The sequence below is a fragment of the Battus philenor genome, unplaced genomic scaffold (assembly GCF_028537555.1).
Source record: "Battus philenor isolate CCGP_79_NKW_IND1 unplaced genomic scaffold, ilBatPhil1.0.hap1 SCAF_1, whole genome shotgun sequence".
NCBI lineage: Eukaryota > Metazoa > Arthropoda > Insecta > Lepidoptera > Papilionidae > Battus > Battus philenor.
The window spans coordinates 10,247,301-10,391,479 of NW_027181661.1; the positions used below are offsets into that span (position 1 = coordinate 10,247,301).

Below are 144,179 nucleotides of genomic sequence, written 5' to 3' on the forward strand. Positions count from 1 at the left end.
AATCACAATATCATCATCACTATCAGTTTTAGTTTTTTTCAGTTTTATTTTTATTTGCACCATCTTGAATAAAGATAATAATATATAGGTCAAATAATTACTTTTTTGAACATGTGAAGATTTCAAAGAAATTAAATTTAAATCTTAATAAAATTATTATATTCAGAGTTAAGTCTATAGCAGAGAATACTATACCGATTTAGTTATTTGTAAACTAGTGTCATATTCCTTTATTTTCAAACTGTTAGTTTATTAACTTTATGGATTATTTAGAAATGTACAGAGTGTAAAAAGGAATATAGATTCAGTGCTAATTTTGACCATAGATTAACGTGTCAATTAATTTAGTAATTTTGTGCAGCCAACAGTCTACAGAAGTTCTTTTGTTTGATAATATTTTATGCGTATCAATAAAAATCGACATACAAGTATTAAAGACGATCTAAATTAGAGCCTCCGAAACTAGTGTACAAAATTATACGTTTTTCTTATTTTTTGAACGCATAAACTGAATAAAAAACTGTTTTGATTCAGTACTCTGAGAGTAGAAATGTAAATTTTCTGCAGTTTCGTTAAAGCAATTTATTTTACAATTTTTAAACACATTTGATAGCGTTTGACTGCCAATAAGATATTTTTTGCATTGCATGCTATCCACTAATGATATATGTTTTAAAAAATTGCATATAAAAAAACTAAGTATGTTATACTATTTTTCCAAAGAAGTTTTTCTATTAAATTCCTAAATAAAACTTCGTTGATTTTAAGTGGAATTGATTGTCTGACAATTTAAAAATAAATGATTAAACACCTTACTCTCTTAAGTTCTGACAGATATCCAAGAATACTAAAAGTAAGAAAAAAAGAGAAAGCTATACGTATTGTCTCTGTTTGTTACTAGTCTACGCGCGAGGATACTCGCGGGGTAGTAAGGGGGGTGGGGGGATCGCACGAGACGCGGGCAAACCAGTCGTGCGCGTTCTGTCACGAAAGGTTTACGTGTGTTGTGCTAAAAAATTCGATCGGCGTCACATGTAAGCACGATGGATGTTCTTCCGAGCGGTAACCTATTCCGCGAGTTGCAAGACGTGACAGACACGGGGTATTTTGAATGGAAGCTGTCCTTGGAAGATTACTGGCAACAGGTAAGTTATGCTGCGCGATGACTTTACCACTATGGCATGCAGTGCAAGCGAACAAGCTAGCGCATTATTGTTTAACAATTTCGAGACTTCAATGTAGGGTGGCGTCGCGCTTGCGTGAACCTTCGCGGTCGATTTTCAACGAATCTTCAACCTAAACCGACGATGTTCTTAACCTCTGTAGAAACTCGACAATTGCTAAGAAGTTTTCACAAATTTCAAGTACGAAAAGGCAAGGTTTTGCCGCTGTGCGCTCGACACCATCGCGCGTTCCAAAACTACGTGCTTACGCCAGAACTAAAAATATCGTAGCAATGTTTTAAGAGGTTCGGGTTTATGGGTAATCGCATTAACCGAATTTACACAGAGAAATATTTAATTTTTCTCATTCGTTGATGATACTTAATATCATTAGCTATTATTTTAAAACTGTGACCGTACATATCTCCATGAAACTGTAATTGAAAACAAACTTTATTTTCCAAACTTTGTGGAACGACTTTTAAAAACTTCGGGTGTAACGGACCTTTGTTTAATTGGTGTACAGAGTAATGAAGTACGAAAAATAATTGAAATTTTGTACATGAACTATGTTAAATAAAGAATTTATAAAAAAATAAGCTGTAAAAATAAAAAAAAAATATGACATAAGTCGATTGACGAGATTTTTACGGCTATCAAATCGTTAATCTTTATATAAGTTAAAATAATGGCCATTTATAAATTAAACGGACTTGGCGGACATCTTGAAAATAAAGATAGGTCATATTTTAAATAATAATCGTGGATAATGTCTGTTACCGATGAAGATATCATAGTTTAATACTTAAGTGCTAAAATTTTAGAGCAAATTTAAATAATTTTGTAAAAATCATTATTAAAACATTATAATAATTGTTTTTAGGTTTAATGAGAGGTACCGCTATTTAAAAAAATTCGGATGTTAAAGAATATAAACTCTCTAATAATGTTCAATATGTTATTAACTTAAATGGAAATCGAAAATCTTCAATTCTCCTAATGTAAATCTTTTTTATACGTATTGACTCCAAATTAAAAAAAAAAAACGTTAAAACGATAGTTAAATTCTCCATGATTCACAATTCACTGATACATCTGTATGATGAAGCAATATTGTTTAGACCTCTTTAAACACTATCATAAATTTTCATCAGTAGATTATGTGAAATAATCTTGGAATAGGGAATAATAAATAACATATAACATATTATAACCTTTTATTGAAATATCAAGGAAGGAAGAGAACTATCAAAAGTTTCACATTCCCTATTTTAAAGGTTTCTATGATGATGACAGTATATCTATTATATTATATTAGATATTACATTTGCTTGAGAACAAGATCGCTGAATATTATTATCAACAAAAGGATTTTATGATAACTCTGAACGTTGACGTTTGTATTTAGTAACACAGTAGGTGTTGGTTCGAATTTCAATTTAGGCAAAACTGAAAGTGTTTGTCTGAAACATTTGATTGAAAAAGATCATTTTTGACACGCGTAAAGGAAAGGCTTTTGTAAATAATTGTCAATACTTAAGAAATTATATATTCTTTGAATTAAATGGCGCTTTTCCGGTATGTCATAGAAGTGAGACTGAGTAATGAAATCTCAGTGACGTGCGTAGCACGAGATCGATGCACATGCGTAAAGAGGACAGGTATCACTTAACATGCTTTTCATCTATTACGATATTGTAGTGTTTATTTGCGTTGTGATAGCTTAGTAGATAGAAAATAATTAGCATTAAAGGATAGAAATTCATTTCTTTAACCTTAATTTAATGCGGATTTATTCGTGATTAGAACATGAGTAACAATCGTGTAACGCACTTTGCGATCTCTCTCGACCTTATAATTTCAGCCGCAGAACGTTCGCTGCAGGACATTTTCCTCCTTCATAGGTCTGTTATAAGACTGGTTGAATGCGTCCAGCGTCTCCCAACCACCTTAACCTCTCATACTCAGCTTTTAACAATTATGGGCTAGTAATAATTTTTTTTAAATAGTGATCAATCCATGACACCGTGTACCAAGCATTTCTACAAGATAAACAGTGCTCGGGTCAACAATTACAGTTAATTTGTGACAATTAGGCGTACCGTGTCTGTCACTCGCCCAGAGGTCGTCGCTTTTGGGTGACTTATTCACTCACGCGTATCTTAACGATGTACTTAGTGCCTCCTTATGGGTAACGTATCAAGTTATCTCTCGAAGACCTGATGATAAATACAGAGAATGAAACCAACTCTTTACCTGGATTGTTTAAATTTTTTTGTTGTGTCTTAAAATACATTACCGTTTAGTGGACATGGACCTAACATTATATCTAGCATGCTAAACATAATGCATTTAGATATAACATTAAAATTTCTTTTGGTTTACTTGAAGTACTTATCGTTTTCTTAAATATTTAAGGCTATATGGAAAAGATTACAAAGTAGCTGTCATGAGCTTGATTTAAATTATGAAGTGGCTTTGGGTGGACGGATTCTTTTTAGACCTCGTTGTTTTGATATTTGAAAATGATTTGAGTAAGGATTTGGTGTAAAAGTACATGACTCTCATCAAATATAAGATATTTTAAAACTAAAAGACGATGCTCAAAGTTAATAAAACCTAAAAATCATTGACGTTATTGACACAACAACAACACGTTATAGTGTGTACTTTGATAAATGTTACTTCAGTTTACATGTACATAAATAAATAATAAATAACATGTACACGAACACAGGGTAAACTGAACAAAATATTATTGACCAGAGATTGACAATTAAAACGTCAAATGAAATCTTCAACGTTGGCTCTATAAGGATAACGATGGTATAATAATACTTATGTTTCCCTCATAGACATGAGGACTTCAAATGAAACGTGGTAATAACAGAATTTGAGTCTTAATTATAGAATAACGTGATCGACGCTGTTTCGTGTGCAGTGCCGGCTTAAATATTCAACAGGTGTCTTTCTTTTTGTATGATTTTATTAATTTGTAATAAATTCATCTTTAATAAAGCAATTATTATGAAGGAGGAGGAAAAATAAAATATACAAATTCTCTGTTGATTTCTATAATACAATAATACCTGATTGCTAATAATTTGATTCAAATTGCCGAAAGCTTCAATTTTCGAATAAAAGTAGATACCTTTCCTCCACGGTAATTTAGTTTCAGTTAATTTAAAGATTATTATAAGAGAAATTAAGCCTCTATAAGGGTGGTTAGAACAGAAACTTAGCATTGTAGTTGCGGTTTAATATTCAGACAGTCTGAATGTGTATTATGATACGTCAGAAATAACGGAGATAAATCTTGTGAGGAATTTGATACATCAAGTTCTTTTACAATTAAAATAGTATTTATTGTGAAATCTACTAATATATTCCAGATCGCACGGAAAGGAGGCATGAATTGCTCCAAACCCTGTAAATAGTACATTGAAACAATACTCAAAAGTGAGTTTGTTTCAATGTTGTTTGCATTTATTTTCCAAATGATTGTGCAATTGGCTATCTTTTAATGATTAATTCAAAAGATATGGAACATAATTACATAACAAAAATTGTGTTTAGCGAATTTGTACAGGAACTATATTAATAAAGATTGTACAGTTTGTTATTTCTTTACAATAAAAATAATAGAACCTCAGTAATAGTATTAGCTACGGTCCTTTGTTGAACTCTAAAAACCCTGGTCGAAACAGTCAACAGTTAGTAATGCATACCTTCGAATCGTTTTTGTATATGATGTTATAAGGGTATTAAATTAAAGAATCGCTATTCTAAAAGATACGAGATAATTTTTTATTCGAACTTCAATGGTATAATTCCGATCACGTGTCAGATTGAAGACGTCAATAACTTTACAAAGAAATTTACTATATGACATTATAGCAATATAGCGCGGACTAAAATTGTAAACGGCAGGTGTTTTTTACTAGGAACATAGTGTTATGAAGTACGAATTTGGAATAGTTGTTCGAAAATTTTTAGTCTTATCGTTAACAGGTAGTTCTTATGTGACTGCAGTTTTTCACAGATTTAATTACATATGACTGCTGTTGACATTTGTAAATAAAAAAAAAACTAATTATAGCTTTTTATTAAAAAAATTATACAATTATTTATATAAAAAACCGTCGCTATGTTAGGTAAATGTTGTAACATTTTATTTTCTATCAGCTGATTGTAACAAATTCATCTTTACGACGCTTCGATCGTTATCTCAAACTCATTATGATAACTATAAACTTATTCATTGTTTTCGGGGTATCGCCGTTCTGATAAACGTATTTACTTAGAAAATGCAATGCGCAGATAATATATCAGTTAAGAATGACTTCATGTTTTATGAGCATATCAATGTATAGACTTGGAAACAAGTGCTTTGTTTTGTAAGTCAAAACAATTTATACTTTACGGAAGGGAATTGTAATTAAACCTCCATTTTTTAATCGTTATATTATTTATCTATTCATTCGTACTAGTAGATATTCATACAAGTATGGATTATAACATATTACATATATTATGTGATTATTATGTCATATATATTACTTATTGCTTTTTTAATGACGCAAACTTGTGTGGAAACCGATTAGTATATTGCTGTGATTTGAGTACTACTATCTTTTTGTTGATAATTTTGTTTGATATCCAGTGAACCAAAAAATTAACAAAAAAAACTATTCATGTAACTTCTCGGCTAAAGTATTAAATTATGTGACCTGGATTTGTATGCAGCCGCCCTCAATAGTACGAATGTAGATAAATATTTATTATAAGTTTTCATTGTATGTATTGTATTCTTGACAATGCTACCCGAACTTCCATCTTATCTTATTGTATGAACGTTGCGTTGAATGAAGGAATTGAGAATCTTGTCAGAGGATCTTAGTGTTTGCAACAATGTTCATAAATGATAATATTCATTTTTACTACGAAAAAGATAAAAAATACAAAAATAGCTGATAAATTAACAAAATCGTCAACGTAACAAGAATGTTTTATATTTAATGTATTAATGGTGGAAAGGCAAGTGGTATATGGTCATGTCGTATCCTGTTGTTAAAAGTTAACGAGTCGCTATATAAATAATAAAATCAAATGTATTTATAAAACAAGAGATTTTGTTTGATATTGTTTAGAACTTTTGTTATTTCTGTAACATTCCGAGTATATATTCACGTAACAAACCATGACGAGAACGTGAGAGTCAAATAAACAATTCAACGTACACTGATTGAATTGCTTTTCTATGTATTCAAGGTTTATTATTTTCAAAGAAATTTTGTCGCTAAATGTAGCAAAAATCTTTTCATGTAGTTCTGACTCAGACGTCGATGAATAATGACTTAAAACAAGTCATGTTTACAATTCGCAAATTCAATTAAAAACATTTTCATATGTGTTTATATAGAAATACCTTTTAATTCATATCATTAATAGAAATACCTCTTATAGTTTTAACAATATTGTAACTTGTTGATCAAGAAAGTTATAAAATTCAGCTATACGAGGAACGTGCGTACATAAGCTACATAGATATTAAAATCGTTCATTCTTTTTTTAATAGACCTCTATTAATTTCGGTATAATTGTGGTTCACCGACAGATCATGCGCAATATATCTGGTTCCTTAGCAAGAAGTTACTCAGCCTCTCTCTACTAAGTCTACTCCCAGCCTACTCCCGGTTAACCATATTACGTTGATTAATCTTTTATCGGGATTGTTATAACCAACCTTATTCTGTATACACATATGTCTATTCGGAAAAAATGAAAGGTGAGGATCTGAAACGAGTGGATTAGGACGATGATTACCACGTTCGATATGCTATTGTTTATAGCGCTTGGTATCTTTGGCCACTTTATATTTAGTTACCCGGGTATATCGGTTTTTTTCTCAAATTTGGATACCAAGACTGTTTTATGTGTTTTAGGAGCTAGGGAGTTAGAGAAAGTGATAAATTTCTACCGATCAGATGATCGAATAAATATTAGATAGTAGAGACTTCAAAATGTCTGATTCATTTGATCTGTTTTTGCTTTTATTTAATTTTGTCTTGTTATATTATCAAAGTGAAAAGTGAGGTACTACGACATTATCTGAAAGAATTTAATACATGATGTACCTATTCGATTATGGAAGGACTGCACTGACGGAAGCAGAATTGCTGTTTGGTGACCACGCTACGTTTAAGCAAGTCTTTTTAGAAAAATCTTTTCCCACGAGTTAGATAGAACAGGAGTTTAGCTTATAGATTCGAATGAAAAACACTCATGAGGCGGTTTACCGTCTTTGTGGATAATGACGGTCTGCGAGACCTACATCAAAGGAAACTGCGAGAATTTAAAAACGGCGTTGAATAACGATGCCAGAAATATACATGTTTTAGGAAGCACTTCAAGGATTCGATTCGTATGGTATTCAAGTTAAAACTAGAAGCCTTCTTTAGGTTCAGTTACTTAATTTATCAACAATTTCTATGTTGCCTTCGCAAGTAAGCACGATTGAATATCTTGGTTTAGTGCAGCTTCCCAGGTCGGTCTCTTCTTCGACGTCTCTTCTTCGTTTATTTTGAACACCTAAGCCTTTGATTTTTCTTGGTTGGTTCGTGTTTAAGTTGAATGGCGGCTTATGCGAGGAAATTATTGTTAGGCTTAATTTAAGTGTTTGGCAGTTCGTCACAGAGTGTTTCTCAGATGCAATGGCTATGAATCCGTCGCTTTCAAAACATCATCATCAGCATTAAATCCACAGGACGTCCTCTGCTTTTCCAATAGACCTACAATAGCATCAGGCCCTTTTAAACGATGATCTTAAATTCTTAATAGCTTTGTTTAGCTGACGATATCCATCATTTTCATTTTGGGAAAAAGAAATCCGTCATCGTGCGTCAATAATTTTTACTATTGACATTCGTCGTCCTTTCTTTAGAAATTTTTAACAGTTTTCATTGTTCATTCTTGGAAATGACGCAACATGCAGTTTCCCTACGAATATGCAATAGTTCTGATGTTTCGGACGAGAGTTGCGGATTCTTGGATTAGTAACGGCAGTTTTGCCGGTCGACGTGGTTGTTTAAGTGAAAATGAGCCTCGCCGCTCCACAAGATAATTTACAATGCGAAAATGCGTTTCAATATGTTATAGATTCGTAAGTTCTCCCGTTTTACGTCATTTTGTTTCAGTTTTTGAAGGCTTTGATTTTTCTGGTATGATTACTCTTGGAAGTCCCGGTGTGGCTGCTCTTTTCCGAATTAAAAGATGTGGATTTCCACGTAAACTGCTTTCAACCAGTTCAATGTTTTCGGGAGTACGAACGAATCAAATTTACACTTGGTTCATCACTTATCCGTCGAATACCGAAGTGCGGACAAAATTTTTGAAGAGCAGTTATGTAAGAATCATCACTCTTAAAAACGCCTCGACGGCGAATGCGCGATTACTCACTCGACCAATCAAACATTGTGACGTATAACGTGATCCGCGCGGTTAGTGATTCCAACGGCACCCCTCCCGCGCCGCGTATACTACTTTTAAAATAATCGTATTGAAATATAAAAATCTGCCACCAGATACCACCGTGTATTAGGGATGACTCATTAATTTTGCAGGTCGTGTTCTAAATATATTTTTTTATCTCGCCATAATAACTATTAGATCTAAATAAAAAATAATGGTAATTTTTAAGATATAGATACATCAAAATATCAATAATTTTACTTGTGCTATAATTCTCATACTAGAGGCCATGATTTTGCTAAATGAAAATCCTAAAGTATTTACTAGCATAATACACACATTTCATGTAAACGTCCTCCTGTATGATAAATGTGTAGACAGGCATCTACTCTTCATTTTGTAGCATAATAGAAAACTTTTTAATTGATCTGTAAACAATAAAGTTTTAAAATCCCTGTCCCTATTTACTTATAACATCGTTTCAATACTCATCACATATCCGCGTTAGTAAATGTTGTCGTGAGGTGTATGTCATTGTCGGATCTTTATACTTCACATTTGCGAGGCAGGCATCTTTATAATGCTTCCGGAGAAATTTTTTACTCACAGATTCCTGATCCCTGCTCTGATTTCATAAAGTAACTGTAAAAGACGTAAAAACAACACCGAATATGAAATGAAATGTATAAAATATTAAATGTAAACCTTTAGTTTTATTACCTTTATTTTAATTCCATTTACTAATTATTTATTAAATTCAACCTCGACTACACGAAGTGTTTCTTGTGAAGAGTTAGACGTTTCTAATATTAGAATTTAAAGTGTATACTCTAGTTTTAATTTATAAACTATAAATAACCTCTGGAAAAAACAATAACATCGAGTCATTTTTGGTTACGACTGTGTGCTGTCGAACAATTTTGCTATCGACTTTAGCTTTCATTCACTTCTTGACATAGAAATCGCCTAAAAACGCCTAATTAGTATCTATAGTATAACGTTGAATCTAACCTATGGTTAGTTTCTAATATTCACGTATTAGACGTTGTTGATTGAGCATAATGTTTTTCAGAGCAGCCTAAATATTTTATAGTATCACTTTGCCGTCCGCACGTTTCGTAAAAAATTATTTTCTTGGCGCCGGCAGCGCTAATTCGGATTACTTGGCTTGTCGCCGGCTGTTTCTGACATTATCGGGAAATTATAAATTGTAAAGTTTTATTCAATTCATCGCTCTCAACCCTGTTCCCTTACCTTCATGAAATTTTCAAGATGTACATACGTAAATAAATACAAAATTTATTTGCTTTATATATTTGTTTATTTCCATTCTCTTTGGTATGCAGTATTTTTCTTTCGTATGGTATGAAGCAAAACAGTCTCCAAGATGCAACGACGAATTCGCCTTTTAATTATTTCACTATCTTATGACGATTCTGCTCTACTTTCACTTTTTTCATCTCCAATGTATTCTTTCGAATCGGCCAAATCGTCCGGAACGTCAGACAAGACGTCTGCGCATTCATCATAAATAATCGTGTCGTCTATTTCGTCTGCCATGATGAAAGGGCACAAGCACTTATAAAACAAAAAACTTTTTGATGTGTGTAACTTATTGTTACCTAAACAAAACACCAATAGAACTCAGCGATACTATTTATACTATTTTGCGCGCGACACTACTGTGGTGTCGCCGGCTGTTGGCAGCTCATTTGCGCAGGGCACTACCACGGCGTCGCCGGCCATTGGCCATTCTATTGCGCACGACACCACTGTGGTGTCTTCGGACGGCAAAGTGGTGTTATCTATTTGACAAACATTAAGTGGTGAGTTCACTGAGACTAAATACCTTATAACCAATCACCCTGTACGTTTTCGGAAGTGGATTGGACACTAAACGAATCTTCGGTGCTTAAAACAACAAATTATCTGGCGTTGATTTGCTCCTACGACGCGCCGCTCTCGGTGCTGTAGTGTCCTGTTTCAAACAGTTGTGAATGTTAATAAAAGTATAGCTATGGATTTACTAAGACTACACATGACTTGCACACTTGCAAATGAGCAAAACTTATAATGATTAAAACATGCAAATTTTTGTCTGACCTGAATTTATGCATTTGTTCTAAATTAAGTTGTCATAACCGATCTACTCCTTCTTATGTGTTATCGACATATGTCGCGATGACAATTTTAACGCATAAGTGGTCTAATGTTTACTCAGTGCTTAGTTTGCTGATAGTATGAATCATCGCTCGTAACATTCTATTAATACGGCGCTGAATCATTATGAAATAAGTTATAAGTAATACTAAGTTAAATAATGCATTATTATTATTAACTTGCTCGTAAAACACAAATCAGAGAACCATTCCCCAAGATTTGGTATTAAACAAGCGATATCTAATAATTGTATCCATAAGAGAATAACAAGCCTACAAAAAAAATTCAGTTAGTTTTGAAGCAAACTTTTTAAAAATAATGGTAATATAAAGAGATATAAAACATGAAAAGCGTATCAAGCTAAGATAAATAATGAATGTTAAACAAATACGTTGAAGGGTTTCATGTGTATTCTGTTGGAATATCTCAAACAACAAAACATAATAATGTAAAATAAATCCGTTACCACGTCTAATAGTTATTAATAACTACGATTTGTTTTAATCAATAGCATAATGCTGTAAGTAGTTTCACTTAAAATTATGAAAACTCGTTCTCTTTCAAAGACAAACCCTTATATTTTTCTATTATCTAATTAATCTGAAAGTGGACAGTGGAATGGAAACAACAAAAGAAAAAATAATTAAATTCATGACATTATTTATAATACTATCTTAACATTTATTCTGTGTTAAGTATATAATAAGGCAGAAATTTCAATAACGTAAATCAATGTATATATCGAGAGCCGTTATTTTATTTTACTTACCTCAAAATTATTTATAACCAATTAATAAAGTTATTATTGTTCATTTTGTTGCAATCGTCTCACTAATTGAGCGAGAAAATAAAATATACGTGGAACTTTCAATGTATTCTCCGTATATGTCTGAAAAATCAGCAGAAAAATATGAATAAAATTTTTATTTCATTGTAGTCTCCCATTCTCTCGATACTCTTAAAATTATTTACGCGAGAAAGTAACTTTTTAATATTCTCTAAGAGAGATTTATCTTTCTTGTCTTAAAAATATACACCGTTTGCGCCCTTAACTCTTCATCGTTGGAATTTGCTCACTACGAAGATTTTTCTCAAGTTTGGGGCAAAGAAAGTGATCACTAGAGGCCGTACATACACAGCTATGGCAACGCGTTCATTGTTTACGGGCTCACTGTCGTGAAAAACAAGTCGGTCAATTTTACACATATTTTTTTATTGCGTCCTTTAAATACCTAGACGTTTGCGTAAGTTGCGTCAGTAATAAATTGAACTTTTGTGGGCGGGGGCACACGATCGGTGTTTTTTCCAGCGTATGGGGTGACTTTATACCACTGTATGGATTTTTGCTTGCTTTAGCAAGACCATATCCAGGTATTCCCATTTATAACCGATAGCGATCTGGATGAAATAACTTGTTACTGAAACACCGTGAGCATTCGCGGTAACCATTTTGCCTTCGACAGATTCAGATGATCATGAACGATAGTAAAAACCAAAGAACAGCTTGAGTCTACTAATGTTCTCACTGTTTTTTTTGGTTGCGAAATGAATCGGTTACGTAAAAAAAAACGATAATCTGTATAATGAAAAAGTAAAGTTACATTAAGGGATTATAAAAACTTCTTCAGACAACATTACAGTTACGCTGGTGCATGGGAAAATCTTTTGAAAATATTTAAAAATATCATTATGAGTATGTAATAAAATGCTTCCCTTTTTGAATCTACAAGGTTTTGGATTACAGCACCCGATTCGTATCCACAATCATTTAGATTTACCTTAGTCGTGGAGTTATAAAAAAAGTTAAATCCTTTGAAATAGTTTTCTAATTAAATGTTTGCCGTTGTAACTTCGTAACGGTTTCAGATTTTGTTTAAGCTGTAAAAACGAGTCGGATTATTTATGAGTTTTTCCTGTCTGTCTTGTTAAACTGGTTTCAGAGAAAAATTAAAAGCATAATAATTTCATGAAAATATTCACATTATTGTTCACCAGGTTATATAAAATAGTGCTTCATGTTAACATAATTTTTTTTTGTATGAAAATATTTATTAAGTGATTTTTTAAATCTATTTTTAATAGAACTCTGAATAATTATACTAAATGTCTGTAATACACAAATATTTGTAAGTGAGGTGATGAGGTTTTGTTGGGATTGATATTTATGTACTTGTTGCCAGTAAAGTGAGCAGAGGTCTGAAATTGAAATATTAAATATTTATAATATTAATTATAAAACAATCACAACGCTTAAAGAATGATTCGCATTCCCTTTATTGACACAGTGATGCTAAACATTCAAAAATACAAATTCGTTACAACTCCTGTAAGAGAAATACGCCGCGGAATGACGTAGAATGAGCGCCAAGGTACCCACATAAAACTGAAACTGCAGCGTTTGATATTCCGGGGTAAGATTTTAGATTTTTTTGTGAATTAATTCGGTAATCATTGATATTCTATCACGCTGTAATGCCCTGCGTCTAAACATCCAGAAAATAAAAGATGTTTTATCGATCTTCCCCTTCCGTAGTCTATTGTTCGATTGCTCATATTAATATGTACCCTAAAGGTGTAGTCTTTATATAATTCGCTTGCGCAATGTAGTTCTGCATGTCCGGCATATTCGCCATCTCGTGACATTAAATTTTGATAATCCGTTGATTTTTTGATGTTTGCTCTGTACGATCTGTCACCAATTATGAAGTCTTTATATCTATTCCATTCATAAACGATCCGATTGACAACATTTAATCGTATTTCCCTGTGCCTTTCTTGAGTACTATACAAACAATAAGATATCGATCGAAACAGACAATTACCGTCACCATATATCGATACTAGTCGGGATGACATCTTACTTCACGTGGACAACACTTTAGAACGTCACAAATGTCACTTGATTTTTAGCATCGCTTGTTTATAAAGTAAATGGGACTACCGTCGAACTAAATGATTCGTTAAATATGTTCGTTATATTTACTCTTTCCTTTTAGAATAAAGTTTAAAAAAAATATTGTTTTCTAAGGAACATTAGCAAATATAAAAATATTTCAAACGTTTTCTCTAATATATAAAGTTTGGTAAGATCACTTTGAAATTTTGCTTTGAGAACTGCCAAAACTTATTTTTTTTTATTGAAATAAAACTTTTTGGTTTAAGTTTATATTTGTTTAAAATAATAATTTCAAGATTTGCAAACTCCAAGCAATGTACACTGCATAAAGAACAAGAAAATTAAACGATCGATGAAATGATTACATTCAATTAATGAGTCTCGTTCACTTCATTACCGGAAGAAGCTATTACAAAAAAATAACCATAAAATTTGCATAATTGATTAGGAGAGAGTGGAGACTATTTGTTTCGTTTGAATGTATTTGTATCGAAATAGACTACGCTTTCAGAACTAGTATAATTTGACGCTTATAGCCAACAAAAAAAATATGTTAAGAATAATTTAAATCGCAATGTAGTGTCTAAAAATATAACAAAAAGTATAATAAAACTGATTAGGATTTTTAGTTCCATGAAAAAGTTTTATAACCTTAAAGTCCTCTGACAGATTCATAGTAAATAATTTGTTTCTGATCAATTGAATATTCACATCATAATTTTAAATAATAACAGTCGTAATAAATATTTAGACGTGCCAAAATTGATAATACAATCGTGAGTTAACGAACTAGTCAACTTGATAACGGGGGAGGCGATGTCGTAAAGAATTAGCGCCACGTTGATAGCAGAGAGGTTGGATGTACTCGGCCAATGTTATAAACTGTCAACATTACGATACAGTTGAATAATAATGATATTAAAATTTCTCTGGTCGTTAAACCAAATGCTATATAAAGTTAATCCAGTCACCTGTAAATCATTGATTGAAAACTAATACAATAGGCCAAATCAGCTTTTTATATTATTTAATTACCGTGAAATTTTCAGTCTCTTCGTCTCTAAAACAATAATAAATTATTTTAGCATTACTTTTTTAACTTAATAATAAACGTTATAAATCTATAACAGAATTATGGAAACTTATTTTTAAATTATTATTTTTGGTTTTGTTGGCTACCTAATTATAATTACTATAAATATAAATGTGTATACTGCCACTAGTTTATTTTATTAATTAAGTTCTATTTATATAAGTGACCAAATATAAGCTAATAGAAATAACAAGTTCTGATTTTGTTCAGGCTAGATAAAAATAATTTATTCAGACCTCTGTTAAAAGTTTGTTTGTGGTTTGCAGTTAGTAAAATTTTGTTACGAGTAATATTTTATTAGTTTTTCTATCAAAATAGTCAAACAAATGAAGAAACTCTGTATATTGTAAATTTCAAAAGACCAGTTACAGATAAAATGGACGCCATTTTTGAAGAATTGCAGCATATAGAACAAGATCGTCTTATCAGTTCTAATAGAGTAGCAGAAAAAATTACTATAAAATAATTTTGACCTATTTGAAAAATGCTGGACATACAAAAAAGATCGATATTCAGGTACCACATGAGTTCACTCATGAACCCAACGGACCGTGTGCTCATATGCGATTCTTCATTGAGACGTAATAAAATTGAACAGTTTTTGAAGAGATTGATAACAAGCAAGCGATTGATGAGTTTATAGCAAGAAATTAGGAAGAAATGGTCACGATTAAATAATAGGAGCGTAGTTATTCATTATGATAACGCTTAATCACTCTTATCTTTAGCCTCTCCGCAAAAAGTAGAGATATTGGCTGGGAGGTGATAATGCATCCTCCATATATCCTTGACTTTGCACGCTTCCAGATTTCTTCCAGTTTTAGTATCATCGGAATTCTTCACGCTGTGTCAGTGTTTTTTTTTTAAATCAGATATCTTAAACTTTTACAGCAACTGCATGATGTCACTACTCACAAGATGGCAAAAAGGCATTGAATAAAATGACACCTATATATTACAGTTATTATATAAATAAACTTTTAAAAATATGTAATTTTCATATAAACTTTTACCCAAAGATTCGGAAAATTGAAAATTTTACTCATAATTACACATTTATGCCCAAGTTGTAGAATTAAATTTATATTATAGGTTTTTCTTTTGAGCGATTTTTGAATATAGCTTAAAGTTTTTTGCGATATGTTATTGTACTGTAATTAATAATGAGTTGAAATAATTTCCTACCAATATGTACGCCGTTATCAAAAAAATTATGGTGCAAACGCATATTATTTTTAAAATTGAACAATCACCGTTATTAAATTTAATAAAAAAATATTTTTACCATGATATGATTATTCAAGCACCTTTTTGTTTTTTATAACAAAAACTAGCAAATATTCAAATAAGTCTTATTTGAAAAGTCGCCCACTTCAAATTGTTTTGTCTCTCCGTTTCTATTAATAGATCTTAAGTGAATAAAAGTTTGTTCAAAGTAGAGATTTTCCGAAACAGTGTTTAATCTTCTAAACAGTTTACTTTTATAATAACCGTGACAAACTATTGATTCTTATTTAAAATAATGTAATGAACGTGTTTCCAAAGCTTTGAACTTATATTATTCAAACATTTCAAGCTTTAGATCCTTAAATGTCCTTCTGTTCATATGGTAAGCTAAAAAAATAACCTTTTCATAGACAACCGGACTATGTCAAAATTACGTCACAAAGCATTATTTTGATAAAGTATTGGAAAATAGTTTACGGTCATATTAAGTTTAATTAAACCAACAGTTTATTTTTTATGGAGAGGTGATCAATATAAAATAGTTATTTATAAAACATTTGACAAAATTGGCACATGTTTTTAAATGGAAATAACTTAAAATTATGTTGAAGCGCATAGCGCACAGATTAGATGGCTGCTGGGGCCTTCAGGTTCTGGAGTCGTTAACCACGGATCCACAAACGCAACGCATACACCATCAATGTGGACAGTCAACCGTGTTATGGTCTTTGGAATATATGGGCGCAGGTCGCTTCCAATTGGTTCTATAGGAAAACTTTGGGGGAGGCCTGTGTCTAGCAGTGGATGATGATGATGCACGTAATTTCACAGAAAATCACATAAAATAACCCGTTATTGTAGACCAGTGTTTGTGAAAACACTTATCTTATGCGTCCCAAGCTTCTACAAAATTTTTAGCAACCTAAACATACACCCATGATACTGACTGATGTTGACAGTATACTTTCAAAAGAACAACAAGTTGTTGGCAGAAATCAATTTTTAGTTCCTGAAATAATGTATGAATTCGAGGTATTTCAGATATTGAGTATGGCAGAATTATTCAATTGAAAGATATAATCATTTATTTAAAAAACGTGATTTTAAAATTCAGTTATAAGCTATATTTAAAAATTGTGAAGGATAATATATAATTCCAAGATTTATATTTATCGTTTATCGTTTAATGCTTTTATTGCTTTTCATAGTTTGCTTAAAGCCTTATTAATACCTTCATAGCGGTAAATTTAATATAGTTAATAAACTGGCAGTTAAAATGGGATTTCAAAACCAAAAAAATCTGTGTGCTTTAAACATGTTTGCGTCACAAGATAGTAACTGCCCAGGGAACAATGCGTTAAGTATTCGTGAGACTCATACAATGAACGTATCTAACTTTGATAATTAAAGAGAAAAAGGTTCCTTGTTCGATAATAAAGACGTGTTATAACCACTCTATCCACCATAATGTATGCGTGTGCTTTGTTTAGGGGTTGTCCAAAACTGAGCACTTATGTACATTATAACACAGAAAACAACTTACCAGAGGAAATGTAAGATATCACAAATATAATTCAGGTTATCCGCGTAAATATATTTGATGTATTGTACAATATGTTATTAATTAAAAAATAACACTCAAAAAAAGTTAATATTGATTATGTCAGGTAAAACGAACAGTCAAATTACAAAAATTTGTTAAACTTAACGTATTACTTACACAAAATGTTAAATAAAGTAAATTTATTACTTTCGCCCAAAATTTTGAAATCTGCAAAAAACAATCAATATAGGACGGCCTTTGGGTACAGAGTTTGCCATTTTAGAAATGTCGTTGGAACAATTGGTTTTGTCATACAGATCAAATTCACACATACACATATTATAGAAGTAAGACTTCACAAAAACGTTTAATATCACTAGATTGTCCAGAGCGCGGTTGTTAGAAGTTTAAATTGCAATTTTAATTAAATACTTCAATTCCTGGACGGTATTTCGGGAGGCCTCATATAAAACGAACTAAAACTCAGATTGCTGTCATTAGCGTTACAGTTACCGCTATTGAAGCACACCCGTGGAATGACATCATTGTTCTTGTTTAGCGGCCAACATTTTGGTAAATCAATAAAGTTCAAATTTCGCCAATCGCAATTAGTTTGGTTCTAAAGCCTTTAGAAATAAACGAAAAGCTTTGTGAGTGCAAACTACTATTAAAAGGCTTTGGAGTTGAGTTTGCGCTGGTATCCTAAAGAAGTGCGTGTAAATGAAGCAGTGTATTTTTAAAATTAAATCAAGAAATCCATCTGGGACTCGAAGCGCTCGCGAATGGAGTATCTCACAAAAGCGTTGCATCTTAAGGAAGTGTTGCTCATGCATGAGCAAAATCTTTCTGGAATATTTTTGTAAAGCTATCTATATGCATACAATGAGATCGTGTCTTCAAATATTACAGGTAAACTGTATATAAAGTCCACCTGTTTTCATACATTCAAAATTTATCATTGGTAAATATACCCCCTGCGGCTGATGTGTTTAATATGTTTTCATACATTTCGTTGAGACTATAGCTCGTTATTGCTTAAATTTAAAAAATACATAATATAATAATGTTATTAATATAGTGTAATATATAGTAATGTTATTAGTATATATATATATATATATATATATATATATATATATATATATATATATATATATATATATATATAATATGTATATGTATAATAATAATGTTATATAAATAAGCAATAACGATCTATAGCCTGAACGAAATGAATAAACACATTTAAGTTATGAGTTATCGAATAAATTAAAAAGGCGTCGGATAAAATAAGTGTCGGAAAATATTGTTTAGTCACTCTTTCAAAAGGCAAAGTTTAAGTTGGTATTAAGATAATTTAAATATGTTAAAATTGATTTTCGGCGAAATTTCTGTTTAACGTTATTTTTTTTTGCAAAATTAGAACAAATATATGTTTGCCAACACCAACTAGCGGTAACATTTATTATGCGACGAATGTTAGTGGCGTTTTTGAAAGGTTTTTGAAAAAATTGTCAATGTTTGATTTAGTAAAACGTAACGGTAGTGTCCGACTATACTGATGTCTATTCATTCGTCCTGCGTGTACCCTGAAAATCGATCCTTGACCCCTTTCCTGACACGGCACCCACGCCCAACTGACGGGGGAGAGTTTATTTTCGCTGTGGTGCGAATTGCGAGCGTGCGCGAAATCTAAAGAACATAAAGTACGATTCACAAATGAAGGACGAACGTTACGACCACCTGAGCTTCACATCAACTTTTAAAAAATAATTTTATCAGTAATATAATATAATTGCAGTAGTAAAGTCGTGTTCTGTAAATCAGGACTCAGGAGGATGATCCAACAATTCCAAACTTGCTAAAGAAATTGACGGTAATTTATTTAGTCGTCTGCACTCACGCCTTTTCCTGATAAAGGAGGACTCAGCTGCGCGGACGTAGTTCTAGACTTTTTTTTAAATAGCAAAACTAGTGACAGTGTGCTACTCTGATGTTATTGTTTTGTTATTGAATAATAGTCTGTCCGGATAAAGTTTGATAAAGTATGCGATTATTATTTTCTTTGCCTGTCTTATTATCCTAATTTTTGTAGACTATTCTTCTGGAGAAAATATCCGCTGTGAAAATTGTCTCTTCTTTTCAATATCGTAATCTATCCAAGTTTCATCACCCGTCACCATCGTCTAATTTTAATATCGTTCCGCGACACTAATCTATGCAACGGCATTTTTGAGCTTAAGTCAAAATAAGAGACAAAAGATAAAATGAGCATAGCCTTCGCGCTTCCTAAATGATCGAATAAAGGTTTTGTAATTTCACCCGAATGTCTAAGCTAGCTCGAATTTGCGTGTAAGCAAATCTCCTTTTATTTGGCCCTAACTATTGGGGGCCTCTCATACTTCCTCAGTCCTAGCTACCTGTAATAATTTATTCACTAAATTTTATTATCTGCATACACTTTTTTCTTCCATTTTAATGTTATCCATTCATTCCTCTTTTGTCCGTCACAGATTATTGCATTTTATTTTATTCTTTGTATCCCTTTCATTTCCCGCCTGACTTAAAAAACTCTAGTCAAACTCTATCATGTGTAAATTTCAGTTTTCGTCGTATGATGACTCTCTCGCGAGTCGTCACTGAGATTACTCAAACGAGTACGTTTGAACTCGTTAAACCAGTTTTGAAAGGCTTCAGCACCAAAACGGAGACGAAGTTTAACGTGACTTTGTTACTGACTGAGACCGAATGAAGAACAACGAAAACTTTCACGTCTTAAATCCATATTGTAACTGAAATTTAATTTTAAACTTACCATCAACTTTTGACAATTAATGACAATGATGTTACTTACGTACGAAAAGTTTCATAACAACAAGTTCTATTTCAAAATTTTAAATTATTCTGAAACTAGCCAGTAATAAAAACTTTCACTGTCGCCAAAATAGAATTTGTCTTTGCTATAATAGTAAGCACTACACAGCGATAAAAATATTGAAAGCCCTGGAAAAAACGTTTCTTGGTCTATTTATTGTTGAAAAGGCAACAATTATTTATCTCTTCAATTTCGTAACATTAGTAGGGATTTTTTGTAATTTACCTAAATTTAACGAAAATTAGGCACAAGAGCATCATTTTTGCCTTTGTTCTTGGTAAAAAATTCTCCATGTCAACTAGTAGAAAAATAAAATAAAATAACACGATTGTTGTCGGTTTTTTATTCTAATATTTTAAAGTTAATTAAGAGACTGGGAAAAACCGGACTAACAATACGTGTCCCTTTCACAGAAAACCGTACGGGAGGTTCAGTAAACACCTTTTTATAAGTAAATAATAAGCAACTATCCGCCGACTTTAATTAAAAATGTAAAAATTGACTAGATACGCAAATAGTATGTGTAAACTGCTAGTAAAATCTTTTCGACTGTATTATTTGTTTACTGGCTGGTTTTGATAATAACAAAAAGGGTACATTTTAGAAAAAGGGACAAAACGCTATTTTTGAAGAAGTGGATCAAGAACGGCGTCTTCCTGGTTATAACGTAGTCGTCGTGGTTATAAAAATTGACATTAAAAAAGGATGGTTATCCAAAACGGCTCGATTTTTGCATAAAATACGAGCTCATTGTAAGAAACACAATGACCGAGTGCTCATTTATGATTATGTATTGAGACGTAATAAAAACAAACCGTTTCGAAGAGATTGATGACTGGTGATCAAAAGTGGATCATGTATGCTCATCATAACCTGCAAACAGGTAATGGTCGAAGATCGGACAAGCTCCACAGACTGCGGGGAAACCTAGTTTAACTCGCAATAAAGTGATGCTTGTTGAACTGATGAGACTAAAGCAATAAGTTGAGATATAACGGCCGTAGTGAATCAGTAGACGTTGTGTGTTCTTGAATACCGGTAATGCTCGATCACGACATAGCCAATCAGCATAAAATAAAAGTTTGGGTGAGACTTTGCACCTTTAGATGCCCACATGTTCCTGCCTCTTCAGAATTCTTTAGGCAGTGTCAGGGTAACATTAACAGAGGACTGTTAAAAGTACTTGTAGCATTTTTTAAATAGAAGTCCAGGAGTTTCTGCAGTAACAGCATCATGTTACTACCTTCATGATTGAAAAAAGTCATCGAACAAAATTATTCCTATATACTGCAGATAAATTTAAATAACCTTTTAAAAGTAAGTCTCGAATTTTCGTATAAAATGCGGCAGAACTTATTCCCTAACCAAACGTATTATATAAAATATAACAAGACTTTTCACTCGAACTTGTCTAAGAAGGAAAGGAAACGTGTGTTTTTTGGTACTATTAAATCCCTGTGTTTTATATATAAACAATTTATAATAGTATTTAACATTCAACTCTGCATATATATGAACGTTGGCAAAATATTGCTTATATATTGTATATGTTACAAAAAATTGTTAACAATATTATAAAATATGAGTGTATTCCAGCATATGTGGTTTGGTTTGAACTGTGGTTTATTTTCATCATTAAATACATCAGAAAATTAATTTTCAACAAACAAACTTTATTTGCTTTCAATTTGATCGCAATATTAACTTTAAATCAATTATTACTATGCATATATAGCAAAAACATCCATAGAAGGCTTAGTGGATTGTTACAACTATTTCTATACAAATAATATTTATGAAGGGCTATTAAACTTTATTCATAATAATTACTAATTTCAAATTTCCTAAAACATAATCCCAACGTATCAAAGAGTTTTGATACGTTGGGATTATGTTTTGATTACATTATGACACATACAGGATGATTACTTATAGGAGCAACAAACTTTTAAGGGCTGAATAAGGTTACATGCTGTCAATCATTGCAGATAACAAATCCTATTTAAAAATCAATGGTTTAGATTTAATAATTTATGTAATATAATAGCAATAAACGGTGCTTTCAACACTCACATTATAAAGTATTATAATTAATTATTGTTTACCATCAGTCCATGCAGAATCTCTACTGCTAGAATGTATTAACCTGTCGCATTCCAAAAGTGTAAAAATGATCAAGTAAACAGGGTAAATCATAGGTATAATTGCTTTGTTTCGGATATTCCATTTGATATCGTTGCCTCGAATGCGATTTCGATATTTGTCTGTACTAAAGCCTATTTATTATCAAACCATAGTCCTCTACGCCCGATTTTCGAGGGTATGTTAACTTTACATATTCAGCTTTATGTACGTGTAATGTAGATATAAAAAAATATGACCATGAAACAAGTTAGAGTGGAGTACTGTTTGTACTAATGTATTATTGTTAAAACTAATGAAAGCTCCGTAATCCATCTGACTTCATCTTCATAAGTTTGTGCTTTCTTAAAAATGCTATTATTAAGAAAAACTTTGAAATCGGGTCAATGAATCAGTTGTAAATGTTTGCAAACGACCGTTGACGAATTTTGGATTTCAGTTAGTTTTAAGACACTGCATTCGTTGTGAAAACGGGCACGTTTGCTTCATCAACTCATGGTTCATGTTATATAAAAAATGAACGTGCTTTGAATAAAAGGCGCAGCCTCCAAAAGGCACTTTAACTTATTTTTTGTGACGTTTGTCACTAATTCGTTGTTGTTCTCGTTTTTAACATTTGGATATGGTTCCGCGTACGTATTGCTAACCTAAACTTCTCCGAAAGAATTATTAACGAGCACAGGAAAATATTTATGTGCCCACGTCAGTCTTATCCGTCCAAATAAGACGCGGGTGCCTTCAAGATAAAAGTGGATTGGTTATTGGGCTTTCCTATAAGTTATTCAAAAGTAAATTACACCAACACCTTTAAATGCGGATGTAAAATTTATTTTTATAGCGTTTTAATTTTTAGAAAATATTGAGAACATTTTATCGTCGACTAGTTAAAATTACGCACGCGGTGTCCGACAGTTGTGACTCACGTTGTGACGAATTTCATTAAGAATGCCTTTGAAAACTTGCCAGCAGATCTTATTAAAGCTAATTTAAAGTTATAAGTGGTGACCCCAACAGCTGTTCGGTGCGACAAGTACATATCTTGAGTCATAGATGGAATATATTTTGCATGATCCAGTACGTGATAAGAAACGGGAACACTAACAAATTACCATTAGTTTTTTTTTATTAATTTTAATTTGTATCGCTAGGCTATTTTGTTTACAACGTGTTTTTTCGCCTTTTACGCTAGACATTTTGCACACAGGCTTATAGTTAATTTATAGTAAAGGCCTATGCGCAACAGTGGATCCTATGGTTGAAATGACGAGGAGAACGGTGAAAGATGCGGTTCCGTAGTGCTTAGTAATTCATATGAAAGTTTTACATTGTTTCCTGTCTCAATGCAATAAACTTTTACTAACTGCGAAAACTTTCTATGCGGGTACCGAAATGACCTCTGAATCGCGAGTAGGCATACGTAAAGTGAAATAGCTATACTTGAGTAAAAGGTATTTACTCTGAGTGCAGAACAAAGCTCAGCCAAGAATAATTGTAAATGATAAATGTCTTTTATTTTATGACTACAGGGTAAATACTTAATACGGATTTACATTTACAGTGGGTAAAAAAATTATTTGCTTAAGCTGCAATAGTACTTTGTATGTATACTTGAGATTTATGTACTCATACAAAATGACTTGATTCATTAAAAGAAAGAAGAAACGGCAGGGATCTGACAAGAAGAACGTATTTCAAACGGGAACCAATGCCTCTGTAATCCGATTAAATATAACGATGAAGGTTTTTCTTCGCTCTTTCTCCAGGAATCTACCGTGTCCAATTTTAAAACATGTTTCTCTCTTAGAAATTTTTATATTTTTCAATACATACAAACGATAAACGCAAACAATATCAGGTCATAGTATAATACTAAAGTCTTTATAAAAACTATTTAAAATATGTTATTGTTGTAGAATTAAGTATCTATAGATAATTTAATAAAGTTATCTTTTTATCAATGAGATTATTAATTTAAGAAAAAACTTTTTTGATAGTTTATAAACTTATTAATACAACAAGCTTTTGGTTACAAAAGTGTCATTAGTACATTAGATTTTCGATGATCGTTTTGCAGAAATAGGAACAAGAATAATATTGTCTCACTGGCTAATATAAATAAAATATAATGTAATTAACATTACTTAGTTTCATTTTCTACGAACGCTAGAAAAGCTTCTAGGATGCGGTTTCGATGGTCCTCATTATTAGTTGGATTTTACCGGAAGAGCCAACGAAACGGCACGCAGGCAACTGCTAGAACTATATAAACGGTTAGCAAGTGGTCTCTTTGTTACGGGCACGGTCAGGTTGGTGATGGGCACATAAACGAGTGGTTTTGAAGGAAATAAAACAGGGATGTAAATGTATTATTTTGTTTTTAAGTTTTATTTTTATATTATATAAGTATTATTTATTTTGTTTAACAGCACATATGCCTGGGAGACCTGGATAGTTTCACGCTCATGTCACTGCTAATGTGTGTTGAAATTACTTCAGCAAGGACATGATATGCTGATTTGTTTGAAAACTCTTTATTTTTTAAATCTTGAAAGACCTACAGTTTATTATAAGTAGAATATGTGATTGTTGTAGTTTATTACTCTGTGCATTGAAGTAAGAACAATCAACTAGTTTATTATTCGTTTGATCTGAAGCCAAAATCACAAATTTCGGAAAAGGTATTAAAAAAGCAACTGTTCGACAGCGGATACGCAATGCTCAATGAATATTACTTTAAAACAGTCACGAGAGTATGTTACGCTCTAATTCACTTTTTAACCGACATTTTCATCACAATGCTCATTTCGAAAACCTGCTTGTATACATTCCATTTTAAACCTGTCAATTATTTCAAATGTTTACGCCCAGTTCGTACATATTTTTTCGTTCATTATTTTCCATTACAAATCTATTATAATGTTAAATATTAATTTATCCGTTGCTGGAAAAGGAAAATTCTGAACATGTTATATTTGCTTTTAAAATAGGCTTTTATTTGATTTACTTTTTAGAGTTTTTGAAGGTACAGTTTCCCTTTTCTGTGTTATAAAAATGTATTAGTATTGTAGCTTTTATATGTGTTGGCAAACTCCTTGAAAATTCCAGTTCTCTCTACTGTTTACATTATAACCCGTAGACACAGATTACATTCGACAGAACACTTTGTAGAAATCTTTCTCCTTAGTCTGTACGTTGGGGAAGAGGCTTAGTGAGCTACGGCAGGCTTTTCGCTCATTCGTTGCAGACATGACGTGGTAATTTAAATCGGGCTAAGTTTATAATGTTAATGCTAAAGCACTTTGTGTTAAGACTTAATCCTAAAACGTCAATCCTAGTCACGTGATTAAAGGTCCATTTTCCTCTTAGCTTATTAATTTGATTTCAATAATAATTTTGATTTAGAAAGGTAGTGATTCAAACTTGATTAGTTATGATAAAATAGTTTAAAGAAGTTTAACGACTGTTTATAAAAAGAATAGTAAATATATAATAATACATATTAAAAATTTTGCATGCATTCTTATAGACATTTATGTACTTCATTCAGCGTATATAATATCAAGTTGGGGAGTTGAACTTGCACCCACATCGAGAGCAATTATTGATCGTCTAACTGGGAGCTACGATTCTCGCTGTTCTATTAGTAAAACTGACTGATATTTTATGATGCCAACATATTTAATGTGATTGATACAAATTTTATGGAACTAAAAGATTTGTTGTTACGATATCAGTAGAAGTAGACTTGACGTCGATTAAAGCTAATAAAATTATAAATCACATTAAAAAAATGATATAATTTTACCGTGTATTTTTACTACAAGAAAAACTACAAACGAGTGTAGGTAAAATACGTACATCAAAAAGGAATTTGAAGTGCTTAGGAGGACTACCAAATTTATTGTACTGGAGTTGGTTGATAAGACTATACAGCATCAATCGTAAATCTGTAAATTTCAACAAAACTAGATAGAGCTTTTTGAGCTTTTATCCAAAATCTAATGCTGACGCTCTTGTGGGCGGAAGTAATACGATTATTCCAGCTAACTAGGCGTCAAATCCCTATTTCCTACCGAAAATGTGGTTGGATTTTGTGTAAATACATTTTTAAATCATTACCAATATGTTGTCTTTTTTCGCATTTTGACAAATTTATTATCGTTTAATATTTATTACAAAGGTAACTCCAATTTAAAATTTTTGTTTCGCCTCGAGGTTATTGTGCATATGTGCCTGTCAAGCAACTTTGTTATACAATATTCTTTGTAAATACTACTCTGCTGTTGAGATATGTTATGGCGCCACTCTTTAATCTAGTATTACATTGGTGAAGATAGCATTGCATTGACGACATCCTGTGTTGCAGTGATTAATGAGACGTTAAATTCTTGAGATACTGATGCCACCTCTGTTAATGCCTCGAAAAAATACGAGTCATAAGAGTAAGCAACTTCATTTCAAAAGCAACACTTCAAATCAGTTGCGCAAAAGTCTCCCAATGTCCATCTAGATATCCCCGTGCGTAGAATACTAAGACATTTTTATTCCCACATATAGAATAAAATGCTTTGCAATTAAAATTGTAAGTTTATTAATTGCCTTTGATCTTAAATTAAAAATATAGACTTTATATGTGATATAAAACCTTTTAATTTGAAGAGTTCAGCGAATATTCTAATTTTGGTCTGTAACCACATAATTAAACTTCAATTTATGACCATCGATTGGGCTTTGACTGGCATCGTTCAATGAATTTTCAATCATTTCCGGAATTTTCATTTCTAACTCATTATAGACATTACTGAATTTAATATTAAACTATGAAATTAAATTCTGTTTTAATTTAGTATGTAGTTTATTTCTCGCTCTTGCTGTGAGCCTGAAGTATACTACGAATGAATATATTTGACGCACAGATAGACTACAAGACAAAGATAAGGCATCTATCAGCATAATGAAACAAAAGAAATACTTGAAGATCGGTCACCATCTTGTTATCGAAGTTTAAACTAAGGTTTAAAAAAAAACTTCTCTGGTAGGTCTTGTAGACTTCAGCCATTATGACAATAGATATACGTACGTAAATGTAAATGGTATAACATTGGCAGATACACATTGGCTGGTTTTCCATTATACATTTTATTCTTTTGTCTAGAGGGCCAATCAAATCTATAATATACCTTTCCACGGACGATTTTCAGTGAATACATCTTTAATTAACAATAACTGTAGGTATTTTTTATTAACTTGTGAGTTTACAACGGCTGTTATGGATATAAATAAAGGTATAAGAAGTATCTAAACGTATATCTTTTTTAACAATATTGATCTTCACCTGTTCTAACAGGCGGGTATTCTTTTAGTGAGTCTAAGTAGTTTGAAGTCATCTTTCACTACACGTGTAAGCATGTACGTTACTCGCATTTATGAATTCATGAAAGAGAGCGCTGGAAAGTTTTAAATGGAAATGCATTCTGGCTGTCGTAGTTTTACTAAAACATATCCACCCTTTCATTCAAATGTTGTAGTCTCGGCGAGATATACTATAAAAATGTGGTATAATTTCATACCATTTCGTGCAGAGGCCCGCATTTACAAAGACACCCGTTTCTGTTAGGCTAACACGTTATGTTATGTTCTCTTTTTGTGCCATCGTCAAGCACTTTATTTTTATTTGCATTTAAGTTACGATGGGAAAACTTCTGCACATGTGAAGGCTGCTTTAGGTTAATGATGTAAAAAAACTCTTGATATCTTACAAACACAAAACATGACTTGGTTACGATTCAAAAACTATGACTGATGATGTTGTTAAAAGAGGTAAATAGGATTTAAAAAAAATATGTCATTTTTTAAAGGAAATATTCCATTATTAAGGTTTACTTAGTCTCGGGCCTACTATGAAAGTCATTAAATTAAATCTCATTTGTGTTATGTAGTGGTGTATAATATAGAGATATTAGCGTACTCAGGCGTGACTGCTGTATCCCTCTCGTCTGAATAACTTTAACGTTAATTTTACAGCAAACAGAACCGTATGATATCGTCGTTCAAAACGACGGTGAAGCGAAACGAATATTATTACGATTTTAAATGAGCCAGTGAAGCGCAAGAATCGCCCACAAGCGATTTAAATTAAATATTTACGGGTGATATGTTTATTTTCTGATCTGTTAATCTTGGAATAATTTTAATATGATAAAGAATAATGAAAAATATATGAATAAAATAATAACAATATCTGTCACTAGTCAAGAATGAGGTAAATTTAAAATACAAGTTTATTTAAATCTTCGAGAACACAAAGTAGGCTAGCTAGTTTTTACCTCTCTAATACTGAGTCATGACTTATTGATTAGCTTAATACACTACTGCTACAGCAGCTATGTGCAATGTGTCTAACAGATTCACGTCTTTGGGTGCATTGGAATAGTCAGAGACATAATTTTACTGCTAGCAATTCTTCTACAGCACAATTTCAAATTTAGCGAGAAAAAAGATGTTACGTAGCTATAATCTAATCAACTTTATATGAGATAAATCAATCGTACGAATAAAACGCCTTGCAATCAATCTTATAATTGAACTCCCGTTTCTCTAGCTGAATTCGAAATTCTGCTGCGGACGAAATAAAAAAAATGTTATGAAGATCGTACCCTCAGAAGTTACAATAATAACACCCGTTTTATTTCTTAATCAAATATCGTTTTAGTTTTAGTTTATGTTAAAGAAATTATGTATCGATTTCGATGAAAAAGAACCTAAATTTTTACCCTAATTTTTAAAAAAAATATATTAACGACATACATCATGTCGCTAATATTTTTTATGCTTTTTCTTTGTATGCTTGTAGCATAAAGACATTGAATCGATGTATGTTCTTATTTGCAATAAAAGGTTGCTTAAATTTTGTCAAAGTAAATTAGTTTTCTCTCTGTATAAAAGCATGTATAAAGATTCGATTTTTTTTTCAACGTTTGTGTACGTGCACAAAAGAATAGATTGGCTTTCCCGGGCTCACCTTTAATAAAGCTTTCTAAAATCGATTGAAGAAAAAAATAGATGATAGAACGCATACTGACCATGCTCTAATGCAAACCTGCCTGCCTTTTACTGAAGACCTATCATGTGTGAAAACTATAGTGTAGCCATGTGCGTAATAGAATATAGGGTGGATACATTTTAGTATTATTTAAAATTTATTATAATATAATATTATATATATTCTATAATTATTTATTTATATAAATCTTCATAATATTTGCTTAGTTATTGCGTTTACAAATAATGTTTTCACCCTAGTAACTTTCTTTTCGTAACCTTCGTAACCTTCTTTTCAAAATAACAGAGCCCGAATGAGTCACATGTCAATTTTATTTTTTAACAAATTTAATTTTCTTCCCCTATGATAGTCATAAGTGTTTTCTTCAATATTTTCGATTATTTGTGGAAAAGGTAAAGAATATAATTGACAAAAATCAAAGTCTTCAGTGTTCAAAAGCCTAATGGTACGTATTTCACGCTAAGTAATAGCATCAGAAGTTATATTACAGGTAACAAATTTGACATAGTTAATTGCGTATATGCGTTTTTTTAGCTGTGGATAAATTCTTAGCTCTAAGGTGAACAGCACTTTTCCACCGATGCTGAGAAAATTTGTTTTGGTCTTTCCAAGTCCTGTCAAGGCACACGTTAAATTACTTGGTATAAAAAAATAAAATATGCCTATATTTTTATGATGATAGAACAATATAGCTGATATATAAAATTAATTTCATTAAAAACCAGTGATAAAATATGTATTAGAAACAGAACTGCGTTAAAACTCCTGAAGTGCCTATTTATAATAAATAGAATCTTATTTATGTATCTACATATTGTACTTAAAAATAAGTGAGAAACGAAACCGCGGAAATATCTAGCTTGTTTTATAGAGTTCATATATCCGTAAATGTGCAGAAAAAGGAGCGTCTCATACGCATTTAATAACGTAAATTCCAATTAATAACAGAGCTTGATGGCTACATCATTATTATGCATTGATAAGCATGATAATGATTCATTATGGTTCACAGTAAGTTTGCAGTAACAAAAGGCAATACAGAATGTAATCCATAAGTGTTGCAAATGATATTTTTTAAAAGGTGATCAATAAGTATTATAATACATGTACTATTAAGCTATAGTAAGAAAAAAGAGGTGGCTAGGGAGCATAATACTTAACCCTTTCAGGACCATAAGGTTACGGTACCTTATTTAATTAATTTAGCTAGATGTAATGAATTAATAGGCATCCTAAAAACATAATTTATACTAAAAATTCAAAAAAGTTTTACATTTTTCTTGGAAATTTATGGGACAAATATGTCCCTATGGTCGCTAAGGGTTACTTTCTACTTAAACTCTAAATTTTGGTTTACTTGTTGGTAAGTCTGTTTTGCTGTAAATACTGTACATTTGTTACTTAGTGTACTCTTTTTTACTTTTTTATGAATAATATAAATATAATAGGGCAAGTTATTTGTGGTACTCGGCGAAACAATTCCTGTTGTTGATGGATTGGTTAATGATTAGATGGATTGATTTTTTGAGACGTTGAAGGTTCAGGTGATTCTTGACGTTGAAGAGTCGTCGTCTCTTCAACCTCGACATCAAATACCCCTTGGTCATCATCCTGTACTAGAAGTCTTTGGTCTTCGTCATCAAGCACCAAGTCATCTTCCTCATCGCTATTGTCGCCCACAAAAATTTGAAGAATTTTATTTTTTCGAAGTTCAAAAACTCCACGTCCCTTACGAAACATATTCTGAGAAAAATATGAATAAGAAAATGATAGCATTTTGGTATATCACCAGGTCAAAAGTTAAGAAATTCCGTATAAAAAGTATCCCTTTACGCCGACAGGGACATCCGTGTCCCATAATCTTTATAACGATTTATCACAGAATACAACATAAATACATTACTTCTGAATATTTAGAATAACAATTTACTTAACAGGTAATGATAATTTGACACTGTAAAAACTTGAAAAGCACTTTTACAATATCTATTATTTATTCCAAACAGCAGATCATTCGCGCCATAAGAACTCAACGTTCCGATGACGATAAACAATAAACGGTGTTAGTTATCCTATATTGCCAGTAAAGAATAATAAAAAGGTACTTTCCGAAATATTAAAACAAAAAAATAATTTACAATGGTTACGTAAATATTTAATTAATCCATGATTTTTGCTTGGGACACCGGTGTCCCCGTGGTCGTGAAAGGGTTAAACATTATGATTTTTTGTACAAACTATAAACTAATGAAATTAATGGCCCACCCATAATTGATTAAGGTTTGAAATAAAAATTAAGAACTGTATCTGTATTATATTTCGCATTATCACTGTGATAGACTAATAGACCGCTACGACCCGCCTAGATAGCCTCTTGCAAAAGCACTGTAGCCAATATAGAGTATTTGTGTTATATAACACAACTAGAGAAACCTTTATATGATGTATGTTCGGTCTTGATGCCTGTGAATTACGCCAAGGTTATATTATATCATTCGTAAAACTTCACGACATTTGTTGGTAGCTGCGCAAAAAGTAAAAAGCAGGTAAACAAATGAACTGCGTATCGCCGCGGCTTATTGTGCCCCTTGTTAAATGCAATTTATCGATGAACATGTTTAGTTTTTGTTTATTATTTGGATTTTACTTGGAACAATGATTAAAAATAACAAGAGTGATGCTTTTATAGTACTAATTTGTATTGTTTTTTGTAATGTGTGTTGTTGGTGATGACATACGAACCCAAGATGTGGTTACTAACGACGTACCTCATAAGAAGGCTCAATGTAACCCAGAGAGCAATGGAGATGAATATGCATGGAGTTTTGGCGCGAGATCGAATCAGAAATGGGGAGATCCGCAGAAAAACTGTGATCACCGACGTATCTCGAAGAATTGCTCGTCTGAAGTGGCAGTGCCGGTTGAGGCGACGAGACCACCAGATGGACCGAGGAAATAGTAAAGGTCATGGGAAGTCGCTGGATGCGGGCGGCGAAGAACCGGTCTTTGTGGCGGTCTTTGAGGGAGACCTATTCCTTGTAGTGGGAGTCCATCGGCTAAAAAGAAGAAGAATCAGTAATTTCAATTAATGTTTAATCGTGTGATCGGTTGCGATAAATTATACGGTTCACGTAAAAACTCTCATCTCACAAGGATTTGAAACTGCCAATTAATACATGCTGGAGTTAATTGGCAATATTGATGCCGATATAAAACGGTACCTGTGTATACTGTCAACCGTACCGACAACAAGGTAGCCCTTTGGGATCACCTGGTATGCGTCCTTGCTTTGTGATGCAATTAATAACGTTTGCATTTATAACGTTGTCGTAGATTGTGTGCTGACCAGAATTTTTTAATAATATTAAAATTTTCTTAACATTACAAAAAACTCATGTTACATTTCCGCATACGGGTCATAAGTAATAGTTCAATGGTCATCAACAATATACTACATTTCAGTAAAACGTCTACTATATATTTAAGCATTAGTAATATTAAAGGACGATATTTAAGTAGGCCAAAAGAGTTGTACTTCGATATAATATCTACATAAAATGAAAAAGTATAGCGCCATCCGCTGTCATTCTTAAAATTTCTTTATTATCTTTTATTATTTACTGATAAAATTTTTACGTATGCTGATTATGGTTGCAAAAAACACTGACTGAGACTCTGACATTACAAGTCAATCAGAACAACGGACGATACGGCGGAAAATGCAGAATAACATTCCACGACGTTTCCTTTATTCTTCTGCGAGGTTACCGGAACGTTTCATTGTCATATTCTCGCAGAGACGATAACAGATTCAGATAGCCCTAAACTCGTATCTTATCTTTATTATTTCAAAGATATCAACAGAAACCCAGAATTATGAAAGTGTACATAATCCTAATAGAGACCAATCGTAATAATGACTATTTAAAAATAGTACATTCCTTCAAATCCCATTTTATATCATTTTTCCATTTCCATAAATTTTGTCACAAGCAATCGAAATAGAAAAATATTAAACGTTGAGAAGATTGGTGCCTATTTGAATTTAATAAAAAATTTTTTATCATGTGTATTTAATTATGAAATTCTTTAAGTACATTTTACATCGTTAAGGTATTACATACCAATTTGTTTAAAAATTTTCGTTTCGAATATAATATTTTACATGAAACATGGAGTATTGAAAATTGAACTAAAACTAAAAACTACTAGCGAATAACTATAAAATACTACTATATAATTTTTAATGAAATTTCATACTGTAGGTAGTTTTACGACACTAATAAAAATAATATCGTTTCCTGTAATGGACCCACAATGCTGGTGATGTGCGTTGTTTTACTGTGTGAGTAGTGCTCAAAAAATTAAATAAAGATTATACATTTTAATATTTACGCTTATCTAATTTCAGTTACCTTTTGCTGCGTTAACTGTATAACAAAAATTGAAAACGAATGGGCAAATAGATTTCAAAAAAACGGAAGTGACGATTGGGATCGTAGAAAATTTTCTGAGAACAAAATTTCATTAGATGCTTTTTTATACATTTTACTCAGAAATAACCTTATACAGATTAACGGCACAATACGTAACATTTTAAGAGATTATAATTTGGGAAAACCGGAAGTGGACTTAATAAAAGAAGAATTTCGTTTCAGCCATATAGAGTTTCAACTAATAGTTCTATACAAACTAAACAATGTCATCAACTCTACTCAAAATGGAGACGAAGAACAATTTATGCTAGGAATAATGGAGCTTTCTAATTACGTGTTAAAAAAAATTATTAACAATAATTTAGAAAACGTAGGAGGTAAACTTTTGCAGCTCACAGATTGGCAACAACAATCCTTGAAAGATAAAATAGTAAGACAACAATCTAAAATAGCTATACACAATATAGAGAATAACATCTGTGTTACCTTAAAATTGTGTTATGATAAAATATACTACTCGGAATACCTAACGAGTTGGTTGCGGTATCTCATGGACTTGAGACCTAACAAATTGAAAATATTTTTTGCTACACTATCAGAATTTCTTGATTTCAATATTCAAAAATTCAAAACTAGTAACAACTTTCGCCGCAAAGTTAAAAATATTGCCCAGGCAAAACCAATGAGTCAAAGAGATATTTTGGAGTTTATAGATGAGGTCATAATAAAACAAAACAAAACATTTGATATAGTGCCATTTCGACAAAAGAGAACAGCTATTTTGCTTGTACGATTGTTTCAATTAGTGGACATAAACTACGATCTAAACAGTGAAAACATGATAATTTTGGAAGATATTACTAAAGTTTTATTACAGTGGACAATCAATGGAAATGTACATTTAGAATCCATTTTAAATGTGGCTTTAGAAAATATACAACTGAATGTAAAAATATGGCCGTTACCCGTACAAGCTAAAATTGACTTTCTTTGGTCAAAAATGATTATATAAATGTATTTATTTTGCATACTACCTAGCAACGAGTCCTAACTGTGGATTATAATAAATTTTCTATTACATAAATAAGCTCTGGCATCCTTTTCATATGTCCTTCGTAATTAAGTCAACCCAAACACTTTATTTGATTGAAGGTTTTATGCTGATGAGAAATATATTTTTCTGACTAGATAACTAGCGATGACATTTTTATTTAAGGCAGGTTTAGTTTTATTAAGATGTAATCACTTCAGAGGAGTTCGTTCGTTTAGAATAGATAGTAAAATTTTTGTACCATTGTTTTTATACAGTTAGTAATATGAAGTTTAAAATTATCCATTACGAATATATTGCCAAAAGCACTGTTAGATAGATTCATGGGCTAATATTTCAAAGACTTAAATGGAGATCACCTATTATTTAGACTTCACTATTAATGTATGAGCACATATTTAGTCATTAAAATGAAATAAATAAAGTATGAAATGGGTTGGATTAAAAAATCGTTTCTAACATTGCAATTCAACAAGCAGAAACATAGAATCAAATTTCATTTGCCAATGTTGATAGATTATTGCGCCTTGTTACTGGAAAAGGTTGTCAGAGAGAGCATAGCATAATCGGCTTGACGATATAAAGCCCGAGCTGCTAGTGTATATATAGCTGAGCGGAAGCTATCCGGTGTACTAATTAATTATTCCTTTGTCGATTTGTAAATTGAATATTGCACAGTACCTCGCACGCGCTATAGAGATATGTAATGTTTTGTTATTGAAATAAATTTAGTATTGTGCGGCATGAAAGTTTCCGTAATAACTTTTTTCAATACACATTTAGGAATTAAGACAAAATGACCATTTCAAGCGTTTTTTTGATAACGTTGAAAAAAGGAACGCGTAAAGACAATGCTAACTACTTTTTAATAAAATGTGTTGTACAATTATTATCAAGTATGAATAGAAAGCCAGATGTTAATCACAACTGTCTCAACTTCAATGCGTAATTGTTAGAAAATTGTTTATGCGATGTATTAAAAACTATGAATAATTAATGGTTGTGATGAATAATAAATAAAGAGTTTATTAATATTTATTGGTAGCACTCTCGCGCTATTTTGGGGCAACGAGTATTACCAAGGCATTCATAAATCTTATGAAGTCTATCATCAACTAACATGACATTAATCAAAAATCTGGTAATATATGTTAAAAATATATAACTTTAATCATAAATATTTAAGATTTAAATTTCAGAAAAGTTACATATTAAAATATTCTAGGCATTGCGTCGAGAAGTGAAGTTAGTAGGGCGTAAAATTTCACTTAATTGCGTTGAAAATTTGTCACGTCACCATTACTGAATTCAGGTTACTGTTTAGCCCAGTTTTCATAAAATTTCAATCACGATGTTTTCTTATAGATTGCAAAAAGATCTACGCTCTAACATGGTCGCTTTATTATATTCATTTCATTAATAACCATTATTTTCCATCCTATAACAACTTTTCAATATCTTCACATGTAGAGAGCTGCGTCACAGGGGCTCAATTCAATAAAATTTATTTTTATTGAAACAAAATGAGTATGATGATCAGTTCCTGTGTTACCTTTTTTTAAAACACGGAAGAACAAACATAGGAGAACAAAAGCCTGACCGTGGAACTTAATTACCTTGCCCGAGTAAGTTCCACGCTTTGTCAGCATTCATTACTCATTTTAATTTAGGACCCATAAGTTTATAAAAAAGAATCTTTTTTTTTTAATTATGATGGAGAAGCCAAAAAACTAAGATTTAAATTAGAGACCTAACATAGAATTAATAACGCACATGCCGTACATTTGATTGTAATATTTATGACAAACATCCATGTATTCCACTCCAGCTAAAGAATGTGATCGACCTAGTAAATTGTCGTTTTTGTAATACTCAAAAAGTATCGTTTCATACTTATTACCTTTTTCTTTTTTAAAAACAGCAATGAAACTTCCTTATGCACAATTTTATTATATATAATATACCGGATAATTATTATTTTGAAATTTATTTCTAGCATAACCTCTCATCGTGTTGAATCATTGTCTCGAGTCAATAATGAAATAAAAAATGGTAGAGTGATGCCAAAATACATTCCATCCAAGTATCCATAATCAATGGTATTGTGTTTACGTGACTAGACTTGGAGTGAGTATCGACGCAACTCTGGTCCTTATCTTGTGCGAGGTGTGATGTATTGTCCTTTAAATATTTTTAATGACTAACAAAGTGTGCATGTCTTAGACAACGCCTTCGTTGTGTGTATAATTTTTTTTGTTGTGATTATATTGTATAGGTTGTATAGTTATCTTCTTTTTTTTTAGAAATGAATGTATCTTATTTATTTTTAAAATACCAAATTTGCAAAAGAGAGATTACAATTTATTATTTATTGCATCGTTTATTATAGCTGTATTTAAAATTGTTCTGCTAGAAGGTAAAAAATTGGCTGGTATAACATGAATTTTTGGGTAATATATGCATGCTGTCGAAGAGAATCTTTCTAATTCTTTATGAAATAAAAACAGGATTCATAATAAACATCAAAGAAAACTATAAATTGTTAATGAAATTAAGTTTGTTTGACCAAATGATAACTATGCTTTAATTTTTGTTAACCTCTGCTCACAATTAATTTATAATATTTTCTGTTTATGTGTGTACTTTATTGTATAGTTAGAAATGTATATTTTATCCATAGCTAAATTCTTTTTTAAGTCAAGTTTGTCGGTTTTTGCAAACTTGTTGCGCAGCATTCCGACCGAGTATTATTACGTCATGTAACGGCTGCTCAAATTAAGTCTATAATCGCTTGGCAAATCGTATGATGGGAACAGCGCCTACAAAAACTTATTTAAAAAATTCGTCCTTCCTTCAAAAATATTTTTGGAAAATTTTTCATAACGGGTTTGGTATTGAACGAAAAAATAATAGCGGTGACTGAGCACTAAAAAGCATAGGCACATAAAATCATGGCTTCAACAGACTTGCGTTCTCTTTTACATGCCTATTAATGTATTTGGGCAACGGAGTATGTTTTTCGTTTACAAACCTGTTTACGTAGCCGTTTACTTTTAAGTTAAAGTTGAATTGATGAATGCAGGTACAGGGCCATGTTTCGAGTCGGCTTATGGATAATGTCCATGTTTGACTCAGTTTTCATTAGAGCTGTTACCAAGAATAGTTTACGGTGTAAAAATGAGTACGGATATTATACATCAAAAATATAATTTAATTAGTACCTAAGAGAGTCATTAATTAAATACAACAATTAAAAGACCATTTTGATGGATAATATTTATTACCAGTCTACAAACGCCATAACCATACGTTATAACAATATCTAACGATAGAAAGAACATATATACGTTTCCTTAAAGCCTGAATTGTATATCTTGTTCAAACAATGCCTGTGACTTATTATATGCATAACTACCTATTATATAAAGAAGTTGTTCAGGTATGCATAACTTAAAAAGATATCAAGTATGGCATTCCCACGTATTCTATTGTCCTGTGACGAGTTTGGCAGGCGTCGTTTAATGGATGACTGGCCGACGAAATAAAGGATAAATAAGTACTTTCGCACTTTTGTAAATTCGTGCTGTTTCCTTTAGATTTAACTTTTTCTATTACTGTTACTAAACTACATATTTATAATTCTAAGTACTGTGGTTAATTTATAGTTATAACGAATAAGAAATCTACTATTCTAGAGATTCTTCAACTTTATGCTCCACATGATTGTTTATTTCTACCAAGCTATAAAGAAATTAATAGCTTTATTAACAATTGATAACAAACATCAAAAGCCTTTTCTTTGCTAGACGTTTCTCAAATTTGTGTGTATAATTTTGTCAGAAACCCTAGAAAAACGTTAAGTTCAACCTTTGAATCGGATCATTCACAAGTTTTCTTTGACTATACGAAATAAATTGAATATGTTTTTCTCACCTACCTATCTTAACAAAACGTTACTACAAATTATTGTGATGACTACTCAAACAATTAAATAAGTTTTAATTGCTTTGAGATAGCCCAATAACGTTGAGCTGCTCTACACCGAAAGGTGAAAGTTTCCAGACATCGAGAAAAAAATCGATTAATGTTATTCTATTAATAAACAAGAAAAAATTAAATGCTTTTGCCTCGAATAAATCTTTTTACAAAAATTAAATAGCTAAACGAATTATTAATTACGAAAATTATTTATTACGAAAAGAACTGTAGACTGATTATTGAGCATTAATATATTTAGAAGCCTTAAAATAATTATAATAATTGTTTTATTTCTCTGAAGAGTTTGCGTGTTTATGTTGTTTATGTGAACTTTACATCGAAGTAATCTTGTAATCGTCGTGCACAATTCACAAGGTGCATGATTCATTCAAGGTCCCGTTGCAAAGTCGCAATTTAATATATTTACGTAAAATAAGAATAATACGAAACGTGCCAAGGGATTTTAAAAACGTTTTATCTGTATGTGCATGTATTAAGACATTGAGTGTTTGAAAGTAAAAAAATGTAATTTGGAAAATGTGAAAATTGCGTGAAACAGTTTTCATTTCAAAAGGTTTTTTTAAAATTTAGGCGTCAGTTAACTTAATTTCTTTGTCACAAAATTCGAGTTCACTTTACAGAGGTATACCGACAGGCTAATGAGCGAAACCCACCTTGTCCCCATTTCTCTTATGGTCGTATGGTTAAAGAAAAACAAAGCACATATAGTGCATTGCGGATTGTGTACGTTTCCCTCTGCAGAGTTTTGTGGTAAATGCTCTTTTTAATCATTTACTATTTGCTCGCACGCACCTACAAAATATTTACTTTTCATACAATTACATTTAAAGGAAATCTAACCGTTTTAATTTAATAATTACTAATTGCTTCTGGATGGTTTATTAGCTTTGAGCTGCTCAGGACGGAAAAAACACCGACCTGCACCGATTGTAAATAACAAATGTGGCAAAAACAAAACAAGGCCACGTTGTGTATTAATTCTGAACAAAACATACGTGTTACGTATAATTTTAGGAAGTATGCGGTGTGAAGTGCAACGCGCGACGCGTAAATGGAACCAGCCGAGGTAATTAAAAACGGCCCATCCATTGCCACAGTGTATCCATCCGCGTCAATACAAACACGTTGCGCTCGTTTATTGGAAGAGATGTTACTTTCTTACTTATTATATAAATGGCTCACAACATAATAGTTTTATATCACGCAGTGCAGAGTCGTAACATTTACAATAAATCTCATTTCATTCGACCGAATTTATTTCCTTCAATAATAATAATATATAAAATTATTAATGTTGTTACACAGGTAACCTGTCCTTGCCCCGCGAGAGTGGGTATCCTTCACTTCCCCACTGAAAAAACATCGGGGTAAGCCTTTTGCGGTACATCAGGCACTAATGCTAGCGAGGGTTATTTTTGTATTTACTTATAAATCCATTGGCTGTTGCTCCCGACCGCTTGCATATTACGGAAATTATTAATGAATATGTTTCTCTTAAATGATTTTCACTGGCTTCATATCATGTTTCTGAACGGTTGCAATTTAAAATGATTCTTGTTATATAATTTAATCTCTATTACTATCCGACAGAAAAGTGAATGTAAAATGATAATAAGATTTATTTTGAAAATGTAATTGTTAACCATAAATTTAATGTTTCGAGTCCTAAGTCTAGGCACGATGTGTTTTTTTCCAAGTTTTTTTTTGTTGATGTAAATGGTGCTAATCCATTTTTTCTGCATATTTCAAAGTTGTAAAGCAAATTTTAAATCTTTACTGCATAACTTTGTCGGATAAAGGGTACTTAGTACAACTGGCAGACAGTGTTAAGTGAATTAATTATAAAGTAAAACATCTGTCCACGGCTTCTGTGTCCGATCTCCTTTTTCAGTTTACCATGGCCGCGTAATACACAATGGCTTGGTTTATCGTTGGTAATTCGGAGAATGTATAGCAGTTAGTGGAATCGCCTATAAACCACGGCACAGCCGTTAGTCGCTGCAAATCTAGTTATCCATTGTCCTTATTTATCTGCATGCGATGAATAAATATTTTAAATGCTGTGACTGTGAATTTAGAAAATTCATACCCTTTCTTACGATTATCATTAACCCGAACGATTACATTTGAACCTTATACTGCCATAAAAATACTAATTACAATATAATCTTTGATTACATATATTTTAACAACTTTCTTTCAATAATGTTATGTAAGAAGTTTATGGCAATTACTTTATCAAAACCATTTCTTGATAAATAAAAACTGCAAAAGAAAATACTTTTCAAAATGAATGTTTTTCAATAAAGCTTGTCCAAGTATATGCTCATAACGAAGAGCGAATCTTAAGTAAGGTTGATACATTTCCAGATCCGAGAGTGTTTATGCTCCTCCCTTGCGACTACCTAAGAGTCGTTGCTTCAAGTGAGTAGCGCAAGTATTCCATATTGATTTATCAACATTGTTCGCTGCTAACTTTACCACTCATTCTACTAAAGTTGACTTTCGTCATCTAACCTCTCCCAACTGAATGCTATCGGAAAACTTTTACGATCGTCTTGATCTCAAAATTAAACCGTGATTCATATCTATAAATAAGGTGATTAGAAAGTGAATATAATGATAATAAAAGAAGCTAAAAAATCGATATTAAATGCATTATACAAAAAATCATGTAAGTAAATTGGATGACGATGGTTTGAAGTTTTTATTTTAATAACCAATTAAAAATTGATCGAAATAACATATTTATATAAAGTCCATAAAGAGATTTTAGTTTAACTTTGATGAAATTTAGATTGGAAACCTATTTACTGATCACAACTAAATATATTAAAAGTTATGACACAAAAAAATCTCGTAGTTTTCTATTCCGTTGTTAATATCTATCATGTGTTCTTGTCGCAATTAATTATCTTTATATTTTTACATAATTCGCCAATAGCTTTGAAGTATTTGATAAAGTTCAAGCAAACCCCAAACAACCACAGACTTGATTAAATATATGATTGGATGGTTAGTGCAAGAGACACTGAATAGCCAAGTTATAAAAAGAGAATGTAACCTACTAATCATTCAATCAATATATGTCATTTTTAATAAATAATACACATAAATAACAAGAAAATTGCAAAAAAAATGTTATTGATTTAAAGTTATTAACATTTCTGTATGTATTACATTCATATATTACATTAAGAATTACAGGTTAGTTATTACAATTTTTTGATATTAATTAGTAGTTAATTGTAACGGTGTTTATCCATTGTAGTTTCTGCCGTTCCGCCTTTACAGCGGCGCCATTTAACACGTGGAAAGTCTTGACAATCTTTTAGCTGACGTGCTTTTAAAATACGCCAGCACTTCCCAGTTTTGATCTTGATGTGTAAAGGTAATTCCATTGATTTTGGCCATCAATGTAACATATCTAACTCAAATGCCATTGACATAAAGTTTAAATTACATCAGTTATATTTTACAAAAAAAAATGTGTAATTAGACATTATTTTTTGTAGCTAGTTTGAGCTTATGACGCATAATATATAGGCTTGGACAGTTTCATAAATTGCATGGCAGCATCCATATTAATGCAGTTAGCAGTTACTGTCTTAAACTCTCTTTGATTATTGCGTAACATTGGAATAAAGCCAGAAGACGTTTTGAACAATTTCTGAACAAAGATAAAGGCTGCTAACGCTTCAGCTTTCTTCGCTAAAAATTAGACGTTAGCCTCAGGCAAACTAAAGTCAGGCAAAGCGCTGAGCCTGACATTTTAATCATCCTAGCCATAATCCATTTTCAGATTAAGTTTTACATTCTTATAAAGAAGGAAGGTATATTGCAAATATGACTGATTTTCTTATTGAAATGTATAATAGCTACATAGAAGACGAAGTTCGTCTACATTTGCTAAGTTAGGCTTACTAAAAGTTTTATAAGAATTCAGATATCTGTCTAAATTAACGTAGGTCTTAAAAATATTTTTGAAAATGATATTTCATACAATTTTTTCAATGCTCCCATTAAAATGTGTAATCAATAGCGCCCCGGCATTATAAAATTCCAATCCTTGCTCCCATTACGGTGAAATAGCGGGGGCAATTATCATGCAACCACAATACAATACAAGCGTGCCATTGTTAACGTATTACATGTATATTATCCTCGTGTACGAGAGAGGTAGATGAGTAACTTAGGCGTGACTCACCGTGTATCGAACGAAAAGTGTAAATAAAAATTAGAACACCAGTTGATCTTATAAAACGAAGGACAGTGCGTCTGTGAGAAACTACTTAATTAATTCTTACGTTAAAATATGAAAGCGAAGCATTTAAATCAATATTAATTTTAGGAAAGTTAATAGTTTATGCACTAACAACTGTTTCATTAAAGAATTATTAATTATGTACGGTTGGGTAAAATACATAGTGGCTAGTAACATTCAACATATTTAATAAAATTGTGAAAATTTTAAATGTAGTACATACCCTTCTTGTATAGTTTTTAAAAATCATGAAAATTATTATCAAATTGAAATAAGTAAACATCTAATTAAGTCATCTATGATTGTAACCACGTCTAACCTTTTAGCTGGCAAGCAATTTAAATTATATAATTTAATTGAATAATCTAATAGTCTGTGTATTTATCTAATAAATTAGTACACCATGATAATTATACATGAGTGAGTATTGCTTGTGTGCTATAGACGGCGCCATTTTAAGTTTTTTTTTTATTTCATCAACTATGACTTATTTGCGTTCATTACTATATAAAACATAAAAATAACGCTCATTACGAAAACGTCATCATAACAGAATCATGAATGAGAACGCTCAATGAATTTATTCTTTAAAGAATATCAGAAGGCGTGCAATGCATGGATGGTATGACCTTTTACAAATTTCCAGAAGAAAGTAATTTATTATTCATTATGATCACTTTCATCATATTATGTGAATTTTAAATAATCTGCTTCATTACTCTCTAATAAATTTACAGATAAATACAAATAAAAAAATTTCGATTTAAGAGCCTTAGGGTCCGTTTAGTTAGTCCGTATAAATGCGTATATATTCTGGTTAATGTCTATTATTTGTTCATTGGTGCGTGTGTGCTTTTAAATTTTGCTAGAACACAAGGCATAAACCTTTATTAAATATAAAAAATGTTCGACATAGTTTAAGTAGGTCAGTTCGTTGCCTTGAAAAAACAACCGCCTAAAATAGGGTTCTCTAGCGATAAATTTTTTAAATTGGATATAATGTAGTTCATAATTTGCTTGTACGAAGTACAAAATATAGAAAGTTTATCAGGAATTTCTAGTGTATACGCGCAAAACAATATGTTATTTATTCGCTCCTTAACCATTTTTGTTTTTAATATAAAATTATCACCAGTTAATTAACTTAGGCCTTTACGTGCTAAATTAATGCAGAAATTTAATAACGGCTGAATAACGAACGCGTCGTAGTGACGGGGCCACACCTTTGTAGGGTATCCAGCACAATTACGGCCCAACAGCACGCTGCCATTGACACGATGGGAGATGCTATGATTAAAAATTAATAATCAGTTTATTAAACTGTTGTAAGCAAAGTTATGTGAACGAAATTGTACGAGAGCCCAGCGGATTACTAAGTTAAATTGGCAGTGGACAGGCCATGTAGCGTATAGAACAGATTATCGCTGGAACCCTAATATTCCGGAGCGTAGACCTCGGAACGGCAAACGTAAAATGTATGATCACAAAGTAGACAAACGACCTTTTAAGGATTGTTGGAATACGATCTAGTTTGCTCACTACCGGTCCTATTGGATAGACAACCATGAGACCTATACCCGGCTATCAGAACGTCCTATGGCTGAAATTATGATAAAGGAGCTATTTTAGAAAAAAGTTTTCATTTTTATTAAAAGCTTTTAAAAACCAATGAGCCAATGAAATGTAAAAAGTATGATTACACTCACGCTAATTGCTGCTGAAGTCAAGACCTGATTTGGATGCTTATCTACAAGTATAAATACTTGTGCCAAAAGCCAATGTTTATTTAAAAAAAAATAAAGTACAATTTCATTAAAAAATTATTGTTTCACTTTCAGAAACTTTTCCTTAGTCTTTTTGATGTATTTGGATTCTTCTTCTCGCTTGAAATCTTCTAGGATAATCCTTTTATCATGCTATTTCCTAAGCGCACCAGTTTCGACGTTGTTTTTTTTTTTAAATTGACTTCTCTAAGTAAAATACAAAGGGTAAAAACAGGAAGTTAAACCCACCTGTCGCGGTAATCCGCTTTCTCAATAGTTCCCATCTTTTATTTTAAATGCTGGGTGCCCCTAGTAACACGTTTGTAAATAGATTTTATCAGAATAACGTAAATATTGTATTCAAAAATTTTAACCGTCAACATAACTTGCTAAAGTTGTACATGTACATTAACTCTAATTCTTATGATGTACAATTGCCAGTAATAAGACACTTTTTTTTGCGGTGTTCAACACTTATAATTTTTTCTACGTAAGTTTGATACAAATGAATATTTCTTTTATATGGCTACATCAAATCGTTTAAACGAATTCCATTTTTATAATTATTACATTTTTAAACAATAATAATTTAATAATATTTCGCACGTATCGCTTATTTACTATTGTAATTATAATAATCCGTTTAAATGTCTCTACATATTTTAAATACGTTTAAGATGGCAGAGATTCAGAAAAACTTGGATCACAAATCGTGTTTGTGTAAATTAATCAAATGGATTTAATACCTCTTTGTTCCCGTTCAGTGGTACTTGTTTAAACACTGCAGAATCGAATCTAAATCCTCCGTTCCTGTGGGATTACCTCCTGCTGCCCCATAAAGGAACGTTCGCATCAAATGGAATTCCCGAGACTGAAAATGCGCCCTGATTGCGTAATTGTTTGCTGCGTCCACAGTTAAATGATTGTCGACCCCCTCAAACATCCTATTTTAGCTGCAACTCGATTGGGGCGCTTTTATTTTCACGTGTAATTTTTTTTATCATTCAATGATTATTTTAATCGAATCCTCTTTTAATATCAAGCAAGATATAAGCTTCTTTATATATAGGGTAAAACTTATAACAAAAACTCTTTGGCTGTACTATTTGGATCTGGACTATTGATTGATGACATTAAAAAGGTTACATACAAATAGGTTCATATTTTTTTAACAATTTTTTATTTGTTTTTCTTTCTGTCAAAACGTGTGAAGCTATGAAGAAATTGGCCACAAAAGTGAAAACGCACTTAAAAAGCTAGGTATACAATAAAACCGCATATTTGAGTACCACACGACCTTACTGAAAGAAACCGTCTCCTCATTTATAAGACGTAATGAAATCGAATCCTTTTTGAATTGTTTCTTTTTTGTCAGAAGTCCTAAAATTTCTACAGCAACGACATTATGTCACAACCTACAAGATGGCAAAAAATCGTAAAATAAATGGAATCCTCCGTACACTATATTTAATTGTAAATAAAAAAATGTCTAAAAAAATCTCTTAGGTAGATATCATATTGTATGTCACTGTAGCCATCTTTATCGCCATCGTAATCTACCAACTGATATTACATCATTTATACACAGGCGTCTAGTGCTATTCCAAATACATGTGTGCAAGTAAGCATTTTGTAATCCGATTTAAAAGTGTCAAAACTAATGACAAAATATTTTTCATCTCCTATTCAACGTAAAGATGTAAGCACGCGAATTTTTATTACAAAATCTTGTACAACGCTACATTGTTCGGTCCATATCATCAAGTAATTTCCTTCAGGTAACTTGCAGCTGTCATTTAACACGAAATATTTGTCATTTATTAGTTCAATCATTGTTAGTTTGTATCATTCTCTACATCATATTTCTTGTAAATGAAATTAATAACAATATATTATTTAGGTTTTTTACATATATCTTTCTAGACGGGAAGAGTTGATTTCTAACTCTCTTGAAATTTACATGATAAAACATTAGAATATATTTTGAGGTTACCATTACGTAAGCTGGTTTTTGTATCCCGCTCTTAGATATACAATCTTTGCGTCTTAAAAGTAATGTATTGAATACGGTGAAAATATAACAGACAGCACGTGTAGCTTAAATAACTGGCCGCGTAAATAACTTTGATTCGCAATTGTACAATAACCTCAGTGCTAGTCAAGTCCATCACATTATATTTTTAGAGTCGGCGCAATTGACGGAAAATTCAGCTATATCGCGGACGAGTAGGCGTCAGCTCCAAAGCGGATGAGATGTTATTTGCCACCGACTTGGCGCACTGTTCATATCAAATCTTAACCGACAGATTTACATTGCTATTATTGTTAAATACTACGAGACGCATTTTTGGCTGATTTTTTTAATATTGGATCAAATTTTACAATACTTTTGCCTTGTTCTCTTATCGCAAAATTTGAATTTGACTGCAAAATTTTCTTACTTAACTTTGTGTAATGAGTTGAGTATATTTTTAATTAAGTCTCTTCTGCATATTTAATGGAATCAGGCGTTATTTTGCGGAAGTCCATCCTAAGTAAGAAAAGGACCAATATATAGCTACTTCCGTACATGCAGTCATAGTCGTGCAATAACGTGCACAGCCCGCCAGCCCGCTGATAAATGCGCATTCGGCAAACAATGTGAATTACACAACTACCACTGCTAAATCACTCAACACGTGTTTCATCCCTCCACGGGGCATCTTCAAGAGTAATATTACACCAATTAGTGACAAACACAGAGTTAAGTCTCCTCTGCCCCATACTTCCATTAGACTTTGACGAAAAGTAAACAAATGTTTATTTTTAGATCATATTTCAAGAAAATCCGAGTTAAACAGAAAGTTTTGATTTGTTTTTAAAGACTGGGGAAAAACTAACGTTAATATCCCATCCAGCTCGAAACCAATCGGTTCTAGAGCACCTTAAAAAGTAAAGGTAAAAAATACCGCCCGAATCCTCCAACTAGATTATCTGCGTATTATTTAAACCGACGGCAGCTACTTGTTATTATAATTGACAACTGCAGTGCTGTTATAGGATCGATACCTAACAATGACTTTTATTGTATTAATGATCAAATTTCATTCATTTATTAATCGTGAGAATAAACATTTACAATTATATTTATACACCGGTAACTAGTTTTCAATTGCGAAATAGAAAATAAGCATAATCTGAATTAAGATGTAACGAACGAGTAACATTTTTAGCGAAGTAGTTTTAACATTGATCTCCGACCTTTCACGTATTTTTATGTAAATAAGTGCAATACAGATTTACACACACATTTGACATTAATGTACATCTACATATGTCTACTTAATATCTGTGAACTTCTCTGAGTTGACTGATAGCAAAAATCTTTAACACATATTTGATCTTAAATTTAGTACTTTAATGTTTAATTTTCTTAGTAAAAATTGTAACGTCACAATTACAACGATTGTATCAAAACAACACCAAGTGGTTGGACATTGTACAAGTTCCGCGTAATAAATTATTTTCATTCGATTTGCCCTTTTATTTGGTATATCTGTAACCTACAAATGTGATGTATATATAAACAAATATTTTATAAAGAGGAGTTTAGAACATTCAATGAAATGTTCTGAAAAACATTTGAAATGGTTCTAAAACATTTTGCGTTAACGAGTTTTTGAACTCGTATGGATAAAAGCAGACTGTTGATTTACAATAGACATGTTTCTGATGAAATTTTGTTAACGATTTTTTTAATTTTTACTACCTTTTTTAGTAGTACATGTTTCATTATAAAATTATCCATTATTTCAAAAAGTCGATAATCGACGTTTTATGATATTCCGTCTGTTTGGCAAGCTGTAAGAGTATACTGTTGTGTGGTTTAAATCATGTAGCAGCTTTGGTGTTGTCGGCCCTGGTTCGTAAGAGAGAGACGGTGGGCAAGCGCTGTTAAGGCGATGACATACCACATTGCTTTTTTATTACCACCTTTTCTAGTTTGTCTTTTTATAATAAATCTGGCTCGTTGTTAATATAATATAATACATTACACTCTTATTTCTTACATTTTGCTTTAACAAACTTTTGTTAAAGATGACAAAACTATTTGTTTAATAATTGTCGGCCACTATGAACGGTATTACAATACACTCAATGTAATGTCTCTAAATAAACTTAAATAATATAATAAAAATCCTATTCACGTTATTAATTAAAAAAATTACCCGTCGTAAGATCGTTAAATACGGATTGACGGATATCCTAACGCATTATTATATCGAAAACATATTTGGCTAACGTAAATAGCATAGCGGTTAGCGGCGTTAAGTATTTATCAAAGAATGGCTTATTTTTATTATAGCGCGGGGCGTGCGGCGGATGGCGGGTGGCGTATGCGGGCTATAACATGTGAATGGCGCATATAATCGTGTTGCCGTTGCGACTGCCTGAGACCCGGCGACGATCATTTAGCTGCCAGGGATGGCACCAGCGAAACTATTGACAATAGTATCGTTCGAAACACGTTCGGCAATCAAAATTCCAAACTATTTTTTTTATATTTTTTTGAAGTACATAAACATCATAAAAGATTTTACAGTATTCTTTCAGTATTATCTTAAATCAATAATACAATTTTATGATAGTTATTATTGGCTGAATAAGTTTGCAGATATATTTGCCCAAAACAGGAGTGCTTAAAGAGCGTTTTGTTTTGAGGGCAATAGGCAATAGTGATATTAATATGCTGTCTTGTAGTGTTGAGCGCAAATGTAATATTGCACGGTAAATACGTAAAATGACGCTTTTTACGTTATGGACGGAACTTAATTATTTATCATCTGGTTAGAACCCTGCGCCTTTCGTTACCGACCTATAAAAACAACCACGTGATACTGTTCCTTAAATAGATTTTGATTTTACAAGTATTGCATTTAATCGTGGATCAATTATAGTTTTTAAAATAAAAAAGAAATTGTCGCTTGCCGTAGCCCTAATTGTGAACATATGAGCAAGCTTCATTGATGACTCACCGACAGAAATACCATAATAATACAAAGTTGGCTCGTCCGTATGACGCAACGCGTTTTACTTGTAACCTTTTTTATCTTGCTCTTTTATTATTAACGGCACAGTTTACGTGAAGGGTACTCCTACGTGCGGCAATTTTATTTTTTATATATAAGAAAACTATTGTTCTGTTCTTTAAAGTATGTATCCATTAGTAATGTTTATTACTTTCTATTTCTAATTTTATGTCGTAGCGAAAGAACAAGCTGCTTTAAGAAAGACTTTATACGTCATACTCCGGTGGAGTCTGCAAATATTGACAGATTTCAAGTCCCTGAGACATATGTTTCCAGAAACAACACGATGGGTCAGTACATACATTTATAGGTTATACACTTAGTCTTGCCATAAATATTGTTACAAACAAAAACAACAGTATCTAATTGTAAATAACATTTATTACTATTTTGTTGACTATTTGGGAAGATTTTTTAGAGCTTACAGGCATAAAGACCGTCATTTTGTTACAATATTGCCGAATTGTAAAAATTTCCTCATCCGTAAACAAAATTTTTCTGTGACCTCTCTTTGCGAACCGCTTAAGTAGTTGTTTTGACTTAACTACGTTATTCTTTTTTAAATTATTAGTTAATATATGATCAGTGCGTCTCTTTTATGCAGCAAGCCGTAAGTCATCTTTAAAAATACGTGCTATCTTCATCTACCGAGATAAAATCCTTTGCTTTAAAACAAGATTTCTTCGAATTCTTTCCTTTATTGCTTCGATCGCCTATTTCGTACGAACACTACGTGGATGGCTAGATCATTTTTGTCGCAAACAGAGAAGGTTTTATTGTACCTATCAATCGCCCGGTATACAAACATTTGACTAATACTAAGCGTATGGGGGATTTTAAAAATTGTTATTGGCACCATACTACTTTATGTAAAGCAATCGCAAATGGTCGGTTCTAGTTATCACCGCACCCTGTTTTATTATTACAGAATATTTTATAATATAATTGCTCAAAAATAAGAAAAACCCTCGAACAGCCATCTAAAAATGTTAGATTCCAAATTCAAAAGTAATATTTTGTTTATTTTTAATTATAACAGTACTTAAGCAAAAATGAGAACAAGTAGCTACGTTTGGAAACAACTTATGTTAATAAAAACTCAAGGACGCAAAGACTCGTGGACTTGAGTCAAATTTATACATTTCCACATATCGGTGTACAATTAAACTTGAAAATAGTCACGCTGAATAACAACACACCTTTACCATTATGCTCTTACCGAGTTTCAATTATTATCATTCAAAAAATGAAAGCACACCCATACATCAATTCCGCCGATCAACGTTCATTCATTTGAAAGGCTCTCAACATTCAGATAGTCTTGTAGTGTTATGTTGTTGGGATTTTTTAATAAATAAAAATTGTTGAAATTGATGCCTATACCAATTGTGCGAAAATAAAAGTTTTAAAATGAAAAATAGATAATTAAATTTTGTTGCATTTTTCCTTAGAACAAATCGTTCAAAAAGCTTGTACGATAATACGACAATGTAATTTAAATTTCATTTCGGTTACATTAAAATCCAGAGACTACGGCTGAGGTTCTTCATCGCTTATCTTATCTAGGAAATATAAATTACAACAAATATATAAAAACAACTTTATAATAAATGTATGTATGTAAAGTTTTAATCATAAATCTGAAATAATTTTAATTAATATGCATGCACTCATAATATCATTGTAAGGGAATAAAGTCTTTTTGATGAAATTTTAGAAGTCATCAATGTAGTTGTAAAATTTCAAGTTTTTCATTGTCATCATTTATCACCACCCCGAAAATAGATAAATAGATGAAATAATTAAAACTTAATAATTATTTCAAATAAATCAAAACAGATACAGTAAAATGTCATTGTACATATAAAAGCACAATTGGTAAATAATAAGGTTTAGGAATACTATTCGGGCTAAAATCTGATGTCTTTATCAGTCCATCTCCGTAAATCTAGTTTCAACTTCTCCTAAGTAGATTTACACTGTCAACGCCAGTATACTTAAAGCCAATTGAAGGGGCAGGGTAAAATTTGGCTTCCAGTTAGTTCAACGTAAGCCTCTTTTTGAGCTTGTGTTCCAGATTAAATTGAGATTCATAATAAATAGGACGCGGTAGAGCGTTGTTTTACTAATGCTGTCATGACTACTGGATTATTTTTAATAATACCTTAATTATAGAATTTGATATTCCATCATTAAAAAAATATTTTATTCATTCTAAAAAGTAATTTTTGCATCGTTGTTGTTACTGTATTTTTTAAAGATCTTATCTTTATCGTTTTGTGTGGGGGAGATCCCCTCACGCACCCGCCCCCTGCAGTAAAATTACCTCGTTCTGACTAAAACCCTCACAGTGTCCCCCATTCTCCTCTATTTGGTGGAGTCCCGGGAACGCCTACACATTTCTGCAGCCGCTTCAAAGAATTTCTGCTTCTTTGCAGCTCCATTTTGAAAAAGTAAAATTCTACAAATAAAATATCTTACGCAGGCTTATTTAGCCCCACCCCTCGACCCCAATTAAAGGCAGAAACGATTCCGAGGGAGGCTCTTAACCTATATGTACAAATAGAACATACATCAACATTCCTCATTAAAGATAAATCGATTTAAAAAAAATAAACATTAAGTGGTAGTAGGTTAATAGCAAGTTAAACAGGCAGCAAAAGACAACTTTCAATAATGCTGTAAACAACTGTGACCTTAATCTTTGTTTATCCTTGGAATACTGGCAAAAAAAACCAAGAAACATACAAAAATTGGCACAATACAATTGGCAAAACTATTGAGAGTTATTTTGTACGTTAATTAATAAACTAACGAGCACAAAAGTACAATAGGCATTTAAATCAGTTTTGTATGCAGCTTTTTTATAAGATTCCATCTAGATAATGAGGACTACATTGAATTTGTAAATACTTTAACTCTTTTGTCATTGACGATTTCAGAATTTCTGAATAGAAATTGGTACTTTTAAATGTGACATTAGAATTTCAGTTCACAACAAACGTTATTTTCGGGTATCCATGTTTATCTTTACACTATATAATTCTTATTTTTTAAATTTAAAAATAGTCACAGAATAAGAGTGGAATCTATTGAAATATATATAACATAAAATACTAATGTTAAGAGCAATGCGATTGTTATTATGAGAAAGGCAATAGTATAACAATTGTACTTGTTAACGGTGCTTAAAATATAAAAATTTTACTTAACGTAAGAAAGAACATGTTTCGTTTCTCGGTTGCGATGTAAAGATAACTTTTGCTTGCACAAGAAGCAGTTAAATTATCAACCGCTTAACGCCTAGTGGTGCTAACAATTTGTAGTACAAATGGTTTCTAAATGCTCTCAATGGCGTGGCCTCTTTTCGCTAATATCAGTCTAGCACTGAAAACGTCGCTGTTGACAGCTGGTGAGATCACTGATGGGTTATCTTAGGGTACCGTGTAGCAATATTAAAAATCTTTTAACTTTTCAATTATAGCCATCACAAAAAATCACTTCTCACACACATCTCTTGATATCACTCCACGATTAAAGAGTTATGATCGTTAATTTGAATGCTCAATTAATATATTTCTTCATAATTAACATTAAATGTGTAAAAGAACAATCATGTTCTGTGAAATAAAGAAATAAGTATATTAAAATTTAAAATTGCGAAACTATCAATGTTTCTGGAAAAATTCCATACTTGTGGTACCACAGTCTCCTTGTATAATAATGAAGGACCACATTATGGAATTGTGACAATGTTTACTGATTAGAAGTTTCACTTATACAACACCGATGCGAATAATTGTGATTTATGTGAATTGCGTATGAATCTGATACCGTATGAATTAATGTACCTATGTACATTGTGTTTTTCTTCTGAGCGTGGAAAATACGAGAAAACTTCGAAAGGCGGTTGTGAAAGTAAGCCGAGCGCGGCGGAAACATCGGCTATGTGGGGTGACCATGTGTGACGGTCGTTAAGATGATCTCCGAGAAATAGTAGTTGCAACACTGGTGACACTAGATAAACATCTAAATAATTAAGTAAAAAGTTTTACCACATCATTTCTAAATATGATTTCTATGTACAACTGTGCTATTTAGCAATTTGAACACTCGAAACTTGAAATAAAAAATTGATAAGAAAAAAAAAATTAAAATCGCGTCGATGAACAATCCGAAACCACGAAATATGGCTGGTATTATGCCAATTAGGCAGATTTTTTTTATTATAATTCAAACTGTACTTCCTTTGATTTTTTTTAATAATATCTGTATCATATTTCACCACATAAGATTCCCCGTTTACAAGTGATGATAAATGAAATTTTTACCTTTTTGGATTTTATACGCCACACATAGTGTATTAACAATGTATATCATTCAAAAATATGTGATCTGCTGATGTTATACCAATTCATATGTTATTGTAATAAACACAGAACTTATCTTTGTTAACTATTGAATGTACCGTTAAGTGCGGTTTAGAGAGGCGTTGGGCTCTGTACCTTTGTATACCTTATAACCTTGAAGTAGGTCATTGAACTTATCGGGAAACGCGGGCAAAGCACGCCGGGCGATGTGTTTATCAAATATAATTCATTTTCGAAAGGCTCTTTGTAAATTCACCATAAGACAGTAATTGAGTAAAGTAAAACTTTAGAAACAATGAGCATTTTAATCTTTATGGTCTATTTTACTATTTGATAAAATTAATATGAAGATTACAATTGCATAAAAATATTTCAACTTGTAAAGTGGTGTTTAAATTATAATATACGCAATTTTTAAAAACGCGTCTATCGCATTTTTCACGTGTAGTCAAAAAACTTATCACGCAAAAAGTTATTAACATTTATCTTATCTAGTTAGTTATTTATATTTTTGGACATATGCTATTATCATTTTTGCTTTATTATATATAATATTCAAATTATAATATTGACATTCATGTAGCTTTTTATAAAGTATTTTATGGCAATCATAATATCGGCAAATACACTGCTCTGACCTCATGGTTTATATTAACTATTACATATCTGCATGCGTTATTGAGGTGCTCCTAAAGCTAAAGCCTTTTGTTGATTGCCTAAAGCACTTGTAAAAATATGTTATATTGATTGACTACCAATACCGAAAATGTTGATGGTTTGCTAGTCCGATGCGAAGTTGCCCCTTATTTGAAAAACCATTACGAGGACTCCAGTAATATTGCGAACTTTAGAACTTAGGAAGTTTAACATACTTTACTTTTATTATTTCCCATTCGACGTTTTTTAAATTCGCAATATGTACAAGCACAGATGTAGGATAAATTTTAACATTAAAAATAATAAAATAATTTCTTTTTACTCGTACCTCAATATCGCTGTCGATGAAATTAAATAAATATAAAAATCTGTTAATAAAACTTCGGATGAATCGAATTTACGCAGCTTGCTGCCAATTACATTAAATGGAATGATCTGAAGCAAAGCGAACTGCAAGGCGCATTGCTGAGCGAACTATGATACTGTTTGAACCTTTTTTTGCGAAAGTGTCAATTGTAATTGTGTCTGCATGCGACATTTATTTATTTGTATGTGTATCATCATCTAAAAGTACATATAGAGTATTCATGTGAAAAAAAAAACCCATAATGATATTAAAGACTGAAAAAATACTATCTTGTCCTATAATCCGTTGTAACATAATATATCCAATTGAATTGAGGTTCAGTAAATGGTCATCGAAGTCATTAAAATATTACATTACATACGACTGATTCGAGGTCTTGCTGCTCGCTGGTCGGCTTTAATATTTCAATTCGGTCCACAAACATTAGCTTAGTTTTTTATGTGAAGTCCGTGCTCAGTGCTTACGACTTCTATTCTGCAAAAGTTCATGGAGTTGTTTTTCATTAGCATCAATGATAGTATCACCAACAAAGCGTAGGTTGTTAATGAGGTGACCGCCAGCCTATGTACCTCTATTCCAGTCTCTTTGCTCGTGTGTGCCTCTACCTATAATAAACCCTGTTTGTTGTCTAGCCATGAGCTCAGAGATGTAATGTTCAATCGCTTGTTTATTACGTACAAACGCATTTTACTTACATGAGATGTCATATTGCTATCTTACGCCCGTATCATCCAGACCCTGCATCATAAGGGTAAAAATACCGTCGCCTCCACCTGCCTTAGGTTTTAAACGTGTGCTTACTGCTACCACTTCAACGACAAGAATTTCTGGTTCCTTATTGGTATAATATAACAGTTTCAAACATAGATTGATAAATTCCCTGTCCAGGTTTAAACAGTATTAACTTCTCTATGGCCCAAGTTGGGTTTGAATTGCCTAGTAAAAATTCTTAACTTTTGTGTTTGCCTACTTTCAATTACTTGATTTCTCATCACAGATAGAGTAGATGTAAGCATTTCTATGCCTTCCGCGCGTATGTTGCACTTTCCTATTCAGGTTATTGTACTTCAGCTGACCTGCGGCAGATTTCATGCCCTCTCTTTGACTGCTTTCTTTCACTTAGACGGCGGTTCCTGCTTAGCCAGTGTGAGATCAGCGACTTCTAAAATGGATTTTGAGTCTCCTTCAGAAAGCTACGGCTGACTCCAAGGGGTCCAAAACTAGCTTCTGCAGTCGAGATTTAATACTCAGGTGAAAAGCTCGTTTCCGGGGTCAGGCGGCGAGAGTGGATTGGACGTCTCTTTAAACCGGTTTTTAAATGAATCCTAATACATAAGCGTTCGGTTATCGCTGCCGCAATCTGCTCCTGGTCGTTTTTTACCATGTGTGCTTGACGATCTCCAACAGTTTGCTAACATTTTATAATCAATTTAATTTGTGCATAGTTGCCTTATGTGTTGTTGAAACCACGTATTCATTACGGAGTGGTTATTTTCGGCACAATATTCCAATGCAATCGTCCACCGTCCCTAAGAAGGTCATCGACGGCTTTATTGTCAATTTTAGCCATTAATTCTCTAAGTACTTCTTTACTAGATATCTCTTATTATACTCTGGTTAGTGAATCGTAAAAATGTGATTTCTCAGAGTATCTTAATTCTTCGGACGAATCAGACGAAGGCCCCTAAATTTGGAATAAGTTAATGGCATGAGGTTGAGCATTAATTTTTAACTTCGCAATTCCATCGGAGATGTTAGGTTGTTGTTGTTGGTAGATGTTTGCTGGCATACGAAAGTATGTAGTTATATATTTGCTTAGGAACTATGAAACCCTCTCTGACAATATGGTGTTTTATGTTAACATAATTATTGATAACAAAGTTCCTATTGTTGATAAGCGCTTGACTCTATTTAATGTGGGTTTCACTAGGTCCCAGAACGTCGAGTCCGCACCTTTTCATTACAACCTTCAAGAATTTTTTTTCCAATATTGATTATCTCCACTTTTCCCTATTGCAAAAGACTATGTATATATACATTGCATGTTCATACATTCAAATCTTTTTTTTCGAAATGATATGGAATTAGTTTTTCCATTAGTAACCCCAGTTTCTGCTAGTTGCCTGCTAGCGTATAGACTTACAGCCGGTAGCCCATAGCACACCAGGCGACTCGGACTGGTTCTGGCGCCGAGTGTTAGTGGGAGCGCCCAACAAATCCTTATTCACATTGTCATTAATCATATTGACTTTCTTAGGATACAGTAACGGCAGTTTCCTAGTTTTACCCGTACCAGTCTTTTGAAGTTATTTGAATGTCCTCAGGCCACTGAAGCCTTCCTGTAAGCAAGATTGTCTGGTTAATTGACTGATGCTCAATGCTCGGTGTTGCTACGCAGAGGTATATCCCGCGGACGCGAGTAGCTCTGCCCCCTTTATTAAATAATTTACACAAAAATGTATTCAAAAAATGGTCTATGGTTAAATAGAAAGGTAAATTTACATACTTTACTAAACTTTAATTCTATCTTTTCCAGACATGTTACGAAATGGAGCGATACCTTAGAGAGGAACCGAGAGGAAAACGTCGTGAACCTCCACTGGAGGAGGAATGGGCCCGGTCGGCAACCTGCTCTCCCCCTTCGCCGCAGTCACCAACTTCGCCGCGAAGGTTTACTGTCACTGTCGTAAAGAGTGAACCCGCCAGCGATTCTGATGAACCGAGAGGTTAGTAAATTTTGCAGTCAATTTGAAGGGCATGCTCTTCAAACGTTTAGTAATGTTTGAAAAGAGATCATAATAAGTGACGTTAATAATAGGTCTTAACCTATGAACTTACCGTTTTAAAGAACTGCATCTCATGCATGTCTGCCAATAAATTCTTTATTTAAATAAATGTTGTTTTATACAGGTATTCTTTTTTCAAATTCAGTTATTGTTTATAGATAAGTGCTCTAGTTTGAATGTATTTGTATCTCTTTAATCACCATATAAATTTGTGTAATTATGGAATACTAGGTCTGTCGCGGAACTAATACGGCACAGACGGCCCACAACTTTTACGATGTGAATGGAGTGAACACCACTAACGAACGCGCGACGCGTTATTGGTTTGAACGCTTCGGACATGAAAATTTTGATGAGAATAATGAACATCAAGGTCGCACCTAACCTAGTCAACAACGACAAATTAAAAATTATTGTAAAAGCTGACAACAGTTAATCTACCGCGCAAATACCAGCTGCTTTGAAAAAAAATTGGGACTGCGAAAAGCTTGATAAATGGGTGCCTCACGAACTGAACAAACGTTACCGCGATGAATGTTGCCACTGGTTGATATGTACCTTACTCGTATATTGACTAATAAACACACAAACAAGGGAGATTTTAACCGCACTGTCACTTACGATCAAAAATGCATTGTTTTTAATATCATCAAAGTTGGGTAGACCCGCCTGCTGAACCCAGCCAATGTGCCAGCCGAAAACTGCTAGAAACCCCCTTGAAACTTCTTACCAAATGAAACTAGTATTAGTGCAGATACATACTGCGAGAACACAATTAAGTAGAAACTCACAAATCTTCGACTAGTTTTGGTAAATCGCTGGTCCCAGCAGTTCCTGTCCGATAGCACCCAACTTCCTACGGCTCAATAGATGGCCTCTAAGCTGCAATACCTAGGGTTGAAAGGTCATCCACCGGACTCACTTTGAGGCGGCCGACTTCTGTTTTTCAAAACTTGGTAAATTTCTTCGTAGAAAAAGTTTAATACTCGAGAGGAAGTGAAAATCCAAAATGCTTTAGAAGAGTTTGCTCCCTCCTTTGCCTTTTTTGATAAAGGATTTGGATATGTCCAGTATGTCAGTAGATATGTATCGTTAGCAAGAGTTCTTACTTTCATTAAACGGAATATAAAATAAAAATTGACTTACATTTTGTAAACTGAACGTCAATTTCAAAAGTGTAGATCAATACTTTAAGGTTGGATGACTTTCGCGGATCTGTCTAGGTGAGCACAGGCAGTTGGTTAGTAAGCGATGTTCGTTTCAATCAATGTATAAATACGGTGAACAAAAATCTGAACTGGCAGAGAAATTTGTAAAGTTTGCATTGTTTAGGTCTGCACTTAACATTACGCATGAATGAGCCTCCTTCTTACCTCGATGTCTTTTTGAATGAAAATATTGTAAATGTATCAAACCTTGCTATGTGTATATTTATATCCTATGCTGTAAAGTGCGCTCTTGGTAATGGTTTATTCATGGTCATTATCTAATTTTTCAGATATCTAATGTTGATTAAATAAATAGACGGAAATATTCAATCTTATTATTTTTCATTTCCAATATTAACTGTTGATTCATAAATACTTCCTCTAAATAAAAGAGAGAAAAATGTACAAAGGTCAATCGAATTTGGTCTAAAATCGCGATAAAAATTAACGATCGTATATCAAAAGAAAAGTTAGTTATTGAAATTCCGTTAAACCTTTGGTATATGTAAATCAAACTAAATTTTACGTATTATTAATTATTGTACAAATAATTCTTAATTCCCTGCATGATTTTATTGATAAATTGACGCAGTTCACCAATGAGATTTAGAAAGATTTTGTTCTACCACGAATACCTTAACATTTTTCTTTTAATTTTAATGATATTTGACAGCGCTTACAGAATCTTATCTATAGAACAACAAAATATAAAAGGAGATTTCATAACCCCTCGTTTTTGGTTAAGTCCGTAACAAACGTGCTTTGCTTGCTATGAAATAGCGATGAATAGTTGCGAAATTGATTTTTATTTAAATTTTTTGACATTTCGTACACGGGGATTGAATTTTCGTTGCACACGTTTAATTTGTACTTAAAATGAATTGTTTTCGTTTTATAAATACTTGTTTAATGTTGAATACATTATTAATTTGTTTGCTACATGGTTTTTTTGGGAAAATATTCAAAGGTTTCTTATATTACAACATATTTTAACTGTAATATGAACGATTTTTAGTAGCACTCTTTTCTGAGGTATGCATCTACCGTATAAAAAAGAGTTGGGTATATATACAATTTCTGTAATACATCAGAACGGATAAAATATGATATGACAGGAAATGTATTGCACTACAACAAATACGATTTGTATTGCTTCCCAAACGAGGGCGTCGCCCGCACAGGAAATCCGCACAATTAAATTTCTTATGCGGGTCCTGGCAAAGTTATAATCTGAACTCTATTGGATATAGAGATACTAGATAAATAATAAGTCTTTCTATTGTTTTTACTAAAAACTGCTATTCTCTATTTGCCAGCCTACAAGTATAAACCATGACATAGATAAAAAATATTATTAAAATTATATAGAGAGTCCATAAACGAGAAAACACGTAACAGTTCAATAAATATTTACTTGACAAGTAACATTTTTGAGATAATAAAACTTACACAAACTATTCATAATTACGATTTTTACTATTAACTGTTTATAAGACAACGGGAGATCGACATATCCTAATATCATCAAAAAAATTTTGCTAGAAAGTATTTCATGTATTTAATTGTAAAAGATTTAGCCACATGGGTACTTACTATTATTTAGATAGTATACTAACAACTGCAACGGTTAAATATTAAATGTTCAATAAAACAATTTGACTCTACAATAAGTACTGTTTTTTTACAAAACAAGAGTAGCAGATTAAAATTTTTCAGTTTAATTTCTATTTCCAAACTCCCCAACATCGCATGAATTTGACTCTGAAAAGTTTTTTCGTACAGTCGCTCGTATAAAACTATGATACACATGCTACAAGGTTATTGGGTCAAACCATTACTAAATTTTATTTTAGATGTTTATTCTGAAATATGCTCTCAAACTTCGTTTATAACTTTATGGATCTAATTTTAACGTTTTTAGTAATGAAATTTTTTATTTATTTATTATGAGCGTCTATAACTTTTTGTTGGTTTCAAATATTAATAATTATTATGCTCGTTTTTAATAGCCTTTTCACTCCAACGTATCTATATGATAAAATACCGGTATAACTGTTTCAAACATATATACAGTGTAGAAGCGCTAGATTTTTAAATTACAAAACTACGCATATTATAAAAAGAATGATTTTAATTAGGTATTATTTGTATTAAAACTGTGTCAAAACATTAATTTTTCACATCGTATAAGTGAAAAAGAAATCCATGGCTGGCAAGTGTGCGAACGTTACGTAAAAACAATTGAAAATTTTGGTACTTAAAGAGGCATCCAGTGAAATTTTCCCTCTCCGATTTATGAATAGATTTCGTTGCATATATAAAGCAACGTCATGACGAAAACTCTACTTTAGTCCTATTCACTTTTGCCCTATCCCCATCATCAGCATTTCAGCTGTAGGACGTCCAAGGCCTCAGGGCTGCCCTGTATATTTCCGACAAGACCAGTTGAAAGCGGACTACATCCATCGTCTTTTAGCGACTACACGTTATCTCTTGATGAAATACTAGTAGGCCAAATTGTAATTCGTTACGGAAATCTTAACTATAGTTGCTAAATTTTACTCCCATGTACAAAGTTTGTAGACTATAGCAGGGCGCTCTCGTCCATGAAAACGTCTTGCAACTCGTTAAATTCCTGCGGTGCTCATTCATTGGTCATCTTAATTATTTCTATCGTACAAAACAAATGAAGAATGAAATTGTTTCGATGCATTCTTTTAGGGCAGAGCTGCACAACGTTTTCTGTAACAACTTTTACTTTTCAAAGTTTTTCAATATAAACGACAATACTAAATAATTTTCTACTTATGTTATCGGTGCAGTTGTCTTGAATACACGGAAGCAATGATTGAAACAAACATTCGATTTGTCACACGTACATGACTTAGACTTATTGGAGGTATAAAGTAAGGATGCAATGTTTGTTCTCAATTAAAATACAATTGCTGTTCTCACCGATTTCAGAGGAGCCTCCATGCCCGACTCCAGTGCGTCGGCCGCCGGTTGCGCGTCACATCGCCACACCGGCACACACGGCGGACCCTCGCCGCCGTGTTCACCGCTGCGAGTTCCCAGCCTGCGATAAAGTCTACACTAAGAGCTCGCATCTCAAAGCGCACAAGAGGACGCATACAGGCTAGTACTAAAGCAACCCTTAAAATTAACTCAAAGATCTAATAGTGTACATATATAAGATGACCCGAACGCAATGGCAGCGATCACTTCACGCAAAAATGTTTCACACAAAAGTATTGTGACCGTAGTGAGCTAGCAATACAGAGCATGCACTATACACTACACATATATTTTTCTATGCTCTGACATACTGTCTCATCACCACATGTCTGAAACCATAAGCTTTAGATAGACACTTGAAATTTGATAACAATATTCCTTTCACCGAGTAGAAACAACTAAAAAAATCTAAACTGTTAAAAACAATAAACAAACTTAACGAGATTTCTTCCCCGAGTGTAATTATAGGTATAAAACAAGGCCCTAATATTTTTGTATATTAAAAATACCAAAATTTTATGAAATTGCACCCACAAAAGGTAGTTTATTGGTATTATTTACATCTTTATACCATTGACGGCCGTGAAATAAACTAAAATTAGGTAGTTATTTTTTTTTAAATAAATCATGTAATTAGGTAGATAATAGCTTATGGACCATGACACCTAAGGTTAAAACATAGACAACAACGTCTAAGACGCAAAAGGTGTCGCCCGATAGATAGAAATATGCAATTTACTCATGAAAGCGTCTGAAAAATAAAATCATAAAAATATTCTTTGTGTCTCTTGCAGCGTATGCTGAAGCAAATAGTATTTCGTTATCTTAAAATGCATCAAAAGACTATAAGACGGTGCCATCTTATTCATTAATGTTTGATTTTTTTACAACGGCCTAAACGTTTTTTTCTAACACATTATTATAGTCTTGAACTAACATCTTAATAAATTTTCTAAGAAAAAATGTTAAAGGCGTTATAAAAAAAGAATAAAGGTTATGAATAAAATATCCAAATCATGTTATCAAAATGATCTCGAAAACTAGGACAAAGCATTGGACCGGTGTCATTGAGATTATAAATAAAGTATAGAGAAGAATACCGTTTATTGACTACATTGACCCGTTTTATTTTCCTTCAATTTTATTCACTCGTTATGCATGCTTGTCAATGTATTGACATGTTATCTGTTATAAATTTGTTCTATTTTTATTGAATCGTTTGCTCTAGAATAATGTATATATTAAAATATAATGTATGTAATGGAAAAAAAACAGTTTCTATTCACTAACCTTAACTTCACAGAAACTATCAAAAGAACATTAGAAAGCAACTTTTGTATACTCTATATTTTAACGAATATCAAAAAGAAATTTAATTAGCTTCAGTCTCATGTAGTGCGAAAAAAAGTTTGCTGTTAATCCATCGACGAGAAAAAACTGTACTTACTTTACCTAAAAACCAATTTATGAAAGCAGTTTCAATTATTGATAAGGATTTAATACGTGCGTGGTATCCAATTTGAAAGTATAGCGTGCGAACTATATAGCTTCAACAGTGGGTTAAACAATTTCATACTGTCAATCTCTATACTTACGAGTACAAATTTCACGTTAATTAAATTGTATATTATTTACAGTCAGTCAGTGTTATGATAATCGAATTAAGTTCCGTTTTACAAAGAATATATAATCTGTTAACCGAAAACTTACGATATTAGTTAAAACATTTCATAAGACGTAATAATAATTCCCTTGGATCGATAATCGATTTACAGTATATAGCCATAAGATTTTAAAGAAATACAAATGAGTACAGGTTTTTGTGTTCATCATTTTAATTGCTAACAGTGTAAGTAAAGTAAAGTGATGTCGTTTCAGGCGAGAAGCCGTACAAGTGCTCGTGGGAAGGCTGCGAGTGGCGGTTCGCCCGCTCCGACGAGCTGACCAGACACTATCGCAAGCACACGGGCGCGAAGCCTTTCCGCTGCCGTCACTGCGAGCGCTGCTTCTCGCGCTCCGACCACCTCGCGTTGCACGCCAAGCGCCACGCGTAACTACAGAACCTACCTGCAGCTGCCCAGAACCGAAACAAAAAGTAGGCAAGTCCGGAAGCGATCTCACAAAACTTGGAAGAACAAGGTGCTTCTCACACTGGCGCGCGCTCTTGTATTTAAGTTTATAATTACGTTCATGGTTGTTGTTATTTGTGATCTTCGGAATTGAATGTTGATTGGTCGTTTAGCGTTTGTTTCGCCTCGGTCTGCCTACGTCGCGCGCGCCTCTGGGAGGGCAGGTGTCCGCGGAGTGTCGCAAGCCAAAGAATACCGCTACAATCTGTAGCCGAGTCAACACTCATTGCACCTAATGCTTTAAAGTTATTTTTATGCCTTATTATTTTAATTAATTGTAAAAGTGAAAAAAAAAATCTCTTTAATGTTTTGGCCTCTATCGTTTGGGCGGTACTTTGTTGCAATATGAGAACGTTTTATATTTGCCGTTGTTTATTGTGTAAAAGTTTTTGTAAGCTTTGTGTATAGAAAGGTTCATTTATGTCGGCCGGTCGCAAAGCGGCCGAGTGCCGAGAGTTGTGCCATCGTTGGCGGTTCGCGGCCCGCCAAACTGCATTTCAAACTACGTGACATATTATTTATTGGTTCGCGGGAAGTTCGGCCGATATTCCCACCGACGCCCAGCACAACCTTAGTTTTAAGCTTAGTAGGATGTGCGTCGCGTTACCTGATGTTATGTCGATATTTCGCAACAGTTTCACACGTGATGGTCAGTCTTATCTCTCAATCCTATTTCAAACAATCTTTACGCTACTTTCCTTGTGACTGTTACGAAAAATTGACAAAAAAGTATGTTTATTTTAAATATTGTTCATTTTATACTACTAAAATATTTAATGTAAGTGATTTATTTACTTTAAGTTCTCTAATTATCTCTTTCATTCCGACGGTGTAAGCCCCGCGGTGCGAACCTTACTTATTTGTGTGTAAGGAAACGTCAGCACGATTAGTCGCGCGGCGGGGTTTAATTTAGATTGTAACAACGCCTCTGCACACGTAGTATCCTTATAAATGTAAGTATATTTTTTATCTATATTATAATACGTTTATCTTCGTAAACTGAATAGGTAGACACGAAATATTTTCAGCACACTTAAGCTAAGTGTGCAGAGGTGTATTTAAATATAATTTTATTGATCGGTTGATTCTGAAACACAGTCGCCAATTTTTGTCGAATCTCCCTAAGTTGCAGGTTTTCTTAACAATGTAAGCAACAACGTTCAAAAACTTTTACCGCCGCTTACAAGTTTATCCTTTGTGTTCAAATATTTAAATTAAATTGTAAGTGTGACACATCGAAATTACTTTTACAGAACTTTTACCGTCGTACTTAATCACGTTGTCGGTTGTAACCTCTTTGTAATGTAGTCACTTCCTAATATTTCAATAGTAACTAACATGAGCAAGTAGCTTAGCGGCTGGGGAAGCTACAAAACGTCAGGGTTCACAGGACTCTGTATGTACAGGGTGTTCATATAGTGGTGTTTCCAAAACACTCCCAACAAATATTAGAAAAAACTTTGACCTAAATAAATAATGATCAACCGTAATCTTTTTTGATGCATTTTATGTAATTTATAATACATAAGTACAACGACTGCTAATATTTTACTGCCATATAAAATAAAATGTGAGGAGGCGAAAGCGCGCTGTTTTTATTTATAATGGCTATTGGGTTCCAGTATAGTATCAGTAGGTATGAATAAATTTTGCGGTGAGTGAATCTCTATCCTTTAGGTAAAATCCCGGGGGCCAATAACGCTGTCTTCCCGATTATTATACTTTTTAACAGTTCTCGGGACTTACACCTGTAGTAAATAGAACAACGCAAGTCCTAATGGACAAGTGCATTGAAGTAATAGGCTCATTTAAATTCACCGAGGCTCACGAAATTGCCAAATGCACAATCAAATTAGTTAAAAATTTTTACCAATTCATTACAAAACCATTATTACAAGCCTGTTTTTCAATATACACAAGAAAGCTATAAAATAACTACAACAGTCAAAATGACGAATTGTAGTTTTATAAGAAGTTAAAAAACTGAAACACTAATAAACTTGAATAATTACTTCCTTATGTAATCGATGTTAGTAACATAAATAGATGTTTTTAATCGAATTTAGTGAACAAATATCGTTGTTTCTCTAATTTTCTATATTAATGTGTAGTTATGGGACATTTAATAATTCTTTTTCATGTTCTCTTTGTCTGTGTGAATGTTTATCTGGTTATGTGAAAAATATAATGTTAAGGTATAATTAAAAATGTGATTCATAAGTTTATTCAGCATATGCATAGTGATTTACATATAATAGAAATAATATGTTATAGTAAATGTATGGGGATGTTCTGTGTATTAATGTAATTGTAATGCTTAAAGGCAAAGTATAGATGTGATTAGGTATAAAATATTATGAATATGCACGTGAGCTGATAATTGCAAATTAGTAGATGGATAGATAAAAGAAATATTATATTGAAATATAGGCGTATATTAATTAAATTCTTTAAATCTTAAAAAAAATTTTTGATGTAAAAGTTGCGACTGTGTATAAAGAATCAACAAATCAGAATATGTGTGTTGCGTATGAACCTACTGAATCAAAAGAGCACAACTTTCCATTGTTTTTCCATTTATGTACTCCAAGATTAATATATTATTATGTGTAGTCACACATATAAGTTCCTTCGTCGTCATCTGACCTCTGCAATGATCCGTTGCAGTCCTCGCCCGGGAATTCTCCACTGTTATTGTTATCCTAATAAGGATTGTCGCAGGAATGGATCAGGTGACGTTGATTTTATACCCAATTTATAAATTAAAATAATTATTTTTTGTAAAACTCTCTTGTTGAAGCTCATATATTTTGATCACTTTGCTGTTGTTTAAGTAATAATATATTATACCTCATACCTAAATGCTATTCAGAATTTAATGGACGAAGGGTAGTTAGTTTTCGTTTATAATACAAAATATTTTGATATTTTTCATCTTTACATCACATTTTATAATTAGTCACATGAAAGTTATTGTGACTTCATGATAACGTTATTATTAAAAAAGATATTTTCATTACTGTAATGTTTATAATGTTATTCGTTTTAGGTTTACTTTCCTATTTAATTTTTCTTTACGTTGTGCTTTTTAACCAACAAAAACATACTTAAAAATTACATTTGCTAGGAATTTATTAAAATTTTTACCATGCGATTGACCTGCGTATGTCTCGTAGCAAAGGCCTTTCGAAATATTTAAGTGAAATTAGCTCATTTCATTGTTTTTGTCTTATTGCTGTCGATTTTTTCAATACGTAAATAATTGATCAGTGATGAAAACTCATATTTGATTAATGGTATCGATTTCTTTATCCAAACATTCCAGTGTGCTTCTAGCTCGGTAGGTTGATGCCTTATATGCTTTTGCTGTGCGATATGCATACGGTCGGTTAAACTGTAATTGTTCCATATAAGAATGTTGCCCCAGTTGATACCCAGGAGAGGCGTGTTTTATTTTTAGTTTTGTTGATATACATTTAACGTTTAAAGTAGGAATGCTTACACTTTAAACCAACCGGAAATGCAGCGCAGTAATTTGTGTCAATAGGATAGCATGATTAATGATAGGGTAATTGACATTTACTGTTTACTTTTATGCCAAAATGTGAAAATTTACTCTGTTCTTTAACAATTTACTATTAAATTAACATTATAAATAATCGTCATCAATCATTAATACGAATGTCTGTGATTATGATTCATTGCACAACTTACAGGATTATCATTTTCAAATGTAATAATCCCATTTTGAATTCAAAAAAAATCACTTTTTATATATTAAAATTATTACTATATTATTACAGTAAATAATATATTAAGGTAATGTAACATAAACAAAATAATTTTTGCAGTCTATAAAATAATTTTGGACGGTTCTTAAACTTTTAATAAGTAATTATATCGGATGTAATAATGATATGTGGTGATACATGATTAATACAGCCCTGATTTTTTTTATCTATTGAAAGATTTGAAAGTTTGTTAGTTCGATAATATATACTGCTTTCTATGTTCGCTCTGTCTCTTATGGTGATTATTCAACGAATCTTTATGTTGATATTAGATAGATTAAATACTGCATACTCTATTTATGAAACTACAAAACGTGTCTTGTCTGCTTGACGCGGCTTATGTTTCTTTCCGGACCACTTTCATTTCGTCAATCAAAGTTCGTGATAAACTAGGGAGTAATAGACAACAGTGATTAATACAAAGACTACAAACTCATGTCTCAATAGTAAGCCGTGATTAACAATATGTATGTAAATTGTTTAAGCCGGGGATTTGTGGAAATTATCGTCAATTAATGACAATTCAATAGTTAATTTGGAATTGAGCAAAAACCAAGTCAAATGGCAACTTTGTATCATTTACAAGTGGTAATCAAATTACGTCAGTAATAGGGTAAAATAATTCAATATAGTTGTTTGTCAGATATACGATTAGCGATGGTAACCATTGTAAATCCCCTTTGTCTAATATCTCATTGTTCTACACCTAAGAGAAGCGACAGCTGTTTACCTCTCTAAACTGTCGTACTAATACAATGTACATACCTACTACATTTGTGTAGTTTTACTAACCATATATTTACAGATAATAATATAAAAATATAGTACGTTGTTATTTTCTGGTATTTAATTTCTTTTTTAGTTTTATTTGATTGATGTGTAAGATGGTGTGCCCGCTTGCGGCGGGTTTAGTTACGTAGCATATTGCATTTTGTATTAATAAATTTTTCTTATATGTGATTTTACGTTTATTTTACTATCTATAATAAATACAATAAAAACCTTTATTAATTCATATAATCATTACAATATTAAAAATTTGTATTAAAGTTGTTTTATTCGTCAGAACATATTAGTGGTATAGTGACTGTTGGAAGGTTATTAAAAAATAATAATGAATATTACATAGGTAAAAAGGCATAATTTTTGTGGCATTACATATCAATCAAGTAACTTGAATAAAAAAATTATTATATGATATATAAAAATAAAAGTTCAAATTATTTGTTATATATTTATACGGATTATTTCTATTTGTTTACCATAAAAGATACTTTTGAGCAAAAAATAATGCGTAACGAAATAGAGTATGATCTTATTTATATATTAAATCTTTAAGATAAAATAAAGGTATCACAACAGTCTTCAAAAATTTGCTTAAATGGAGCTAAACACAGATTTTTGTCTGCAACTTTTCATAGTTTTTATTATTTTTATTCATTCTCATACAATCTTATGCAACAAAATATTGATTTTGCATAAAAAACAGAGGTCTAAGTGATTTTACAACTGAAATAATCACAATAGAAAATAAATTTTGTTAATTTTGAAAGAACTTTTCCTCTTGTGATGTCTTCAGGTAGAAAAATTATAAGTCAAATTTCATAAGCATTCTTTATTTTATGTATTTAATTAATAATATACGCTTAACTCATAATTAACTCTCTAATTATCCATAATTTTTTAAACCAACTAACAAGACCCAATTTTAAAAGTTGACTAAAACATTACTACTGTGTATTTAAATTACTCTTTGTTTGTTTATAAAACAACAAAATTACAAATTTACCTATTTTTTATTGTATAGTTACATAAAGTTTTACTTTTAGTGAGGTTTTTTTAACGTGAAATTGCGCAGTTGTAAATTGTAAGCGCCGAATGCAACGGGTCTAGGAGGCGTACTGGAAGAAAATCAATTCTATTGACAATGGGAAGTCATGTTTTACAAACTACGAAATGATACTCATATTATAGAATATTAAGGACACAATTTTTCACAAGGATAGTAAGTATAATAAAATATTTACTGTAGATATTAATCTTTTCATGTTTGTGGTAAAATAATTATTTGTAATTTTCGTACTCATACATCACAATTCTATTCTTAATATTATCTCGATACATTTCAGACATATTAAATAGAATTACTCACTGAAGTTAGTGATGTTTTTCGTAGATTTCACGCATAAAACACATTTTTAAACAGTACACTATAGAAATTGCACTTTTAGCTCAATAGACTAAACACGCATGCGTCTGTCAAAAAACCAATAGGAGAGTCATCTCCAATGCCCGGCTCCGCACGAGGCCCGGGAACGGCCAATGAATAGACGTTAAGTTGTTTCTACGGCAACCATGTCCGGAATTAATGGATTTTTATGCAAAGCAACAAGTAAGAAGAAATGGAGCTGAGAACCCCGGGAAAAAAGAGCGCGATATGATCAAACTATCAAAGTTTTTGGATGTCCAGATTTGCGTGATGATAATCAAGTTAACGGCAACCCATGCTTCTTATGGGTGATTAGTGGATTTATAAATATGACTTAGTATTTATTAAATCGTTTATAATATTTTATATTTGTAAAGTATACATCTTCAAGGGAAAATATGTTAACGCCAATGCTACCTGAATTAGACGACGCGGGACGCCACCCAATGATATATACAGGATCGTGACCAGGGCGAAGTCATGTCAAATAGAAATTAAAACTTCATTCTTAATTCTTACTTTAAACTGGACAGTTAGGTTAGTTTGCTATTAAGTTTGTCATTGTAATTTATTTTATAAAAATAATTATAACTGTTTAGGGTGAATCGCCTGTGGCAGTTTCAAAGTTGTAATTAGTCTATAGTTAAAAATTGCAACTACATTATATGTATATATATATACGGCCACGAGCCAGTAGATGGTGGTAGGCGTGGGAAGCCCCTCATTAGGTAGACCGATGACCTATGCCTTGCAGTTAACATCTATCATATATATATATATATATATGCTACGACCGAAGACTAAGCTGTTTCCATCAGTTTGCAAAACCTAGTGTCAATAGGTAAAGACTTTTTTGTAGTCTTTCAAGGTATTGAATTTCATAATTTAAAATGTACTATCAAAGCTCATAATGTCTCTTTTACGGTTCTTATCAGAAATTTTTGGGGTTTTGTTTAATATCAATTAAATGTTATAGTGTTTTTTTATGCATTGAAGTAGTATTTGTGATTTTACACCAATAATAAATGATATTGTATAAAACGACATCTCTGCAGCGTATCTACAACCTGCGTAATATAACGACATCTATTATTGTATGATGACACTTGTATGTTACAAAGATATCGTGTCGAAGTACACTCCGCGACAAAAGTATAACCCCCCCCTCCCTAATTTTTTCATATCTGATAAAGAATTATAGTTATATTAATATATTACTAATACACAAAATTTGGGTGTTAGTAAGTTTATTATACTATCAATACGTTATTTATTAAATGCATAATTAACCAAATACAAATGCTATTGGGTTTTGCAGTGCGACAAAAGTATAACCCAGGTAATGAAATTTAAATAAAAATTCGAGAAAAATATAACAAACAATAATCATTCATGTAATCTAATATTTAGTAGATCCACCACTTTTACTTATCACCTCAATAATTCGGTCCGGTAAACTGTCATATAGCTTTTTAATTACGTCTTGATTTATATTTTGCCACTCGTCAACTATGACCTTTTTTAACTCTTCAACAGAAGTAAATTGTCTTGATCCACGATAGTCAGCTCGTGATAAATTTCCGCAACAATTTTCAATTATGTTCAAGTCAGGAGAATATGCTGGCCATTCAAGAACTTGAATATTTTTTTCCCTAAAGTAGTCTCTAACTACCTTTGCTCGATGGATACTGGCATTATCTTGTTGAAAAATAAAATTAGGACCAGCAATTCGCACTGCGTGAGAGTTAATTTGCTCGTTTATTACTTCTATATATCATTTACTAGTTATTTTCCAGAACAGAACTTAATATCCATTTTACCTGAGTATCCAATGCCAGACCATACCATTACACTACCACCTCCGGCTTGCCGACGGCTCAATATAAAATTATCTTTTCTTAAATCGTGAAAATAGTAATTAAAACCATCAGGTCCATCCAAATTAAACTTCTTTTCATCAGAAAAAATAACTTTTCGCCACTTTTTTTTCCATTGAACGTGATCTTTTGCAAATTGTAATCTAACTAGTTTATGTTTAGCAGACAACGGTGGTTTTTTTGGTAATTTCTTACGTTTTAAATGCTCACACTCACGTATAATGCGTTGAACGTTTCTTAAATTAGTACTAACACCAGCCTCCGCTGCGATTTGTCTTGCGGTAAGCGTAGATTTTGACGCAACTCTTAGAATTGACCTTCTTTCTCGTGGTGTAGTTGCTCTCTGTCGACCTGTCCGTTTTTTCTTAACATAGTTGTCGGGATCTTTTAAAAAATTTCGCACAACACGATGACTTCTGTTGATGATTTTTATAATTTTCAGAATGCAATTTTTTAATTATATTAATTTCAGTTTCGTTTAAGTGTTTTCCCCGTGGCATTTTAAATAAAAAATAGACAAATATTAACTTAAACAATTTATTTATACATAAGAACTTACGAGTTACACGAAACAAGTATAAACATGAATTGACATGTCCAGTGCACCGAGCTGCTTGAGCCAATGAGACGAATGGGTTATACTTTTGTCGCGCTATCAAACCAATAACTTCGCCGCTGCGTAACAAAGCAGCATCGAAACGTAACTATATATATACCATAGTACTAGAATCAAAAAAACAATGCTGGCGCGTTAGGAATTTATTTACTTGTATTTAGTTTTACAGTAAATATAAAAAAATTCGAGGGGTGGGTTATACTATTGTCGCGGAGTGTAGAAGTTAACGTTATTTCAGTATTACTTGATAGATGCTAGTACTAATATTGGTAAGGGAATACTGGATACTAAATAAAATCTACAAGTTGCAATCAGAACAATTTCATAGTATGTTCCCGTCGTCGTTTCAGGCCTAAGACGCATACTGTAAGGCAAAGGCCTCCCTCAAAATGATTTATGGGGTTTATACCATAATCAACATAGCTTTGAATCCGGGTTGACGATCATAGTGTGGTTTCAAAAACTCAACTTAACAGTTCCCGACTGTGTACTTTTAACAAACGGAAAAAAGCTTTTACTTACAAATCCGTGTTGATTGTTTTAAAGGTGATACAAGCTGTGCTAGCTTAACACAGCGTTCTTAACAACTATGTAATTTTCCAGATGTTAAGCTTTGATTCGAACTTTGATCGAATTTGTTCATTCTCTATAACAGTATTATTATCATATGTCAATTCCTTAAAATTTCGTCAACAAATTGTGTGTTTGGCGATGTTGTATATGCTTTTTTTCATAAATATCTGGAAAATAAATGAAATAGTCGTTACTAAATTTTAACACGTAATTTACTGTAAAATGAGTGAGTGTTCGGTACACAGTATAAAATCAATTTTGAATTATACATTGATTCCTACTTATATTCCTACGTATACACCGAAGTCAAAAATGTGTTAAAATGTTAGAACTTTCATAGAAAGTAGAAGAATGTAGCAGCAAGTTATGTGCTGGTGGACCATAATAAAGTTCACTTTTGTAAATAGTATAAGGATATAATATATAATAGTGTAATAGTATAATAGTTTTGTAAATAATAGTAGAATATAAAACATATTTTCATATTCGAAAATATTCAAATAATAAATTCGAAACATTTTTGAAACTAATATCGTCAAGGAGTCCTCTGGATCTTTAGGAACATTACCCCAAACAACACTGAAGATTTTCAAAGGAATCGCAGGTCGCTATTGAATCCGCCTACATTTCTTCTTAAATGTTTTTCTTTAAATCATTGTATGTTTTTGTAGAATCACAGATGACTGCGCTTGAGAAGGTCCAATTACTAGCCGGTAAGACTTCGTGCTGGCCACTCGAAGTGGCTACTTCATAGATGTGACTTTTCTTTAGAGCATTTTTCGTACGATTTCCATATTGACAATAGATGTATAACAAGTAGTAAAACTTCAAGAAACGAGTAATTGAATGACGATGTAGTGGTTCGATTTGTCAGGCGGAACGCTGTTATTTAATAAAACAAAATGAACTTTACTATGGCTCGCCCTTTATTTTACCAAAAAGAAACTGGTCGAACAGAATAATCGCGTTCAGAGGAGTCTGAGTCGACTCCGAATGCCGGTTAGGCGCTAAGATCTGCGAGGACGCTAAAGCTTCGCTTATCGGGAATAATGAGATGCGACCAGAGTTTCTTAAGCTACGTAGGAAAATATTGATAAACGTAATAAAAAGAAATAAGAATCAATAACCTAAGAAAAACATAAACAAAAAAAACTTATGTTTGCAAAATAATAAGTACATAAATAAATTATGTAATTTTTTTTGTTAAAAAACTGACAAATAAAAGACCCTAACCCATAAATAAGTTAGGGCTACGAGCGGCCTCCAATAGCCCCACTATTCAAAAAAAAAAGAACAGAGTAATTGATTAATATTAACATAATCAGTTCGTCCTGATTTACAAGAGTTTCTTATGAATATTATTCTGCATCACAACATGCACGTCGCCTTGAAGTATAGACTTAATATGACTCATAATTTAAGTTATTCTGCTAGACGTCAGATAACGGCGCCACCTTGGTACGTAGGTAAGTAGGGAGGCGACCTGTTGTAAAAGACACCTGTCACTAGACAAAGACGCACTCTTTATGAGTCATATACAGGTCATTGGTTAAAGATGTAATAGCTTTAAAGGGGTGAAGTAAACAATAATTAATGTTAATATTATCATAACTATCGATATTTTAACAGGATGTACCCTGAATACATTAATAAATAGAAAATGAGTTATAACTTGGTTGTAGGTATAAAAACATATATATATATATATATGTATAATGAAATAATATAAGTAATATAAAACTACATTTTTATATCGAGAACTAGACGTAAAATCTCAAGAGATTTCTTAACGAGTACGGCTGACAAAAAAGTTAAAGTTTATTACCATATTTTCTACCATGAAGTTTGTATAACATTTTGAAATAAACCAAACCAAAACATTTCCTCTGAGATAGTAGCACCCTTTTCCAGTACATGTAAAAACTTGAACTGAGGTAGAATTAAAACAAATATAAATATGCTAAGCTCGTTGACACAAAACGATGCACTAGGCAAATAGTGCTGCAACATTCATTAGCACGTTTTATTTGTTTTTTTACAAGTCGTGCTAATAGTATGTCTTTTTCGATACTTCCCCTATTTTAATTGTTAAGGTATTTCTATGATTTTATGTTATCTGTTATCAAACACGATTAATGTTGACAATTCAAGATTCTTCGTATTATGTTTAAATACAGATTTCATTTTCTTATTATTTATTTGTCATATTAAAACAGTATAAATTGTGAATCAGATCCAAAAGTAACGATGTAAAATAGAAAAACTAGAAAAAGAATAATAGAAGTGACACTGAAAGTTTGTAGAATACAGAAATTAAATTTAGTTTAAACTTTTAGCCTGAAAATGACAAATACAGCTTTTGGGGCACCATTATCCAATTTCCATACTCGTCAATTAATACGACGACCTTTTAGAACTTCTGTTAAAATATATGGTATTATACAGCACAAAGATATCTATCCTCTAAAGAACACTGATATATATTTTGATACATACCAATGTCCAATATTGTTCGAATTAACTGGTAGGTAGATCTCTCGTTAGGCGACGTTTGAACTTAAATCGTATATGTCGATCGTGAAGAATTACGCTACAAAAATTTTCAGGTGTTAAATACACAAAAGCGCTAAAACTGCCACCGATTTGTTAAAATAAATGACTAAATGGTGTGAAAAGATTTGTAGTTATATTCTCAAATTTCAAATTACTTTTAATTATTTATAAACTGACCGTTTCTAATACTTTCACTGTCAAAGTATTGCATTATAATATTAGTAATTGAAGAGTAAAAAATTAACAATGAAATTTTTTCGAGTGATATAAGTGTAATAATAATACCAGTTATTTTTAATTTTATCAGTTTCACTGTTTCCTAGATACTTTTTTTACTCGGATGAAATTATTATTAACAACGTTGTTTTGTCGCATATTTTATTAATCTACTGATATAGCTCTCATAATAATTTCTTACGATAACGTTTTCAATTCCTATTATGTTAATAATATTTCTTGGTTTATTGTAGTACGTAAGTACAGTACGTGTAGTTTTATTAAAGAATATATATATATATTAAACAAATTAAGAACAAACATAAAATTTCTTTGAAGAAAATCAAATATTATTAATACATTTTACACCTAATACACTAAGAAACAACGCATACTCTTATAGCCTAGCCTTTTGCAATAATCGATCGTATGTAGTTAGGTGCGTAAACCTAAGATTTAAGTCTTAAAAAGCTATTTCAATCGCTTCATAACATAACTTCAGATTATATTTGTTTGAGTTTCACGGCAGAATTAAATCCATGATAGTCGTATGTTAATAAATACGTTCCATCAATTTACTTGCTCGTTTCAGTGTACATTTATTTGAAATTGTAAAATAGTTTAAATACTGTACGTGGACGACTTCTTACCGCTTCAAACTTTAATCGGCACATAATCCACATATAACTTTAGCGTACATTTCGTATGTGATAAACCAAAAACGGTATAATTCGAAGAAAAAATACTTTAAAAAACCACATGTTTGGATGTGTTAAATGTAAAATAGAAGATATTATTATTTCATTTCTGCTTCGGGTTGTTATCTTCCCAGTTGTATAATAACAGTTATTGTTTAAATATCTGTTCATATATTTAGAGACGAATAGATGATTAAATGAAATATAGTAGTATTAATAATGTTTTTTTGTTATGTTTTTTTCCTTATATCTTTTTTGCTATGCTATATAGTTAGTGTTTATTTATTTCAGATAATTTTAAGACTAATAAGATAATAATGGTACCATAAAAATTCATATGAATATTAATCGCAAGGAGATTAACGCAGTAACATGATAAAGGTAGATATAAAATTCTTCCTCAACTATAACACCTTTCGAAGCAGAGTAGAATTTAAAATAGAATAGCAAAAGATGACGATTAACATTAACAGGGGTCTTGCTGTTAAAATTATCAATGTTGTGTAGATGATTGTTTTATCTATTTCGAAATATCTTATTTTATCTGAATAAATGCTAACTCGAACATATCTTATTAAACTTACGTCAGAGTGATTGCACTACGACATACTGCACTTCTGTCAACTTTATTTGAACATTGTTAACGCTCGATGGAATTCCTGCTTCATATCAGATCGTTAGAGTGTAGCGACTCTGTCTACACAATTCGCATTAAAACCTTTTTGACAAATTTAAATAGAAAATAAAATTACGAAGGACACAGCAAATGTCGTATAGAGAAATAAAAGGCTATCGATTTTTTGCTGCGCTCGATAAGCTATATACATTTAGCGAAATCACGCACTTCTTCATGCATTATTTAAAAGAGAAAGTAACGAATACATAAACCAAAGTGTGATAAACGGCTTAATTTATGGCACCTATTACATTTATTGTATTTCCGTTAACTATTAATGTATATAAGTAAAATGCTTCTGTATGACCCGAAGTGAGAGACTACGTTTCACTGCCGTAAGACATCACAGTAACACTGTTTATAGACTTTCGTGTCAAGGTACTGAGTGGTATTGAACGAGATGTTAATTATTGTTTGTTTCATTTGAATTGATTATGAAAGATGTAAATCAGGTTAGTAAAAACCTTGAAACGTGTATAGGAAAAAAATTATAATCATGCTAGCTACATAACTCACGGAGGACTAAAGAAACCAAGATTTACACATCGTTTTGTGAACATTCTGATGAAGGTATAAAATTATTTTAATATTCAACTACTTATTATATTTTATATTTTAATATTCAAATACTTATTTTTAATATTTTATCTCCGCACATGGGGTCATAAGGGAATCGTATAAAGAAATTTATGAGCAGCGCGAATTCTTTGAATTTTTTTTTGATGTGTCTCAATTAACTACTTCAATCGCTAAATCAAAAGTTAATAGAAATGGATTACCCAATAAAAGCATGTCTATAATGTTTCTGTCCAAAGGTTCAGTTAAAATATTGAACTATAGTTGCATGCTGTTGACTAATTTCATTTAAAATAACCTTTTTGAAAAGCTGAATAAGGTAAAACTTATACAATATATAAGGTTATACCTATTTATATCGACGTATGATAATGAAAACGTCGCAAACGACAGAGATGCCCTTTGTTAAACATCATATTCAGTGATTTTTTTTTCAAAGCATAACGTGTTTCATTCCATTGAATAAAATATTTCTGATTATTATTATTTAATATGCACAATACGTAATGTTATGAATGCAATATTGAGTTTTATGATAAATAATAATACAATATAACAAACGCAATACATGCACGCACTAGTCCTACCAATTAGTTGCTTCACACATAAATCCAATATTATTGCCTGTACATCAAACATACATCGCATCTACGGATATATATATATATATATATATTAAATTATCATGGATTTATTAATAATGATAAAATTATTTCTAAAATTTTGAATTACCTGTTTTTCGTATATAAAGCTGTTTGCTTAAAACACCACAATGAACCGATATATTTTAAATTAAATTTGTCATCAAAGTATAGAAAGTAACAGAGACTATTTACAACTTATACCCTTTCTAAGCTCTGTCACTAATGGACTTTCTACAGAGTCCATACCATTTTCTTTTCAGTATGTTGTAGAACATGATAATAACAATGGCTTTATAGATAATATTACCTTTTGATGAATAATCCTTTTAAAATACATCTGAGGTAAGTAACGTGGAGTGAAGCCCTGAGTTGTCAACATGTATTCTCAATAGAACAACCACTCAACTGTGCACCCACGCTCTCCTGTCATAAGTATTTTATTATAGGGATTCTTAATAAAAACAAATCAAATATTTAATATCTACTATTAATTTAAAATTACTATAATTTTATATTAATAGTAGATATTAAAAATATTGTATGCAAACTATGTCCGTAAATACATTATAGCAAAATCTTATATTAAAATTCCAATCCGCGAGGAAAATTAGATTCATAAAAATGAAGACGAGGGAAGTTTATTAAAGAAATATTGACTGCGCCCTTTCAATAATTTCCATACAATATCTGGTGATAAATCTGAGACGTGAAAATTGACGTTTTGCAAACGCGACACTTATCTCTCTCGTAAGTAAAGCGGAACATGGGCACAGATATTTTACCATCCTCCACATCGTTCAAAAATAGTAGCAATGCGGCTATAAATTATAATTAAATTGGAAAAAAATCCGTCTAATTGTTCTTTTGGCGGTATTTGAAAAGACGTATGTGCATATAAACTATTCATGCAAGTATATGCAAATATAAATAATATACGTAGTTTTTTTTGACAAAATTCACTATGTCCTTCGAAGTCTATGGGGGCATTAATTAACGTTACATTTGCTATTAAGATACCGCAGACGCAGCGATTTTAATTTCATTATTTTTATTTATAATTTATTGTTTTAGTTTTCACATACTAATTAAATTCGTCTTGTTTGATATATTCTCTGTTGTTTTCTGTATATTTTATATGTTTATATGTAAAAGATCATCGATAAGGTTTTATTTTTTTAAGACGCGCTGCGAATTTACACTTATAGGTCTTTCGGTTCATGCGCTGGCATTAAGCGAAATGTTGAAGTTTTTCGTAATAATTTTTTCTTTATTAGCTAACCTGTCTATTTTACCGCCAAATTGTGAAACCTAGGAGCTTCGACGGACCTACTTGAGTGATAAATTAGGAAAGGAAAATTATATTTTAGCTTCTCAGATTTTACTGGGTGCTTTGCTGATGACTGAAACAGTTCGGTTTTTAATATAGATATTATAAATTATTTTTTACTAATTTCCTAGTGAGAAGAAAAGTTTTTATTAAACAAAATAATTTCATAAACAGCAATCAGAGGCAGCGGAGAGGTGCATTGTCGGGAACTAAATAACAACAGTTTTGTTCATAGCCTAAAATAAAGTCAGAACACCTTTTGTTTTAATATATATAATAAAATTATTTTGAAATATTCTATTTCTCATTGCCACTGGTAGACAATATGAAAGTAGGCAAAGGTCACATTAAAAGTTAAACTTAGAGAAGTCATAATAAATACCTCTCTAAGCTTTTATTAATTTAAATAATAATATATTGATAATATTTTATTATCGGCTGATATGTTGACGATAATGACTTTTCTTTATGTCTCGGTTATTTATTTTCAATAAAATTATCAATTATGCAAACGTTACGCGATTTTATTGAAAACAATCTACGAACTAACGGCACGATATTGGCAATGCATTTCATTAAATCAGCGTTTACACCATCTACCAGTATCAATAAAACCATATCACTTATGGATAATGAAATCAGAATTGAGCAGTTTGTGAGAGATGCCCGCCTCCTGTGAATTATCGTAATATATTTAAAAAAATATTCTCATAACAAAATTCTATGTATCTTAAAAAATATTTGTCCACGGGAAAAAGAATATGTGATCGATCCAACCTCAGGTCGAATAATTATAAGGCAAAAAATATAACTAATATTTTTTTTTATCCCTGAAAGCAGTTTATTTTCAAAATACTGTTTGTTAAAAAATATAGAATACTCGTAAATACGATGTTAAAGTTAAATAGAAATATAACATACATAGTAACAAATATATTTGTAAAAAATTATACAAGAAGTAACCAAGAAATTATTTAATATAATTTCTTAAATCTTTATTGTTGATACAGAATGACAATGGATTAAAATAAAAAAAAACGTTTATGCAGTGCATTCAAGTTCATGGGAATCAAATGTTTAAATGGAAAAAAATATACAGTAAGTCTCCGGTCAATTTGATTTTGTTTATTTATTTATTAGAAAACAGGCTTGCAGAACACTGAGTGCCTTTAGCCGTTAGAGACGGAAATCTTGTCAGACTGTTAAATTTAGCGCTGTTTACGAAGACTTATAATATTACATAAAGCCCACATTGCTGGGCGAAATGCTACGGATGATCAAATCCGTAAGGCTTATATATTTGTAAGAATTTAATTTCACCACACCTTTCTGAACACCGTGAATTGTTATGGATCACTTTGTTATGGTCATAGAGCAATGTGTCATGATCTTATATTCTACCAAAGAGAGTTTTGTTCACAAAGGGTTACTTGGATGTCTTTAAAAACCCTAATCAAAAACGTATAATTTTCACTAAATCACATATATATGTAGCAGATCAGATTTATTACTTTTTGTTACTCCCACTAATTAGAGTAATTAATGAGGCTTGTAACATTATAGAAACTTACAATTTCATGACAACTGAGTTTTACATAATTACGCGCATAGTTGACAATAGTAAAAAAAATTTGCAATGCCGATGCAAATTTTTTCTCGTTTCGACATTTAATTGATGATATTTAATTAATGGAAAATATGAACGATACTTTGTTGGGATGTTGTGGACATATGTTGTGATAGCAACCATTTTTAAACAATACTATGAAACATTACAGCTTAAGTCTCATTTTTTGTATTAAAAGTAATAAAGAACTAACAGAACTACTCAGTGGATTACTACTTGAATTTGGGAATACGGACACTTACAACAAATGATATGTCAATCATTGAAAGCGTAAGAGAAAAAGACTATTACCGCTACCCAACTTTCCGCGTACAAAACCACGTTTGTATGTATTAAACTAAACCACGAGATGATCTAATTAATAACACGGTGGGAATTTCGTAAGCCCGCTCAAAACCACTACGGCAGTTCAATGAGATGAATGAGCCATAGCGGTCGATTGCTATCTATCCAGAAGCTCTGCAAAAGTAATATCACTAGTTTTTTTTTACTTCGAAAATAATTAAGATTTTATGAACTTCTTCCAGGAACCAGTCAGTCCAGGACCAAACACGTACCGGAGGCGTAATTTTTATTTTATTTTAAGTGATTTATTATTTTATTATTTTGTATCTTGACTACAAACTTATTTTAAAAGATAACGTGGGCAGAAGTAGCGTAGGAGTCTTACAGTGACGGAATTGCGAGTTCGATTATTTTAGAATTTATTTTTTCTTGACGCTGAAAGTAGAACCTGAAAATAGAAGTTACTAAATTTATTTTGTTGTGGTCGTTTAGTTACCTTTTGAAAGTTTCTGCTCTTATTTGGTAGTAAGCAAAAAATGAAATTTTTTCCTATTTTAGCTACGTTGTTTTTTAGAGCTCTTTTCTCTGAATCCTTTACAGAAAGTTATTTTTAAATCAACGTTAGGAATATTGGACCAAAATGAATGAATACTTGCTACATTAAGAAAATGATATATTTTGACGGTATGTCAAATCGGAGTATATTTCGACACAGCCACACTAGAGCATAAGTATTCTGTTATACGAGTAAGTACGTGAATCTAATCGGTAAACAAAACCACATAGAGGTATCTACGAACCTTGAGCTAGCAGAAATCGACTCTTTTCATAATTGCATTAAAACTAATTAATATTTAATATCTCTTTATTTAACATAGTATTAAACTCAGTGCAGTGTACTGGTGTTGTTGTGCTACAATGTCAAAACTAACTCATTGTGACTACGATAGCTTTGACATCGAAAAGATTATGAGCATGTTTTTAATTTTTGTTATAATTTTAGACAAGCGTATTTTTTATTTCATCACATGTCTGTATTTATTGTGCAATTAATATTTAATCATTTGTAATAAGGTACTCAATGTTTTATTTTCTAAGTGTAATGTTACACTTGTTCACTGTTTATGCTGCATAATATCAAGTATAAGAAATTAAAATGCTTGTCTGTTAAATGCCCGGCCACTCGTCACTAATCATTTGTTGCTTTGAACTATAACCTTTCTAGTTAGCCGCCCACTATAAATCCCCTGGTATGAGGGCAAAGAACCGTTAGTTTTGTTAGATGTTTTTGACGACGAGGTGAAGTTTTGCATTTTAGTATTAATTTGATATCCGATCCCGAGGTGATGTTCACCCTTACTAACGGATTGTAAATCAAATATGTATGAGTTTTACCACCACATCGAAAAATTGGTAAGAATTGCTTATTGGCCTCCGTGGCTAAACGTAGACAGTCGACGCTATAACTGCCAGCGTTTTTACGCTGTCTCCCTATCATAAATTTATCTTGTTGGTTGTTTTTAATGTTACTGTGTTCGTTATCAAACAACGAATAGCTGAATATCATTACATATTGCTTGCGCCGCAGACAAATGTCGACTGAATGCAGGTAAAATTCCAAAACCGGCAAAGGCATTGAATTCACGTACGTATGCCACATCACACAATGAATTGCTGAATGCAAACAACACGATTGTTTGAGAAAATACCATGGTAGTCCTTGTACGTACAAAGAATTGAAATTTAGATGTCTTTTAACATTTAAATGTTTAATTAAGAAAAACAATCGTTTATATATTTTTATTGTTATTTATTGTTATATATATTTATAGTTATTTTATTGGTATATGTTAGTATTAAATAAATAAATTTATTTGCGACGCAGTTTAAGATAAAGGAAATCAGTTTGCGTATTATGATCTGCTACAAAATGGACGACAAAACGTTTTTGCTACGTATCCGATATTTTGATTACCGAAAGAAATTCTGGAATTTGTTTTATTATTTATGTAAAAGCATTGTGTAAAACATAGTATCTTTATTATTTTATGGCCGGACACTTGGTAGTAAACTTAACTTATTTTTTCTTTAACAATGTCATTCGAAATTATTCACTTTTTATCAGGGATTAGGTGCAAAAGACTGCAGAGTGAGCAGTGCTCTTTAAATTCACCCTTTATAGTCAGTGGCGTTATAGGTAAATAAAAATTACGAATTTAAGAGTTTACAAATTATACTTATTAGACGCCTTGGCCTCTCTGTGGACAGAAGACTCGATATCATTTTGCCGCCATTGTGCTGCTAAGCAACAGGAAGTAATAATTCCAACTGTTGAAATTATAAGGTTAATAAGATATATTATCGCATGTTGAAATACGACCAGAGAGAGTGTAAGTAGTTTTAAATTATTTTTGAAAAACCCTGTGTCACACTCTTTAGCAATAATTTTCTCCGTTATAAAAACCTAATTCGGAATTTTATTTCATTAATACCAAAAAATTCACACATACAAAAATACAACACTTATTCAAATATAAAATATAATTAGAAATATTTGTCTGGTTGTAAATAAATAACTTTCAACGTAAATTATTTTTTGTACCTGCATCGAAAATACGTTTTATCGCACTGTCTGTCACTTCTGTTCGTTGAAGGATATTGAAACAATATTTCACTGAAAATGATGAAAAAGATTAGTGCTCAACAACGATTAAACATAACAAACCAACCATAAATGTAATTTGTGGACATCATATTCGGTAAATATTCGTAATAATTAATATTTTATATATATCATTATATATGTTAATCTAAAGTATTTATATCAATCATCATTTCGACCCAGATATGGTATAAGCTAAATATTTATAATATTATATAATGAAATTATGAACAAAAAGACCAATAATAAACCTTAGCAAAATATGTAAACATTCTGAATGAAGAAATAAAGTTTCCGAAGAAAACTTTCTCTATAAATCCTACAGTTACCTAGTGCAGCTGTAATCCAATGTACCACGGGATGGAATATGAATGGAAATTCAAAGCGTTCACTAATACTAAAAGCATATTGCAGCGGATCTAAATTTGTTACGTTTAGAAATCCCTTGGACGCCGGGAGCACATTTTGTTGGCATTTCATTTTTATTCTAGACAGTCTCGCTTTAGCATAAACAATTGTATAATATTAAATACTTTATACTCGATGTCGAATCTGAGAAAACGGGGATTACAAAAGCTGCCTCATTTGTTTAGTAGGGCACCTACCGCCTACCTGCAACCGATAAGATGGTAAAGGACACAATATTGACGGCTTGTATTGGATAAAAACATCTTTGCAGTGATTTGTTTCAATCGTGCATGGATAATTTTGTATTCTTATATTTCATTATTTTTCTAATATTCTAATGAAAACTTTTTGAATTTTTTCAAATTCTGAAAAACATTTTCTAGCATTTTATGAATATTGATCCACGTGTTAACGATCTCACTTCTAAAGAAAATGTGGAGAATAATCTAAAAAACTTCAGTAACAAACCGAACACACAATGTGGATTTATTGAATTGAAATGTTCATTCACTGTCTATCACGTATTAGCGACCTCGAGCTGTTTCATAGAGAGATGTTTCATATGGCGAGGGTGAAAATCTAATAGACATTTATTTTTCATTCTCCAATCCGAGTTATTACTTGTAAAGTTCTCATTATTTGAAATTATGCAAAATTATAATTGAAACTGTTATAGTTTCAAACAGTTTTAGTGGATCCTTTTTTATTTGTTATCATATTTATATATTATATACATATTGAATTAATGTAATAGGAACAAGAATTTATGTTATATATTAAGAAATAAATTAAAGACAAAACTTTTAGATTTTAAAAAAAGTGAAACACGAAAATAAAATTAATTGAAACAGCAAATGAGAGATTGGTTTTAAACCTACAAATAACAGTTCAAAACACATTTCTTATAGTAAATGAAATTATAAGTTTAAGCGCAACAGCATGTAAAAGTGCAAAATCAATTATTTTAACACAGACGTTGTTATGTATATACCACATCTATCTCTTGCATATGCATGAGAATTGCATGGAAATGTCGAGAATGCACGAAAAGGCTGCTGCATTCAAACGTCGAGCTTTGATTAATTCGTGACGTAAGAGAATTCGTGACGCGAAAGCGCTATGTTACACGAACGTTGATATGCGTTGATATAATTATCGTTGACCTTCGTCTGAGAGTCTTACTGTTTGCGCCATATCGAACGCGTCATTGGTTTTATAGTAAATTTATATGAATTAATTCACCTTTACTGAACCCTATTAAATAAAAAAACTAAAACTTTAAAGTAAAATAAAAATATAGTGAATAATATGTACCTTTATTTTTATTATTACAGTGGCTATTAAAAATTGACTTTTTTTTAAAAACAATAACTCTGAAAATAAATAAATTTTGTTTTCGAATCTTTAATATACACTTTATTTTGACAAAATAGTTGTTTTTTTTTATTTGATGATCACTAAATCAACAATTAGAGCGCATGACAAATTCACCTTCTAAACATTGATATACAAATGCCCGTGGTATAATATAACGTAGATCGAATTGTTCGTAAAAACAAAATATAACACTACACCTTGCTCTTATTTATATTTAGGATGTTAGGATATAAGTGTAAACACTTTAATTGGGCGGGCGGAAAGTTTATTTGTTGTCAATTAATACTGTTTTAGGCATGTTAAAATTTACCAATTACAGATTTTATGACATTACACCCTCAGAAGGTAATGCTGCCACGCGGCTAGAACAGTTGGACAGATAGTTATTTATAAAACCACTAGTGATTATAAACAAATAAGGTTATGTAAATTCTTTTTGGTTAAACAGACTATACTTTTTACTAGAGATGAATGAAGTAATCTAATCAAAAAGTTGACTTCAAACCGATACGGAAAGAGAAAAACTATTTTAGATATAACGTTTACATTGTTAGGGACTGTCTGCGCAGGGCCCTGTCTATGTACCACATATCTCCACTATTAGTATAGCAATAGCACCGCTCTAAGTATGAGCAACACGACTCACGCTCTTTAACTGAAAACTTGACTTTTCTAGATTTATGTCGCGTGTTGTTATTTTATGGAAGGGGCGAGGTGCCTTGCTTATAGTTATTTTATGTTATTGACAAATTCGTCCCCCAGCAGAGACATAACAGTGGTGACTTGTGTATACATAAAAAGAAGGTAGAAGAGAAAAATAGAATCAGAATTAAAAGAACTAAGATGAAATAATAAAAACCTGACATAATGTTAAGTAAATAAAATAAAAACTGGAAACTGTGATAAATTGTGCTAATTTGTAATAAAAAATATATTAAAAAAGAATGTAAAATAGCAAAAAATAAATACATAATAAGGTAAAGAAATGTGATATAACCGGAATCTTTGATATTTGAGGAACGAAGCGAAAGGGATGTGAGGCGATGAATGAACTGAAATAAGTATGAAAAATAATTATGAAGAATTGTAGAATGAAATAAGAGGAATGATAGATCATACGAGTGAGAAGAGTACAGAGACAAAAGGAAAAGAAAATGAAAAAATCATTAAAGAATATCAAACCCTGTCCTATAACAAGATACGAGACGTGCCCAATAACGGAGGCCAGAATAAAAAAAAAACAAAATAATAACTTTTATTAGGTTTCATTATAAAATTGCGTCGTTAATTTTGAAATTGCAAATCGAAGAAGAACTAATTCGATCAATGGAAATTCTAAATTTATTAAAAAAATAAGTCAGTCTGATATTGAAAACTATTACTGTGCAGTACAACAAGAGATTCAACATTAATCTTCACTTTGGCCTAAGTATTTACATAGATTCCAGAATGTTCGATCGTGGCTGTCGGTTCCGCCTAACGGGCTAACTATCCATTGTTCCAATACACATTCAATACGGTTTTCACATGCGGTTCAACGTACCTTACCTATGTCTTAATTTATCCAAATAATGATACCAACTAGGTATATGTATGGAATTGGTATACAATTTAGTAAATTCTTCAGCAAGATTGTAGTCATCTGATAAAACTTATTTTTTTAACAAATTAATAAGAGTGTTGGTAACCTATTATTGCAATTTATAGATGTGTTTAACACGAGAGCTTCCAAAAATACCGGAAAACCCTTTAAAGTATCATAACTGTTGTGGAAGCGCTATTATCTTTTAGAAAACACTTTTTTTGTATCTCTGACCCAGATTTTAATCAACGCAACTCATTTATAATTACAATTACCTCGATCTGTTAATGCATAAGCATTATAGTTGTTGCTATCGGTGGCTGCCAACATTTGAAAACTTAAAATATAATATCAACCTTTTTTTATGCATTTTACTGCAAAATTCCTGTGGTTAAAGTTGCCTTTGACGTTTGTCCACCGTGGCTTCGCCATTTCGGTCGACTTGTTCCATGTTAATTGAAAAGCTGAAATACTTCGTTAATTTGTTATGTATTTTGTCTACCGGAAAAACATAAATTTTTTGCCATTTGTTTATTAGTTTTCATAAAGAAATACCTTAATGGCTTTGAATATCACTTTAATTTTTTTTATTACTGTATAAAAGAATAGATATAATAGCAAACAAAGAACAGTTGTTTAAAATAGTGTATGGACCCGCGTTGACATACACTAGCCTGTCTTTCATCTGCCGATGCTTCGGGGGCGAACAGTTATACCTCTGTTTATATTTCATGGTACATTTCCTGTTTTTTACTGAATATTACATAAATAATTTGTAATAAATACGATAAAAAAATATAAATTCATAAGAATATTCTAAATTTAAGTATTAAAATGAGGATCATTATTGCGACCAGACCACTGAAAAACACTGGGGAAATGTTTGCGACAAGGCACACAGTAGACTACATACGCCCAAGGTGTCCTTCGTTAATAATTCACCTCCTTTACCACGTATAAGCACGATAACAATAGAATAATAATGAGCAACGAATATGCATTTTGAATTGATTATCACAACTCATTAAGTCGTTCTGACATCCGAACAATGTTTAGATATAAAATACATTTTTTACATTGAAGAAATTAAAGTAATTTACTATTTTAATTATTTTCGTAACGTTTACGTAACATAACATTGGTATTTACATCAGTTTTTATTTTCCTCGAGGGAAATTCTTCTTTGGCGATGTAAACTTCGCCATTTCTTATTAAAAAGAAATTGTCTCGTGTATGTATAAAAAATAAATAAATAGATAAATACTATGGCCTTTTTTATTTTTCTTTTGTATTCATTAACTTATCTGCCATATAGTCGGCTTACCAATCATAAGTACTTGTTATGCCCAACTACTTATGATTTGCGATTTCTTCCCCAGAATATGTATTATTGTAGTAGCAGAGAAATGTACAGATCCTCGTAAAAACTTCTGCCTTCGCGATGAACCATCGGCATTTGCATCACAGCACACTAACGACAGTCCGAGACAACCTGGAGAACGAATCACCACAGACAGACGTAAATAATTTGTTCCCCTTTACAAAGTGTTCTCCTTAAAAAGTAATTTGAAAACATCCCGGTGCAGTGAGCGAGTAAATCGAGTTGAAAAAAATTAAATAAAAGTGGAATGTTATTGGATATTTACAACGGTTATTGCATCACAACGTTCGATTTACTGTGAATCCATTGAACACGGAAAACGATAAACGTTTATTTAATACACTATTCATCAAAATTGCTAAAAAATAAAATTAATTAAAGATATTAGAATAGATGAGATTAATTAATAAAAGAATGTAATCAACATTAATCACTACTGTATCGTAAGACTATAAAGTAAATATTTTCGTATTACGTTCTGTCAATACTGAGAATATGTTTATCATCCATGTTTTTATTTGAAGCTTAAACGATTTTCGCAGATTTATATAATTAATGAATCAAAATAAATAGCGGAATTGAATTATTAAAGTAATATTAAATCTCAGTTTAAATATTGTCATAATCCATGTACAACATAATCCTACTAATGTTCTTAACATTGCCGAATATTATACCCTTAAACCAAGTTATTGTAAGAAAATACCACCGAGTAATATTTAAACAAAATTAAAGTAAAATTAAAGACAACTTCATTAGCAAAGTTTTAGTTGGTAAGCCTCCAGACGAGAAAACGTTTGATGCAGATTTAACGAGGCTAAGAGGATTTCCTGCTGGTTAATTGCATCAGGTTCATGACGCAAAGGTGGTGTCGATAAGTCAATTACACAGCGTGTGTTTTGACCGAATAAGTAGACCAGCAATATTCCTGGGAGAATAATAATTTTTCTAATTAGGCTCAATACATAAATTAGTCATGTCAAGATCGACATTACAGAAACTTATGTTGCAAACTTTAACAAGTATTGCTTTTATTACAAGAAATAAACACCTAGATTCGAAAAGATAGTTGAGAAGTTTATATTTCAATTTTGTAATCATCCTTACTTAGATTAATATACCCATTTTTTATCGTAAAACGTATGATAAAACATTTAAAACTAGAGTTTTATAATATGTTTATAGTTTATGGTAGTGTAAAATTCTAACGTTAATTTTAAAAACTTATTTTCAGCCTGTTAAGCGTTAGCGTTCAAACTATAACTCCAAAGGACTTCAAGACTAGACGACCGCGACATAATTGAAATCCTTCCTCCTATTGTCTCGAAAAGTAAATATTATCACAACTTAATTTTGGTTGTTTCAAAAAACAATTTAAATGGTTTAACTAACTTTAAAAAACTTTAATTAACGCATATTTATGTTATATTTTTTAAACTATGCATAAACGATGCTTTATATATAATATGTAAATAGAAAATTAACTCTATAAATCTTGTAACTTTTAATTATTCACATTTAATTTTGCAATTTTTGTTATGATATGCGTGATCGTGTGAAAGTGTGTGTGCATACGCTTCTGTACATGCGAGTTCGTGTTTATGTGTTCTTGTTCGTATTTGTGTGAATGTTAAGTGGCCTCTGAAACTCTGCAGTGATCGCACCTTCGGACCGCGACTCTAGCAATGGCAATTTAAATTTTCCATTCCAGGAGTACACTCGCTACAATACACGAAAATTTTATCCATTTTTTCAACGATACTCTTGGATGAAGTCTGTAATCATTATAACTGTTATAATGGAATGCATCAAGATTTAAATCAATCTGCAGTGTTCATGTTGATTGAGCTGTGCTTATTCGAACATTTTACTGCCTTCTTTCCTGTTATTCAGTTGTCTCAGACGGACGGGCCAGAGAAGTACGTATTTGAGTAGTTTCTAACTTCACTTTCCGTTGTTCAGATGACTTAGACGAACGGGTCTAAGCTGTAAGTAATCAAAGATTTTCCAGCCTCATAGGTACAGAGGCTCGTGATGCTCTTTTCTTCAATGCTTAAGGTGTAGATGAGAATGAGATGAGGTGATGAGAGAAGGTGTAGGAGAAAAATGCGTTTGATTTTATTAGATGTTTATCAGCAATCCGAATCTCACAATTTTTCTAATCCTATTGAACCAGATGTTCACATACGGTTAGATAAATTAATATTGACGGTTATCACTAATTCGATGAAGAAAATTTGAAGTGAAAAAAACAGTATTCGAGAATTGTTGAAATTGATTTAATTCAACTCACGAAGATATCTGAAATAAAACTGCATAACAAATGCGTGCGTCATTTAGCTGTCAGAATCTTCACTTACACATTCGATGATCTTCGTAAATTCTCTACGGTGCTCACGGAAATTATGTAAATTGAATTCGATCGAATAATTTATCTAGTTTAAGTTAATTTGCAATAAAATGCACTAAGCTATTCGAATAACGCTCTCAAATATATAAATACGCACAATGTTGTCTGCTCGATATCAGCTGGACGTGAATTTCGCAATTTACATAAAATCTTATATCACCAACAACTCGAAACGTCATCAATCGTTCGCTGTTTTCGTTTCAATTAAAATCGGTTTGAACAGTTATGGCAAAATATAAAATTCATTGAAATGACAGTGGCGCTATCAGTCGAAAATTGATCACACCAACTTAACAACCTTCGTGGGCTCATGCAAAATAACTTTGTTAAAGGTCATCACATGATCAATTGCTTAGTTTACGATTCTATAAAGGACATGCAGACAAACATTAATTTTTGTAAACATATTTAACAGGTTTTTTATTATTATAATTACATTAACTATTAAAGTATAATGTTAAGCTGTATCATTATTTACTTAGTAATAATTAATTAAAAACTATTATCACATCGTAGGAAAATATTTTTCAGAAAAGGCCGTAAGAGGTGTTAGACCGTAACAAATTTTTAATACAAGCATAATATGTACAGTCGATACATACATACTCATGGAATTATTGTAATAAATCTATTATAATATGAGTTATTTAGTTATGGCAAATGCTGAAAGCATATAGGCTTGACTTTTTATTACGTCACTTATTATATTAATATTATCTTTTTATTATGACATTTATTTTAAGGCACCAGGCTGAAAGAAAGAATTTTATGATCAATTCAAAACCAACATGGTTATCAGATTAAAAGGCAACTTAAATAATTTGCGCGCTTCTACTGCAGTTTTTAATTTAGGAGCGGAGAAGTTTTTTTTCATAGCGTAACATGTTTAATCGCTATCATACAGGAATAGGTACGATAGTGAAAAGCCCGCTACCATAGAAGCAAGTCAATATATCTTTATATAAATTATTAATAATCAGATTGCAAGAAAAAATATCTTTAAAGGAACGCATTTTACACCATCTTTCTACTTTATACGGAAAATTTGAGATTTCATATAGTTTTTGTTGTGAAATGACTGCGACACTTTTATCGAAAAACATTACTCTTAAGTACTTTAAGATCAGTACTTTATGCTTCACAGAATCATTTAGAACTTCGGAAGTATTTCATAATCATCAATTAACAGAAAAACTAGATCTGATGTGATATTGTTCCACAACAGGTTTTCTTTTTAAATATTTTAACTGAAAAAAATGTATGTATTACATTACAGGTACAAATTTTTAGATCATAAACATAGCTACACTTGATTATTATTATGTATCGCTTTTACTTTTGTCCCTCTTTATGAAATAATATTACAATAATTGCACCAAATATTAATGTAAAAGTAAAAAATATAGCGTAATGTTAGATGAAATAGACAGTGAGAGTTTCTTTCTAATTAACTTACTTATAGTTCCAATAAATACGAGAGTTAGTTGATAGCTTAATGTAAAGAAATTCTTAAGATCTCTTGACATTTTATTAAGTACGATATTATGATAATAAAGGAATATAATGAAACATTGCGTGCTTATTGAACTATGATCTCTGAAAACTCGATGTTGAAGTCCAAACATTGTCGATAAGATTTCTTTGTCCTAAAATTCAAACCATCGATAGGTTCACAATGTTAACTTCCAAATTAATAATCCTATATGTTCTATTTCGTAGGCTAACTACATTTGGTGATAATAAGTTCAAACTGTGCATTACATTTTCACTGAAGAAAACACGATGAAATTATAAATAATTTTGTTCGAAGTATTAATGTTCATAACTTGTTAGCTAACCTGTACACGCTACTCACGCTTCTATCGATCTGTCAGGTTTACCGAACTCTTGATAAATACCATGAAATCAACGGTATCACAAAGCATTCTCATTGTTAACTAAAAAGCTGTTTTATTTAATATTTATAATGCTGTATCGAATATTAGCATTAGGTATATTAGTCAGGAGAAAGATAATAAATAGGTAAATTTTCAGCGTTATACATGTTCGGATTCTTTTTTGGTTTATATTATATACAAACCGACAATATAACTTTTATTTTAATTTATCTGTTAGTATTTACTTGTTGCTAAACACTTTATTATTTTATGATAATATTTTAAATTATTCTAATAATACAACAATACCTAATACACATTAACAACATAAATATCGAAGGGAATAGCAGTGGTAGAGACAGATTTTGTAAAAATAAACTTTCTGCGATTTGTAATGGCCAAAAACACAAGTTTATATTTTTTATTATAGGTTTATACGTTATGCTGAATTTTATACATAGTAAATACGACGCGACGACACTATACGACTACAGGGTCTGGGTGAAACTTTTCCTAGGAAGTGTGACAGGTATACATAATGTAAGTACCAGAAGCATACACTCCTGATGATCTAAAACTTGACTTAATCTGTTTAATTAATCTTCCTTCGGGTAATGTATACGTTTCTATAACATGATCCTACGTAATGTTTTGAAATAGAATTGTTAAATAATGTTTGTGTGCTAAGGGTTACTACATTGTAAATGACTTTATAGAAGATAGCACACTTTGAGAGTTATGTTCTCGCCCTCAGGTAATTTTAATGTGTATTAAATAATTAATTTTAAGTTAAAAAAAATATAGTTCCATCGAGACTCTTTTGCCTGTTCCTTTTGGGTTGTAAGTATTTATCATCCGAACAGGTAGTAGACCTAAATTAATTTCAATAAGATCTGTAATATAATATATAAAAAGTAATAAAAATGTTGAAAAAATAGTTTTCTCTTTTTGAAATGTTGACACTTCTGTCGGTCGGATGCTCAGATGAATCCAAATCTTAATGTTTATGGCTCGTCTAAGAACTTCTATGTGTAACCAGATTCATCCATATTCGCTAATTAATTTTATGAATGCAGGTCATGAATATAGATACAAGTTTATATTAAGTTTATATACAAGTTTATATATTATATTCTATAAGTATACAAGTTGCCTCAACTAAATGATGTTAAACTTTATCAAATACGTATCAAATATAATTTTGCATATTTAAATAGAAGAGATACGTCAAACATATAATAACTTGTTTGGTTTGTAATTTAAGTTTTTCTGTAAGTCAATAAACTTTAATTCCCAATTTTTTAATGATTTGTCTTGTTGCGATAGACCGGAGGTTTTGAGGAGCTTTGCGGCTAATGCAGATACCTCGACGAAGTATATATTGACGAAGTATTGCGCTCTCGCAATAAGTTTAGGTTTTAAGGTCCTCGGTGGGAGAAGGAGACAAGATTTGGAGTTCCGAAGATTTCGTGTGCACAGACGGAGCCGTCGAACATATGGGGACGGAGTATCAAGCTTATCTCTCGAGTAGAGAGGCTTAGCATAGGTAGATGTAGCCGGCAGCGGAGGAGTTGGGAGAAGTTTCGAATCGAGCTTCGAAATTTTTCCCACGAGAACGGAAAAAGCTGGCCTGGCACCGTTCTCCTTTTGGACGCCTAAAGGCAACCCTTGTAGTAGGCGAGGTATCCCTCGCTTTTGCAAAGTATGTACGAAAGCCGTAACGCTGTAATCACGGTACGGGAGCAATCGGCAGGGCCGTGGTTTCAAAGGCACTTACTGTACCTGGAGTGCGAAAAGCAATCGCGAGCAGAGTGCTCGTTCAGCTGACACCTGTAGCATTGACCAACGTTGTCCTTTTTGTGCAGGTCTTCGAACGATACTCCCGAAAGTGAGCAGACCTCTTAGAGGTCGTAGAATTTTTCCGTCTCGGGAGTGAATTCGAGGATTGCCATTCTGAGTTGCATTGGCTTTTTGGAGCGCAGAAATTACATGCGCTTAGTGTCTACGATTTGGAGACTGCTTGAGTCCTTCGTTGAAGTCGGAGACCTAGACTTCAAGAGAAAGGTTGCGAATGACGCCTCTGAGACCTTTTCCCGGGGTTTGACTAGGGTTCGCCGACTTCCATATCCGAACCCGAGCCCAAGTACTCGGATCTGGAGTAGTAGTCGTAGAAGCTTCTTTACAGCTCCGGGTCTTTGGCGCGGGAAGGTTTTGCCGCTACACAGCGCCCAGTGATAGCTGACGACTGCGGTGAGTTTGTCAGAAAATGGGTGACGAAGTTTCAGGCTTGTGTCTTGAATTACCTCCAGTCCTTTAGAGGCCGTTGAACGGTGAATAGGTCCTCGGATGCGAGAAGACCCTTGTAAATGTGCCAAGACTAAACCACGGCTGCTACAGTGAAGATGTATGCAGGAAATCTGAGTCTAATTGCAAAGTTGCAATAAAGGAGCCGAGAAAGTCGAAAGACATGTTCGAACGCTCTAAGCCCTGAACTTGCAATGTTTCTCTTAGTGGCAGTATGCTGAAGAAAGTATAGTTACTACAAATAGTTACCAAGATCATCGAAAAAAGCTGGATGCAGACCGGTTCCAACTGGACTTATACGAAATCAATATATCCCGCATCAGATGTCTTTGGCTGAAATCATGGTAATGATAGTTCAAACGATTCTCCTTAAACGTCGTTAGTAAGGATGATAACAAAAATTGTAATGGTGAAGATTTTCAAAATTTTTTTAGAAAAAGGTGTCGGTGGAACGTTATCCCAAAGAGCTTCGATGTAAATAAATATGTAACATATTTAATAATAATTTATAATAATAGTAGCATTTTATATTAATTGTTTTGGTTACATAGGTATAAGTTTTCAATTTAAAATGTTGTAAGTTTTATTTTAATAAAATACACATATTACCTTAATGACATAAGTTTTAACTAACGTGAATCACACACATACAAATCGGCACATAAACCCTATGTGGGGACAAAAGACCGCGTTATACGAGAAAGTGCGTCCAACAGTTGTTTCTACCATACGCAAAATCTAACGTGTTATAAAAAGATTACTGTTTATGTAATTAGCTATTTTTAATTTCGTCCCATTTTTGCAATACATAAGTTATTAAAAAAAACGTGCGAAAATTTAGGACATGATTAATGACATTTACCATTTTGATGGAAAATTAAAATGTGAATATGCATTGAAATTATTTAAAATCACACATTCATTAAAGAGCCAACAATATAGAATCACAATATTATAAAATCTAAATATTAGTTAAAGGATGTTTTAGACATTCACGATATTACAAAAAGGAAGAGTGGTAATTTTTCTCTAAATTGTTTATTTTGACACATTTTGTACTAATCATGACAATATGTACTTTAAGCCGTGTTTGAAGGTCATGAAATTGTATAAAACGCTACCAGATAGTGTATGATAATAAAATAATAAATGATTTTACGAATTGTTAGTTGTGTGAAAATTACCAAATATGTCCACTTTCGGCGTCTTATACTGTTACATCGTAATTGAAAAGGATATGTCAAAATTTTTTAATTTTTTCCTCCTTCTTTTCTTATTTTTTCTCCTTAATGATAGCGAAGAACTATTCATTTAATAAAACAGTTTGTTTTTTCTTAATGCAGGACCGCAACTATGATCTTTTATCAATATTATTAAAAGAAACTCTTTTTCATAAGCAAATTAAGGAAGTATTTAGAATTTTAAAGCCCTTAGACAGAACGCCTGTTTAATTGAAATAGCATTGTCTTTCCAATTAGAGTAGTTTAAAACAAGTAACGCCGTCATGTGATAACATGAATGTTTAGACTATTCCTAAATGCTAATCAATGTATTTTCTAAGAATAAAATATGCGTATAAAATATATATCACACATACATTTTAAGGAAAGGTTCCATTGGGAAATCGCCTTGAATCTATTTTCGTACATAAGTCGTGATTAATGTTTTATTAACTAAAGTATTCCACGGGATAAAGCTTCAATCGGTAATAAGTAACATACTATTCATATTTTCGAATACAAAGTTTATAAAAACGAAATGTTACACTTTACCACTAGATTTACGTTCTGCACATAAACGAGAAGATGCTCGGTAACTCTACCGACTCATGTTTTATTTAAATAAACTGAACCAGAGGTGTAAAAGACGACTGTACGTAACTGAATATATCACATAGTACTTTGCTTGGACATTGTATTATATTAACGGCGACTTGCTATAGTACGTAAATTTTGTAAACTTTCTTTAAATATTGTTAGTTGTTACAAACACTTTTGTGTCGCCTAGCGTAATATTTCCCGCACGAAGCATAGTTCAAGGGTGATATAATTGAATAAGATTTTACTTCAAAAGGTACATTAAAGCAATTCGCGTCGCATAGAGCCATGTAACTTAAACGTTGCTTTATAAACTCTACTCATAATGCAATCTCAGAAACTTAGAGGTTAGAGCAAATTTTATTTTATAATGTTACAAGCTGTCTCAAAAGAAAGTAGCTTCCTAACACTTATCACATGATAAGTGTTTTTGAAACATTTAAACTAATATCATAATTATTTATCTTATAAAGTCATGCCACCCCTAATAAAATAATTCTTGTTAATAAGAAACCTTTCTACCTTTTATTTTTGTTTTGAGAAACGAGCGATAGTTCTGATGATAGATCGTTAGTAATTCTACATTTTTATTTCTCTGCTTTTTTATAAACTACATAATGAAGATGATGCTCTAAGTCAATAGTAGAAATTATATTAATTTGGAATAATGGCTTTTGTCCTCTGTACCTTAAAATTTGTTTACAAAAGAAAATTTATTTAAAATATTATTACAATAGTTTAAATTATGACAAATACCCATTTTCCAATTTCTTCAAAAAAGTAGATTTTTTTTAAAAATCTTGTACGTACATTATAAATATAAATCATACATTTGAATCAATACAATCTCTCAATTGTAAAATCTCTCACTATATAATTGATTCTACGACCATGTTCCACACATTTCGATCAACTAAAAACTCTTGAATGCTGTAATAAGATATATTTCATAATACATTCTTAATTTTAGACTGAGAGCTTAGGAAGGAAAACTCTAAGATATCTTGTGGACTTTTATTATATCTGCGTACAATCGGACCCAACAATGATTCGTTAACTTTTTAATATTTTTCAAATAAAAATATATACATTCTAAATTTTTGCTGTCTCTGGATTCTGTTTGTTGTCGACGATATCAGTCTTGTGAGGCTTTTTGTAACAGCTTCGTCGTTCACAGGGCTCGCGTATCTCCGAAATAGTAAACTTAGTTTTGCTATATATAAATACTTAAACATTAGTCGCCTCACGAGTTTATTTTTATTTCTTATATTTATCACGTGTCTGTCAATATTTTATACATAAGTGTTTGAGTTATGGCGAATAAAAAATATGCTTATAAATATGTATTAAGAAGCACCCATTACAATGCCAATTTATTTTCAAAAATAAGGGAAATTCTAGCTTTGAAGTCGTAAATAGCCGTGCAGCTTTTTTTTGTAATAGAAATATAGAATTAATTTTGGCGGCCCTAAACTCATAATAAGATAATGTAAGATGTAACGCTAATCAAATAACTAAAATGTACGAGTCAAACCATATTAACTTCCGTTAACTGTCTTAGGTTTTCAGCAAATAGCAAAACGGCCGAGGTGAGTTTGCCCGCGAGTATTGAGAGATAGGGGTTCCCTAAAACTTTTTATCGAAAATAATGTCCCAGAAAACTGTTGAGTCAGTCAGCTCTAAAACTTCATTGTTAAAAAGTTAGCCGTAATTTTGACTGTTTACATTGCAAAGTATAAGCTCAATGTAGTTAGTTTTTTTAGACTAGTAATTTAAAACTAAATTATTAATTCTGAACCGTATATAGAAACACGTGGCAGAGTACTGTTTACTTCATCATGATTACTCCAATTACGCTCAACTTCAAAAATAGTATAAATATAATCAGAAAAAAGCATAATGTCACATAGACCCTTTACCAAAAACGGCAAGACAATTATATAAAGTAGAAATAAAAAGTGGCTAAGAAAGAACACCCGTCTTCCGTTGTTAATCAGCCAATTTAGAATTATTAACATTAACTGTTTAGATTCATTTTTTCAAATAAGTGGCAACAAGACCAAACCCTGTGTACATAATAGTGGCCAAGTTGGGTGGTCATTTTTGGTGGTCTACGCAATCAAAGGCTTTGTGTAAATCACAAAACATCCCCATTCAACATTTCCCATGCATGGTAAATCGCCTTAGAAGCGTAGCACCCGCGTCAGTTGTTGATTTACCGTTAGTGAAACCATATTGTTTATTATGTATTACTTCATTGCTTTGTATAAATAATGTCATTTGAATTATAATACTTTTATATTAATCTTACTGAAAGTAGATAAAATAGAAATAAGCCTAAAATTTCGGGGATCTGGTCTATCGCTCCTTTTAAACAAGGAATTACTTCAGTATTTTTTTTAAATCTGGGAACGTACCGATCTCGAAACCTTTGTTTAAAATTAAGAATAATTTTGAGGCAATATCATTTATAATAATTATAAATAATTTTTGCGATACCAACGTATATATTAAAATATGTCAAAGATATTCACTTTTATAGAAAATAAGTAATGGGTACTTTTTCGTACTAAATGTTTGTTCTGTACTTGTGAATAAATCCGTGGGGATTTTATTTCTTTAATTAATTAAACATTAAACGCTAACATATAGCATATGATTTAAATATTATGTGATCACAGAATATCCGTTCCTATTTCACAAAAACTTTAAATTTTTAGGGTTTTGTGCAAAATCTATGTTTTACGTAAATAAAGTTTCATTCGGCATTACTACCTTAAAACAAGATACTGATAAAAATACTGCCCCGGTTTACGAGCTACCCTCAGTCAGCCAACGCGTCAAGAGCTCAGTCGTTTTGCATTTCGAAATGTGTTTCTTTATAAACTTTTATCACCCAATACAAAGTACAAGGAAGGCTTCATATGCAATGATAGAGCTGACATAATTTTTTTTGTACGACATAGTTTTTTTTTTAAAAAAAATGGATTTTATTTTTTTGTCAAAACTAACCGTTATCCCTTTATGTCATAGATAACAATACGAATTTACTTGTAGAAAATAAACAGAAACTAAAGATTAAAACTGGAAACAAGGAAACATGTAAAAAGGTAGGTTACAATTTAACTTTAGTAAATTTACAAATGAGGACATAAATTTAAGTACATATTTTAATATATGATGGTATTTATCGAACATTACGCAGTATATATATTCTATATTTAGTCAAAATTAAACGATAACAAAATATTATTAGTGTAGTATATACAGATTCTTTACACATGCACCGTTGTATTAATTTGTTCTTTACAAATTAAGAGATATAACTAATGAAATGCTACCGAAAATATAACAAACAAATTTGTGTATTAATTCTTGTAACTATATGGGAAAAGTAAACAAGTTACAGTTTACGCACATCTATTTGATGTGTATGATATTACGTTGCTAGCCAAATTAAGCTTTTTGCAGCTTCATCGTAATTTCACGGATACAGAGATCCGTGAGCTAAAAACTTTGCTCCGGCCAATTGTATTACAGTTACATCACCGACGTTCGCACGAAGAGGGACTATCCCTGTGCAGGTATAAAGTGTAGTAAATGAAGTGTAGTGAAGGTGTGCGAAGTAAGGACGACTCATGCGAAGGTGGTCGAGAGAAAGCCACGTCCCTCTTGGCCACCTTTGTTAAAACGCGGGCGAAGCATACGCAGCCGCTAATATCGTTAGTACGAGTTAAATGAAGGTGTTGCATCGCGCCCGACCAGGGCTCGAATCACACCGCCTGTGGGGAGGAACGAGGACGGCCCGTACGAAGCTTATTAATTGCCTTTAGGCAGCCCCAGAAGTGTCTTGCGAGAAGCATAGCCGTTCCTCGTCGAATTATCCAACTGAGAAACTAATATATCTGATACCGTCGTCCTTTTAATGGTATTAATAATTTTACGAAATTAATGGCACATATGAAGTGTTGAAATAAAATAATGTCTTGCAAACTGCAAAATGAATAAATGCCATTTTACGAATTAATTTAATTTTTGACAAAATACTCTGCCAGCACTCTGTCGAGCGTTACTCACTAGAATGGAAATTTTGAACCCTGTCGAAAACCTTCAAATTTATTTAAAAAAATTTTTTCGCCATCTCTATATTTCTATTAAGTTTGTTCATTTTGTAGTTGCATAAAAATATGCTTGTAATCGATGTGCCGCGTAATTAATCTTAAACTAAAGATTTGTTGATTAATGATGGGGCCAAATTTTGTATTATGGCTTATCGTAATAACAAAGTAAATGAATACTCGACAAGTTATTGTGAACGAAAATTAAAACGAGGAAGAACATTACGAATATCCACAATGAGTATTTTTTTTAAGTTAATTTCTGGGAATACCAGCGTTGTGCGTTATAAAAGTAGAATCACTGTCTAATAAAATATTTGGATACAGACACGGTCTTAGAAAAAAAAATAGGCAAGTCAAATATTTGGAGTAAAAAACTTTCATACGTGGGCAACTCACATGAACATTGTCTGAGCAGCAATCGACAATTGCCCGCATAGTTTAAGTGCCTATGTAAAAAATCAAGAAAGTTATTTTGAATAACTTTGATACATTTTAATGTGTAAGTTTAGAAACATTTCTTTAACAATATTTGAAATATATCTTATATACAGTATTTGTAATAAAGCTTAATACATACATGTTTTTATCCTAAAAATTCAAAAAATTCATAGCCCTAACTATTATCAAATTTTATACTTAGGGATGCCAAAATTTAGTAATCAATTCGTTCCGCGCTGCTATTATGGTTACCTAATTTATAGTAATATTGTGCGTTGACTTCAATCTATTCACAAAGAGTTTGTTCACGCCAAAATGTGCATAAGCCTTAACTATTTTAAAGATAATACGAAGTTATTACTTGTTTGTCTTTGTACTTTTAAACAAGTCTTTGTAAACATTTTCATAGTTAATAATATTTATTGAAAATGGTGATTATCTTATGAGTGCAGCAGTACTTATTTGATCTTATTTAGTTATAAGACCACTACAAGTGAATACCTGTTACTAGCCATCAATCAAGTAGTTTAGGGTTAATCAGGTTTTTACAGCTTCAAGTTCTTCAAATCTTTAATGAATAAAGAAACGTAACTGAAGTTTTCATTTAGTAATAATTAAACACTTCATGTGAATTTAAACGCAAGTAATATTGAAGTAAGTTATTTAAAAAAAATTTTATATCAGCTAATAAAATTGTCTTAATACTTGTAATGCGAGATAATTAAATCGGAGCCAGGCTTAACAATAAAGAAATTTCCGTTAAGGATAAGGAAGAAGTAATATTATTGAGGTTGATTATTATTTTAATTAAAGGCGATGCCCGGGAATAGTGAAGGATTAGAGCCGTCTACTTCAGTACAAGTAGATAGATCTGAACGCAAAATTAAAACGGCACTACTCTACTGAAATTTACAAATAATTCTTCGATTTTTAATCTCTTTGTCACAAAAGCTCACGTTTAGGAACAAATCTTTTTTACTGCAGCTGTTGTAGCTCTTGTTAAAAAAGATTACGCATTCATGTTGACTTTAAGAAATAATACAATAAATCCAGTAATTTTTTATTTTACAATTTTGTCGGACAGTTATGTAATTTTTGTATATTAATATCGACTAACGCTCGACCTTGACACTGGAGTTTTTTATGGCCCCCGCTATTGGAGGTCTCTCGTACCCCTAACTCATTTATGAGTTAGGGACCTTTATTTCTTTTTAATAATTTTTCACTAATATTTTTATTGTTTGCGCTCTTCTTTCATGCATCTTAAAATCTTTCATTCCTTACATTCTACATTTCATTTGTCTTGCCCTTGCATTTCATTGTTTCTCTTTTCCGATGACTTCATCCATCACCTCGTTTTTCTGTTTTTACAATTATTTTTTTTAATAATTTATTTATATACATAATATATTTATTATTTTGCTTACATTCGTTTTATTTTATTTATGTTTTTCTTAGATTATTGTTATTTAATTATATATATACTCTTATTTCTTCTTATTACGTTTATTACAATTTTTGTTTTTTTTTTCAACCGGAATTCGGAGCCGTGACACTGAAGTAACAGATGCTCCACAACAGTCAACGTCATCATAATCTTTTCATCAGACCAGCAGATTCAGCAGATCCATGCTCAGGAACAGAACACAGAACTACTATATCTGTAACTTAACACCACCAGCCGAAAAAAAAACTTGAATTGATATCAATGATGAACTGAATGAAGTAAACATTAAATAAAATTTATGCACATCACCTTTATTTACTACTCAAAGGTTTCAGTTCTTTTTCATTTTCGCAATGCGTATGTTATACAGTACGATTAGCGCAAGACTTAAAGATGTTACCTTGTGGAGGTAAGAACGAATGTAATTAACCGTTTTATAAGTAGGAGTTGTATATTTTTAACATTTGGCATTTCGCTTCAAAAGCGTACATTATTATTCGCTCTATCCCACCGGGATTATACTTGTTGGATTATACTTTTAAATACACCGATGTTCTGTTTCAATTTAAAATTTTGTTTATAGAATCGAATGCATTTCTTTTACAGCTGCTATAGAAGTTCAGATTTAATTTAGGTATATGAATATATGTATTTGTTGACAACAAAGAGGTAGGAAATTGTGTTGAAATTTTATTTAAATTACGAATCGTGTAAGATTAGTGAAGGGAGTCTGGTGGCTGATTTTGTTTTTAAACTTTTATAAAATTGTATATGTAATATTGGACACAAAGTTTTAGTAAAAGCGTTGATTGAAAAAAAAATATTAATTTTTTATGTCTTTGGTCGAGATGCACACCTTGTTCAAAACGGATCCTTATGGTAAACAGTTATCCTGGAGCCATGTTATAGCTATTGATGTTTCAGTTGAGGATTGTGGGTTCAAAAAAACCAGTAAAGGTAGTTTTGTTAGTTGATGTGGCCGTTTATGTGAAAATGAGCCTCGCTGCTCCAAAAAAAAAAATGAGTATTACATGTGTGAAAACGATCTAACATCGTTTGACTAAAATGTTTTTATGAAACCCAGTCACTATGATTAAGTTCTACAAAATTTTGAATTTTTAAAGGGTGGAATTTCACATTTTACGAAATTTCATGAATAATTGCTCTTGAAAGTCCCAGCGAGACTACTATTTTCCGTTTTGAATGTCTTGGATTTTCACATAAACTGCATTCAACCAGTTCAATGATTCCAAAGTCACCACCCACCCCCGGTAGGTTTGTTGTTTCTTGAAATAATTTTTTTTGAAAACATAAATCTGTCGCCTGTCACCCTATATGCCTATTACGTAATCCGTAAAAAAGATAATAAATACACTCGCCGTTTTTAAATACAGATCGGGATAAGAATAATGCCACTAAAAACCTTTATATACATGATTTTCGGTCTTATTCCTGGTCGTCCACACAAGGACGTATGCCGCGCTAACTATGTGCATAATCGGGAGTTATTTATGCTCTAGTTTAAAAGTGCCATTGGATAGGCAGAGTATTCCTACAGTTTTCAGCCGAAGTAATTTAGTACTAAAGAAACAATTTTTAATACTAATTGTACAATAAAAACCTTTTATTTACTATTAGTCAAAAGTCCATAAAAAATTAAAAAAAATATTAATACAATTTTACACAAAGAACAGAGAACGATTTAATGTTTTTTTGATTTTATGTTGATTTTGCTATTGTAGACGATGTTGTGGGTATTTGCACTTTGCGACAAGAGTACAAGTTTGTAGTTTTCCCTTGCTCTTTAAACTGAATCATACGATCTTTCATGATTTCTTTCTTTCTTTCTTTCTTTCTTTCATTATTTACGATTCATTGTAAATTATAATTGCCGATCGATTCTGTCTCTGAAAGATCTAGTATGCCCTGAATTTCGAAAACCAATATTTTATAAGAAGAACTAGTTCTTTAGCTTCAGTTCTTTTTTTCCACTTTATTCTCTTTCTTAGAAATCTGCCAATCTCCTATGCGGAACTATTAAAAACAAACGCACATCACTCCTGCCTGATAGGACATCCTGTGCTTTTGTTTAACAGACATTTTAGATTTGGAAAGTATTTCTTCCTGGGGTTGTATCGATAAGGATTTAGAAGTCCTTGTTGTTAAATTAAATAAAAAAATGCTATGTCAATCACTTATCAACCAACAGTCCTTATGATTACTTGTATCTTATACTAGTGGCAAGAATGAAAGGATTAATATTCAACAGTAAATTTTAATTAAATAACGAATGAGGTTTTCAGTGGATGGACAGCGATCGCCTACCTGCTCACCAAATGTGGCGACAATGTTAGTTCGGGGGAAATTTCGTAGATATCTTTTGGGCGAGTCCAATGCACTGCAGTTGGCGTCTATCGGCTGAAAATAAAAGAGAAGAGAATGAATGAAGTAAATTAATACTACTTACTTACTATTTATATACTTCAGAGCAAACAAATTTTCTTTGGCGAGTTTACATCAATTTACTTTTTACGGTTACGAAGTGTTAAACAAACGGACTGTAAAACAGAATAATTTCCTTGCGAATATAAAAGTAGTCAAGAAAATACAAGGGTCACTTTATTTTAAGAAAAATTGTAATTATAGGTTTATCGTAGGAACAATGCACAGCTCCGTTATTGATTCTTGAACTAAAAGTAATCACTCTGCGAAACCCATGAAATAATGTAAGAGAAACTTTTTATTATTGTGCAAACGGATTAAACTACATTTATAACTATAATGAAATCCTCTTTAGGTAAATTAAAACTACTAATTACACGAACGCAATGATTTTAAGGTATAAAACACATAGTTCGCTCAAATAATTAAATAACAAATATTTATATTTGCTTATTAAACCTAATAAAATAATTACATTCTATCTTGTTTCATATGTAAACACGCGTGAATAAACGTGTGAACGTTGAATTCCAACACGACAGCTAGTAGAGACGGAAGATTAAATTATCAATGATTATCTTAAGTGCAAAGATAATATCGCCAATAGGATGTTTTAAAATGCATTTGCATGACCGGCAAGTTACAACATTTAAAAAGTTCTTAAAGTCCTCACAAAAATAATGTTTACACTTTTTACCTGTAGCTGACAATGTGAGTTCCTAGCGAACACACAAAGTTTCTACACAACATATGAATTGAGTTTTTGATTCGTCATTTATTATCTATACCCTCATGAACCAATAGAATTTCATTTGACTTGTACTGATAAAGCTATATCGTCACACTTGTTACACTATGATTAAACGGTTTGTTCAGGTGCGGTGCTCTGTGCCAGTGTTACTGATAACAGCAGTTTACTATTACAAGTGCCACGAGAAATTTTGTCCCGCTTTTAATATGTCTTAATAATGTTATTGTGATTTATTGGTATTTTTTCACCATTGATTAATTAAGAATGGATAAAACAAAACATAAAACCGGGAAAAAACAAGAAAGGAATAATGGTAAAGAAAAATATCCTCAGTTTATTTCTGACGTAAAATACTTGAAAGAGAATCTAAAAATTAAGGAAATTTTAAGAACAGTCAAAATGAACAGCAGTATGCGGATCAAAGCACCTCCGGGGAGTAAGGTGATGAATAACAAAGATTTCAATGACAATGAGACCTCTCATGAACAAATTATATTTAAAGAATCACAAGGTCAATTATTATTAGATGACTCGCCTGAAGCAACACCTCTAAACGTCGTATCATCAATAAACATAGACGCAGAATCAAAAATCAACAAAGTAGAAAAATCTGTCGAACCTAACGAAATCATCACTGATACAGTAGAAATTGGTAGTGAAATTAAAGAATATAAAGATGGTCTATGTATAGAAAATCCGCAAGGTTCTGTTAATTTAGAGATAGATAAAAAGAAATCGTTAATTTCTGAAACAAATTCGGATGTGACAGATGTAACATATGTCCCAAGAACAATCAACAAAAATACAAATACCTCACTGAGGGACAGAAAGTTGTCACTAGATCAAACAATTTTATCCAGGCAAGCAAGCTTATCCCAGTCTGAGTTAGATTTACACTCAATGGGAAAATCACCATTAGAGCGTAAATCTTCCTTTTTCAAAAAAAAGATGGATAGTTTTCTTAAAAACACTACAGAAATATTTAAAAGGCAAACACAAACAGGAAAAACTCCACTTATACAACGAAGAGGTTCTATGTCGATTTCCCTACAATCTCTTAACGATAAATATGATTATAATAATGGCCATTACAATGAAGGCCCATTACATAATCAACAGGTAACTTTAAAAATTAAATTTTTGCTTTAGATGATTAAGAAACAATTTAGTATGTTTTCGATGTTCTATAAAAAATCTTAAAGATAATATAAGATGATGACCAAAGCCGACTTAGAAATTTTAATTCAAAAATTAATAACATACTGGAAATTAAAAACAAGTTAGCATTTAGTAAACCAATCTGAAGGTAAAATTAAATATCTTTTTATCATTACGATTTATTGAGAAAATTTATGGTGTTTTTACACTAATAGTATGGATAAATCGGAAATCGTCATAAAATATAAGACAATTATGGACTATCACTTCTCTTAGCGTAAAAAAAATATTCAGGATATTTTAATATAGTTTATATCTTTAGATAGATTATTATTTATAAATATAAAGATGTATATATCGTCTGTATATAAATACCGGGATCTCCAATGTAACAAGTTGTTCAGACCAGAGAATTTACTAAATGACATTATTCGTTCTATTAACGTTCAATAACTATGTAGTTATCTTTTACGCGCTATATAACCTTACCACAGTTTTCTTATCAATATCGCGATTAAGCCAAATATTTGAATTTTATCTTTATTTTGTATATATTGCGTTATTTATTTAACCTCATCTAGTATTATTATAGAGATGTACTATTTCACCTTTTAAAATTTCGTATTATTGTTATATTTTTGTCCCGCTGGACACAAAATGTTATTTAATCCATTATAAGGCTCCAGTGGCAATTAAAAAAAAAAAACTTTTGAAGGAACTGAGAAACAGCACTACAAGTTTATCCACCATGGCAAGAAGTTCTTCGATCGCGAGCAATATATCTACGAGCCCTTATGAACAACTTGAACAATTTAGTTCGACCAGCAGCCAGCCCTTGCTTTTCGCCAGCCAGCCATTGCAAGGTTGCTCTTCAAACAGTGTTAATAGTTAGTATTATGTGTAATTTGAAACTAACAGTTGACTACCAATAGTAACGTGGGACAAACGCTAAGCAGTAATAACCGTGTCTAGATATTGTCTTAAGGTCGCCAAGGCCACGCGTAATTATTGGGCTAGTAATATTTCATACGTGCATGCGTGTTTCAAGTCGATAAGCGTTGCCATGATGCTGCTCGAGCATTTTATATAATTGTGGGTAACACTACACTGCCCTGACTGCACTTACTACCAGCTCTATGAATGGCAGGATCCGCACTGCATTTTCTTACGAAAAACTTATTTTCTTTACTTTTATTACAAGAGTCCAATTTTTTTTTCAAAAAGATCACTAAAATTGAATAAACACATAAACAAAACAAGTAAAAAAAGTTTTATATTATACCGCAGATTTAAATGAAGTGTATAATCAAGACTCCTTCTTAAAATCCCGTGCAATATCAATGAGCTCGGGTTTAGACGCACCGCAAGGACGACAAAGAAGGAAAGCGTTAAAATCCAACAGGTAATATATCTTCAGTATTAATATCATAATCTAATTTTATCTAATTTACATCAATCACACTACACTACTACAAAATAAAAGATGTGATCTGTGCCTTGTGATATATGTGTTCTGTATTATGTTACTGCAATTAATCTGTATGAATAAAATTTGAAAGATCTTCGAGATGACATAACTTTTTTAAGTTAAACATCAACGTTAATATATATATATATATATATATATATATATATATATATATATTATAATATTTTTAAGTCGCTTTAGAATAAACAGTTAGTTTGAGGCAAAAACTCACAAACGTAAGCCTCAAATTTACATCGTATAGTTAAATACTCTGTAGGAATCAGAAATTTTCAAAAAAATCACAAATTCTCAAAAATATAATGTCTAATAAAAATAAATCCATTGATCAAGTTCTAAAGTCAGACTTCATTCGAAAACATATAGATTCAGAATGATAAGTATTTGCTCTGAGACGTTCACCGTCTGACTATATTTGATATTCATATGAAAAATAAATGTATTGGGATTAATTTGTTATTTAAATTTATAAGGTGTTTTTCCGACTCCTTGACTTTCCATAATTTATGTTTTTATTCAACCATTTGTACTGTTGTATAATGGGTATGGAATGGAATTTTTTTTAAATTCAAAGTTTAACTGCAAGAAATGGTAAAGGCATAGAATGTTAATTAGCTAAAGTATGATTGTAGTTGTGTTAATCGAAGTTTCAAGCTTCTTTCAGAACTACGGCCATATTTAGGGAGAAAGTGTTTCATACTGCAGAAATTCATCTTTAATATAGACTATAACGTTAGTAGAGTTCGATGCTTAGTAATAATTTGCCTCGAACACGCAAAGTGTCTTCTTTCACTAAATAAAACTTAGAAATTTTTTATGCAATGAGTACTGGTCTACTTCAACACCAAATTGGAGTATGATGAGAGTGGCTTCAAGAGCGAATGTGTCATTACTGGGATACAGTCAAACCAGTTCACAGATTAAAAAAATTCTAATTACTTTTGAAATTAAAACAGATGTAATTTTTTTTTTAATTATAGATTGTTTTATAAATCGTAATGTATTATAAATCAAAAGCACAACATTAAGCAAAAAAATATACAGCTGAGATATACAAACACAGCTGTCAATTATTTGAGTATTATTTAATGCTTTCTTGTCCGCGTTGGGCCATCACCTCGCCTGATGGAAAGCGACGATGTGGTCGAAGATGAAGCACGCAGACTCAGTGGTACCGACGATTTTTTACCGATTTTAATAATTTTAACAAAACATATAAGGACATCATTTCCTTAACGACATAAAAACAAATAACGCGAGTTGCATTTACATTAGACACGTTATCGCTGCTTTATAAAAACGCCGTACAACTTTTAATCCAACATATTTTTCTATTGTAATGATAGAAAAAATCTTTAGTAGGTAAATGTTTCATGAAAGACTGTACCGGTGTTAAATTTATCCCGCTGCGTAATCCATTCTTAGATATTTTTTGTCCATAATTTCAAAACAATCAATAAAAACATTTTCAGAGTTACTTGGTTAGCGAGCGAAGGGCTTACCAATTACTTCAAAAGAATTATACAAGACGACAAAAGTAGAGAGAGGCAGCTCTGCAATTCATACCAGGATTTTTCAAGCATTCCCGAAAACGAACTGTTCGGACCAACGACTGATGTAAAGGGCCGACGGTTATCGTATCAACGAGCTGTTTCGGGTGAAGATCCTGTTCTACCCTCAAAGTATTATGACTCAACACAAAGAAGAAAAAATTATATTCCAGAACATCAGGAAGTAAGTAAGATTTTAATTCCAATTCTGTAACTAACTGTCTTTCGATTTATTTTACCAATCAATAATGTACGTGTTAGTAATTATATTTCCGAGTATCGTATTTTATGCATGTTCATTGTTTTTATTAATTAACACATCCTGATTATCTCACATTACGTATGACAAAAATTTTATGTTCATTAAAAAAAATTAAGTTAATGGACTATGATATACGTGACATAAATGAGTTTTCGTTAAAAAATTACATTAGCGGCTACAATATTGAAACACCTATTAAATATTATATGTGTAAATTTTTAAATAACAAAAAGCGAACAGGAACTATGAATAAGAAGCATGATTTAACTTCGATCGAGTTACTGTTATTTAAAAATTACGTCATATCATAAATGCCTCAATAAAAAGACACTCAACGTTAGGACTTTTATTATAAACAATGCTTTACATTATAGAGAAGAAATTAACCTTTGTACCAGCAAACATAAATCAACTCTTGATTGAAAAACATTATGTGTACTATACTAAGATCAAATCAATTAAGCAAATAAAATACATGGGTCTTGTATCCAAAATATTACTTTTAGATATTTTCAATGGCAAATTAGGGTATAATTTTCTTTCGTTTTCATTCAGTAACCTAATTGATTCGTGTTTCTTTTATTCAAGAAAACGTTTCAACATATAGAAATATGTTATTAGGATAATTTGATAGCAATAAAAAATGAAACAAAAATTTATCATAATACCTAATAATACAGGTATGATTTCAGCTTACGTAATAAAAAAACAATTTTTTATTTTTTCTCTTAACAGGTTATGCTTTTAGGTAAAAATTTAATCAAACGAGAAATATAATTTTTAGCAAAATTTATCCGGGCTTAAAAACGAATGAATTTCAAATGATTATTATTGACACACTGGCATTTGCGTGACATGCTTGAAACCATCCGTAGAAATAAATATCAGGAGACATCGACATCATCTGTAATAATGTACTTTACCTTAAATTATGAATAAATTCCGTCCTTAATATTGTTATCGGGTTTAATAGCGTACCCCATAACAACTTTTTTTTAAATCAAGCAAATTAAATCCTGTATCAAGCTTCAATTATCATACTGTAATCATCATTACAATTGACATATAAGATTTGCTATTACGCACCAACTTCGCGAACTGGTTGAATGCCCTCTCAACCCCGGAATTTTAATAATCTTTTCATAGCTGGTTTCTACTCAGCAAAATAAATATTCCTATCAAATTTATCTATTAAATTTAAGGTTACAGAACTATTGTGATGAGTCAATATATAAGTGGAGATCTCTCTATCTATTGTCTCGAATGATATTAATGCTGTTAGTCCTGGAGGCTTTCACAGCTTCATCGGGAGTTAGTTCACGGAACGCAAGGGTCCGTGAAATATTCAAATTTAAGCTAGGCCGTCGTATTCCAGAAGAGTGGTTTCTGATCTAGTTGTAACAGCGTTTGTAATGTAATGGAAGTCTCAATTTTGTGTGGTGAGTGGCGCTTAGGATGTGATAACTCTAAGAGAGTATCAGTGAGGACGTCTTTAGGACGCCACTTAAGAAACTTGAAGGAGGAACGGGAAGTAAAGCAAGACGCCCTCTTTATGGGTGAATTAGGGTAAATAGAGGCTAACTTAAAGAAGGTCTTTGAGCAGGCTTTAAAGAACTCTCAGACCGTTAGGAAGTCGAGGTCGCTGTAGAGATCTATGTTGCGTTTGAATTACTCCGCCCCGATAGCGATCTGGTGAAATGGATTTGTAACGCATGAAATGGATAGAGTGCCTGCCTTCCTCATCTTTACTCTTAGATCACAGTTTAGAATCACAGGTAAATTGGAGTATCGCCGTATTGACTTAATTTTATTTAATTGATTAACATTTACCTCCAGGCCCATTTTTAAAAGTCTTTGTTTTCATAATTTATAGCAAGCATTAATTTTATTTTATTTTTCTTACAATATTTACTACTTAACTTAATTTGCCTTAGGATCTTGCCCGACCTCTTAGTCATGTTTTTATTCATTGCGTGCGACACTACCCTTCTGAAAAAACCTAAAATTTATGGGCGCAGATGACCAACGCTTGCGTAAGAAAGTACTGGTCTGCCATAAGTTTTGTAAAGGTGAACTTTGTGTCAGGCAAAAGTTGCTCAAGATATGGGCGGCTTTGTTCCTGACTGAGTGTAAATGTTTGTGAAAACAAAGATCTGGAGCTAAAAGTGACTCCGTGATATCTCACCGAGTCAGAGGGAAGAGGCACAGGGTGCCCCAGTAGGCGTTGCGTTTCTGCGGGCACAGTTTGACTGAAAGACTAGAAAATAGAATCACTATTCTCTAGAATTCACGTAAATTTTCTATTTGCTAATTCACTCGCCTAGGAGGGTGGCTGCTGATTAAAGTCTCCGTTTCCGAGAGGAGAAACGGGTCTCTACCCGATATTCTTTCATTTACTAAAGAAATTAAATTGGGCACTATTATTCGGGATTATGCAGCTCATGTTTTATTTAAATACGTACATGGGGATAATATAAATCAATCGAGTAAATAAGTTAGTATTCTTCTATGACAAGGAATTAGGAGACATAAATCAATTGCAATCAATTATTTGGAACATTATGTAAGATGATTAGTAGCATTTTTTCGTTTCCTCTAAGCTCAGTTTTACTTTAGAGAAATATAACTTTTTGTGACATTCTTTGCAAGTTTTGTATTTTAGATCAACAATCTTACATTCGCTAATGGGACGCCCAAAGTTGCTTTTTAACTAAAACTTTTATTGACGATTTTCCTGTAGTTGAGATTAGTTGGCTAAAGTTGACGCGAAAACTCGCTAAATTGTCTAACAAGCTGATACTAAAGTCGAAGAAAGGTATAAAAATCTGAAATTTTATAAAAAAATTAGAAACAATAAAATCATATCGCATACAAATTATAAAATACTTTTTATTATTTGTAATCAATTTTAGAATATTCTTTTATCCATTTTGAGCCGCCGCACACATATAAGCGTGTAGGAAAGCGCGTTAATGAAAGCATCACATTGATAGATATAAGTGAAACGATGTATTTTTCCCGTCTCTTGCCGTCAAAAACAGCGGCGAGTCAAAAATTATGACTGGCTGCAGTTTGAATTCCGCGCGCTTCTAGAAAGTCCTATTTAAATGTTTACCCTTATAAGCAAATTTAACAGAAAATGGATGATCCACTGCGCATGTACTCAACGCAGTCAAGCTCTGAGCGGTAACTCCACGGCACCTCACTGTCGATCAAGCAGGCTTTGGGTTCGAACGTCTCCTTTGAATCCTTCCTTACTTGGCAGAAAAATTACGATTCTTGTTTCTCTGATTAAAAAAAAAAAACTTTCTTAAAATTTTTTTTATTGTTGCGCTATTTCCATTCAAATAATCTTCTTTAACTTTTCAAGTAATTTTAAACTTTTTCCTTCTTCAGAAATTTACTCTAAATTTAAAACTTAATCGTGATAGCGTGCGTGTGTATCTCGGCAGTCCCACTTTGTCTCTACAAAGGTAAGTTAGTAGACTAAATAAATGTTAGTTAATCTAATCCAAAATAAAATATTTTACAAAAAAATTTCAGATATTAAAAATAGTAAACAAACGTAGAAATAAAATATATTTTAAAAATTAAACATTTCGTAGAGAAACAGCATGTTCACTAGTAGTACTCCGAACTTTGATTGAGAAAACTTCTAAAGTAATTAATTGTAAATTACTATCAATACTCTATCTATTGAAAGATGTATATTATAAACAGTTAGACGTTAAAAAAAATAATTACACCATCAATATTTCCCTAAAGAGTAATTTTTTAACTCATAAAAGGTTTATTTTCAGTCCATAATTAAAGTTACATATTCTACCAATGTGGTATTGTTGAATAAAATGATTCATAAAGGAACGCATTTTATTGAAGAAAAAATTTTCAATATTATTTTCTGTGTCCGGAAAATGAAATAAAACTGGTTATAAAGTACTGTAGTAACAAACGCATGGGATAATGTATAAAAATATTTGTTTTAGAAAGATTTCTCCGGTAAACATTCTAACTATCAAGATAAATTTAGGATGTCTTGTTTTATACAATACTGTGTATATTCTGCAAAATAATTATTACTTATATCAATATCACCCTTTGTCACGGTGTATTTTGTCTTTTTATTAATTTTGTATGTTATAAAATACCGAGGATTTACATATATATAAATGCGAGGATACCTTTAAACAGTAAATTAACAGAAAGTTAAAATTTTGACCTCGTAGAGCTAGTGCCGTCGGCTATGAACTGAACCGTCGCACGGTTGCTTTAATATAATTGAGATCCTCCTCGCTCGTAAATTATTAAAACAAGTTTAATCGTGGCGAAGCATAGTGATCACTAATATTATTTAAACAGCTTTCCACAAATTCTTAGTTAAGAAAATTATCAATACCGCGAAAAACGCAATTGTGTACAAATATGGTGAAAATGTGTTATGACTGATTTTTAGATAAATTCCGCATTGTTCCAGGCGTTTGTTGCGCATAAATTTGTAATTGAAATTTATTTAATTTTAGTCGCCTTTTTAATGCTGTATATTATATCATAAACTATATAATGATTATTTTATTTTTATTGTTATGGTGATCATAATCATACTTTTACTTTTGTTATGATACATATTTTTTGCTAGAATAAAGATTTTTTTCTTGTCAACTGATATAACTTGAAGAAACCCTGTTGACTAATTTTGTTTACTGTATTCACACAGTCCATTGTTTTTAAAATTGGTTATTTACTGTTACTGTTAATAGTTGATTGTTTTCGCAGTTACACTATTTGATAAATACCTAATAATCACTAGTTAGTTGCTGAAAAGCTTACTTTTCTTATTTTGACGCGTATTTAACGATTACCCTTTGAAGAGTGGGGTGGACTGTAACTTCTACGTGTTTTGATATTGGAACAATTTGTTTTAGGTTACCTCGAAAATATTAAAACCATAACAGATATTTACCTCGAACGATAACATAATGTCGGAGGCTCGATAATGCATTTATATATTAAGATGGCACTTTATATCGCCTGCTGTATATTTAACACAATATCGCTTACATTTGTTAGAACACAATTTTATTTTAACAATATAAGTGAACACTAGAAAGCTTGCACTAGTTTAAAACAAACTCTAAGCTTATTACTTTAAATTTCTAATTTTACTGTGATATTTGATCACAGTTAGTTGATCATACTTTAGTATTGCTTAAAATAATATAATCATTAATAACGTATACTTTTCAAACGTTCTTCGTCGCAATCGATTCCACGTGAATAGTCACCTGTTCTTTTCTTATTCAAATCGATCGGACAACGTAAATACTTGCAAGGAAGTGGAACCAAGCACAAACTTTTAGCATAATATATATTACTTATTAATCAGGGATTAATTATTGGAGATTTAATTTGTTTTGTGTGTTCAATGTTTTATTCCAAACCCTTCTGTCACAATATCGTATTAATCATTAAAAGTAAAAGCCAACAAGTACATTCGCAATGTTAATAAGAATATAATAAGATGCGCTTGCATTTCTTTGTGAGGTACTTAGATTATTTTTTATTCTCTTAATTGTGCAGACAGTGAAATAAAAAATTATACTGGTTTCATTGCGACCATGTCACTTTAAACCCTTCAGTTAGCTAACTTTTATTAAAAGAGACATTACCAAAGAATAAAAATAATAATATTACTGCTTTAATTAATACATCTAATATAAAATGAATTCATGCTATGTATCTATGCTGAATATTTTACTTCATTGCAGACCACTGTTATTACGAATTTCGAAAACCATCGAGAATTGTTGAGAGTAATTATCAATTAACATTATATTATTTAAATTAAATTTGCACAAAATTAATACACGTAATATAACCGAAATGTTATTAAATTTTTATACAACAAAGGTGAAATATTAATGGATTTTATGTTTTTTATGATGTCGCGAAATTTAACTCCGCTGGCGAGTTTAAAATTGATTTAAAAAAAAACATATTTTTCCGTCATCAGTGTTTAACAAAGCACATCGGTAGTGCACTACTCACCTTAACGTTTTCATTTTTAATCAAAACATTTCAATGTTACCTTTTTGATATTTTTATTAATAAATAACCGCCATAGAACAAAACCAACCATAAGATACCATAACCAGAAGATAAGCAGTGAAGTTATTCACATAAACATTTAATCCTTCTTACCGTCGTGAATTTTGTGTTTTTCTTTTGTTATTTCCCTTAAGTATATGAGATGACAATTAATCAATTATTGCCGATAGAAAACTCTCGTAGCTGACCTCTGGAGCTATTTTCTCTTACACCAAAGCATTATTTTTTAAAAATATATTTAAAAACGAATAATTCATTTAAGTAAATGCTATTTTATGGTTTTTAAATTTTATTAACTTGTTATTAAGGTTGAAGATGTAAAATCATTTTTGTTACAAAAACTTGCAATTTTAGTTTTGAAAATAAGGTGAAATTGACACTCTTAACACGCCACCACGTCATTACATAAATTGCTTCTTCTATATTTTCAGCCACCCATTGCAAGACATGGGCCTAAAACCAAATAAATTGTTTATGTTAAATAAAATTACAAAATGTTTTGTAATAATAAGTGATAAATTTTAAAGATTTTTTAATAGTAAATCTTAAACGATGCACGTATAAGGCGTCGAAAAAAGGTGGTAATAGCTGGAACTAATCATTTATGCTGTTTTAACTCAAAACCGTACATCGGCACATATATTTAAACTTGGATGGATGTTATTCCTCATTATAATGTTATGATCGACATCACTCTAATTTCGATTTATTAATAATTCACAAAGTGCTGTAATTTCAGTTTGTGCTTTAGTTCTTATGATTATTTGTCATCTAATGAACACACTGAATGAAATACGCGTAGTTTATATTATTATTAAAATTATATTTATCTATTAAGGTAAATAAAACGGAAATGATTGTGATTTCAATTTTACAGGTCCGAACATTATCTACCACTACTAATTTTAAATGATATTCTTATTATGGATTATTTCCTAATAAAGACTTCTTAAATTACAACACATTTCGTTAACATGATGCATTATTAATTAATTACGTATCAAATATGAACAACATATTTTAAAAAGTTCATTCCCGTAAATACTACCCTTAACCATGGCGATCTTAATAAAAAAACTGAAATTACCTGACTCGCTGTCGCCGCTGATCGGCGTTCACCCCGAGCCGGTAAGTGGTGGACGCATGCCCATGCTATGCTTCCCTGCCTCGCGCTGTGTTTACTTCAATATAATGTAATTGAAATACTATCGTACGAAATCAATAAAATCTTTATCGTAACTGTTCCAACTCTCTCTCTCCCAATGATTAGCTACATTCACCTGCCCATCGTGAGCCAAGCTCTAATGCATTGTAATAAATTTTAAAGCCTGGGTTCTATCAAAAAATCTGTAAAGGCTAAAGTATTTAAAAATATGAACTTTTAGAAGAAATTTTTGAGTCACCGAGTTTGGAACTTACATTATAATAAAGTTAAATTCATATATTTTTATGATTAGAATATATCATAATGCTTATAAAATAAATTTTCAAGATCTGGACATGTAGAATGTTATAGATATACCAAATGAATCATTAATTATTTTTTGTCTTTTGTTTCGTATTATGAAAGTACAATAATTTCATGAATATAGCATGAAATTTTAATATTTATCACAAGTTTTGGCTTTATTACCGCTTGTTGCACAATGTTATGTCATAATCATTATTCCAGCCGCAGGACGTTCACTGGTGGACATGGCCTCCTCCATACATTTGCAATAGAGCCGGTTGGAGGCGGCCTACGTCCAATGTGATATGCATTGTATAATTTAAATGGTTATTGTTTTTTTTTTATTTAGCCTACAGCTATGTACCTCGATGTTGTGTTTATAAAAATAATTTATGTATATTTGTGTATATAGATTTAGAAGTAAAAATATTAGTGCATGATGTTAATATGTTCACGATGGTGCTGATTTTTGTTTTTATTTATGTCGCAGTGCGTATATCACTGTGTTGGTGTTTTCCAAAAATGTGTCATAATAATAAAATGACCTCACGAGCCACATCAATATTCTCACCGACCCATGACGAAAAACAAAAAATCAGCACTGAACTAATCACGTAAAATTTTTAACCGACACTTTTTTCTCGATGGTTTTTACCCTCTCATAGAGCAGACGTGTGGAAACTATCGAATCAAATACGGTTCGAAATTATCTTAAATTGAATAGAAATGTTTGATATGCAAAGGTATATTGAAAAACATAAGTATTCTTTTAAAAACTTTTCAGGATTTCCTAATTTTACGCAGTATAGTTACCGGTCATTTGATATTTCTTTAAAGTTTATTACCGCCGGTGTATTAGAGAGATATTTATTAAAAATTTTACAAGAAAGCATGTTCAAGTTTGCGTAAAACATAAAAGCACCTGATAAAATGTAACCAACTTATTTTAGTTACTTCTCTAAGTAAGCAAGAAAATGATTGAATAATTGTCGCAAATTGTAGGAAATATAAAATAATTGTAATTTGTGAATTAAAAGCAATATTTAAACTAAGCAGGAAACTAGCTGTTAATCAAAATTGAAGGTTTATGAAATTTTAGATGTTCATTTTTCACTTCAAGTGAAAATTATCAATACGTCCTGTTTCAACACTTAGAGCTCGATTTAAAGTAAAGCAGGTCTGCATATTGTCACCTATCCTATTCAATATATATGGTAAATACATAATCACCAACTTACGTGGCAGTAAAATCACAAACTTGCCATACGCCCACGACATCTTAATTTTCGCAGCGATTGAAATAGAAATGGTCACTACTAGACAGAATGAAGCACATACAATGGGGGATTCCGGCTCAAGATAAATAAGTTGAAGAATAAAATCATGGTTATGGAACGTAACGGAAAACCGAAGCTTACAAATACTTTAAACCTAGAAACAGTCAGCATCTTTATTTACCCAGGCTCTACAATTCAATCATTAGTTTAGTATTTTCTAAATTCCTTCGTGGGGTTTAGAGTTAGACTAGAAGAAAAGCGGACCGATTACACATCGACTTGATATATGTTACTGAAAGCGAAATGATGCGATTGTCGAAGACTGTGTAAAACCAGCGCATCAATACTGAAGGAACTCGGAGTGCTCACATACCTTGCCATTGCCATTGTACACGGAAGTCGCATTTTAGAGTTTTTCGGCCACATAGCCAGAAATAGCGGTGACAACTTGATAAAACTCTTGATCGATGGAAGGTTACATGGACGGTGACTAAAAGGCCGCAGTCCCGTGCGCTGGTCCGTTTCGGCCCAAATAACTTATATATTTATATGATTTATACATATATATTACGTATATAATGTATATATACATACACACACACACACACAAACATATATATGTATATATATAAATATATATTATATATATATAAATTTAATATTTATAATGGGAAGCAGTAAAAAAATAATTACAGTTATTGTTTATAAATCGTAGACAAAGAAAAACAAAATCAGTATTAAACCTGAATCGTAAAAGAATCTATACTAGAAAGGAAAACGTTATAACGTAGAAATGTGAACCGCTTTCCTACTTCGGTTCAAGTTCGTTACGGATGTACGAACCATTTTTAAAACTTTCGATATAGGTATTTAACAACCGAACATTATTTTTTTTTACATACAGCCAATCTATATGGCTGTCAATGTATTTTCTTATTCTGTACAAAATGAATTAAATGTTGATATTTACATAAATAGATAAACTTTCATAAGGTATTGTGTTTTATCGTTGCGAATATACAATATTAAAAATGAGTGCATTATTAAAAATATATATTTTGTTATTTTAGGTCACGATTTGTTAAGGCAGTACCTTTTGAAATTGTACGAAAGACTTCTTTAAATATTGGAAGTAATTCTTTTTTACTACGGGACAAATAATATTAGATGGATATGAACAAAACATTTTCATATAAAAAGTCTATGCAACGATTATAAAAACTGCAACAAACGCATAAAATTTTGTCAATAACCATTGAAATTATTTATATTTAAAAACTAGAATATACAAGAACAATAATTTAATTCGTCGCAAGACAATTTCCAAGTAAACGTTAATTGTATAATTGCTAAGAAATGATTTTAGGTAAATTATGAGTTAATCGAAAAGTTAGATGAGTTTAAAGAATATGGAATACCGACACTTCGAGGTTATGATCCGAGTGCTGTACACGACGAGTCGCTTTCAATTCTATCTTGGACAGAACAAGAAATCAATCTTAAGATTATAAGCTCACAAAAACGTAAGTACTTAACCATATCTCCTTAAGTTATTTTTTATAATCTAATATATAAAATTCTCGTGTCACGGTGTTCGAACTTGAACTCCTCTGAAACGGCTTGACCGATTTTTACCAAATTTTATATGCGTATTCAGTAGGTCTGAGAATCGGCTACTATCTATTTTCCATAGTCCTAAGTGATAAGGGTGATCCACCCCTAAATTTTTTATTTTATTTTTTATACAAAATTTTTTGTTTTTATTTTATTATGATACAACATACAAAATCAACCCTTATTTTGATTTGTTAATTAAAAACTTTATTTTTTTGCAAAGCAACGTTTGCGGGATCAGCTAGTATAGAAATAAAAAAGTGGCAAAATTAGCTTTTCGTCTTATAGAAGGTTATTTTTCCATATAAACATTTAGGTAATACTCTACTAATTAATCACCTTTACGTTCTTTTATATCGAGTGTAAGAGACGGTAGCTTGTTCGATGCACCCGATGAACATTGGAACCGAAAGGTTCTCTATTGGGGACCACTACCCGGCAGCAGAACCTTGTGTAGGCACCCCACTGGGCGGAACGATAAAATTGCCATGGTAGCTTTCACAACGCTGTGGTAAAAAATAAATTAATATAGGATATGTCATAAGCGTCCAAATTACAAAATATTTCATATGGCCAACGGGCATGGTGTGTTTATTAAGACATAATATCGATAATTTCACATCACACTTATCCTTTTCTTTTTGTTTAAAGATTTGAATGTATATTTAAAAAGAATGCAATGAGATGATCCCAGTTAAAATGAATAAGAAACAGCTTAAAATCCGATGTTGAAATATTTAAAACAAAAACTTTGCTGTAATATCCAAGATATCGAAAAACTCAATTTATTTAGTGAAACATATAGTGAATTAATTTCAATTTGAAATAGAGGACAGATAAAAGTTATTACTTTATTTATTGATTGCAATTCTAGTTTAATAATTTAGGTGTTGTTTAAAACTTTCTAGTGCCAATTCTTAAAATTTTCGAATTTGTTTCTGTACTTTCATGTTTTCTCCATAATTTCTAGATCAATATGCACCAAAGGAAGAAAAACAACAGGCCGCCATACGCGAGCTCATTATCACAGAAGCAGACTACATCAAACATATGACTTCAATAGTTGAGGTAAAGATCAATGACATCATTCATAATTTAAATTAATTAAAATTTGAAATAAATAATTTCAAACGGATTATATATGCAATATTCTAAAAATAACGAACCTGGGCGATAATGTAAATAATTATAAAAAAAGAAAGTTCTCTCATAACTTTATAAGCCGACTGCTGTTGGTAACACTTGTTTTATGTGTCCAGATTTATTACTAGTATTACAATTCCCACGCAATTGTAATACCAGTAATATATCTTTAAGTATGTGATTTCACAGTATTAAAGAGAAAATCGATCGATCGAAATTTAGATACTAATAATTATATAAATTAAATTGCTTAATTACGAGGATAGCTTTACCTAAAATTTTATTGAAAAAATCTAATTCAAATAAACAAATTAAGTACTACTATTTAAGAATGTCACCGCCATTTTTATTTATTAATTAAGATACTTTCTTCTTTATGTATGGAATATAAATGCACAGCCGCCGTGTCGAATTCGTAAAAATTTCACCTATAAATATTAGCCAGTCAATGGAATGTTATTTCACACCAGGTTCAAAACACATTACGCTGCATGCTCTAGTATCTCATATTGCATGAAGTTTCGACAGTATTCATTTTAAAAGTCTGATTGAACGAGTTGTTATAATAAAAGAAAATACGAAAATACGAAAATACGAAATCGATCCATCGAACCATAAGCAATGTTTCCGTCAAAGCATATTATATGGGCGACCATGCAGCTTGTTCATGATTACTGCCATTACGGCTTTTTTAATACATAGCTCGCTATTTCGTCATATTTCCATCATTAGACATTAAAAACGGCAAAGAAACTATTATTAAAAACCATAAAATAAAAAACTAATATCTTGAGGCTACTTCAGGAGAGATGGTTTCAACAGACAATACCAATGTAAATTTGTTATAGTAAGAATAAATCTTTCATGAAATGTATATTAAATAAAAGAAAAATTAATTACAAGTCCACGCCAGTATCCGTTATTTAATGATTTTCTTTGAAAAATATAACAATATTTTGTTTATTTTTTTCATGTTTCTAAACACAGTCTTTGAAAGTTTTTTCTCATCTGTATTAAAATTTCATACCTTAATATCTTAACTTAAACAAATTAACTGAAGTAAATAAACATCGTAGAAAATTTAAATGTTGTTTATTAATTAAATCTCTCTAATGGCCTTCAAAAATTCTTATCATGGCCTAAAAAACCACTACTAATATGTTCTATCGCAAAAACTGCCGGAAAATAAGTCTAAAAAATATCAGCATAACTTTGCTGCTGCATTGAATTATCTGGAGCATCTGTTTTTGACATAATTATAAATCCAACCATTAATTGCGGGCGCCGCAGGGTCCCGTGGGTCTTAAATACGACATTCAATTTTAAGTCTCTATTGGAATTTACTTCTTGATTTTTATCTAAGTTGCAGCATGCGCAGCAAGCAACCAACCCTTGAATTCTATAAAGGTCACGACTTTAATCGTTAAGTAAAGGAATAGGATGTTTGGATACCTAGAAACAGGGTAGTAAGTCGGAAAGTATCCGTTTAATCACCAATAAATTGAAGATCACAGTCAATCGTAAACTATTTATTGGTTTATAGATAAAAACAATTAGCCTTTTTGCATAGTTTCAATTTGAATCATGCAAAGTGATTATTTTATGTTTTCAGCTGTTCATGTCCACTGCACATGCACTTCAATACAACGGCTTCCTCCTAGAGCTGGAAACAGAACGTCTGTTTTTAAATATTCCTGACGTGTTGAATTCAAGCATATGTTTCTGGAGAACAACTTTCTATCCAATGTTTTCTGAATGTGTAGACAATGGTGAACCGTAAGTATTTATTTATTTTAATTCTCAATTTAACATCAAGACACAGTAAAAGAGACAAAATAATTAATACCAATGAAGTATTCCAAAGAACATTCCTGTTTTACATTAGTTAGTAAAAATATATTGAAACAAATTTGCATATCGAAATTCTATTGTTTTAAAAACCCAAATTTTACATAAAAAAATTACTACAAGGCTGCGTTAAAGATATTAAATTTTATCAAAATCTCTCAAATAAACATCAATATTGTCTTACCCAAAAAATCACAAGTATTTATTAATAATCGTTAGTCGAAATGAATACGTTACAACACGATTTGGTAACAATTGAAAAAAAAATATATGTCAAATAAATTTAAAAATATGTTATTATTTTGTTACAGTTTAAGGCCTGAGCTGATGAACACCGGGTTTACCTTTTTCCGAGAATATTTTCAATCATACGAATTGTATGTGTTTGAACAGAACAAGGCCCTGGATTATCTTCGTTCTCTTTCTAATAATCTCGACTTTATGACCTACTTAACTTGGTGTCATGAACAAAAACAAGATGATAGGTAAGAAAAACTATAACTTTTTAAACAAATAACATATATATACATATATATAACGAAATGTTTAGAAATTCGAAGAATTGTGTCAAAAATCTTCAAAATATCAATTATTCCAGCAATTAGGTAAAACGTAATAGTGAATATCTGTAAATATGTATGGTTTAAACAAAATGTACCACATTATTCTATCTCAGTCGCTGGTACTTATGATATTTCGAAACGCCTGATATAAAATAATATAACAAGCGACCCGGTTGTAAAATTAAATGCAAATAACGAAAATGTCAAAATTTATCTAGAACTTTTCCGTTTCCTTCAAAAGTGAACTGAAAAGGATGGATAAGAAATAATCAAAGATAAATCACATTTATGTTCAATTTAATATAATTTTCTTGTTAATGTTTAGGATTGTAGTAAATATTTTTATGCCATTATAGACTGCAACTGAATGATATATTGGTTAAACCAATGCAACGACTGACCAAATATCCATTGATTTTACAACGAATAATTCAACACACCGATGAAGATTACCAACGCAATTTGCTTCTTTCTATGGTAATTATGTTTTCTTTGTTATTATATATGTTTTGTGCGTCCGTTACTATAATTGGATGATTGCAAAGATTTATAACAAGAACATTTTCTATAAAAATGGTTGTGCTTATAATAATCGAGCAGGGTACTTACTATCCAAGACTGGCGCATATGTAGAGTGAAAAATTAAAAATAAACCAACTTGGGAGAACTCGCCTAAGAACTTAAAATTCAAAACTTTTGTAAACATACACGCACTCTATACTTTGAGTAGCTTAGGTTTTTCTTTCCTTCACAATCATTTTATGATGCCAACTCCGACAGTAAAAACAATGCACGGCTCATAATGCTCTCGTTAAAAAGCAGCGTGTTCTTTAACGAACAGTAAGAATTAAAAAAAAAGTAGAATATTAAATTCATATACTCACACCTATTTAAAATTATCCTTCTATGAAATATTGAGATTTACTTCCCATGTGCCAATGCTTCTTATTTTCAGATGAGAAATAAGCCCATCGTATTAAAATTGCAAATATCTTAATAAATAAGCATTTGCATGCACTTTTAAATTGTCAATTAATATAACATTATAATTAGTAAGCTACTATTTTGAATTCTGATCAGCTGAGAAGTGCTGGCGTGAATCTCAATGATTGCTCTATTTAAATATATTTTAACAATGTTACCTGAGGTGCCCGCCAGTTGCGCATAAGTTGAAGCCTGGTGTTAACGTTTTGAGATGCCTAAGGTATACGCGTTTGGCAGCAGCATCTCCGCATCCCAAGAAGTTCGAGGCGTTACGAGTTTATTTTTATTCCTCATATTTATCATTTGTCAGTCACTATTTACATAAGTTTCTATTTTTTTTAATAATTATTTTGGTTCTTTATACAAATGAACTATCGGACAAATTTCTAACGCCTGCGATACATATCATTTATATACAAACCTAAATTAAGGGATCCGAACTATGTATATAGTTGAGATAAAAATAGTAAGACAGACTGAAATAACACTTAAATGACTTCGTCACGAATGTTTTGCTACGGTAACGCCTTGTTTTGGTAAACGATTATTTAACTTGTATTGATAATATGTCACAACTTTTTTCCTAATCATTATTTGGGAGTGAATGCAGTACTTAATTGTTAAAAAATATACCGAGAATGTAAGTCGAAAATTAGCTTAGGTAGTATTTTTTAAGGAGAGTGGATGATTTCCGCTTTGTCGATTTCGCTAGCATGATTTAGTTGATTTCACAACCTTTTATTAGAAAATAATCACTATAATTATATTCTCATATCTTTTTTATATAACAAACACAATTTTTTTGTTAACAGGAACGAAATGTAAAAAAATTCGTAGTGAATCTTGACCGCACTATTCGACAACGTGACGAAATTGAAAAGATGAATATGTTACCAAACTTAATAGAAACATATGAATTAGTAAGTATCCAAAGTAATAACACCACCAATACATTCTTTGCTGAAGATATATTGTTTAATTATTTTAATTTAAGTCTCAAGTATATTAATCACAAACTTATTAAAAATATATTTAAAGAATTAGCGAAACTCATACTCATACTTAAAAAAGTCTAATTAAACACAACTTACTATCCGAATAGTTTTAGGAGGCGTTAATAAAGCTTATAAATTATTTTAATAAAATCAATCCACCACAATTTTTTTTTCAGGATTTCAAGGATGATGATATGGATAGATTTTACAAAATGTATGCCAAATTAAATATTAAAGCACCTATGTTGCATTGCACATCGATGTTTAACCGGAGTCTCATCTTTGAAGGCGACCTGCGATTTAAAGATAACAACATTAAAGAGGCAAGATGTCACTTATACACATAAATATAAAAATATGTGCTGGCGGCTATTATGTTGGGTGCATGTATTCAATTACCATAATTAAGGCAGATTCAATAGCAAATATAAATTCAAAATAAATAACAATAGTTACAGTTTTATTCTTTAAATTTTTTTACAAATGTATAATCACGACTTAAAAAGTACAAGTATTTGTCGTTGGATTCGCCAAAATCTTTAAATGTGACTCTTAGCGAATTGTTATTATTGTGTTACTAAATGCGAAAGTTTTAACGTCTACTTAGTAAATACAGGATACAACTAAATTGATAACTAAGCATATATGTTTGTAAATATGTTCTCTTACAGACTGAAGTGCGAGCGTATCTACTAACTGATATGCTGCTTATTTGCAAGAAAACTTCTAAAAGCAATTGCTTACCTTACAAGATGATTAGGTAAAGTTTCAAAATCAATTGATTTACTTTGTTTTATTTCATCTCAGAATTGATTTGAAATATAAAGAGCTGTGCGATTTTATTTTTTAATTTCTTGCAAAAAGTACTGATTTGAAACTGATAACTTGTAGGCCAAAATACATGATAGACAAACTACGTGTTCGTCACAAACACGCCCGCGGCAGCAAAGACGTCGAGTCTCTGCTGATTGTTGTCGTTGATGAAGTTAACACTTCACATAATTGCTTCGCACTGTATGAATCGACCAAGGATGATAAAAGCCCGGGGTCACAAAAAGTAAGTACAAGAAATAGTAAGTACGGTGTGTTAATAGAGTTTATTAATTATTTTTGTTTTGCAGATAACCGTGCTACAGACGTGGGAAAACAAGATCAAAGAAGCCAAAATTACATATGAGCTTGCTATATGGCTTTCTAAAAATCCCGATCGTGATATATCTGAAGTCGATATTGAAATGCCGCAACTAATGCTTGCTGCTACTTCTAAAAAGCTGGTAAACCTTCCATACACAATACATCACTTCGCATATGTGTTGCTCAATATTCGTAAACACCATATTATATAGTTTTTTTCTAAAATACTTTTAACAAATGTTTGATAAGTCAAACGAAGGAATAAAATTTTTAGCATTTGTTCTATATAACAAGTATAATAAAAATAAATTTATACTGTACAACATTACTAAAAAAAATTTACTCTGTATATTATAGTAATATTAATATAAAGTTTACAGTTTGAGTTATTAGTAATGTAAATATTTGTTTTGCGAAGTAACAATAGCCAAACTAAAGAAACGAAATATGTTATAATTTGTAATAAAATTACTAGTACTACTAATAATAATCTAATTTTGTTTAATATTAGTACCAGTTATCTCAGGATGATGTAGTAATCGAGAGGCATGCAAGAGAAGGGGTAGCCACTATGCTCCACGGAAAAACCAAAGAAATTTATTACGAGGAACCTCAAGCGCTGGTGGCATGGCCGAATGACACTTTTGACAGTACGTTAACTTTTTTAATAGAAAAAAGACAAAAACATTTAAATAAAGACAAAGACAAAAAAATCTTAAAACTACTAAAACTATGCATTCATATATACAAATAAAGGTCGAAGTCCGAAGAAACTGTAAAACCAGAAAGTCTAGCTGCACATGTAGCCATATATATATAAAGCACTAATTGCATATAGCGCAAATGTAGTGACAAAAAAAAAATCTGAGTTAAATATATTTTCCTCCAACTACTGCAATGACCGTTAGTAATAAACAGTAACTCTGTCTATTTAAATAGAGCTTAAACAGCAATCATAAATAATAATAAATTATTGATAAACTAATATTGGTGCAAAATGTGTAATAAGTACTACCGAAATATTAAAATTATTAAAAATATTGTCATTGTAAAATAAATTTCAAAAATACAAATCAAAATGACGAAATCTTTAAAGCTGCATGTTACCATACCGTATTACTAACATATTCTATAGTACACAGTGAGTAATAGATATTTAAATGATTCAAAGGTTATAAGGCAATTATTAATATTTGAAAAGAATTTAGGCAAATATTTAGTTAAAGAAAATGAAATTTTAACGTATCATTTCAGTCACTCATGCCTTCCTGGCTGATGACATAGAAGCACAGCGTAGACTACGGTACCCTACGTATCGTGCTTCAACAACTGCCAGTTCTCGGACCTCGCGAATGTCCTATTTCCAAAAATCTACTAGGTAAGTAATCCATGTATATTAAGAGAACATTTATATTTATTGCATGATACGACCACAAATTATGATTATGGCACAAATTCTTAAATATTTATTTTTCTTTAACTACTTTAGATTTTAATTTATATAGTTAATGTATAAAAAATAAAGTCTATTATGAAAATAAATTTAAGTTCAAATCAGTTTTTTATTAACATTACATTCAGCGTCGCGTCCCATGATGAACCTCAACCCGGGCCCAGCAGAATTTATCGCCCCAGCGCTTCTGTAGAACAAGCCGTTCCAGTACAGCTTCGCGAGGAAGGTTTGATAATTACTTTTTATATTTATGACTAAAGACAAAAGTATACTGTAATAAAAACATAACACGTTATTATTGACTATATTCTTGACCTTATCTTTGTTTGTTTATTATTGATCTTATTATCAATGTTCTTCACTTACCCGAACAAAATTGAAAAAAAAATCTTGAATATTTTTTAACAAATTGTAAGTAAGACAGTTTGTTTACAGAAAAGTCGTCAGATACTGTAGAGGTGGCATCCGGTAGCGAATTGGTGCCAGAACAAAATGTAGAATTACCGCCAGCACAACCACCGTTGCCGGAGAGTTCCGAGAGCCAGCAAGAAATGCAACAACCACAAGCCCAAGGGGCAGATGAAAATCAGTTGCAAATAGTGATATATCAACCTGTTATACAACAGCCACGTGCACAACAGTCGACTGTCCAACCTCCGGAAGCACAACAGCCAGAAGTACAGAAAATAGAGACGCCAGAAATACAGCAAAATGTGATCCAGTTAGAAGTTCCTCAACCAGAACCATTTGAACAGCAAATACCTCCTCAACCAATTACACAACAACCAAAACCTCAAACGCCCATAATCCAACAACCTCTTAGTCAACCCCAGGTCGATGTTCCCAAAGACCATCGACCGCAACCAGTAATTCTACTGCCCGAAATGGAAGAAACGGTACAGCTCATATTTTATGTATACTTTATTAACCTAAATCATGATTACATTAACTGCATATTTATACATCACCTCGTACAATCCTATTTTGACTATATAAACGAGCGTTGAGTGGAATACCTGATGAAATGACATGGTCATTACAAACACTCGATTAAGTTACAAAACCGAGATCAAATTTTTCGATACCTTCGTATTGATATTTTGGTATTATAATTCTTAAATTATTTTATTTACGAGAGAATGTATACTATTATACAAAACGTATAGTTAACCACCATAAGCAAAACACTGCGTATATAAAATAGATTTCCATCAAACCATAAAAAAGAGAGAGAGAAATACGTATGTTGTTGATGCTGTTTAAAATTTTAACTTAAAGTTTGTTTATTCGTCAGTAATTTTAAAAGTTGTGAAGCAGTTTAAAAGTTGTGAAGCAGTTTTCAAAAACCATCACAAACAATATTTTGAACGTTTAGTATGTTAAAGGCAACATGTTTACACAGAAAGAGATGTGCTCTTTTGTGTATAGCAGAAATATTTCAAGTATTTTTTAATCTAAATCGATTCTACATTCCTTTTGACTCCTTATATTGTCTGAATTCTTAACAAGACAGGACTACGACATATTGCAAATACAATGAAATTTGTAATTTTTAAGCATTTCTCCAGTGCATTTAATAAAATTTAATAAAAATCATTGTGTTCTCTATCTCATTGAAGTAATAAGTAGTTTATTCTACTGGAATATCTATGGTATAATATCTATTTACGAGTAATTGGAACTTACCATTAAAAACAACTTGTTTTCAAACCTTTTGAGTTATAATGAATATAAAAGTGACATACGGCTTTTTTATCAGAGTAAACAAGAAGATAGAAGTCTTCTGACTCCTGACAAACCCCGCGCAGAAGAGGAACAAATTCATGGTGAACAAACCGGTCAGGACGGACAGGGTTCCCCGGGCACTGTAAGAAATAATCGGCAATCGAGCGTTCGCGGTCGGCAAGGCCCTAGAGCAGCAAGCGCCAGTCCAAGCGTACTTCGTATTGAAGTACCAACCAGTACAGCTCTGGTGCACAGTTTACCAAACCTTGTCATAGAACCTGCAACACCTCGTCAACCGGTGAAGTAAATATAATTTGTATACAGCTTTATTTTCCTACGATATGCTGGTGTGTACGGAAAGGCACTTAAAACTATTTTTTATTTTCCAGTTGAAAAGATAACAACATAGATAATTTTAATAGACTAAAATATTTAAACATTGCTTGCGACTCTTAAATCTTCTTAACCAAATTATTCTTTTTAGAAGAATAACCATAAAGTCGTTGTACACTTTCCGTTCCTCAGATATTGTTTCTGATTGCCGATTGTATAGGATACAGACTCGGAAAATATAGGTCGTGCAATGTTCCTTAAATTCAATAGAAACTGAGTTAATAAATAATCATCACGCAATTATAATACAAAGCGTAACGATTTTTAACAGTTATTTTCTAATTAAAGATTATAAGGTGTTGAAAAAAACTTATTTGTTGCAGCATAACTGCAAAAATGGTTTCGGATAAACTGTATCAATGGCATCGCGAGATGCTTCAGAAACGCAAGAGGTCACCTGTACAGAAACGGCAGCACTTGAAACCTGACGACCGTGGCACTGACCACAAGTCACGTAGCCGAACAAGGCATGCTTAAAAATAATTTATACGGGCTAGAATATTATCAAAATTAAAAAACAATCATTAGTGCTTGTTTTATTATATTTGTACATATTATTGTTACATTAGTAGTTGTGTATACTTAGTCTTATGCTCAGCTGCTGTTGCTGTCTTTTTCGTGTTCGCCTGTGCTTCTTCATTTCAGTTTAAATGGCGCAATATTTTTTTTTTATTTTAACGCTATTGACAAAACAACGCATACATGCTTAGTAATGGTTCCATAATTCAAAAATGCGTTATTGTCATGAACAGCGCATAACACTTATCATTAAATGCCGTACTCGTCACGACAATTAAGGTGATAAAAATTATAATGTAATAGAATCCTTCATCATCGATTAGTCCTTTAATGGATTACTGTAAAGAAAACTAATCCGTACTTTTCTTGGCGTAGTAAGACCCCGCTTAACCCGTAAGATACGTTCAAAACAGCTCTAAACAAGGCTATCTAAAAACATAAATAATGGGATTAGGGGAAGATAGATAGAGAATTAGGTTTTATATTTAATGGATTAAATTACACTTATACGTACAAATAATATTCCAAGTCAGTCAGATCATTTATTCTTTTCTGCTTTTCCAATTTTCTGCCTTTTTTTTCAAGAAGGCATCTTTTTAGTATGAGTTTTTATTTCGCGTTTTGTTAGAAGTTGTTCATAAGTAGATAAAGCATTCATAACATCCCATCTTGCTTTTGAACTCTTGTCGAAATATGTATCATTTTTAACAAATCCAAGTCCATAATTTATATTTTAAATCACTACTTTTAATATTTTTGTTTTCTTCCTGTTAAGCTGATTTGCTGAGCTGAACAATTTATTTCGTCAACGTCTTTCACATTATTTCATCTAAACCGGTTTGTTTCGCTAATTACACAATTTTTTCCATTATTTCATTCATATCGACCGAATATCCAATGTCTTCGCTGTTACTTAAATCTGGCCAAAAGTTCTTCTACGAGGGTGGATTGAAAAGTACTCGGTCTAACCAAGAAAATAAACACATACTAAGTCAGTTATATTTTTATTTTTCTACATAATCACCATCAAGTTCAATACACTTTTGCCACCTCCCCTTCCAAGCATTTAGACCGTTGAAAAAAATTATTCTTCCTTAGAGTCAAAATATTCGTCTACAGCTGCTTTGACCTCGTCGTTTGTCGAAAGTTTTTGACCTCCCAAGTGCTTTTTTAGGTTAGGGAACAGAAAGAAGTCTGATGGTGCCAGATCAGGTGAATACGGAGGATGCGGTAACAGTTCAAAGCCACAGTTGTGAATTTCAGCCATTGACTGTACTGACGAGGCGAGACACGGGCGTTATCTTGATGAAACAGGACTTTTCTTCTGAGCATTCCTCGACGTTTTTCTTTTATTTCCTCTCGTAAACGACGTAGTAAGGTGCAGTAGTAATCAGAATTTATAGTCTGACCCCTTTCAAGATAATAAATCATAATCACACCTTTCGAGTCCCAGAATACTGAAGCCATCACCTTATTTGCCGACAAAATCGACTTAGCCTTTTTAGGGGGTGGAGAACCAGGTCTTCTCCACTGTTTTGATTGTTGTTTTATTTCCGGTGTACAGTAATGAACCCATGTTTCGTCCATAGTAACAAAACGATTCAAAAAATCATCTGCATCGGCTTTAAATAACTCCAAACAGTCGCGTGAAATATTCAATCGCGTCCGTTTTTGTTCAACTGAAAGCAGTCGCGGAACCCACCTCGCAGACACCTTGTGGAAACCCAACTCGTTGACAATGATGTTTTGAGTTCGTTCATAAGAGATGCCTATATTCTCGGCTATCTCTCTAATTTTTAATCTGCAGTCTCCCATTATTAAATCAAGTACTTTTTTAATATTTTCGTCAGTAGTTGACGTCGAAGGCCTTCCAGAGCGGGGTTCATCTTTCACACCCTCTCTACCACGCTTAAATTCTGCTATCCATTTTTGACGGATGAATATGACAGAGCACAATCGCCTAATGTACTGACCATGTCATCATGGATGGCTTTTGATGATAGCCCCTTCTTATGGAGGTACTTATTGACGGCACGCTGCTCGATTTGCTCCATTCGCGGAAATTATGTCCGATTACTTTGTCAATAAATTTATAAAAACACAACTAATTATCGCACACGTTTCGAACTTCACACAATGAACTAGTCTGAACTGAGCTAAATAATGTGGGTAGATTTGATTTTTAGAATTGAATGGATCTGTGTTAGGCCGAGTACTTTTCAATCCACCCTCGTATACTCCTTTTAGAGATCTTTCCGTTATCACGTTCCAAAAAATGATTTTTTTGGTTACTTTATTTTCTGTTTATTTTTTTCTACTATGATCAAAACTAATGAGCATAATATTCGTCACTGTCTAAATCGTTATAGTATTATATAAATTCATACCATAACCTCAGCGATTATGTCAAATAATAGAAACCTGTCTGTACAGCACCGCATTAAAAAAGAAACACAACTAAACTGTTTCGGAGTTGTTATGTACATGTTTGGAAATCTAGCGCTGCGTAAAAAATCGTTAAAACGGAAAAAGGCTAAACAAAATAACGTTAAACGCGGTCTACCTTTGTGTCTAAACATCGACAATAATTTTTTTTTAAATAAAATTAAAATACTTCATGTTAAAGGTTCTTACTTCTTTGTCACTATGAGCTACATTGGTCGGGGTATTTAAACAATATAGGTATTAAGAAAATTAAATATTTACTACAGGGCAACTCTAACACGCGGAGTCGCCGTTTCTGAGCCTGATCGTCCACCACTCCGCAAGATGGCTCACGTTTCCAACGAATCCGACCTGAATATTGAGCTTGCAGTACCATCTACCAGTTACGAAATAAAGGTAGGTGCAATTAAAATACAAGCCGTTGTATAATCTTATTTCCTTTCAAAATATTTAGATTTCTCTTCAGCTAAAAAGGAGACTGATTGTCATTTTATCAGTCGTTTTGTTAAATAACGCACTTCTTTATATTATACGTTGTAATTAAAACTTTTTAGATTTCATTGACAATTAATAAATATCACGAGAAAAACTTTACCCATCAAAGATCTTAGTTTCAACAGGTGAATATAATTAAAAACCAAGCAATAAATTGTTTGATTTATATATAAACTGAACAATAAATTGTTTGATTTATATCATGCTTTTGACGTTACATTGACAACAATTTTTTACGAACCTACGGTAGATCAGGGTAGTAATCTTTGCACTTTTTGATAATTTTGTTTACCTCCCGTCTACAGGACCTAGCAAAAAAAAAACCTGTGGGCAGTTTTGGTTTAAGAAAATCTTACAAAATCAAAAGTTGCTAAGCCTTATTCAAAACGTATACATAAATATATATACGAAATCACCAAAGGGAAATTACTGGCACAGACTAATATCACATTAGTCATTTATTTCACATGTAACTTTCGACAAGTCTACTAATTTTTAAAGTTATTCATTGAGAGCAAAATTTATTTCCATAATATGTTGTTTTGTTTTAATTTTTTTAATCTATCTAAGAAGTTGTGTTGTTTGTGTTGCAATCCAACATTGCTATATGTAACTAAAATTTACACATCTTCAATGCTAAGAGAAAAAGCTGAAATAAATAAATATTCATTGCTATATAATCCTTAAAAAAGACATATTCTTTATAGAAAAATTCTTTTTTTACGTTGTCTGTGTAACTCGTATTATCTACGGCTCGAAAATATTGATTTTACTGAGAGCTTAAAGCATGCGCAAAAGATTCCAAGGACTCGAACCGACCCACTGAATGCGCAGTTCGTAGTTTTGACTGTTTGGAAGTGGTAGTATTCTTCTTGCTTGGAATTTGCTAAACAACACTTCTTTAAAATGAATATGAGAACATTAGTTCTTTTGGTTAAACTCATTAAATATTTATTATGGCGTCGATCGCAGAGTAACAACACGAGCCCTGATCCTGATGACAGCCCGGACGAAAGCGTGAAATCAATTGCAAGGTAAAAAAAAAAATAATTTTGATTTAGAATAATATAAAAAGGTTATCATTTTTAAATCAATGATATATTTAAAAAAATATGTATGATATATATTATATATAGGTATATGCACGATAAATATCACGAGATAAAATAGCTGTATAATGATGTGCAAGTTGCTCTAGTAATTTTAAATTCCAATAGCTTCGATAGTTCTTAAAGTTCTTTCTTTTGTTTAAAAAATAATATACATAAACACAAGATAATAAAAATACCAACTGCGTACTTTTTCGAGTACTTCGAGATAAACCAACATGGCGACCGACTCCTTTGTCTCATCAGTAGCTATTTGGCTGAAATTAAAAATCATGATCATAAAAGAAGTTTTACATGATGTTTTTATAATGTAATGTATAATATCGTAATATAAAATACGACGTACTTCATAAACATGTACGTACATGTGTATTAATGTTGCTTTAAGCGATTGCGATCAATACTTACCTATGACCTCACAAAGACTGCTAAGCGTCATGCGCGCCGGCGAATCGATCAATACGGTTATATTTTCAATATAGCTTATGAATTTATACTAAATAGGAACTATTACTGAAGCGAACCAAGCGAAGAAACTTGATACGCCGCAACCGCTTACTACTTTTTTACTTCCACTTTTATATAGTGGTGGTCTTTTAACAGTCGAGTAACATTACTTGATAATTATAAAATTATGTGCAAACATACTGAGATAGTTGATAGTTGATGATAAAGATTAGAAAATACTACTTTACTAGTTTATAATATCAAATTCGATATTACAAAATAAATAATGAAATTTAGATGGTTTAATTAATTTATTATAATAGAACAATGCCATCAAAAATAATGAATTAGTGAATATAAAGCAAAAATATTTAATTAAGAAATTTTCTATGACCAGAACGTCTATTATTAAGAGATGTCATAAATATTTTGTGTAAACAAAAAAAAAACAATTCATTCTTTTTGTTTAGCTCCTGTTTCAGCTCGGCGGCCTGGCAAGCGGCGTTGCAGGAATGACGGTTAAGATCTTTCCGGTTGCTTTTCACAAGGTAATGTGCAAGATAAGAAAAAGCTTCCCTTTTTTCTTTCTAGTTATTAAAAATATCTAAAAGAATATAGAATAATTAAATAGTTTTAAACTTATCAATAAAACTTTTTAAAGTAGTAAATAATCTTTTCTACTATTGTGTTTTTGAGCGAAATTACAACAATAGAAATTAGTCTTCTTTTATATTGGGTTTACAAAATATTTAATTAAAATATAAATTTTTTATGTAGGAGCAGAAGTAGCGGACCTATGACCTCCAGAGACGTAATACCTGTAACTCAAAGAAATCAAGCGACTCAAACATCCGAAGAAACTGAAATCTGCGAAACTTGTGAAATCTGTAAACAGAACAAAAGTCAAGATGATTCTCATGGCGCTGAGACCTCCAAAGTTGAAAAAGCTAACGAAGATACTAAAGCCGCTGAGGATACAAAGGCTCTAGAGGATCCTAAGAAACCACAAGACACTAAAGCTTCAAAAGCATCAAAAAATGTTAAAACCAACAAAGATGCCAAAGTTCTTAAAAAGGATGATAAAGCTACGGAAGAAGCAAAAGCTTCAAAAGACGCCACACTTCGTAAAGCTGCGAAGGTCACTAAAGATGCCAAACCGTCTAACGATGCCAAAGCCTCTAAAGATGCTAAAACATCTAAAGATACCAAAACCTCTAAAGATGCCAAGGCTTCTAAAGATGCCAAGGCCTATAAAGATGACAAAGCCTCTAAAAATGTCAAGGCCTCTAAGGATGCTAAAACATCTAAAGATGCCAAGGTCTTTAAAGATACCAAAGCCTCTAAAGATGCCAAAGACTCTAAAAATGCCAAGATCTCTAAAGATGACAAAGCCTCTAAAGAGACTGTATCTCCTATGGATGCCAAAACCCTTACAGGTGCTGAACGTGAAATACTCCCTGAAAATGCACAAGCTTCTGGAGACGCCAACGACCATAAAGATGCAGATGGACCTGAAGAGGCCAAGGCTCTTAAAAATACCAAGGCTTCTAAAGAAGCCAAGGTTTCTAAAAAAAACAAGACTCCTAAACAAAAGATCCCTAAAGATATCAAAGCTTCCAAAGATGCCAAGCTCTCAAAAGATCCTATGACTCCTAAAAATACAGAAGGTCCTGCTGATATGGAGGCCAATAAAGACGCCAAGGCCTCTAAAGATAAAAAAAAATCTGAAGAAGCTAAAGCACACAAAAGCGCCAAAGATTCTAAATCTAACATCAAAGGTCTTAAAGGTCTTAAAGCCTTCAAAGGCTTAAATATCATTAAATCCTTAAAAGAGTCTAAAAAACCTAAAAACACTGAGACTGCTGAAAATGTCCAAGCTACTCATGGTATTGGTTTTCCAAGCTCAGCAGAATCTGCGGGCGCAAGTGGCTTGGGAGTCTCTTCAGATACAAAAGACCCACGCAGCGGAGAAGAAGCACATGGAATTATAATTAATGAAGATAACCAGGGCGCCGGATATTACCCGGTAGATGAAGACAACAACGATCCGAGAGATGATAACCAACGCCGCCAAAGTGATGATGGGATCCAGAATGACCATGACAACTTAGGACTCTACGATGATGTATTGATAATTGAACCAACCGATCAGGATAGTGATACTGAGGATGACGGGATCGTTGCTCAAGAACCTCTCGGGAATCTCGGCGGATATGGACAGGAAGACTGACGTCGAACAAATGAGAGGCCGCCTCAATGAGGCACACCTCCCGAGGAGGAGGAAGAAGAGCAACAAGGGTGGTTTTGCTGCCGATGGCTTTATAAATGGTGCTGGTAATTATTATGGAAAGGTCTAACAGGCCTAAGAGTAGCAAATTATTTGAATGACACGTATATCAATTTTCCTAATATGGACTGCTTTAAAAATGATTATTTAATCCAATTATTAATCGCAAATACATATATGTGTTGTGTAATTAAATTGTTAGCTTTATAAAAAAAACGTAGATTTTGTGTTTAATAAAAATGCAAAAAAAATGCATAAACCATAATATAGCCAATCTTATTGATGTTTACAATTTTTAATAATCTTATATTCAATCTCTAAAATTATAATCGATGGTAGATTTAATGAGTTTTACCTTGTGCATTTATGCTGAACGACTAGTACTAATATGTATCGTCAATGTAATTTTACTACTACTTACAAAGACAAACCCTCAAGAAATTATTCATCACAATCAAAACACCTCATTTTTTTAATTAATAGTTGTATTTAATGCTTTTAATTTACAAAATAATGATATTAACCTAAAATGCCTTTGAACAATTATAACTTAACTTTTATACTCTTTACCAAAAATTAATTACAACTATTTTATATTATTTATTTGATATTTATCTACTTCAGCAGATATCTGCTATCAAGTATACTCCTACTTTTTAAAAATTTTAGAAAAATATATTTTATGTATTATATTTAATATAAAATATTTCAGCAGTCTATTTTTCTTCTATTTTGTATTGGTGTACTCTGTTTATTTTTTCTTCAATCTTTTTCTACAAATTCTATTCTAAGATTTTTGAAAAAGTTATTAAAGAAACTTATTCATATGTACACCGATATAAATCTTGAAAATTTATCTTACTACAATCTAAGCGAAATACTATTGTCTTACATTCAAATTAACTATATACATGTGTTATAAAAATATTTTAGTGTCTAAGAACTGTCCCTTTGTAAAATTACATTATTATACACATTCTCTTTAAAGAAATTGTTATTACGATGATATTGTATTGATGTGAGTAAACAAGAAAAATAAAAAAAAATCCTAGAAATAGTTATCCCTGTGCATACCAATAGATCAAATATTGTATCACACAATAGGTAGATAACCAATTAAAATCGATGTATTAGAATCTGATCTTAAATAAAGAAATTGAAAAAGTAATTATTGTTGTTACATTTTGCAACACCCAATGGCTATTACTAGTTTACATACATAAAGAACCGCAAAATAGCTAAGAGTTAGGTAGTTTGGTGTAGCATTAAATCCGCACACGGGGAAAACCTGACTGCATTTCTTAAGAGAACTTCTGTATCCATCTTTAAGCAAAGTAAATACGAATTATTATTAGCTGTACTAAATGCTAAACTTGCAAGTTTTTGACATAAAACACAGTTATTTGACATCATAATTATAAAGATACATTAACAACTGCAATTTACATTTCAATACACAGATTCTAATTTAATTTACGCAATTAAGATTAGATCAGTCTTAGGTTTATGTGAACATGTTTTAATTAAATACATAATTGACATGACATGACTAAAGAACAAACATTGCCTTGTACAAAAAAAATATTTGTCGGAATTGAAGCACCACAAATACACATTGTCACTGGCAAAATGTCGTAATTTTATCGCCGGTGTACAAATTTGTCAACGCAACATGCCCCTGTGGGGGTGATTTGGAAAACACGATTTTTACGATCCTTTGCATACACTGGTCCTGGTGCAGCCCATAACCCTTTCTTTACACAAGGAAGCCAAAACGTTATCATAAAGGCAGCAAAAACAAGACCGTATACCATAATTTTTAATCAAAATAATTTACTTTTATCAGTAACAGATCATTTTAGGTCTGAATTTTATAACAGCATATTTTTGGAGGTGTTATTATTACATTTTAAAATATTTAATTATAACCAAAAATAAGAAACACTGCACAAACCATTTTAGCTTAAATGACAATCAAGATTACAACGTCACTTGTCTTGTTTACTCTTATAATGAGGTTAAATACAATGTGATCAAAAAGTCAGTTGAAATTGTCATTAAAAACTCCCGGACATTAGGAATGGAGGTAAAGTTTTTTCTTAGGTCTGTAGGACTGTCTATAACATTTGCCAAGCGTCTGTTAGTCAAAAGTAAGAATATTATTTTTGCAGCCCAAACCTTTTGTTGCCGGCATCTCCGTAATGTGAAAGACTTCATTTTCTCAGAGATATGAGTTCTGAAAGACACAGGTGTTGAGAAAATTCTCTATGCCTATATTTACCGATCGCAGACCGATGTACAGGCGACAACTATCATGGATTATTTTTGTTTAGCTAGCAGATATAGCACAACAACAGCACCCTTGTCCTCAACTTCTGCTACTAGGGAATTTTAATGCCCACTACCAGGATGAGTTTTTATCCCACCAGTACGCTGACCATGCTGGAAGATAGACTCACAAGCTGGCCTTAACACTTAACTTCACCCAGCTGGTTACATTAATGGGCATACGGCTAATTACTTGCTTAGACGAATCCGAATCGTTACTTTGTGTCAGTTTCTTCACCTTTAACTCGCTCTATCCAATGTCCGGTGAAATCTGTGTCAACATATTCTCCTCCTGATTCAAGTCATAAAGGCAGCCAACCGGTATAGTGTTACAAGTCAGTAGATTGGGATAGAATGCGTTCGTTTTTGGCATCTTGGCATCTTCATATCTTGCGGGTAGCACAGCATTGTGGTCTCTGGCCAAATTGTTTGACGTTTTTCGGCGAATATGATGATGATACATTTAATCGGGTGACCTACCGTAGCGGAAAACATTACGTAGAGACAATATTCTGTTGAATTTCTTAGTTGCAATCTTGCTTAGTATTGGAATACTGTAATCAAAAAGTAAATTGGATTTGCTTATAAAATGTAAATTTTTAGTAATTCTTCCAAATCAAGAAGAGATAATAAGTAAGAAAGTACGGAGGGGGAAAAGAGGAGAGAAAAATGCACGTAATGTACGCAAGAAAGGGTGCTGTCTTTTAGGCAGTTATTTTAGCCGAGAATGTATTTCTTTTAAAGGTGTAGAATTATAAGGTAAATGAAAAAAACTGCTATCACTATAACTCATAATTACTGTACAATATTAAAGATTCAATTAATGTGTAAAACGCAAATGAAGTAAAAATTATAACAAAAAAAAAAATACAGTTATAATTACGATTGGCGCAAACAACAATCTTTGCACCACTGGTCAGCCGAACACAAACAATTGAAAATACAAAAGAAAGTCAAGATTATAAATAGAGAAAGAAATGTAATTTATACAGTGCAAAAAATCAAAACTTTAATGAAAAGAAAGAGAAATAAAATAATTAATATCGGTTGAAACTTGTTATTAGACAAGAAAATAATTCGTGTTTTTCAAATAATAGATACTAATTAAATAAAAATACTTTTTAAGTAAAGTTATCCTCCTATCATTATCACATAAGAGAAAGCCAATATTAACAAATGAATGAATATAACATGATCATGCAACTCGTATCTTCACTAGGACCAGAGAAATACTTCTGGGATGCCAACGGATACTTGGCTAACAACAGGTCTAGCTAGCCGTGTTCCTGATATTGTGATGACCTCCGTGAGTTTTATATGGATGATACTTATCTTGCATGCACCTAAGAGTAAGATCGGAGAACCTTACTAAGATAGACCGCTAATGCTCTTTGCTCTTAGACCCAAGTTGATGGCTGACAATAAAGGTGGAGGCTGATACATCTAACAACCCTATTGGCTTCTTCAAGATGTTGAGTACGATAGCACAATAGGCTTCATTCTCTAACTCAGGAACCCCCGAAACAGGAAAACTTTATCATTGAGCCAGGATTCAATAGAGGTAACCTCCGATATTTGCTAACGGAGTAGTCCAACCTTGCTGAATATTATCGCACGGTATTTTGCACATGTTGAATATTCAATTGAGACTTGATATGTAATATATAAGTAATAGTTAACTGTGTGTAAGTGATTTGCAGGCAGGTGGTGTAGGTGACTACATAAGTCACGTGAAATGCTGCTAACGGTGTAAAGTTACATAAAGTGCACACAATATGTAATGGATTATACACTACTTCGGCAAATTTATGTAGGAAAAAATTTCTATTTATTTTAATTTGTAAAATGCAGAACCATTATCACTATATGTACACCACTACCTCTTCTTCGATATTTTGAAATCGTAATCCACAAAGTTTTATATGTATTTATAGGTCTGGGCAGCAAGAATCATTCTACCAGCAATTGCACATAAATC

General features: G+C 31.8%; 3 protein-coding genes and 1 long non-coding RNA gene across 4 annotated transcripts; 3 read left to right on the forward strand and 1 right to left on the reverse strand.

Moving 5' to 3' along the window:
• Positions 1–986: 986 nt before the first annotated feature.
• Positions 987–66,848, forward strand: LOC137921952 (Krueppel-like factor 6). Its single transcript, XM_068764758.1, has 4 exons — positions 987–1,145; positions 58,145–58,334; positions 62,567–62,737; positions 64,496–66,848. The coding sequence occupies exons 1-4, from the start codon at positions 1,044–1,046 to the stop codon at positions 64,669–64,671; spliced, it is 639 nt and encodes a 212-aa protein (XP_068620859.1). The 5' UTR covers positions 987–1,043; the 3' UTR covers positions 64,672–66,848.
• On the reverse strand, positions 31,880–33,818 carry LOC137921166 (uncharacterized). The gene is made up of 3 exons (XR_011107404.1): positions 33,757–33,818; positions 32,401–32,688; positions 31,880–32,095 (listed from the first exon to the last, which is right to left on the reverse strand). It is a non-coding gene; the product is annotated as an uncharacterized lncRNA (long non-coding RNA).
• Positions 66,849–107,652: 40,804 nt separating the features above from the next.
• Positions 107,653–138,440, forward strand: LOC137922042 (uncharacterized). Its single transcript, XM_068764889.1, has 24 exons — positions 107,653–108,550; positions 109,305–109,476; positions 109,877–109,991; positions 111,548–111,809; positions 122,086–122,242; positions 123,304–123,401; positions 125,089–125,252; positions 125,636–125,809; positions 126,244–126,364; positions 127,684–127,791; positions 128,043–128,189; positions 128,538–128,626; positions 128,758–128,923; positions 128,988–129,140; positions 129,512–129,650; positions 130,255–130,378; positions 130,582–130,679; positions 130,889–131,349; positions 132,213–132,481; positions 132,895–133,038; positions 135,802–135,931; positions 137,003–137,064; positions 138,057–138,134; positions 138,364–138,440. Exons 1-23 carry the CDS (start codon positions 107,696–107,698, stop codon positions 138,100–138,102), a joined length of 4,254 nt encoding a protein of 1,417 aa, XP_068620990.1. The 5' UTR covers positions 107,653–107,695; the 3' UTR covers positions 138,103–138,134; positions 138,364–138,440.
• On the forward strand, positions 138,383–139,816 carry LOC137931955 (neurofilament heavy polypeptide-like). Its single transcript, XM_068775500.1, has one exon. It carries the CDS (start codon positions 138,383–138,385, stop codon positions 139,814–139,816), a length of 1,434 nt encoding a protein of 477 aa, XP_068631601.1.
• Positions 139,817–144,179: the final 4,363 nt, after the last annotated feature.

Excerpts from the sequence above, each read along its gene's own strand:
- LOC137921952 (XM_068764758.1), top strand. The coding sequence starts at position 1,044 with ATGGATGTTCTTCCGAGCGGTAACCTATTCCGCGAGTTGCAAGACGTG. Across the intron at positions 58,335-62,566 it reads CGATTCTGATGAACCGAGAG|AGGAGCCTCCATGCCCGACT; the intron begins GTTAGTAAATTT and ends CACCGATTTCAG. Across the intron at positions 62,738-64,495 it reads GCACAAGAGGACGCATACAG|GCGAGAAGCCGTACAAGTGC; the intron begins GCTAGTACTAAA and ends ATGTCGTTTCAG.
- LOC137922042 (XM_068764889.1), top strand. The coding sequence starts at position 107,696 with ATGGATAAAACAAAACATAAAACCGGGAAAAAACAAGAAAGGAATAAT. Across the intron at positions 126,365-127,683 it reads GCAATTTGCTTCTTTCTATG|GAACGAAATGTAAAAAAATT; the intron begins GTAATTATGTTT and ends TTTTGTTAACAG. Across the intron at positions 137,065-138,056 it reads AGCGTGAAATCAATTGCAAG|CTCCTGTTTCAGCTCGGCGG; the intron begins GTAAAAAAAAAA and ends CTTTTTGTTTAG.
- LOC137931955 (XM_068775500.1), top strand. The coding sequence starts at position 138,383 with ATGACCTCCAGAGACGTAATACCTGTAACTCAAAGAAATCAAGCGACT.